Genomic DNA, 138,985 nt, shown 5'->3' with positions numbered 1-138,985 from the left:
GGGGCACGATGTAACGAAAGCTGAGTAACCGGCCTCGGCTTCTTCCGGCCTCCTCTCTTCCTCCTAGACGTTACTGTTTCTATCATGTGATAAAAAGGAAAGGGCTCGGGCCTCAGGAGCCCGTCCTGTTAGAGAATGCAGCTAACAGGATGCAGGGACACTCCAAACCAAGAGATCAGAGCTGACTCCTGCCCCTTCACCATCATTAAAGTTTTCTGTGTGGCCTTGGGCGAGTGGGTTAGCGTCTCTGAGCTTAGTGGTCAAAGATGGCTCTCCTGCCTGCCTGGAATATAGACAGCATGCAGAAGTGTGCTTTGAAAAGTTGAAAGCCGGGTCCAGAAGCAAGGTATCAATATATTTAGTATCCTTTGCTGAGCCCAGCTGGGGCAGGGGGTGCTGGTGGGGGAGGGAGGGCAGGGAATCCAGATGATTGGGAGAACATTGGAACAAGATCACTTCCTGTTAAGGCTCAAACCTGGGAAAAAGCGGGTGGAGTGAACACATCTATTTTTCATGATCCCAAGCTCGAATATGAGAAGACAGTATCAGGGGTGATACGGGATAGAAAGCAGATGAAACATTGATAAGAACCAGATGAATACTGCGGGGGTGGCCAGGCCGCAGGTGTGGAGACAGGACCCTAAGGCGCCCCTCTCAGACTCAGCTTACCTGGAAAAATACAATTGCACTTGTGGCTTTAAGAGGAACTAAGGGGCTGGGGCTCGAGCAGGGGGTTTTGATGAAGAGTTTCCTCTTCAGAATTCAAGCCTGTTTTGCTGTGTGACCTGGACACATGGTGTCACCTCTCTGGGCCTCATTAGAGCTACTTTACCTGTTCCCCTAATTTGGCTAGAACTGAGATCTTTGCTTGGGTTATTAACACATTGCTTTGAACAAGTTGGCATCAGTGTAGGTCTGTGTGGGAAGATGAGTCTAAATGAGTGTTGAGAAATAAAAAAACAATTTTTTTCCATTGCTTTTTAAAAATTGAAGTATAGTTGATGTACACTATTATGTGTTTCAGGTGTACAACATAGTGATTCACAATTTTTAAAGGCTATACTCCATTTATAGTTATTATAAAATGTTGGCTGTATTCCCTGTGTTGTACAATACAGCCTTGTAGCTTATTTATTTTATCCATAGTAGTTTGTATCTCATAATCCCCTGCCCCTGTCTTGTCCCTCTCCCCTTTCCTCTCCCCACTGGTAAGTACTGGTTTGTTCTCTGTATCTGTGAGCCTGTTTCTTTTTTGTTACATTCGCTGGTTTGTTTTATTTTTTAGATTCTCCATATAAGCGATATCATACAGTATTTGTCTTTCTGTCTGACTTATTTCACTTAGCATAATACACTCTAAGGTCATCCATGTTGTTGCAAATTTCCTTCTTTTTTATGGCTGAGTAGTATTCCATTGTGTGCGTGGTGTGTGCATGTGTATATATATATATATATATATATATATAAAATTTCACATCTTTATCCATTCATCTGTTGATGGACACTTGGGTTGCTTCCATATCTTGGCCATTATAAATAATACTGCTATAAACATTAGGGTGCATATATCGTTTTGAATTTGTGCTTTTGTTGTTTTTTTCCCCTTCGGATATATAACCAGGAGTGGGATTGCTGGATCATATGGTAGTTCTATTTTCAGTTTTTTGAGGAACCTCCATACTGTTTTCCACAGTGGCTGCACCAATTTACATTCCCACCAGCAGTGCACAAGGGTAACTTTTTCTCCACACCCTCTCCAGCATTCGTTATTTGTGTCCTTTTCGATGATGGCCATTTTGACAGGCATGAGGTGATATTTCATTGTAGTGTTTTAAAAAGAGCAATTTAAATAACCAGAGTCCTTCAAAGTGATTCATTTGACTCCCAGGCCTACTCAGCCGGGAGGGCTGAGACTCAGCCGGCAGGGCCCCTCCCCAGGCATGCAGCCAGCCCCAGGGCAGCCCAGTTGCCTGTCCTGCCTTACTCTAGCTCCTGGTCTGGGTGAGTCATTTGAGCCCTAGCTCCAGGGACTGGCTGTCCCCAGGTAAAAGCCTGGTCCCCAGAATGGGCGCATGGTGACTGTACAGCCAGGGAGCAAGCCAGCATCCCCACCAGAAGTGCCCTCCCCTGTAAGGCCTCAGTCTCCTCCAACCCTCCCCAACCCCACCATTTCCCCACTGTCAATCCTACTGCTGAAGGTCTGGGAACCACAGTCTCACCTCAGATTTCTTTTTTCTTTTCTTTTCCTTTTCTTTTTTAAAAATTGTGCTTTTAAACCAGTATGTCCCATCGAACAACCTAGTAGCATGCAGTGCAGGTCACCTTATTTTAAAGACCACCGTGTTCCTCTCCCCAACCAAGATACCAGGGAAATGGAAGAGTAGTTAAGAAGTTTTCCTCCTCTTCTTATTTTCTTTTATACACAAATGCTTACTGAGTCCCTAATGTGAGCCAGGTGCCAGGTGCCTCCACTTACGCCACTGGCCTGAATTCTCACAACAGTCCTCCCGAGGGTGGGAGGAAACCCCGGCTCTGAGAGTCGCAGAGCTGGCAGATCCAGGACCCCAGTCCAGATTGGCTACCCCCAGAGCTGTGCTCTTCCCCTGCAGTCTGACAGCTCTGCCACTATTAGGGCTAAGCTGCATGCTGGCCTCAACATCCCCCTCTGGACAATGGGTATGGTGTGCTCTGCTCTGCCCTGTCCCACTCCAGGCAACATGGGGAGCCACATGCCAGAAACCTCAAACCTACGTGGGGGCAGAAAAATGTGGTGAGAGATTGAGATTTGCAATTGGACACACTTAGGTTTGAGTTAGGGTTCTCACATTCACTATCTTTCACTGTGTGACCTTGGGTAAATTGCTTACCTTCTCTGGGCCTTAGTGGGTTTTTTGCTTTTTTTTTTTTTTTTTTAATCTCTCCTACATGGGGATCATGCTACCTCACAGGGTTGTTGTGAGGCTTTGGCATGATAGTGAAATAAGTTCAACAGGGAGAGGGCCCACCCCTGTTGTTAGTGTTATCAGCAGCAATTTGCCAGAGACAGAATTCAGCTGTAGAGAGGTTGGCTTACACCCTACTTGGAGGGCCTGATTACCAAAGACCAAAGAGGCCCCATACTCAAGTGGTCTCATCTATAAGGGACTTCCAAAGAGTGATCCAAGGGCTGTGGCCTGCAGACCCTGGTGAAGCCTGGGGGTGTGTGGTATCACCCCCTCCTCTAGTCCTGGGGGCACCCCCAAGCCCTTTCCTCCCCCACCCCACACTGCCTGGCCTGTGACATCTGCTTAAAGGCAAGCCTCTAGACTCTGGCCACCCCACCTGGAAGTTTGGAACATTTCCACACTAGCCTTAGAGCTGGAAGGAGCCTCATCAACCATCCAGTCTGGCATTCTTTTATACAGAGGGGGAGACAAGGCTCAGAGAAGAAAAACCACACAATCAATGCAAGAGGTGGGGCCAGACCCAGGCTCCCTGACTCCCAGTCCGAAGCTCCTTCAGTTGCTCTGAACCGGCTGGAATTATTCTTTTGGTAGAAAAACACAGAGAATGCATCCAGTTTGTAGACCAAACTAGTAGCTGGGACTAGATTTGGTCCACTCATGAATTTGCTTTGCCGGTACCCCTCCTTTCAAATTTTCAACCCACATTTAAAACTCAGGAGATTTTTCATGAAAATCCACATCCCACTCCCCCTTGATAGGTAAGTGAACATGGTAACCCATGTGCCCACACGGCATTGTCTGCTGTTGCCGAGTAGTAGACACCTGTTTTAGACAGGACGTGCATCTCCAATTCTCCACAGTCCCTGCCACTCCCTACAGCCTCACACCCAGCCAGCTGCATGCACTGTACATTACCTGCCTGTCCCCTCCAGGAAACACTCTGAGGGCAGGGTCTGTGTATTTCTGTCTCACCCCGTTCCTATCCAGTCCCTGAAGTGTCTGGACCAGGTGCTGCCTCTGTGGCAATAATGACCACTTGAGGCATTCGTCCCCTCAGTCTTGGCTTGGAAAGAGCTTTCCCAGATTTCCAAGGCGATACCATACCTGCTTCCCAAACTGCTGTGAAGTGTGATGGGGAGAAGAGGGGAGAGAGGGTATTAGCAGCCTTATTTTACAGGTGAGAAAAGTGATTAGCAAGTGAGATTGTGGGCTTAGAACTAAATAAACTGGTAGCTGCCCATGGGGGTGGGCTGTGGGGTGCTCCCTGCCTATTTGAGTATTAGAACTGAGAGGTAGGTCCTGCCTGGGATGAATGGAGGGGTGGGAGGCTGAGGCCTGGACTGACCACAGGACTTAGAACAGGCAGCTCTGGGAGGTGAGCAGAGCTGGCCTCCCAACCTGACACCCCCTTTCCTCTCCTCCTTGGCCAGCCCGGCTCTTCTCATGAGCCCCTGGGGGTCCTGTTGGGGGAGGAACAGTGAGCAGGCTGAGGGCCAGGACCCAGCCCTGCATACATTAGGAGAAACACAGTTGTGCAGAGAGCTGTAGAACATTATTGCCTGTGCATTATTGATAGTTATCGTAGCCTGCAAGCCATAAATTATTGACAGGACCGGGAGCATGGAGAGGGGCGGGGGCTGTGGCCTGGGCCAAGGGGAGGGTGCTGGGTGTGCAGGATGCAGGGACCAGGGAGAGGTGCAGCGGGTTTGGGCAGGAGGACCCAAGTGGGGAGAAGGGTACACCTATGCTCCCCCGCAGGCAGGAGAGTGATACCAGTGTTTCTCTCTTTCTCTCGCTCTTCCTCAATCTTTCCTTGAGATCCCCCTTCCAAGGGCCATCATTTCTTCCCTCCTGCCTCTTCCTCCTCCTCCGCTTCCTCCTCCTGCCCTCTGACCCAGAAGAGGACCTCTGGTGGACTGGTGGACATTCAAAAGAGCCGTCAAGGACAACTCAAGTGCTGAACACCCAAGTGCTGGGGATACTATATCCTGAGACAGGGCAAGCTAGGGGACAGACATTGGGGTGGGGTGGACCCAGCAGTCCTGGGTAAGTTTGAGAAAACTGTCAGCCATCCAAGTGGAGATGGGGAGGATGTTTGTTATCAAAACAATGGCTAACACTTGGTGGGCACTCTGTGTGCCAAGAGCTTCAGTCACGTTCACATTGTCCTCACAGCAGTGCAAGGGGAGAACTACAGGGCAGTTAAGGCACTTGTCCAAGGTCACACAGCTAGGTTCATGGCAGAACCAGGATTCAAGCCCAGGTAGTTAGGCCCCAAACCTGGGCTCTTACCCATCACACTGGGTATGAGAGTGCCTGTCCCTGAATGGGGAGATTAGGAGGGGTTTTATTTGCTTTTTGCATTTATCTCTCTTTTCCAAATTTTCTACAATGAATATGCATTGCTTTTGTAATCAGAAAAAAACACACACAATAAATTACTTTTGTAATAGCATTTCTCCTCCTCCCAGGTCTCTAGATGCTTCTAACCTATGCCCCCCCTTAGCAGCCCCAGAGCCATCCTCCAAGCTGGAGGGAGCAGGAGTGAGCAGACAGCCGACCCCACACATATATCCTCCTGCAGGTGCTGCCCCCGCCATCTATCTCGTCCACGTCCAGAGCTGTGACCACAGGCACTGGGTGTGGGGCTCCCTCCAGCCTCTATGCTCAGCCTGGCAGCTTCTCCTTTGGCCCCTCAGGGGCTGGGGGTCAATGGCAAACCACCCCCGCCGCAGCTCTATCTGCCCATAGCAGCTGGGCCCAGGGCCAGGGCAGCAGTGTGAAAGGGACCCTTCGTAAGCCATTCCCAGCCCTGCCTGTGCCCCCCAGAACACTGTCTCCACCTCTTGATAACAAGTTCCCCTGGATTAATTAGTCTCCCAGACTGGGCCTGCAGGGACACTGCTTTACTTTCATCCTCACGGCTTCAGGTAAGAGCGTCTCCCATGCCTCACCACTCCTGGCTCTCCCCTGCAAAGCCTGGGTGGGTCCAGGAGGGAGTCAGAGCCCATGATATGTGCAGAGTCTCAGGAGGAAGGCTGGGACGGCTGCCATTCTGCACACCCTGCCTGCCCACCTCCCCAGCAGTGGGCAGAAGGTGCTGCACCATCCACACTCCCACTCAGACCCCCAGCGCCCCTGGGACTTACTATATCCATTCACAGGGCTGGTAGCAGGGAAACCAAGTACAGCCAAGAGATGCCCATTCCTGTTTTGCGAGGTCAGTTGGTCTAGGTGGTCTTAAAGCATTGCTTTTTTTAAAAAAAAATTTATGTTATTGGAGTATAGTTGATTTACAATGGTTTTTAAAAAATAAATAAATTTAATTTATTTATTTGGCTGCTTTGGGTCTTCATTGCGGTGTGCGGGCTTCTCACTGTGGTGACTTCTCTTGTTGCGGAGCACGGGCTCTAGGCACACAGGCTCAGGAGTTGTGGCACACGGACTCAGTAGTTGTGGCACATGGGCTTAGTTGCTCCACGGCATGTGGGATCTTCCCAAACCAGGGCTCGAACCCATGTCCCCTGCAATGACAGGCGGATTCTTAACCACTGTGCCACCAGGGAAGCCCCTACAATGTTGTGTTAATTTCTACTGTATAGCAAAATGATTCAGTTATACATATATATACATTCTTTTTCATATTATTTTCCATTACAGTTTATCACAGAATATTGAATATGGTTCCCTGTGCTATACAGTAGGACCTTGTTTTTTTTATCCATTCTATGTATAATAGTTTGCATCTGCTAATCCCAAACTCCCAGTCCTTCCCTCCCCCACCTCCCCTTCCCCTTGGCAACCACAAGTCTGTTCTCTCTGTCTGTAAGTCTGTTTCTGTTTCATAAATAAGGTCATTTGTGTCATATTTTAGATTCTACATATAAGTAATATCATATGGTATTTGTCTTTCTCTTTCTGACTGACTTAGTATGATAATCTCTAGGTCCATCCATGTTGCTACAAATGGCATTATTTCATTCTTTTCTATGGCTGAGTAGTATTCCATGGTATATATGTACCACATCTTCTTTATCCATTCCTTTGTTGATTGGACGTTTAGGTTTCTTTCATGTCTTAGCTATTGTGAATAGTGCTGCTATGAACATTGGGGTGCATGTCTTTTCGAATTATGGTTTTGTCTGAATATATGCCCTAGAGTGGGATTGCAGGATGATATGGCAACTCTATTTTTAGTTTTTTGAGAAACCTCCATACTGTTTTCCATAGTGGCTGCATCAATTTACATTCCCACCAACAGTGTAGGAGGGTTCCCTTTTCTTCACATCCTCTCCAGCATTTGTTATTTGTAGACTTTTTAAAAAAATTTATTTTATATTAGAGTACAGTTGATTTACAATGTTGTGTTAGTTTCAGGTGTACAGCAAAGTGATTCATCCATACCTATACATAAATCCATTCTTTTTCAGATTATTTTTCCCATTTAGGTTATTACAGAATATTGAATAGAGTTCCCTGTGCTCTACAGTAGGTCGCTGTTGACCATTTATTTCAAATACAGTAATGTGTTTCTGTCAATTCCAAACTCCCAGTTTATCCCTCCCCCCCACACACATTTTTCCTTGGGTAACCATGTTTGTTTTCAAAGTCTGTGAGTCTGTTTCTATTTTGTAAATAAGTTCATTTGTATAATTTTTTTTTAGATTCCACATATAAGTGATATCATATGATATTTCTTTCTCTGCCTGACTTACTTCACCTAGTAATCACCTGGTAATCTCTATGTCCATCCATGTTGTTGTAAATGGCATTACTTCATTCTTTTTTATGGCTGAGTTATTTTCCCTTTTGTATATATACCACATCTTCTTTATCCATTCATCTGTCGATGGACATCTAGGTTGGTTCCATGTTTTGGCTATTGTAAATAGTGCTGCTATGTAGTTTGGGGTGCATGTATCTTTTCAACTTATGGTTTTTTCCAAATATATACCCAGGAGTGGGATTGCTGGATCATATGGTACTTTTATCTTTAGTTTTTAAAGGAACCTCCATACTGTTCTCCATAATGGTTATACGAATTTACATTCCCACCAACAGTGTAGGAGGTTTCCCTTTTCTCCACACCCTCTCCAGCATTTAGTTTGTAGACTTTTTGATGTTGGCCATTCTGACCTGTGTGAAGTGATACCTCATTGTAGTTTTGATTTGCATTTCTCTGATAATTAGTGATGTTGAGCATCTTTTCATGTGCTTTTTGGCCATCTGTATGTCTTCTTTGGGAAGCGTTTCTTATACACACACACACACACACACACCTGAAAACAACTCTGTTGATGGATGGACAACTGGCCAACCAAATTATGATGCATCCATTCTACAAAACACCATGTAAACATTGAAAAGAGTGATGGAGATCTTTGTATGTTGACCTCCAATAACATCACTGTGACCGTGTTAAGGGGAAAGGAAGTTGCACCCCAGTATAAAGCATATACCCATTTTTGTTTTTAAAATAGTTATTTTAATCATGCTGATATAAACTGACACGTCATATAATCTTAGGACTTAATTGAGACACGCACCCAGAGACTGTTAACAGAGGTTAGGAGGCTGGTTGTCTGCAGTGACTGGATAAGGGCAGCCAGGAGGTAATGAACACATCTTGTTTTACATAGTCCAAAAATAGAAGTGATAATATATGGGTTATTTTTTCCTACCATGATAAATACAACTTTAAAAAGAACTAAGTATGTTGGGCCCATTCATGCCTCCAGACTCTAGCAAAAACTAGCAATCCCGTGGCTGTAGAATAAGTGCCCCAGTGTTCCTGCCTCAAAGCAAGGTCCCTCTCCAGGGAGTGTCAGGCACACCCTTGGTAACTGATGGCCAGCAGTCACCATGGACAAGTGACTCTGGGCTTCTTTGCAGAACTGGCCTTGGCTCTGGGAAGATTCAATCGTTTATTCAACAATTATGTCAGGCACTTCCTATGTTCCCAGCTCCCTCCCTGGATCCTTCTATCACATTTCTACCCTGTGCCCTAAAGGATCCAACTGACCAGAGGGACCTCTGACCTACTCATAGGGAACTAAGTCTGTGTGTTCTTTCAGCTCATCAAGGCCCTGAGATGTGCCAGGCATTACGCTAGGTGCCTCCACTTCCCTATCTTGACATGGTTGTGTAACTATCATCTGGGAAGAAGGATGGGACAGAGAAGAGAACACCCAGGGATGGGGTAGACCTGTCCAGTTTGGAAATGCATATGTAACAAAACGACTGATTTTGTAAACCACCTGTAGAAAGTTAGATTCGAAGAAATCTTGGCTGGCAGGTGCCATTGGAGACAGAGGGAGAGTGTAAGTGCTTCCTTGAAAGGGTTGGAGACCCCAACCCATAGAATGTTTAGAGCTTGCAGGACACCATCCAAGCTTATCTGCCAGAATGGGGCAAAAGGTCTCCCAAGGGTAAGAAAACTAAGGGGCAGAGAGAGTTTGGTCCTTTTTTGGATGGGTGTTGACAGGGGAAGAGCTGGTGGTGATATGGGGGCCCATATGATGTAAGGGGGCCTCAGATCCCCTCTGGATTGAACGTGGCATCGATAGGAATAGGCCCAGGGAATGGCTGAGCAAAGCCTTGGGTGTTAATGGGGGCAGCCGCAGGTTCGTGCTGGATTTGGTGAGCCCACCCTGCTGCCCCCTCAGAGGTCACTGTCTTCAAAGAATGAGGAGATCCCATTGGGCAGAGGGGGAAACGGAGGCTCAGAGGGCCTGGGGGCCCACTTAGAATCAAGACAGGGGCTGCCCTGGGGTAACTACCCCTCCCTCTCTGGGTGAGCCTCAGTGTTACCTGTGACCCCCTTCCCCAACATGAACTGCCCCTCTCCCTGTTCCCGAGTTCAGCCTTCTGAAGAAAGGGAGCAAGGCGGTGTGGGCCTTCTCCCTCCCACAGGCAAGGCCTGGAAAGTCTCAGAGAAGGGAGTCAGTGAGGGCACAGAGCATCCGGGCTGTAACCACCTCCCTGCAGGCTTGGGCCAGCTCCAGGAGGATGAGGGAGAACAGGCATGGGAAGAGAGCTGGGAAAGGGGAAGGGCAAGTCTCTGTCCCAGCTCTGCTGCCTGCTTGAGGAGAGGACCCCTGTGTGAAGGACAGAAAGGCGGATAACCAGGTGTGTTCAGGAGAGGCTGGAGGGAAGGGGAGCATGAGCATGAGGCTGGGGGAAAATTCAAGAGGTAGCCTGTATCTCTGCTGTCCAGTGTGGTAGCCACTGGCCACAAGTGCCTACTGAGCACTTGAAGTGTGGCTGGAGTGACTAAGAAACGGAAATTTCAGTTTTGATTTTTAAATTTTAATTCATTTAAAAAGTTTTAATTTTAATTCATTTAAATTTAAAATTTTAATTTTAAAACTGGTACTTGAGGGACTTTCCTGGCTGTCCAGTGGTTAAGACTCTGTGCTTCCACTGCAGGAGGCACGGGTTCAATCCCTGGTCAGGGAACTAAGATCCCACATGCTGCATGGTGTGGCCCAAAAAAATAAATAAATAACCCCAGAAAACTGATACTTGGTTCACCTACTGGAAAACTTTAGTATGTTTAGAACAACATGGATACTTTTCTGCTGTAAATTTTATGAAATGTAAATACTGATAAGTGTTTCTTTATATATTTATTTATTTATTTTGGCTGCGTTGGGTCTTTGTTGCTGCGTGCGGGCTTTCTCGAGTTGTGGCGAGCGGGAGCTACTCTTTGCTGTGGTGCGTGGGCTTCTCATTGCAGTGGCTTCTCTAGTTGCGGAGCACGGGCTCTAGGTATGCGGGCTTCAGTAGTTGTGGCTCGCAGGCTCTAGAGCGCAGGCTCAATAGTTGTGGTGCTCTGGCTTATTTGCTCTGTGGCATGTGGGATCTTCCCAGACCAGGGATCGAACCTGTGTCCCCTGCATTGGCAGGTGGATTCTTAACCCCTCTGCCACCAGGGAGGTCCTGATTGAGTGTTCCTGATGAAAATCTAGCACCCAAATTAGAGGAGCTTTAAGCATCAAATACACACTAGATTTTGAAGACTTAGTATTTTAACAAAAGAATGTAATAACTATTAATAAATTTTATATTGATTACAGGGTTACATATTGAAATATTTGGGGCATATTCAGTTAAATATAGTATATCAAAATTAATTCCACTTCTTTTTTTTTTACTTTTTTAATGTAGCCACTAGAAAATTTTAAATTACATATGTGACTTGAGTTATATTTCAACTAGACAGAGCTGAAGGTCTTGAATCCTGGCCTAAATTTAGCTTTAGAATATGCATTATCCATTAGGTGGCTCAGGTGGCCCTGGGAAGCCTTCCTTGCTGCCCAAGAGTGAGCAGGGCCCCTCTGTGTGCTTCCAGTGCACCCCGCGTTCATCTCAACTTAAAAAAATCACCATGATTCTAAGGCTTTATAAGTGTATTTTATTCAAGATGCACCAACCCTGAGCTGTCAGCAGGTATGGGCCCAGAGTTTCCTAAATTCAGCCAGGCATGAAAAGCAGGCATCACCAACCCCTCCTGCCTCCCTGCCCACGGCCTAATGGCAGAACAGACAGGCCCAGGGCAGGCACTGTCAGCCCAGGCCTCTGCAGGCTTCCTGTGTCCGGGTGCCGGCAGAGGGCTTCCAGAGGGAGCACATCGTGACACCCGTCAGACCTGTCAGCTGTATGACCCCAGTTGCTGCCTTGCATTATCTCGGCTTGGGCCACCAGCAAGCAGGGCCCTCCTAGGCTCCCAGGTCTGTCAGAAACTCCCTAGCGGGAAGGGAGAGGAGGCTAGGGCCATCTCCTCCCCAAGCCAAGGGAGGAACCAGATCAGCTGGCCTGGCCTGTTACTTTTCTCTTTCTCCTTAGTTTCTCTGGAACTTTTTCATAGGGCATGTTTCACCCAGTCCTTGAAATCACCTTTGACCTGGTATTCATCATAGGGAGAGAATTTGAGGCCAAGGTTCTGGCCAAGGCAGTTTCTAGGGGCTGCTGTGCTAGACTGGAATTGCTGTGCTGCCTGGGTAGGGTCACTTTGCTTCTCTGTGCTTGTTTGCCCAAGTGGGAAGACTCTCCTGAAATTCCGTCTTATGTCCCACTCCTGACATCGACCAAACCTTTATGGAGGGAAAGAAAGCTAGGATGAGTCCTCTGTGTGCAGGCATGCAGAGATAGGAGATCCAGTCACAGACCCAGTATCCGAAAAGAAGTGGCTGCCCCTGTGGAGAGCTGGGTTTGCAAGTCAGGTTGTTAAGTGAAGGCTGCAAACATCGTGCTTCCCACTTCTCTTTAAAGACTCCTCTCTCTCTGAACATTTAGGACACCTGCCTCTCTATACAGGAATAGGCCCATTTTGTTCATTTATTCAGTCAACAAACATCAATCTAATATCTCTTATGAAAAATGCCTAGCACAATGCCAACCAAGATCCCACTAAAATGTAGTATTATTATTATAATCATCCTTCTCATCTTCTTCTATGCTAGGTACTGAGCATGCTCTTCCCTGTAGACCATGTTCTTCCCAGGGGACTATCACCTACTGAATATTCCCTCCCTGGACCAAACCATCCCAGGGATGATGCAGATGATGGCTGTACAATCTCACGAAGGGGTCATCCACTGCCTCCTCCATCTTTCCAAAATCTCTACCCACTCATGCCCCTGGTTTCCAAACTGTTTTTTTTTTAGTAGTTAAACCCTTTCTTTAAACAGACCCCAATGTGTAAACCAGCTACACTGAAGGAGGGGGGTGGGGTTGTAGACTACTCCTACTCAGCCTCCCCTCCCTCCCAATCCCACTCTGTGGCAGCCTCTTAGATACCTATGCAGAACTCTGGGACTCCCTGGAACACAGATTGAAAATCATCAAGGTGGAGGAAAGACTGAGAGTCAGAAGAATTGGGCAATATAGCACAGGTGATTGTCTTGCCATGTGACTTTAGGCAAGTTACTACCCTCTCTGGGCTTCAGGTCCATTTTAGTTGAGAGAGAAGGGTGGGATGGGTGAGTCTGAAAAGATAGCCACAACCCTACGTGGGGAGAAGGGGGAGGGTTACCATGAGCATAGGTGAGGCAGTGCCTCACCCATCCTGAAACAGGCAACCTGGAAGCAGCCACATCTCTTCAGGTGGCAGTTCCCCCCTGCAGTGAGTCATTGTATATCAGGAAGGTTTTGAGATCCTGCAAAGACATGGCCCCAAAATATGTCACCTCTAGCCTTTCACAATGTCTAAAATTCTGCCATTAGCACTGCATCCCTTTGTATCCCCAGTACTTTATGTTCCACTCAGATGTTGTGAAAATACAGGGAGCTATATGTGAGAGACAGAAACAGCTCATCAGATAAGACCTTGGGGAAAATGAGCTGGCATCTGGCAGAGTTGGGCTTGGGATGACAGTCAAGGAGGTCAGCCCAAGAACCAAACATCAACTTCACAAACGCCATCATTTTCACTAGCAGATACTCGGGCAGACAATCTTGAGATTTTAACCAACCTCAGGACCAACCCAGCACAGCCAAGCTTCCCTGCAGACTCATCTCCCACCCAGTCCCATTCTTGCCTCCCAACCCAGCCACCATGCTGTGCTGATTTAACTCCATCAGCAGCCACTGTCTGAGCGCCCACTGTGCGCCTGGCAATGTTCTCTGTGCCAGGGATTCAGCCATGAGAGGACAGACCAGGCCCTGCCCTCAGAGGAAGACACACAGTAAACAAAAAAGTCCCCAGCAGATCGTGCAAGTGGTAAGATCTGGTTTATGCTTTAAAGGCTCACTGGCTGCTGGATGGAGAAGGGATTTTTAAGGAGACAGGAATGGAGCCATTTGCCCAGGAAGCTGGAAAAGGGCCTAATAACCATCTTGTCCAACTGGGGAAACTGGGACCCAGAGCGGGAAGTGGCAGCAGTGTGGTGTAGTGAAGCCAGTCTAGGCTGACTGGTCTCATCTTAAACCCCAGCCTTGACATGATTGTGGAGTTCCTCCGCCTCTCTGAGCCTCACCTCCTACATCTGGTAGTGCGGCCCCCATCCTGCCTCGTAAGGACCTATGAGTGAGGATAAGATGACTTGTGCAAAGAGCCCAGAGCATAGTAGGTGCTCAGTAAACAGTCATTATTATTGCCATCATCATCAGGGTGACCTGCCCCAGGTCACACAGGAAGCAAGCAGACAAGCCAAGACTGGACCCCAGGCCTCCCAGTGCCCTGTCCACCCCAACAGTCAGCTATCAATGAAGTTTCCAGGTCAGACGATGGAGGTTGGGAAAAAAATAATGGGATGTTATGCAACTGACTAAAATCAAGATAAGTGATTTAAAAAAAAAAGGGGAAGGAAAGTGCCTAAGAGGACACACTGTCTTCACAAGCTGCTACTCTGTTTCCCAGCATGTTTTTCCCTGAAGTGAGCTCAGTGGGAGACACAATAAATTACTGTTGAACAGGAAAAATCATCCCAGCCTGGGGAAGCCCTCCCACCCAACCAGAGCCATGAGGAAGGGAACTTGCTTGTCTAGCAGGAATTCCCAAAGACTGCAGGAGAGTCCTTCAGCCAGCCCAGGCTACGAGAGCCCCAGGGAGAATAGAGGCCCAGCGTGAGGCCAGCACACTGCACTGGAACCAGCCTGCTGGTGGGGGTGAACGGGGTGGTAAACAGTAAACAGAGTCATTATTATAGCCGTCATCATCAGGGTGATCTGCCCCAGGTCACACAGGAAGCAAGCAGACAAGCCAAGACTGGACCCCAGGCAGTGCAAAGAGGAAGGCTTTGGAGTGACCGCTGAGCCTGATTCCCGACATTCCCCTCTTGAGCTGGCTTTTTCCCAGTGACTGTGAGCTTCAGTGTCTTCATAAAGCACAGGGCTGGCAGCATCTTTCTTGTGGGGGCAGGGCTGCAAGAATCCCAAGGGACCTCATGTTGCAGAGACCAGGAGCACAGGAGGGACTCAAGACTTGTTTGCCTCCCTGTGGGTGCAGGTCTCCCCTTTAGAGAGTGAGGGCAGAGGTGGTTTCTGGAAGGCAAGAGCATGATGGAACTGGGGGAGCAGGGGCAAAAGGAGGAGGGTTGGGGGAACCAGTAGCTCCTTCTCTGGGTGGGGCAGGGGCAGTGGCAGCTCTAGAACCCCAACTAGGAGGGATTCAGGGAAGAAACTCAGATACTGAGGGAGCACAGAGAGGGGCACAGGGGACACACTTGGATGTATATTAGGGTCAATAAAGTAACACTTTGTAGGGCTTCCCTGGTGGCGCAGTGGTTGAGAGTCCGCCTGCCGATGCAGGGGACACGGGTTCGTGCCCCGGTCCGGGAAGATCCCACATGCCACGGAGCGGCTGGGCCCGTGAGCCATGGCTGCTGAGCCTGCGCGTCCGGAGCCTGTGCTCTGCAACGGAAGAGGCCACAACAGTGAGAGGCCCACATACTGCAAAAAAAAAAAAAAAAAAAAAAAAGTAACACTTTCTAAAGGGGCTTGTCTAGCTTCCTAGGGCTGCAACAACAAAGTTCCACAAACCGGATGACTTAAAACAATAGACATTTATTATCTCACAGTTCTGGAGGCTAGAGGTCTGAAATGAGGTGTCAGCAGGGCCGTGCTCCCTCTGAGAGTGGGTAGAATCCCTCCTCGCCGCTTCTTAGCTTCTTGGTCGGCAGTCCTTGGAGTTTCTTGGCTTGCAGCTGCACCACTCCAATCCTCCGTCTTCACGTGGCCTTCTCCCTGTGTGTCTTCATATCATCTTCCTTCTGTGCGTGTCTCTGTCCAAATGTCCCTTTCTCATAAGGACACCAGTCATACTGGATTAGGGCCCACCCATATCAAGCAATATTATTTTGGATGATGGCTTGAGGAAGGACAGATAGCATCATGAGGGGACTAAAACCCCTACCAGGCCCTTTTTGTTGTTGCCACTGGTAAGAGACGGAGCTAAAGTAGCCCCTCCAGGAGAGGTGAATACTCTGACCTCAGACTGGAATAACTAACGCTGAAAAGGAAGGACTGGGTGTCAAACACTGTACTAATACCACATAGCTCATCCCATTTCCTCCTCCCAGTAACCCCATGAGGGCTCTTTCCCAGGAAGGAATCATGCCCATTTCCCAGGGAGGAAACTGAGGTTGAGACAAGCGAGGGGTCATTTTCAAATGCACACAACTGTCAAGGACAGGAGCTCAGATCCCAGTCCCAGCAGTCTGTCTCCACTGGCTTTGGGTTTCACCAGGAAGCTACGTTGCCTCTAAGAGAGAGACTCACATGGTGCTATGCCTTCCTCTAGCCGTTGAATTCCAAGGTCCTGCCAGAATCAAATCCAAAGGTAAACCAAAAGACCATCTGAAACTGCAGCCAAACCCTTTCCCAGCTCTGTAACAAGACTGAAAAGCTGCTCACTGCACTTGAGGTTGCGGATAGAGCTAATCATAGGTGACCTGATCTAATTAAAGCTGAAGCCCAACACCAATCAACTCAACCCAGGAAGAATCTTATTGATCTGCTCCTCACCACAGACAGAGGAAAGTGTTTATACTCCCTGTGAAAGACATAAGCAAAGAAAGCAAAATTACATCTCAGTCCTCATATTTTTTCTAGATAGTATTCATTAAAAATTTTTTATACATATGAGGAAGTAAGAAAATATGCAGCAGTGTGCTGGAGCTAGCTCTGCTCATGAGAACCAAATGTGCACATCTTTTTATAAGTCTGTGTTCAGTTATGTTATCGGTATGTTGGTAACTTGAACTCAGCTTGAGTGGGAGTATTCACACAATGGAAATTGGCAAACACTACAAATCAGTGCCGCTGCTGCTTCTTTTTCTTTCCCTTTCCCCTCCTCCTCTTCCTCCTTCTTCAGAGAGCTGGTTGTTAAACATTTATAACATATCACTGCAAATATGACCCATAACCAAGGAAAAAACAGTCACTAGAAGCAGATCCATAGATGACCTAGTTATTAGCATAAGCAGAATGGGATGTTAAAAAGAACTGTTATAGATGAACCAGTTTGCAAGGCAAAAATAGAGACACAGATGTAGAGAACAAACGTATGGACACCAAGGGAGGAAAGTGGGGCGTGGGGGGTGGTGGTGTGATGAATTGGGAGATTGGGATTGACATGTATACACTAATATGTATAAAATAGATAACTAATAAGAACCTGCTGTATAGCACAGGGAACTCTACTTCACTTTGCTGTACAGTAGAAACTAACACAACATTGTAAAACAACTATACCCCATTAAAAAAAATTAGAGGCTATATACAGGAAAAGATGTGCATAACGGGTGAATAGATGGAGTATTTCAGGAAAGAAATAGTAACTCTAAAACAAACTAAACAAATAATAGAAAAGAAAAAATATTATATGAAATAAAGAATTCACTTATGGACTTAAACATAGCAAAAGAAGGGGTAAGTGAAACTTGAAGCTAGGTCAAGACAATTTTCCAAACAAGAGCAGAGAAATAAAATTGATGTAAAAATAATGAATGGAGCATCAGTGACCTGTGGGATAATATTAAGCTGTCTGACATGTATTTGGAGTCCCAGAAGGAAAGGATAGATAATGGGCCAAAAAAAAATTTTTTTTAACTAATGATTAAATGATGAGAAATATTAACTCACAGGTCTAAGATGCTCAATGAATTCTAAGCAGAATAAGCAAACAAACAAAACAAAACAAAAAAACCAAGCCAAAAAACTCACACAACCTAGATATAGTCAAATTGATGAAAGTTAAAAATGAAAAGTACAGGGCTTCCCTCGTGTCGCAGTGGTTGAGAGTCTGCCTGCCGATGCACGGGACGTGGGTTTGTGCCCCAGTCCGGGAAGATCCCACATGCCGCGGAGCGGCTAGGCCCGTGAGCCATGGCCACTGAGCCTGTGCGTCTGGAGCCTGTGCTCCGTAACGGGAGAGGCCACAACAGTGAGAGGCCCGCGTACCGCAAAAAAAAAAAAAAAAAAAAAAGAAAAGTACAGTAGTTTTATAACATGTCTACAAATTCTTTGATACCCTTCCCTTCAAGAGGTTATACCTATTTCTCGCCCCTCGAGTGTAAGCTGGACTTAGTGCCTCCCTTCTAATAAAGAATATGGCAGAAAGGACAGTGTGTCTGTCAAGACTAGGTCATAAGAGGTGGTGCTCACTCTTGGATCACTCACCCTGGGGGAAGTCAGATGCCATGCTCTGAGGACCAGAGCATGACCCATGGAGAGGTCCACATGTTTAGGAACTGGGGCCTCCTGCCAACAAGCAGCAGGAACTGGCTCCTGATGGTGCCATGTGAGTGAAGCATCCTGGAAGTATATCCTATGATCTCAGTCAAACCTTTAAATGACTGTAGCTATAGCCTTGACTGCAATCTAATGAAAGATCTGAAGGAAAAAAACCTGAAGTTGCTCCCAAATTCCTGGCCCACAGAAATTATGAAATAATTAATGTTCAGAAATTGAAAAAAAAACAAAAATAAACAAATGGGACCTATTGAAACTTCAAAGCTTTTGCACAGCAAAGGAAACCATAAACAAGGCCAAAAGACAACCCTCAGAATGGGAGAAAATAGTTGCAAATGAAGCAACTGACAAAGGATTAATCTCCAAAATTTATAAGCAGCTCTTGCAGCTCAATAGCAAAAAACAAACAACCCAATCCAAAAATGGGCAGAAGACGTAAATAGACATTTCTCCAAAGAAGATATACAGACTTCCAACAAACAGATGAAAGAATGCTCAACATCATTAATCATCAGAGAAATGCAAATCAAAACTACAATGAGATATCATCTCACACCAGTCAGAATGGCCATCATCAAAATATCTAGAAACAATAAATGCTGGAGAGGGTGTGGAGAAAAGGGAACACTCTTGCACTGCTGGTGGGAATGTGAATTGGTACAGCCACTATGGAGAACAGTATGGAGGTTCCTTAAAAAACTACAAATAGAACTACCATATGACCCAGCAATCCCACTACTAGGCATATACTCTGAGAAAACCATAATTCAAAAAGAGACATGTACCAAAATGTTCATTGCAGCTCTATTCACAATAGCCTGAAGCTGGAAACAACCTAAGTGTCCATCATCGGATGAATGGATAAAGAAGATGTGGCACATATATACAATGGAATATTACTCAGCCATAAAAAGAAACGAAACTGAGCTATTTGTAATGAGGTGGATAGACCTAGAGTCTGTCATACAGAGTGAAGTAAGTCAGAAAGAGAAAGACAAATACCGTATGCTAACACATATATATGGAATTTTAAAAAAAATGTCCTGAAGAACCTAGGGGTAAAACGGGAATAAAGACACAGACCTACTTGAGAATGGACTTGAGGATATGGGGAGGGGGAAGGGTAAGCTGTGACAAAGCGAAAGAGAGGCATGGACATGTATACACTACCAAACGTAAGGTAGATAGATAGTGGGAAGCAGCCGCAGAGCACAGGGAGATCAGCTCAGTGCTTTGTGACCGCCTGGAGGGGTGGGATGGGGAGGGTGGGAGGGAGGGAGATGCATGAGGGAAGGGATGTGGGAACAGATGTATATGTATGACTGATTCACTTTGTTATAAAGCAGAAACTAAAAAAAAAAAAAAAAAGTCTAGAAACAATAAATGCTGGAGAGGGTGTGGAGAAAAGGGAACACTCTTGCGCTGCTGGTGGGAATGTGAATTGGTACAGCCACTATGGAGAACAGTATGGAGGTTCCTTAAAAAACTAAAAATAGAACTACCATATGACCTAGCAATCCCACTACTGGGCATATATCATGAGAAAACCATAATTGAAAAAGAGTCATGTACCGAAATGTTCATTGCAGCTCTATTTACAATAGCCCGGAGATGGAAACAACCTAAGTGTCCATCATCCGATGAATGGATAAAGAAGATGTGGCACATATATACAATGGAATATTACTCGGCCATAAAAAGAAACGAAATTGAGCTATTTGTAATGAGGTGGATAGACCTAGAGTCTGTCATACAGAGTGAAGTAAGTCAGAAAGAGAAAGACAAATACCGTATGCTAACACATATATATGGAATTTAAGAAAAAATAATGTCATGAAGAACCTAGGGGTAAAACAGGAATAAAGACACAGACCTACCTGAGAATGGACTTAAGGATATGGGGAGGGGGAAGGGTAAGCTGTGACAAAGCAAGAGAGAGTCATGGACATATATACACTACCAAACGTAAGGTAGAGAGCTAGTGAGAAGCAGCCGTATAGCACAGGGAGATCAGCTTGGTGCTTTGTGACCGACTGGAGGGGTGGGATAGGGAGGGTGGGAGGGAGGGAGACGCAAGAGGGAAGGGATATGGGAACAGATGTATATGTATAACTGATTCACTTTGTTATAAAGCAGAAAGTAATACACCATTGTGAAGCAATTATACTCCAATAAAGTTGTAAAAAAAAAAAAAAGCCTGTCAACCTATAAGCCTATATTCAGCAAAAATAATCTGCAAAAATTACAACAAAATAAAGCATTTTTCAGATAAATAAAATCTTAAAGAATTTATAGTCATTATATGCACATTAAAGAAATAAGAGGATACTCTTCAGGTTAATGGAAATGATGGTAGAAGGAAAGGCATTTGTATAAGAAATGCATCTATAAAAAGAAAGTTGTGAATAAATATAAAATACTGTTTTTTTAATTAAAGAAATTAAGTCTGTAAATTCTATAAATTTATAAATTCATAAATTCTTAAGAGAAAATTGTAAATTCTGCTCTTAGGATGAAGTAACAGGGGTTGCATATACCCTCCCATGTGAAATAACAATCAAAAAAGACAAAATACATGAAACATGGCCTTCAAGACACTGGACATGAAAATAATGAAGGACAGTGATTCTTGAAATATGGGAAACAAATGAGGTATACCCAATGATTTCCCCAGCTTACTGCATTGAAAAAATTTCTAGGCTACAGTGCAAGGAGAGGAATTTCAGGCAGAGCCTGGAAGATACCCTAAGTTGAGGACACAGAGCTGAGAGTCCAGGGAGACTGACTCATCTAGAAGTCACAAGACAGAACACTAGAAAGGAGAAGATGGTACAGAGAAAGAATTCCAGAGATCTGCAGAGATTGCCCCTTGAGTTTTCAGCAGAGTACTGATCAGCATATTCATTTGAGGAAACTACCTGAGGCCGGGGTTGGAACCAACCAACATGATTTGAAGGAACAGTGCCTAAATTTCACACAGGGCTGAGATCAGCAACAAGGCAAGTGTGCTCACTTTCACCACTCTAATTCAACATAGTAGTGGAAGTCCTAACCAGAGCAATTAGGAAGAAAGGGAGAAAGAGAGAGAGAGAAAGAGAAAGAAAGGGCATCCAAATCAGAAAGGAAGAAATAAAATTGTCTTTGTTTGCAGATAAATATGATCTTATATACAGAAAATCCTAAAGACTCCACCAAAAAAACTGTTAAAAGTAAACAATGAATTCAGTAAAACTGAAGGTTATAAAATCAACATACAGAAAACAGTTGCATTTCTGTACACTAACAATGAAGTATCTGAAAAAGAACTAAAGAAAACACTCCCATTCAAAATAGCACCAAAATCAATAAAATACTTGGGGATAAACTTAACCATGGAGTTAAAATCTGTACACTGGAAACTACAAGACTTTGATGAAAGAAATTTAAGAAGACACAAACAAATGGAAAGCTTTCCCATGTTCATGGTTTGGAAGAATTAATATTGTTAAAATGCCCATCTATATATTTAATGCAGTCCCTATCAAAATTCCAATAACATTTTTTCACAGAAATAAGGAAAAGCAATCTAAAATTTGTATGAAATCACAAAAGACCCCAAATAGCCAAAGCAATACTGAGAAAGAACAAGCTGGATGCATCACATTTCCTGATTTCAAAGAATACTACAAACCTCTAGCAATCAAAACAGTATAGGACAGACATAAAAATAGACACATAGACCAATGGGACAGAATCCCAGAGACCAGAACTAAATCCTCACATATATGGTAAACTAATATCTGAAAAGGGAGCCAAGGATACTCAATGGGGAAAAGACAGTCTCTTCAATAAATGGTGTTGGGAAAACTAGATAACTGCGTGCAGAATAAAATTAGACCCCTATTTATACCACTCACAAAAATTGACTCAAAATGGATTAAGACTTATACAAAAGAACCCAAACTGTAAAACTCCTAGAAGGAAACACAGGGGAAGAGCTCGTCAACATTGGTCTTGGCAATGATTTTTATGATATGAGACCAAAAGCACAAGCAACAAAGCAAAAATTAATAAGTGAGACTACATTAAATACATCAAACAAAGGCAACCTATGAAATGGGAGAAAATATTTGCAAATCATATATCTGACAAGGCGTTAATATCCAAAATTTTAAAAGAACTCATACAACTCAATAGCAAAAAAACAAGCCAATTTTAAAATGGGCAGAGGAACTGAATAGACAATTTTCTAAAGAAGACACACAAATGGCCAATAGGTACATAAAAAGGTTTACAACATTACTAATTATCAAGGAAATGCAAATCAAAATCACAATGAGCTATCACCCCACACCTGTTAGAATGGCTATTACCAAAAAGTCAAGATAACAAGTGCTGGCAATGATGTGGAGAAAAGGGAACGCTTGTGCATATATATAATGTAATATTATTCAGTCGTGAGAAAAAAAGGAAATCCTGCCATTTGTGACAATGTGGATGAGTCTTAAGGGTATTATGCTAAGTGAAATAAGTCAGACAAAGACAAATATTGTATGACCTCACTTATATGTGGAAATTAAAAAAGCTGAACTCACAGAAACAAAGTAGAGTGGTGGTTGCTAGCGGCTGCAGGGTGGAGGGAATGGAGAAATGTTGGTCAAAGGGTACAATCTTCCAATTATAAGATGAATAAGTTCTGGGGATCCAATGTACAGCATGGTGATTACAGTTAATGATACAGTATTATATAATTGAAAATTGCTAAGTAGCTCTTAAATGTCCTCACTACAAAAAAGAAATGGTAATTATGTGACATGATGGAGGTGGTAATCATTTTGTAATATATAAGGGTATCAAATCAATATGTTGTACACCTTAAACTTATACAATGTTATATGTCAATTATATCTCAATAAAGCTTTGGGGAAAAATTATATAGGTTCTAGCCAGTCCAATTAGGCAAGAAGAAATAAAAGGCAACCAAATCGGCAAGCAATAAACAAAACTGTTTATTTGCAGACAACATGATGGTCTATGTAAAAAATCTGATGGAATCTGCAAAAAAGCTAGAAGATTTAATGAGTTTAGCAAGGTTGCAGGATGTAAGGTCAATAATATATTTAAAAATCAGTTGTACTTCTATATATTGGCAATGAACAATTGTAAATTGAAATTTAAAAAAATCACTTATAATAGTATTTAAAAATAGTATAAAAATATAAAATACTCAGGGATAAATCTGATAAAATATGTGAACACCTGAACATTGAAAACTGCAAAATAATGCCAAGAGAAATTAAAGAAAGGTTAATATTGTTAAGATATAAATTCTCCCAAAATTGGTGTGTAGATTCAGTGCAATTCTAATCAAAATCCCAGCAGGGTTTTTAGTTGAAATTCACAAGCTGATTCTAAAATTTATATGGAAATGCAAAGGAGTTAGAATAGTCAAAACTACTTTGGAAAAGATGAACAAAGTTGAAGAGCTAACACTACTTGATTTCAAGACTTACTATAAAGCTAGGGCAATCGAAACAGTGTGGTATTGATATAAAGACAGACAAATAGATTAATGGAACAGAATAAAGAATCCAGAAATAAACCCACACATAGATGGATAACTGATATTTTACTAAAGTACAAAGGCAAATCAAGGGACATGAGTTAGTCTATTCAACAAATGGTGCTAGAAAAAAGCTGTATGTCCATATGCAAAAAGAAAAAAGAAAAAAATGGAGTTGGATCCCTACCTTGTACCATGTACAAAAAAGTAACTCAAAATGACTCATAGACCTAAATGTAAAACCTAAAACTATAAAATTTCTAGAAGAAAACATAGAGAAAATTCTTTGTAAAAAAAAAAAAAGATTTCTCAGATACACCACCAAAAACAATCCATAAATGAACAAATTGATAAACTGGATTTCATCAAGATGAAAAACTTCCAATCTTTAAAAGGCACTATTAAGCGACTGAAAAGTCAAGCCACAGACTGGGGGAAAAATTTTTCAAAGTTTATATCTGATAAAGGACTTAATACCCAGAATATCAAATCTAAATAATAAGAAAAGAAATAACCAACTGAAAAATGGACAAAAGATTTAACCAGATGCTTCATCAAAGAAGATGATACAAAAAGTACATGTAAAGATGCTCAACATCATTAGTCATTAGGCAAATACAAATTAAAACCACAAATGACAAATTACTACATACCTATTAGAATGGCTGAAATTCAAAAGACTGACCAAGCCAATCATTGGCAAGAATGTGGAGGAACTGGAACCACCATGCACTACTGGTGGGAATGTAAAATGGTGCAACCACTTTGGAAAACTTAACAGTTTGTCGGTATCTTAAAGGTTTAAATATACACCAGTGGTATAATCCAGGTATTCCATTCCTAGATATTTACCCAAGAGAAATGAAAGCATATATCCATATGAAGACTTGGACACAAATGTTCATGGCAATTTTATTTGTAATAGCCCCAAACTGGAAACAACCCGAGTGCTCATCAACAGATGATTGGATAAATAAATTGTGGCAAATCCATACAACATATTACTACTCAGCAATAAAAAGGAATAAGCTATTGATATACTCAACAACATGGATGAATCTCAAAATAAGTGTGCGGAATGAAAGAAAACAGACAAAAGAAGAGTACATATTGTATGATTCCACATTTATAAAACTGTAGAAACTTCACACTAACGTGTAGTGACAGAAAGTAGATCAGTGTTTGCTTGGCAGGGATGGAGAGGACAGGGTGGGGTGGGTGCAAGAGATTACAGAGTCACAAGAGAAAACTTTTAGGAGTGATGGATATGGTCACAACCTTGATTGTAGTGAAGGTTTTACATATATATCTCCAAAATGAATGTTTTTACATGTTAAATATGTGCAGTTTTCAAAATGAAGTTTATTACTTGTCAATTATATTTCAATAAAGCTGTCTAAATTTTTTAAAGTATATGCTATGGTCCATATGTACAATGAATCTAAGTTCATATTGATTTATTTGATAGATTTGTTTGCCTTTTATCTTATTGCTCAAATGTAACCATCTTTTTAATTATCAGTTTTGTACTGTAATATGTAAAACAAGTTTTTCTTAATGTATAAGAAAAAATTGTTGTTGCTATATTAATATCAGACAGTAGCCTTCAAAACAAAAACTATTACCAGCAATAAAGAGAGAGATTGCATCATGATAAATGGTCAATTCATCAAGAAGACATGATGCTACTAAATGTTTATGTTCTTAATAATGGAGCTTCAAGACACACGAAGCAAATATTCACAAAATTAAAGGAAGAAGTAGAGAATATTCCAACACTAGTCTTTCAGCATTTGATAGAGTAAGTAGATTAAAAATTTTCTAAGGATAGATTGGAAAAAAACTATCAATTTGTTAGTCGTTTTCAACTAACAAACTACCTAATTGACATTTGTAGAATATTACAGTTAACAATTACAGAATGCACATTATTTATGTGTATTTATTATTTACAAATGCACACAGCATATTCACCAAGACAGACCATATATGTTCATCCAGAAAACAAATTCTAATAAATTTTAAAGGACTGAAATCATGAAAAGTTTGCTCTGTGTCCACACTTGAGTAAATTAATTATCAATGACAAAAGGGTATCTGGAAAACACAACATATTTGGAAATTAAACAGCACATTTATAAATAATTCATGGGTCAAAGAATAATCCCATAGGAAATTAGACAGTTCTTTTAACTAAATGAAATTGATTTGAGATCCTTTTCTCTTTTCCAGTGCAAGAATTCAGTGTTATAAATTTCCCTCTCACCACTGTTTAAGCTGCATTTCAGAAAATTTGATATATTGTATTTTCATTGTCACCCAATTCTAAGCATTTTTAAAATTTCTTTTGAAACTTCCTGATTGACTCACATATTATGTAATTATTTAATTTCCAAGTGTTTGGAGATTTTCCTGTTTTTTTTGTTTTGTTATTGATTTCCAGTTTGATTCCATTGTGGTCAGAGTACAGACTTTTTATGATTTCAATTCTTTTAATTGAGATTAATTTTATAGTCTAGAGTATGGTGTATTTTTGTGACTTTTCCATGAACACTTGAAAGAATGTGTATTTTACTGTTTGGGTTGGGGCATTTTATGAATATCAGATCCTATTGGCTGAATGGCATTGCTCTGTTTCTCCATAACCTTGTCGATTTTCTGTCTAATAGTTCCACCAGTTGTTGCAAAAGGGATGTTCAAGTGTCCAACTATAATTGCAGATTTGTCTATTTCTATTTCTCCTTTCAGTTTTATCAGTTTTTGTTTCATATATTTTGAAGTTCTGTTGCTTGGTTCATACACATTTAGGATTTCTATGTTTTCTTGACATTTTGTCTCTTTTCTCAATATTTAATGTCCCTCTTTGTCCATGGTAATTTTCTCTGCTCTGACGTCTACTTTATCTGGTATTAATATAGCCACTCCTGCTTTCTTAAAATTAGTGTTTGCATGGCATATTCCACCCCCCTTTTTACTTTCAATCTACCTGTATTGCTGTATGTGAAATTAGTTTCTTATAGGCAGCATATAGTCATTTTTTATCCACTATGCTAATCTCTGTCTTTTAATTGATGTATTTAGATTATTTTTATTTAAAGTAATTATTGATATGGTTTCAGTCTGCCATTTTATTATTTGTTTATTCTGTTTCTCATTCCTTTGTTTCCTTTTTTTTTGCCTTCTTGTAGGTTACTTGAACAAACTAAATGAAATTAAAAACAAAACATATCAAAATTTATGAAATGCAACTAAAGTGCTACTAAAATACAATTTTAAATGCTTATGTTAGATAGGAATAAAGACTTAATGATCCAAGCATCTACATTAAGAAGTAAGAAAAAGAAGAGCAAGTTTACTCCATACTAAGTAGAAGGAAAGAATTAATAAAGAGTGGAAAACAATGTAGAAAATGGAGAGATAGTAGAAAAATTCATCAAAGACAAATTTGGTTGTTTGAAAGATTGACAAAATTGATAAACCCTTAGCTGGATTAAATCAAAAGAGAGAGAGAGCAAGAGGGAACTCAAATTACCAATATCAGAAACAAAAGAAGGGCTATTACTGTAAGTTCCACAGACATATTAAAACCATATACAAATAAATATGACAACTTAGACAAAATGGATAAATCCCATCAAAGCACAACTTCCCAAAACTGGCCCAAGAAAAAATAGAAAATATTAAAAGCCCTAAGTGTGTTAAAGAATTGATAATTAAAACCTTCCAACAAAGAAAACATTAGTCCCAAGCGACTTCACTTGTAAATTCCATCAAATATGTAAGAAAGAAATAATACCAATTTTACACAAACTCTTTTCAAAACTGGAAAACGAGATAACATTCCCTACGCATTTTGTGATATCAGCAGAACCCTACATCTAAACCTCACAAAAATATTACAAAAATTAAAGTTATAAACTAATATCCCTCATGAACATCATTGCAAGCATCCTTAACAAAACATTAGCAAATCAAATCCAGAAATATATAAAAAAGATATCATGACTAAGTATTGTTTGTTTCAAGAATAAAGGCTAGTTTCACACTTGAAAATAAATAAACATAATTCACCACATTAAGAGAAAAAGAAGAAAAAATGTATGATCATCTCCATAGATGCAGAAAAAGCATTTGATGAAATCCAATACCCACTCATGATATTAAAAAACAAACAAACAAACAAACAAAAACCTCAGCAAAGTAGGAATAGAAGGGAGTTTCCTCAATATGATAACAGATAACTATGAAAATCTGACTGTTAACATTATACTTAAGGGTGAAATATGAATGCTTTCCCCCTAAGATCCAGAAAATGGGAAGAATGTCGATCTCACCACTTCTGTTCAACACTGTACTGTAGATTTTAGCCAGTATAATAAGGCAAGAGAAATAAATACACTTCATAACAATTGGAAAGGAATGAGTAAAATGTTTTTTATTCATAGATAATATGTTTGTGTATGTATAGCATCCAAAGGAATTGAGAATAAAACAACTAGTACTGAGTGAATTTAGTAAGTCACAAGGTCAGTATACAAAGTCAATGATATTTTTATCCAAACAGTTAGGAAATGAGCTAAAAATATTTTAATTGCACAAAAACCTATAACATGTATAGAAAGAAATTTAATAAAAATGTACAAAGCCTCTACACTGAAAACTACAAAACAGTGCTGAAAGAAATTAAGAAAATGGAGAGGTATGCCTGTTTGTGGGTTGGAAAAAAATCAAGACATCAATTCTCCCTAAATTGATCTATATATTCAATGCTCTCATCAAAATCCCAATGGTTTTTGTATGGAAATTAACAAGATGATTCTAAAGGAAATGGAAATGCTAACGATCTAGAAGAGCCAAAATCATATTGAAAAAGATGAACGGGTAGAGGGCTTAAAAATTAACTATAAACCTGTAGTAAGAAAGATGGCGTGGTATTGGGGTAAGGATAGACAAATAGATTAATGAAACAGAATAGAGGATCCAGAAATAGATCCACACTTAACACAGTCCATTGATTTTGATAAAGGGGGCAAAGCAATTCAGTGAGAAAGGGAAAGTCTTTTCAAAAAGATGGTGCTAGAAAACTGGATAATCATATGGGAAAGAAATGAACCTCAACCTCTACCTCACATTATACATTTTTAAAAAATTGGAGACTAAATAAAAAGGCTGATTACTATAAAACTTCTGGAAGGAAACAGACTATCTTTATGACAGAAAATGCAGTAACCATAAAAGAAAAAAAGTATAGAAATGTCTTGATCAATGTAAAACATTGGCTCTTTGAAACACGCTTTACAAAATGAAAAAGCAAACTATGGGAAAAAGTATTCACAACACATATGTCTGACAAAGGATGTGTATTGAGAATGTTTACGGAACTCCTACAAATCAATAATAAAAAGACAAACATCTCAATAAAAATTGGGCAATAGGTTTGAACAGATCCTTCATGAAAGAAGATATACAAATACTTAATAAGCACATGAAAAAGTGATTAGCACCACTAGTCATCAGGGAAGTGCCAATTAAAACTAAATTGAAATACCACTTCACACCCACTGGCTAACACTAAAAAGACAGGCAATATCAAATGTTGGTGAGGAACAACTGGAACGCTCATCCTTTGAAGGTAGGAATATAAAATGTTATAATAACTTTGGAAAACAACTTTGGCAGTTTTGTATAAAATTAAACATATACTTACCTGATGATCCAACAGTTTCACTCCTATACATTTCCTGATGAAAAATGAAAACATATGTCCACAAAAAAAATTGCTCAAAAATATTTTCAGCAGCTTTATTCATACTAGACTAAAATGGGAAACAATCCAAATGTCCAACATAAGTGAAGGGATAAACAAATTACCCAGTGTTCAAATAATTAATCCTCCCAACAATCTCAAGGAATGAACTTCCATTTTACCACAACAACACAGCACCCTGGAATGAACCTCAGCCATTATGCTGTGAGAAAGAAGCCAGACACAGAAGACTACATGTTATTGGATACCATGTATGAGGCATTCAAGAATAAGCAAAACTAGTCTCTGCAGGGTGAGGACTGACTGGGAAGGAACAGGAGGGAATTTTCTAAGATGATGGAACTATTCGAATCTTGATTGGGATCATGGTTACTAGGTGTTTTCCCTTACCAAATGTCATGGAATTTTATGCTTAAGACCTATGCATTTTGCTGTACGTAAATTACACCTCAATCAAATTTTTTTAAAGAGAGAGAAGAGGACGCACTGGGCAGGAACATGGGTGTGCTAGTTCTTTAACTGCCTTTCCTCAAACTTGACCTTCTTCACCATTGGGCTTTCCTGGTTCCAGCAGATGACGCCAACCAGGTGACAGAAGTCTTAAGTCCTGATTTCTGCACATCTTTGGGTGATGATGTTCTGGGTAGCCGCCACTGGAATTTTTAATAGCTCTCTTAATTTGGAACTGAAGTTTTCACTTGTTTAAAAATCTCTCACCTGGGCTCCCCTGGTGGCGCAGTGGTTAAGAATCCGTCTGCCAATGCAGGGGACACGGGTTCGTGCCCCGGTCCGGGAAGATCCCACGTGCCGCAGAGCAGCTAAGCCCGTGCGCCGCAACTACTGAGCCTGCGCTCTAGATCCCGCGAGCCACAACTACTGAGCCTGCATGCCACAGCTACTGAAGCCCGCATGCCTAGAGCCTGTGCTCCACAACAAGGAAGCCACTGCAACGAGAAGCCCGTGCACTGCAATGAAAAGTAGCCCCCATTCGTTGCACCTAGAAAAAGCCTATGCACAGCATCAAAGACCCAATGCAGACAAAAATAAATAAAATAAATACATTTATTTAAAAAAATCTCTCACCATACAACTTAGCCAAACTACTTGAAAGAAAAGGTAAAACTCTCAAGAAACTTAGCCATGTTAAGACAGAATATGTATATCTATGTAGACATTCACACTGACAGCCTCAAGTCCTGCTTAAAAGATGCCAGCAATGATAGAATCATCACATATATACACTAATATGTATAAAGTAGATAACTAATGAGAACCTGCTGTATAGCACAGAGAACTCTACTCAGTGCTCTGTGGTGACTAAAATAGGAAGGAAACCCAAAAAAGAGGGGATATATGTATACACATAGCTGATTCACTTCACTGTACAGCAGAAACTAACACAACATTGTAGAGCAACTATACCCCAATTAAAAAAAAATGATAAAGAGTCATCAGGAACAGCAGCTCTAGAAGCAAACAATGAAAGCTAAATAGGTCCATCTTCGTAGTTCAGAGTGGAGTCGATTTTATAGCAAAGATGCAGAACAAAGAGAACCAGGTGAGTTGATGGCTGATACTGCAAGAAAGAGCAGAGGATCAGAGGACCTGGCAAGGAATGCTCCCCATAAGGAAAGGTTTTCACTACCCCTCCCCCTATACACACCCTCTCCTATGGGGTTTCTTTCCTTTGCTTCTTCCTGCAATTAAGATCTTTCTTGCTGATGCATCCCAGGGGACAGAGTTCACAGCTCAAGGACCTCTTCTTCCTCCTGGTCCTGTGGAAAGCTTGTATATGCTCAACCTCAAGAATCCTTTTCACTGTAGGGTTCCTTTGGTGTGTATCCTGAAAACAATAGTGAGTTATCTTCAGTGTTGACTCAGGCTTCAAAAGAACCTGCTCCTAAAAGTCCACAACCACAAAAGAAACGCGGGAATTTTGCCTCTCTTCCAAATTAATTTTGAATTCTCCCTCAGTCTTAGTTTAAGGAACTGCTGTAACTAAAGTGGTCATACTTTTGCCCAAAGAAAGCTTTACAGAATTATAATTATCAAGATAGTGTTTTGTAAATAAAGTTGATTTAAGTATTAATCTCAGTGAGTGAATTATGTAGTCTCTGGGTAGTTTAAATATTGTGTTTAATTTGATTAACCGTCCTTATTATATGAACAATACTGGAAATGTCACATGAGCAATTCTGAAATTAGACATATTTGGGTTTTTTTATTTTTTAAATTTTTATTGAAGTATAGTCGATTTACAATGTTGTGTTAATTTCTTCTGTACAGTAAAGTGATTCAGTTATACATATATACATTCTTTTTCATATTCTTTTCCATTATGGTTTATCACAGGATATTGAATATAGTTCCCTATGCTATATATAGCAGGATCTTGTTTATTCATCCTATATATAATAGTTTGCATCTGCTAATCCAAACTCCCAATCCTCCCCTCCCCTAACCCCCTCCCCCTTGGCAACCACAAGTCTGTTCTCTATGTCTATGAGTCTGTTTCTGTTTTGTAGATATGTTCATTAGTGTCGTATTTTAGATTCCACATATAAGTGATATCATATGGCATTTATCTTTCTCTTTCTGACTTACATCACTTAATATAATAATCTCTAAGTCCATCCATGTTCCTGCAAATGGCATTATTTCATTCTTTTTTATGCCTGCATAATATCCATTGTATATATATATTCCACATCTTCTTTATGCATTCATCTGTTGTTGGATATTTAGGTTGTTTCCTTGTCTTGGCTATTGTAAATAGTGCTGCTATGAACATAAGGGTGCATGTATCATTTTGAATTATAGTTTTGTCTGGATATATGCCCAGGAGTGGGATTGCTGGATCATATGGCAACTCTATCTTTAGTTTTTTAAAGGAACCTCCATACTGTTTTCCATAGTGGCTGCACCAATTTACATGGCTACCAACAGTGTAGGAGGGTTTCCTTTTCTCCACACCCTCTCCAGCTTTTGTTATTTTTAGACTTTCTGATGATGGCCGTTCTGACTAGTGTGAGGTGATACCTCATTGTAGTTTTGATTTGCATTTCTCTGATAATTAGCGATGTTAAGCATCTTTTCATGTGCCTATTGGCCATCTGTATGTGAAATTAGACATATTTGAAATGGCAAAAGGCATTTCTATATGCCAAGGGCTGTATTCTATAGTTTTAAAACAAATGTGAAGTGCTTTGATGTTTTTATTAGACAAAGTAACTTGATGTTTACCTGAATACATTTAAATTGGAAAGTTTATAACAACAGAGTATGAGCAAGTTTAGAAGGTCCATCTTGCTATTTTATAATCTCCCTATTAGATTGTACCCTCTCCTCTTCCTCTTCCCTGTACATCAATAATTTCCCACTGAATTCCAGAGAGGATCTGGAACTGGTAGTGTGGACTGGTCATAAGAATGTGGGTTTAAAGCTCAGAGTCAGTACTTACCAGCTGATCTTAGGCATGTCCCTTTCCCTCTCCGAGCCCCAGTTTCCATTTTAATGGGCCCATGATTAACGCCTACCTCCAAGAAAAATGGAAATGAACAAAGGGAAATCGCATTGTTATGATTTAAAAAAAAAACTACACCCAGGGGATTTGTTGGATGTACAGGCTCTGGAACCAGGCTGCCTGGGTTTGGATATGGCCTCTGTCTCACCAAGTGGGGATAATCATGGGGATAATCATAGCATCAATCTCACTGGTTACCACAGATTGAAGGAGCTAATTCATGCAGAGCCCTTGGCACAGTATTTGGCTTGCTGCAATTGCTTTAGTATACGTTAGCTGGCTTTGTTATTTTTCAAGATGGTGACCACTCCTGTAATCACTGGTCAGTGCTGCCATCACAGCTGTGTGCTGGGAAGTCCATAGGCACCTCTGACTCACCACGTCAGGACCTGGACCGCTACCCCCAATCACACCAGCCACATTCCTGACCCTAGGCCTTCCTCACGAATGTTCCCTCTGCCTGCAATGCAGTCTTCTTTCATGTTTACAGTTTCCTTCTCACCCCTCCGTCTAGCCCCCAGCGCTTCCCCTTCAGAGCACTCAGTAAGCCCCCTCCACCAATGCAGGCAGGACCAAGCCATGGTGGCCACAGTCTGCAGCCTGTTCCAGCTCTGGCTTCACCTGCCTTTTCTGTGCCCCATAACCCACAAGCAGAACCTACTGCATAATTTATGGGACCTGGCGCAAAATTATTTTGAACAGGGCTCCGTGTTCAAAAATTATTAAGAACTTTAAGATAGACAAATCCCAACTGAGGGGTATTCTACAAAATACCTGATGAATAATACTCAAAACTGTCAAGATCATCAAAAACAAAGAAAGTCTAAGAAACTGTCACAAGCAAAAGAAGCCCTTCGTGTCCTGACTACTATGTGTAATGTGGGATCCTGGAACAGAAAAAGGACCTTAGGTAAAAACTAAGGAAATCTAAATGAATATTAGTTCATAATAATATTTCAATATTGGTCCATTAATTGTAGCAAATCCACCATACTAATGTAAGTTATTAATAATAAGGGAAACGGGTGAGGAGCATATGGGAACTTTCTGTACTATGTAATTTTTTCATAAATCTAAGACAGCTCTAAAATTAAATTTTTTTAAAAAAATTAACAACAGCAAAGAATTTTGAGAAGACAACAGCAGAGTAAATTGTCCAAGACAGAGTCAGGATTTGAACCCGGATCTGCCTGACCCCAGTGCTTTTGTGAATGACTTGCTTACACAGCTTGAATTCCAGGGAGAAGGCCCTCCCCTGGAGGTAAGCGAAAAGATGTGTATGGAGTGGGGGAGGAGGTGGAGGGTTGTCACATTATTTAGTAGAGAGGTTAAGAGCCCAATCTTGATGACTCAGGCCACATAGTGTGTGATTCCACTTATATGAAATTCCCAGAATAGGCAAATCCATAGAGACAGAAAGTAGATTTCCTGATTGCCAGGGGCAGGGGGAGGGGTGGGGAGAATGGGGAGTGACTGCTTAATGGTATGTGGTTTCTTTTTGGGGTGATGAAATGTTATTGAATTAGATAGTAGTGATGGTTGCACAACCATGTGAAGATACTAAAAAACACTACATTGTACACTTTAAAATAGTTAAAATTGTTAGTTTTATGTTATCTCGATTAAAAAAAAAAAAGAGTACAAGCTTGAGATCCATTCTGCCTGGATTTGAATTTCCAGGGTACCCTTTACTAGCTGTGTGCGACCTTGGGCAAGCTACCTCTCTCTGCCTCAGTTCTCTCATCTGGTAAATGGGGTAGGAGCCATCTCATAAGGTTGTTGTCAGCAAGGTCCAGGCGTTTGGGGTCCATCCTGGCCTTGATGGGTCAGGGGAGGAATTATGAACTCATCCCCAAACCTTCCCACCCAAGATCTTGCAAACCGAGTGGTCTGAGAGCCCCCTCCCCTGTCAACCTGAAGTGGAGACCCATTCCTGGGCGGCCCCACTCCCTTCCAGACCCACTGCTTTGGGATGCAGGCTGAAGCGGCCGCGGAGGAGGTGTGCGCTGCAGCGCGCCTCCTAGTGGAACCTTCGAGCATACCAGTACCGGCCGCAGTGGGAAGCGCCAGCCAAAGGCTCCAGCCACGCCTGCAGGGCACCCCGACAGCTGCTCCTTATTATAAAATAAGTGGCTTGTATTCAGCCAGATTAGGGGCATTCTGTATATTCTTTTTAATCCCACGAGCTAGTTATTGTTCCCATTTTATAACTGATGGAACTGATGATGCTTGGAAAGGCTCAGCAGCCAGCCCAAGTTCTCCCAGCAGGTAAGAGCAGCCCCACGTCTGGTTTTCCATCAGCTCAGCTCCAGACTCCAGAACTCTGTCTCCGACGCTCACTTGTGATTTGGGATAAATGAGGGTAGCCCATGGAAGCACTACAGCCCCTGCTAAGTGTCAGAACTAGCTCTGAGACTGATTTCAAAGCTGCTGTATTGCACAAAGGCTGCCCCACTTCCAGCCTCAGGCCCCATAAACCGCCTAGGAAATGGAGGGGAGGTGGGAGTCTCCTTCCAGGGCTCATTTGGCAAGGCTGCAGGCCCTTTAATCAGTAACCCCTCTTTCCCCAGCCTCACTGATGCATCCACTCAACCAATATTTATGTATGCTTACTATGCGCGGGACAGTCTGAGGTGCTGGATATATCATGGTGAGCAAGAAAGGGGAGGCCCGGCCTCCGAGCAGCTCACTGCCTCATCCTCATTCATTCATTCATTCATTTATTTTTAATTAATTTATGTTTTGGCTGTGCAACGCGGCATGTGAGATCTTAATTCCCTGACCAGGGATGGAACCCACACTCCCTGCATCGGACCACCAGGGAAGTCCCTCATCCTCGTTCTTAACTCACAGCAGGACCTCTTTGCTGTGAGTCTGATGGCACTGGGTTTGGGAACACCCTAGTAAGTCTTAATCCAGCTACTCCAGTGTGTCATCCCAGGGCCAGGGCCTTGCCCATTCTTCACCCATACTGGGGAAAGGTGTGGGCTCAGGGCAGTCTGACTCCCTCTGAAGTCCTTTCCCTGGCCCCAGCTGAGGGCCAGCACTTGGAGATGCCCAGGCTGGGAAGCAACCACACCTGCAGTGGTTGCTTAGCTGCAGGTGACTGGGGAAGGGGCGTTCTGGACACTGGAACACTGGAACAGCAGGGGAGCGGGTGCAGGGGAGTTATGGAAGGATCCCAATGTGGTAAGTCCCCTACCCCAGTATGGGAGCCCTGGAGGGAAAGCAGGGTCTAGGACCTCCCATGGGCATATTTCTATGCTGGGGCTTGGGGGAAATGGGATGAGGGCCAGCAGAAGACAGGGAAATGGCCACTCTCCTTTGGCCTGCACCCCCTCCCCCGTCCCCCTTCTCTCCAGTTAGGAATTAAAGTCAGGAAACCTGACATTAGGACTAGAAGGGCCTGCCTGGTGCAATTACTGTCTGAACAGCAAAGTTCTGAGCACTGGAACTTTTTTGAAAAATCTCCAATAACCCACTGTCCTTCTGGTTAAGAGAGAGAATGAGAGAGAGAGAGTGAGCGTGCCTGCCCTGTGGTCCCTGCCTGCTGAGGTTCTACTGAGGTCCCTGCTGAGTTATCCAGCATAAAGCCCTTGACCTTGTGCCTGTGCCAGGTGTTGACAGTCAGATGCTGGGCCTCGGACGTGTCCCTGTATGTGTTGCCTGGTGAAAGTTAAGCATCTAAGTATCTATTTGTCTTTAGCGTCATCTGCCCAAGAGTGTATTTGTGCTTTTGGATGTGCATGCCTGTGTGTGTGTTCGTGTCTGTGATGAGGTGTAGGTGTGTGCTTTTTAAAATCCTGTGTCTTAACTATGTGGGTGTCTCTGCAGTTGGGTGCCCCTGTAATGTTTCTGGGAGGGTCATTTTGCACCTGTATATGTTTGCTGTATGTTTGCTTGTGTGTACCTTTCTAGGTGTGCCTGTAACTGTCTAGGGCTGCGTGTGCGTATGTGTGCTTGTACTTCTGTGGCTGGGTGGGGCTGGCTGGGTGTGATGCGCTGTTGACTCCCTCACCCACTGCCCTTGCCTGGGCCAAGCTAAAAATAACCCACCTATCTTTGCCCACGGGTACCTTTCTCAATTGGCCTGAGTTCTTCCCAGGGAGTCCCGCTCACCCATATCCACCCTCCTGGTCCTGGGTGCCTGGCCAGGGAGGGCTAAGGAGGTGGATTAACCATATGCACACTCCCCCACATGTTCCAGACCCCAACCTGTGGGGGGAGTGTGTGTGGAGGGGGATCCTGGGCAGTCCTGCCTTTCTCTCTTCTCTGGGGAAACAGCTGGGGCAGGCCCTTGTTGCTTCTCTGCCCCCTCCAGCAACCCTTCCAACCTGCAGTTCTGGCCCCCAAGTCCTTTCTCCTCCAGTCTAGGAAGCGCCCCTGGGGACACTGACCCTATTCCAGCCTACCCCCCTACTGACTCCTGGGCCTGGCTGGACCTCTTTCTGCCTTCCTTTACCCCTTCCTGAAGCAGCCACTGCCTCTGTATTTGAGGAATGATTCCAGATCCCAGTTCTGGAAACATCTCAAGTAGTGAAGAGATCAGGGCTTGGGGAGGAGGCATTGCTGTTGGCTGCCAGTCATTTCTCACCTGCCAGCCCCAGAAGAGGTGTAAGCATCGAGAATCCCCAGCTCAGAGGGTTTCTTTCCAATCCTATCTCTCCTGCCCTTTTCACTCACCCACTCATTCACTCAAAGCTGTGTGATCTTGGGCAAATGACTTTACATCTCTGTGCCTCAGTTTCTTCATCCATAAAAGGGTGATACAAATGGTACTTACCTCAGAGAGTTGTGAGGATTAACTGAAGTGATGCATATAAAGTGTTTAAAAGTGCTTAACCCCATGCCTGGCACATACAAGGACCCTGCCAGTGTTAGCTGATCCACCCCTTCTAATGTCACTGGGTTTCAATCTCAAGATATCGCCCACCACCCAGCCTCCACCTGACTCCACATGCCCTTTGGCTCACCCTTGGGTGGTCAGGATTTTCCACCAGGAATCAGATTGGCTGAGAGGGGAAATCTTGGAAAGAGAGATTACTGACATTTGTGCTGCAGTTTCTATATATATATTTAAAACTTCAGTTCTACATTCCCTTATAAAATTGTTATTATCATTTTTTTCCATTTCGGAGGTGATGATGAAGGAAGCATCAGAATGGTTAAGTAACTTGTTCAGGGTCACACAGCAGGTAAGGGGCAGAGCCCAAATTTACACCCACCCGAGCCAAAAATGGCTTCCCTATGCCCCATTGTCACTTGCGGGGGGTGGGGGTGGGGTGGGGGGAGTAACATCGTAGGCCCTGGGTGCTACAGGAGGTTCAGAGGGGACTAGTCAAACAGTTCTGCCCAAGGTCATACCCACAAGTAGGGCCAAACAGGATGATCCAAATCCATACCCAAGTCCACATAGCTGTAAGCCCCTGCTTAACACGGACTTGAGTGTTTGAGATTTCCTCACTGAAGGAGCTTTTTTGGGAAAGACCCCCCTCATCCCGCCCGCCCCCTGTAGAAGGCGTAGATTCTACGTAGTACAGACCAGGGAGCCAAAAACGACAGAGTCCTGAATTTAATCAGAGGAGAAAGCTGACACAGCCTGACACAGCCAAGTCAGAGGAAAGCGCCAAGATACATTTCTTTAGTTTCTGGAAACAAAACTTGGGCAGACTCCGCTTCCAGCTACGATCTAGCGGCCGGGATTTCCAACGCTCCGGGCCCAGAGTTTCGCGCGGACCCCCCTGAAGGGGCCCCAGCTCTGCCGAGGCCGCGCCTAAGGGGCCGTCGTTACCCCCTAGAAAGGCCCTCCGCCGGCTCCGCCCTTGCCCGCCCAGGCCCCGCCCCGGCCGCGCGCTGTCCCCCCTCTGCTCGCGGACTCACTTGGGCGTGAGAGCGGCAGCGCTCGGCCTTGTGGCAGGCGGTGGGGGCCGGCGAGGGCGCCGGAGCCGCGGGCAGCGGCGGGGCGCAGGGAGGCGCGCACGGGGGCTCGGACGGCGCGGCGTTGGCCGCTGCGCGCGCCGCTGAGCGCTCTCACCTGCAGTCGCGCAACTTCGAAGCCAGGACGCGGGAGCCAACGGAGCGCTCGATTCCCGGAGCCTGAGGAGCGCAGAGAGGGGCGCGCCGGAGCCTGGCCGGAGAGTGGGCGCCGGGTACCCATCGCGCTCCGAGCGCCGGGCAGCCCTCTGCGAAGCGTGGCTGCCTCTGCCCCCACGGAGGGCACGGGCTGGCGCGGCCGGGGGCCGGGGAGGACGGCGAGGAAGAGGCGGCGGCGGCGGAGACGGCGGCGGCGAGGCTGGGGCCAGGGAGAGAGCCCCGGGGGAGAGGCGCCCGAGCCGGGCCGCGGGAGCATGTGGGCCCGGAGCGGAGCGCGGGGCGCGCTACTGCTGACACTCCTGCTCTGCTGGGACCTGAGGCTGAGCCAAGCAGGTAGGGAGCGATCGGGCATGGGGGAGGGGAGCGAGGGGACCCTGGCGCCTCACTCTGCCCTGAAGTTGAGGTGGTCCATCGCTCCGTCAGTGCGCACAGGGAAAGCGGTAAGGGCGCCCAAGTTAAAAGGTAGATTTCTCTGCCCCAGCAAAGTGGGCGATGGCGCAGCCATCTCGCGGGGCGGGGCGGGGCGGGGGTGTTGCTCAGGCCCTCCAGCTCCCGCCTGGAAGGGAGAGATCGCTTCTTTTCCCTGGAACGGTGTCCAAGTCGGGGTGTGCGCCTCCGGGGGACCCCTGGCTTCGCGCGCGCCTATCAGCGGCGCCGAAAAACCACAGTCGCTGCACAGGCCAGGTGTGCGCTCGCTTGCCGTTCGCCGGCAACTTCCTAGTCCAGGTCCCTGCTCGCCCAGACTCCTAGCGTGGCACAGACCCGAATCCGCAGATGAGAAGGAGGGAGCGAGAAACCTGGGGAACACGGGAAGCGCGGGTCCGCTCCGCCAGCCAGATGAGGCCAGCTTGCAGGGTTTTGTTATTGAAGGGAATAGGGCTGTCTTGCACGTACAGCTTTCCTCGAGATCTTGGGATCCGCAGGCCTGGAAGAATTTTTTTTCTGGGTGTTGGTGTTGTGTGTTGGGGGGAGGAGTACGTAGTGATCCTGACGAGTTTCCTTTTAAATGAGTCACTGAGACTCTCCCCGTCTGGGCAGCCGACAAGGTGCGCTCTCCACGCTCCTACTCCAGACCCAGCAAGATGCCTTAAGGGAGTCGGTGGGCTCCTAAAATAAAGTCCCTGTTCCCCCTCTCCCGCCGTGGTTGTGTACACGTCTCGCTGGTCTGTAGCTGGGCCGGGTGTAGCTGACTGGGCTGCGTCTTCCTGGGGAGCGGGTGGACACGGGAGCCAACCCATCTCTCTCTCTCTCTCTCTCTCTCTCTCTCTCTCTCTCCCTCTCCCTCTCTCCCTCCCTCCCTCCCTCTCTCCCTCCCTCTCTCTCTCCTCTCTTCTCTCTCTCTCCTCTCTCTCTCCCTCCCTCCCCCCAAAAACCGAGCGCCGGGCTTCCGAGGTTGGGTGGGCGTGGGCCGCATCCTGCATTGACTCTGTAAACTGGTGCACAAAGTGGACAGATGACGCAGCCCTCCCCCCTCTACCTTCCGCTTGGATGTTGACGTCCGCCGCCCTCCTCGACCCCGCCCCGAACGTCCCACGCCCGCCTCCCCCACTTATAGTCAGCTATCCTCACTCTGGAATTGATTCCCATGGCCGGGGAGTGAGGGCTTGGTTTTAGCACATACCCCACTTTTTTTTTTTTTTTTTTTTTTTTGCCAGCCCTGTGTTGTAAAGTTACGACACAATCATTTGATCCACGTTAATTATGATTTGGGCAGACTCTGGTATTTAAAGCAGTGTTTTGAAGTTGGAAGGTAATGATGGGGGAGGAAGCAGGCTGCTGAGTGACCAACTTTGTTTAAGAGTGCAGTTGGGTGTGGGAGGTGCTGGGTTGGGGTGTTGGTTTCTGGTTTGGGGGTGTTTGAGGGGAGGTGATTGGAGGATTGGGTGAAGTCTCTGTAAATGGCATATGGGCAGGATTGGGAAGCTGTGTTTGGACCAGCAGGGCAAGGGTAGCAGGAATAAATACTGGGGTTACTGAGGGTGGGGAGCTGGGGAGGCAGGAGAAAGACAAGACTGGTTGGCCTAGAGTTCTCCAGAGCTGCAGAGTAGGCTCTGCTGGGGAGGCTGGGGGTGGCCTGCCTTGCCTGCTTAACAAAGCCTCTGGCCCCCACTTTCCCCAGAAGAAATGCCAGGCCCAGGGCTTTGATGGATTTGAGCACGATTGGTGCCCAGCCAGAAATGGGTGGCTAATACCGGCCTTTGATTTCTCACTAGCGAGCAGAACTGGCCTTGGAATTGTGCTCATTACTTAGCGCAGCAGGGGTTGCCTGTCCACCAGCCTGGAGAGGGGCCAACTGGTGGGGTCAGCCTGCTGCCTTCCCTTTGCCCTCAGAAACCTGCCTTCGGGAGAGAGAACATGCCCCTTCCTCCTACACAGCCCTTGTACTCTAATGCCACAGGCACAGAACATTTTTCAGAATGTTCTCTAGGTCTTCCCAGTGATTCCTCATGAGCTCCGTTGCACAGATGGGGAAAACAAAGTCCAGGATGTGGCCTTTCCTCAAATCTTGCCTTCACGTGACCGCAGATCCCAGATTTGTATCCAGGGCTCCTGTCCAATAGCGGGCTGATTCAGGCCACTTTGGACTCCTCCTTGTGGTCCCATCCATGGGAGGGGGAAGCTCCTTCTTGGGCGTGTCCAAGCTCTCCTCAAGGGGCAGGCACCTCTCTCTCCTTTCCCCTACCCCCATTCCCAGTGAATATGGGAATGAGTTCCCTTTCCAGCACTGAGAATTTTCTTTTAAGCCATAAAGTTTGATGGTGGAGAAATCAAACCTGGAACCATAAACCCGAGACTCTTAGAAGATTTCAGCAAGTGACTGGCCAGGAGAAGCCACTTCAAAAGCCCAGGCTGGCCCTGGGAATCTCCTCCCACCCACCCCTCAGCCTTTCCTGGAGCTTTTAATGAGCCTTTCCTTGGCCTCCGGCTGGGATGGTTGAGAAGGAACCAAGGTGTCATGATAGCACTTCTTTTTAAGGTGTAATTAAAATCGGAGTTTTCCGAGTGTCTCTGCTGTGTGTGTGTGTGTGTGTGTGTGTGTGTGTGTGTGTGTGGTGGTGGCCTGTCCTTGTCTTCCTCTACTCTGTACCAAATGCCCATTTCACTTAAACAAATGGAAAATCAAGAGCTTCTTACTGGCTTTTCTCATTAAAGTGAAAGTACCACTGCAGGGGTACTTCCCACAAACTGGGAATTCCATAGGATGAAACAATTCCTCTCTCTTCCAATCCACTTATTTAACTGCTGAAGCTTTGGGGCAGGCCCTGACTTGCCCAGGACTACACTGGGACTCAGGGATAGAGCTGACATTTGAACTCAGGCCTCATAAACCTCATTCTAGTTGTGGCTCCTTTATTCCACCTGGGCTGCAGACTGGCCGCATGGGTCTGGGATTGAGATTCTGAAATCAAGGCCGAGCTAAGGCAGGCAGCTAAAGATGAAGTAGGTTTGTTAGCTGAGTTAGACTGGGACTTGCTGGGGGATGGTGGAAAGAAGTTGGGAGCAGGGACCTGGGAGAGGTGCAACAGGGCTGCACCAAAGGTCAAGGTGAGACCCTGAGACCAGGCAAGTGCCCAAGGGTAGCCTTCCAACACTGATCCTCTCAGCAAAAGCCCCCACCTGCCCCAGGTGAGATAAATCACAAGCCAGCCTCAGAGCTCTGTACCCATTTGTATAGTTGGGGGCAAAATCGGTTTGTACTTTTTTATTTTGAAGCTTTGGGGGCTCATCTCCTGCGCTTACTTTGTTGTTGAGTTTCTCCTGGACTGAGGTACTATGACCTGTTCCTGGCTGTCAGACCACATCGTCAGGTCTGCCTACCACTTCCCCTTCCCTTTTACCAGCAATGTCTTCTAAGGAGTGTCTGGGCTGCCTGGGACTTTGGGGATGAGGCTGGAGGGGAGGTGGATCTCTTACATTCCACGTGCTTGGTTGGTGATTCTCATCGGCCCATCCTGGAGCCTCCTCCCGGGCCTGCTGGCCAAATATATGGTCATTTGAACCTTATCGCTGGGGTTGGAGTAGCAAGGAGGCACCTTGGAGCACCCTGAGGACGGGAGGAAAGGGAGGAGAGGCAGGGGTCATAGGTTGGGGTTTAGGGGTTGCCCTCGTGGGGCTGGGGAGTAGAGAGAAACTGCTGCCTAGGCAGGCTGGCACCCAGGGGCAGAGAGGAGGAAGTTGGCCGCTGAGGCCAGAGCTGGTGATTCTGGCCTCTTCCTCCTCCCCGGTTTTCTAAACAGCTTCCACAAACGGAATCATTAAAGCTGTGAAGGCAAAATGAAACCAAACAAGTGTGTTCTGTGCTTTTCTGTTTCTTTCCTTTTTTTAAAGGAAAATTTAGAATACCATAATTAGGATAATATGAGGAAGGGCAGTTTCAGAAGGGTGGAGGGAATGTGTGCCCTCCATCCTTTTGATTTGCTTCTGAAGTTGGGCCTGGGCCACCACCTCCTGCCCCCCTTGGGCCTGCACTCAGCCGGGTGCTGCTGGAGCCCGGGGAGTTTCTCTGGGACCCGACCTAGTGCATTTTGGCGAGCCGGGGCCAGGTGAGACCCCGTCCTCCGTGCCAGCCGCTGCCCCCCACGACCCTGCAGGGCAGGCAAGCCCTGGCGAGGCCCGACCACCGGTAACCTGTGGCTCCCCTTTCTCTCCTATCCTCAGCTTCGGCGAGGCTAATGGCAGCGAAAATATTTGCCGAAGTGCTGGCATAAATCAGCCGCCTCCCCGCTCCCCCCACCCTGCCCCTTTTGTTTCCTCTTCCTTCTCTCCCAAAGCCCTGGGTTGCGGGAAGCTTCCGAGAATTTACCCTTGCGGACACAGCGGCCCGTTTAGCATCTCCGCCTGGTGGGCTGATTCAGCGCGGGTACCTGGGGGTTGCACACACCTCGGCACCGCCCACTCCGCCTTCCCTTCCTATCCTGAACCACCCTGATCCCCCTCGGCCCCCTGGCCAGTCGCCTCCACCCCCTCCCCTGCGGAGCTAAATCAGTCTTCGGGAGTCCGCAGCTCTCAGGGCGCGGTTGGTTAGGGAGTGAGCTCGCAGCAGAGCCTCCCTCCTTCTCACCTCCCAGAGCAGGCTGCCCCCAGTGCCTCACAACTTCCCCGCCGCTGGGCGGCTCTTTTCTCCAGGAAGGCAGGATGTGGGTGTGAGAGCGTGCATGGAGGAGTGAGTGGGGTGAGAATGTGTATGGAGGAGGTGGGCGGGGGCGGGAGTGTGCAGTGGGAGGTGAGGGTAGGTGTGGTGCTGCATTGGGTGCTGGGCGTGGAGGTGAAGTGTGCAGGAGGAATGAGTGTGTGCTGAGTTGTGCCTTTTGCATATGGGATGTATGGTGTAGGTGGCTGTGTGTGTGTTTGGGTGGGGGAGGTATGCAGTGTACATATGGGTGCAGCTGTGGTGTGTTTGTGTGTAAATAGGAATGTGTTGTGTGGGGACGGTGAGTCACCACCAGGCTTGGGAAGCTCCTCTCTTGTATTCTTAGGGATGCCTGTTTGAGGTGGGACCCAGGTGAGCAGGATTTGGTCCATTTGGTCTGAATACCGGGTTGTGGAGTTGGAAGGGAGGAAGCTGGCTTCCCCCACTGAGGGCAAGTGGGACAGACTGGTCACAGACAAGCCCTGAAGCCAGTCCAGGAGCTTCAGTGCCTACCCCCAGGAGGACAGGGGTCCGAGTCCTGGGGTCTCCTGCAGTCAGCTCCCAGCTTCCCTAGAACAGTGACAGGGCCTGTGGTTTGAAGATCTGCTCTGATCTGGGTCCGGTTCATGCTTCAGCCCTCCAGGGGGAGTGGGGTGTCCACTGGAATTTGCCGGAGAAGAGGCAAGCAGAGCTTGGGTGAGTGGCATCCCTCATGGAGAGCGACATGGGCAGGCATGGCTGGGCCTGGGATTCTCGTGGATGCAATTAAGAGGACACATGCACACACGGACACATACATGAGCCCTGGACTCCACTGTTCCTCATTTCCATGGTCACAAAGGGCTCCCCTGCTTTCCCAGTTCCCCTGCCTTCCTTAACTCTAGGATAAGGTGTGCTGTTGTGGACCAGAGAGACCTATAGGAAAATCACAGCTCCACCGATATACATATTGCTTTACAGATTATAAAACCCTCATACGTAAGACCTCAGTTTGTCCTTGTAAGAACCCCACTGGGGAGGTGGGTGCCACTTAGGAAGCCCATCTCAGACCTGGGTCAGAGCCAGAGCAGCCCTGGCCCCAGCCCTCAAGGTGGTCACTGTGTGTGAGGGATGCTGATGTCCACTCCAAAAAATGGTAAATGACATCCCGAGAGCCCCTGTATGTAGCAAATGAGAGCAACGACACTACAGCTGACCTTTGAACAACTCGGAGTTAGGGGCGCTGGCTCCCCAGCAGTTAAAAATCCTCTGTCTGCTATCTCAGCCTCAAAAATAAAGGAATTGATAAGCGACTCACCCAAAGGCAGGAAGCTGAAATGGTTTGGATAGAATCAGGACTCAAACCCTAGTTCTTTTGATTCCACCTATTGTAATCTCTAATTGAACATAAACTCAGCCCCACAATTAATTTAAAGATCTGTAAAATGAAAATACAGGTACTATGTTTATTGAAAAAAATCTGCCTATAAGTGAACCCACACAGTTCAAGCCCGTATTGTTCAAGGGTCAAGTGTCTATTCAGGGAAGAGAGCCTTGGGGCTTCCTGGAGGAGGTGATGTGAGCCAGACCTCTTGACTCTCTTTTTTGGGTCTTTCTAAGAGCATTTCTGAAGAGGAGACAAGATGGGGGCGGGGTGAAGAAGGCCCGAGACTTCTCCCACTCTTGAGAAGTTGACCCTGTCAGCATCTGCAAGGCCTCTATCCTGCGTGGACACCAGTCCTTGGTGAGCCAACCATCCTGGCCTTTCCAGGCCCAACTGAAGGGGTGTGCCTTGGGGGACCCGCCCCTCTCAGCTACCTCTTGCACTGGAGATGAAAAGATTTCTTATTCTTTGATTTGCTCTCTGTGGTTCTTGAAGATGGAGTGTGCCCAGGAAATGCTTTTTAAGAAATGGTAGGGATTATGTTGGGGATAGAGGCATGGGGAGGTATACTTCTTTGCCTTCTGCCAGGCCCCCACCAGAGAACACAGAGTGGGTAAGAAGGGAAGCACACACTCCTCAGCCCAGCTACTTCCATGAGCCAAGTTGGAGGGGGCAAGCTCACTTCTCATCACCTCCAGGAAGCCCCAGCCCCTCTACCTACCCCTTCTCACAGAGGCCCCTCCCCAGGGCCTCAGCTGTGGGTGCAGGGTGTGGCCAACTGGGATTCTGAGGAGTTTAGCATAGCCCCCCAGCATTGCCACTTACTAACTCTGTGGCCTTGGGCAGTTCACATAACTGTCCTCTGCCTCAGTTTCCTCATCTGTAAAACGAGAATGATAATAATAATATTGTCCCCACAGGGTTGTTTTGAGGATCACATGACCTGATATATTATAAAGTACAGGGCCTGGCACACAGTGAGCTCAGGGAGCGCTCAGGCAAAGCCTCCTCAGCAGAGAGCCGTGTGATGCCAGAGACGTCCTCCTCCAGGGGAGTTGGGGGAGGAGAAAGCAGGGAGGCTCAGGGCCCGGAGGCCCAGCAGCTCCTGGCCTGCGAGTTAGGGGGCTCTGGTTTTTGCTCTTTCTCTGCTGTGTGACCTTAGGCAAGTGCCTTTCCCTCTCTGGGTCCCATCTGTAAATTTGGGATGGGGGAAATGTGGAAGGATGATCCTTAGGGGCTCTGGGGTTTTTGTCTGGTTCCATGTGAAGAGGCCCCAGCAACCAACAAGAGAGAGGTAACCATGGCCCAGAACCACTGTGTTTACAGAGGCCCCTCCAGAAAGTCAATATATCGACTAGAATGCCCTTGTGAGCATTATGCGGCCCTGGGTCTTGCTCTCCAAAGCTATAAATCACCCTCTGGGACCTCGGTCCCTTTTTCTTGTTTCATGAGCATCTCCTGCCTCACAGACTGAGAGCCCCAGATGCCAAGCAGGGCCCGGGAGGCAGAGAAGGACCCCATCGCCAAAGGCAGCCTGGGCATGTGAGCAGAGAGGCACTTGCTGCCCCACCCTGCCACCGCCACAAGGCTCAAGGGGGCCCTCTGGAGGGTGTGGCAGGAACATACTATCCAGACCTGGCCATCCCATCCACTGTTTCGTTTCTCAGGGGTGGAGGGTGGCTGAGCACAGGGGTGGGGAATGAGGACTCCTGTCACCACACTGGGTGTTGGAACACACCAAGCCCTAAAACTTGGTGCACATGGACATTCATTCAATCTGAGCATGTGCTGGGCTCTGGGGTCAGAGGTGGGCAAAGTGCTGGCCTGACCCTTGAATTGATTTGTGTCTCTTCTTGAAGCATGAGCCACGTGCCAGGCCTGTGATGCTGGGGTGCAATAGGAGTGTATGATGGAGCAACAGAGAGGAGCCCTTTTGAGGACGAGCCAAGATGTGTGTGTACTGGGAGGGGTCTGGCATGGTGCTTAGAGGGTGGGCTGTGCAATCAGACTACTTGGGTTCAAATCCTGGCTATTCCAGCATCTGGCTGTGTGTCCTAGAGCAAGTTGTCTACCCTCTCTGAGCTTTAGTTTCTTCATTTGTAAAGGGGGAGTGGTAGTAGCACCAATCTCATCAGATCCTTGTGGGGATGAATGAGGTAATGTATGCAAATGCTTTGCACATTCTAAATCGCTCAGTAAAACTCACTGTCCTCCTCCTCCTCCTCATTGTTATTGGTGCCAAGTATTGGGCGATAACAACAGGAAATCCTTCAGCTGTTGAGAGAAGCTCCTGTGGGCCTGGGTGGTTGGTCAGGGAAGGCTTCCTGGAGGAGGGGAGGATGGTGCTTGACTGGCTTTGGAAGGATGAGCAGAGCTTGGGTGAACAGAAAGGGCCTTCTTGGTAGGGGGTGTGTATGTGAAGATGTGGGGTGGGGATGTCTGACACAACCACCCAGGAAACGGATTCTGAGTTCAGCCATCTGATCATCTGGTAAAACAAGACTTCTGGAGCCAGGGGTCCCTTCTTAGTTGAAAGAGCCAAAGCTTTGGAATTAAAAGGATTTGACTCTTACTGAGTGCCTGGGCCAGGTGGCTCAACCTCTGTGTACCCCAGCGTCCCCATCTGTGGGGTGGGGATGACCCCACTGACTTCACTGGATGGTGATGTGATGTGAGATAAACATGCAGTTCTGGCACAGAGTAGGTTCCATTGATTCCCCTTGGCCTCCCTCCTACCTGCCTTTCCCTGCCCCCACTCTGGCTGACCCCTTGGCTGGGCCTGGGCCCTGCTTCTCTCCCTGTACATCTCTGGGAAGGAAAGCAGGGGGACAGAGAGTTCCTGGTGGCAGTGTCCTCGTTGACCAGAGAGCCAGGGAGAGGGGCCAGAAGGAGAAGGCTGCCTTTTCTGGTCCCTGATGCCCACCTGGGCCTGGTGGATATCAGGAGGCATCCCTAGGGTCTGGGAGGAACGTCTTCTGCTGAGATCACCCAGGAGGCTGTAACCCCCAGAGGCCCTGAGTGGTATCTGGAGGCATTACTGGCGTCAGGAGACAGAGCCGAAGGCAAGCAGCTCTGTAGTGCAGTCAGAGGCGCCCGCCTGCCCAGCCGGGCCTGGGCACCCATGGAGGATGCAGAGCTTATAAGAAGTTGAGTTGGGATTCTGGGAATGTTGTTCCTAGCTCCCCTCCTCCATCCCACCTTTGGTCATTCTGTGAAAAAGCAGGACAGAGGCTCAGAGACAGAGGAGTGAGCTGGGGTGGGGTGGGGTATGTCTTATGGGGCAGGTTCCCACCCTTCTGTTTCCTGTCACCCAAGCCAGGGCCCTGGGGACAAGGAGGCAGGGTCAGCGGGTGGAGACAGGATGGGGTTGAAACAACTAGATGACAGGAGAGCAACTGTGACACGAGGTGCCTAGGGAGCCTGGGTCTGATTTGTCTGATTTTGCTCACTCGCATGTCCCTGGCACCCAGCACAGTTCCTGGAACACAAAGAGTGCCTGATAAACACTTGTAGAACAGATGAATGAGGAACTCACGCAAGAGGTTGCTGTGACTCACTCCCTGCCACGCTTTGGACTTGCTACTGTAGATGCGCAACCAAAGAATTAGAAGATTCTCCTTCCTCTGCTTACAGCCCCACCCCTTCCCCGCTCTGCCTACCTCTCTCCCTTTATTCTCTCCTGCTTTCCATCTTTGATCACTTACTATGCACAGGGTACCATGGATGTCAGAGCCAAGTCTTCAGTGGTCAGAGCCCCTAGGTAGCAAAGCATTTACTCACTAAATCCAGTGGAACCACAAAGAATTAATTGAGGACTGCCGTCAGGTGCCCTTTGCCCCTTTGTGTGGAGAAAGCAGACTAGCAGACATTTGCTGGGCTGGTAAACTTTGTACTTATCTGCAAGGTGGCCTTCACAAGCCATGGCTGGCTGGTCCAGGCCCTTTAAAGATGTTTGTTTCCTGGGAATTCCCTGGGGGTCCAGTGGTTAGGACTCTGTGCTCTCACTGCTGAGGGCTCTGGTTCGATCCCTGGTTATGGAACTAAAATCCCACAGGCGACATGGCCAAAGAAACAAACACAAACAGACAAAAAAAGATGTTTGTTTCCTGTTTGCAGTCCCAAGCCCATTGATCATTCCCCTCCACCTTGCCTTCTAGTGGCTCAAGAGAATGTCTATTGCAGGGACACTGGCCCTGGGGCCTGGGAGTAGGTGTGGGCTGAGACATGGGCAGGGTCTGACTGGAGGCCTCAGCCCTCCAGAGCAACTGTCAGCAGCGTCTTGGCAGGAGCTGGTTTTGATACAGGGGAGCAGTTTTGGCTGCAGAGTCTGGCTAAGCCAGGCTCCCCTTGGCACTGCGTCCAGTGTTAACATTCAGGGAGCATCCCTGGGAGGTTAAACACCCCCAGGCCCTTAGCCGAGGTGGCAGTAGTCTTGGGCCCACTGCCACGCTCACAGCTGGGCACCCTCCGGCCCTTGCCAAGAGTCCCTAACACAGGTTCATCTGGAACTCCTGCCTGGCAGCCTGAGATAGCCGGAGCTGATGGACACAGCAACCCCTGCTGCAAATGTGAGGCCCCACATTTTCCTGCTGGTTCGTCCCACTCTGTACAGACACACACATACAGAAAGAGTCCTAAGCTGAGGAGTGGGAAACCCAGATTCTACTCCTAGCCAGCAGCTAATCTGCTGTGTGGCATTGAGCTAGTCCCTTTCCCTCTCTGGGCTTCAGTGTCCTCATCTGTCCAGTGGAAGAGGGTCTGCCCTAGAATCAGTAAACTGGGTTCAAGTCCTGGCTCCGACACTAGCTGTAATTCCCCTAGCCTGCATCGCCTCACTGTGAAATGGGGGTCCTGAATGGTTGTTGGGGAGATGAAAACGAGATGAGGCATGGTCAGTAAATGTCAGCTCCCTTTTCTTTCTACCTGGGAGGAAATCAATCTGCAAATCGCTGGTTACACCCCTCCTGTCTTTCCAATATTCCCCTCTTGACATGGGGAGTATTAGACATAAAGTTCAGGATGGCCCACAGGGTGACTTGGTGAGCCGCCTGAGGAGAAGCCTGCGTTGTCATAGCATTTGGAAAGAGCACTGGACGAGGAGTCTGGAATCTTCAGCCCTAAGGTCAACTGTGTCTGTACAGAGTGGGATGCACCAGCAGGAAAATGTAGGGCCAGATCTGTCTTTGTGTGACAGGCAAATCACTCACCCTCTCTGAGCCTCAGTTTACCCATCAGCAAAAGGAATAAAAGAAGCTGAACACTAGGTAGGGCCCAGGGAGAAAATGCCTGGACAGGTGCTTTGGAAACTTCTCCAAACCCCAGGGGCCACTGATCTGAGGTGGAAGGAGGCCGGCACAGCAGGCTCTGTTCCCCCAGGGGCTGTGCAGAGAGCTGTTCGCTGTGGGGCAGGCAGGAGAGGGCCTGCGTTTCCACTTCCCTGGCTGGAACCTCCCGCTGGCGGGTGGGCCGTGGCTTCTCCCCGTGGCCTAGATGGCCACGGCTATTGAGGTAGATGACAAGAGTTTGGGTCGCTTCCCATCCCTCTCTGCTCCACACCCCAGAGTAGGGGAGGCCGGGGTGCCATGTCAGGGAAGGTTAGTGTCAGTGCTGGGTTTGAGGTGTCCAAGCCAGCACGCCATCTGCTATGCCCACCAGAAGTTACATAATCCCTCGGCCGGCTGCCTGTTCTTAGAAAACAGGACAGTCAGGACCAGCAGGGAGTGGAGGTTAGGGTTTTCTTCCCTCTGCTTTGTTCCCTGACAGCCCAGTACCTCCCTGGACCCGTCTTCATTCTCCGGGTTGTTCCCACACTGTCTGGGGCCTGAGACATAAATGCTGGGACCGATCAAGGCTGAGATTGGAAGGGGACGTGGCAGGCCTTGAGGGCTGCTTGCTGCCTGGCCTTGGGCAGCAGCCCGCATGGTCGGTAGCCCTCACAGCCCATCACAACCTTCCTCTGCTAACCTCGGGCAGGATGGGCTGAGGAGGGCAGCTCAGGGTTCTGGGAAGTAGGGGCAGGCCTCCCCCCAGTACCTCCAGAGGTGTTCCCCTTCTAACACCTTATCAAATAATAAGCATTTTTAATATATCCAAATAACAGCTAAATAATGCTGCCTGTGTTGTACTAAGGCCTTTGGAATCACTGAGACCCAAGATCCAGCCCTGTCTCTTATTTGCTAGCTGTGTGATGTTGGCCAGGCTACTTCACCATTGTTAATCTCAGTTTCCTCATCAGTGAAATGGGGATGATAAAGCCTGCTTCACATAGGTATCTTGAGGATTGAATCAGACAATAATGCATACAGAGGACAGAGAAATTGTTCAGTAAATCGTAGCTGTCATCATTGGTATCCAATTCCATCCTCCCCTTTTTTTGAAGAAAATAATATATAATGACTAAATCTTACTTATTCTATTTTGTAAATTAATTAATTTATTTTTGGCTGCGTTGGGATCTTTGTTGCTGCGTGCGGGCTTTCTCTAGTCGCGGCAAGCGGGGGCTACTCTTCGTTGTGGTGTGGGCTTCTCATTGCGGTGGCTTCTCTGTCGCGGAGCACAGGCTCTAGGCGCACGGGCTTCAGGAGTTGTGGCACACGGGCTCAGTAGTTGTGGCACACGGGCTCAGGAGTTGTGGCTCACGGGCTCTAGAGCACAGGCTCAGTAGTTATGGCGCGCAGGCTTAGCTGTTCCGTGGCACGTGGGATCTTCCCGGACCAGGGCTGAAGCCCATGTCCCCTGCATTAGCAGGCAGATTCTTAACCGTTACACCACCAGGGAAGTCCCCTTATTTATTCTAGAAAAGAAAGGTTTGTTCAAAATTAATCTATTAATATTAATAGCGTGTGCCAAATTAATATCATATACCATATTAATGAATCTAAAGAAACAAAATCATATTATATCTATAAATGCTGAAAAAGCCTTGGACAAAATTCAACACCTATTCATGATATAAACATTCAAGGAAATAGGGATTAAGGGATACTTTTAAGTATAATAAAATACACACACACACACACACACACACACATATACACACACACACACACACACACATCCTAGTCCTAAAGCCAGTATCTTATTTAATGAGGAAACGCTAAAGGCACTTCCATTAAGATCAGTAATAAAGCATGGATGATCACCGTCTCTTTTACCATCCAACACTGTGCTGGAAGTATTATCCAATGTAATTAAACAAGAGAGATCAATTAGAGGCACAAGAATGGGTAAAGAAGAAGTAAAACTATCCCTACCAGATATTAAAACATACTATAACGCCTCTATAATTAAAATAATGTGGAGCTGGTGCCCGAATTGGCAGATAGGCCCCTCAAAGATAAGAGAAAGCCCAGAATTAGACCCAAATGCATGTGGAAATGTGGTATATACAAGGGTGGTATCCCAGATCACTGGGATAAAGGTAGACTTTTATAAATAAATGGTGCTGGCCATTGCATCCCTCTCACCTGCTTCTTAGAATACAGCTACCCTTAGTTATAACTTGTTGATTAGCCAATCACAAAGGCGTTGGGAACAAGATATTGCCCACTCTGTATTCTGCATGATATTAAAATAAATAACGCTAGAAAACTCAAAAAAAAAAAAGGTGCTGGGACAACTGAGTAGCCATTTAGAAAACGATAAACTTTGATTCATATTTCACACCAAACAGAAAAATAAACTTTAAATGAATTAGGGATCTAAATGTAAATAGTCATACCATACAGGTAGTACTAGATGGAAACTCAGGTGAATTTCTCTTTAATTTGGGGACAGGGAAAGGCATTCTAACTGTGGCTCAAAATCCAGGATGATAAAATTAAAAACTGATACATTTTATTACATAAAATTAAAAAAAAATTTACAATAAAGCACCCTAAGGAAAGTCAAAGGACAAAATATTTGACAAACTAAGAGAAAAATGTTCATAACATATGCCACAGACAAAAGACTAATATCCCTAATACATAAGGCACTCTAAAATATTGAGGGACCGAGGACCCAAAAATCTGATTAAAAAGTGGGAAAAAGACATGAACAGACAATTCACAAAATAAGATGTAACAGTGACCCTCAAACACATGAAAAAAATGTTACAACTCACTCCTAATTAGAAAGACGCAAATTAAAACAACTCTGAGATACCACTTCTTACGTACAAGACTAGAAAAAATTAAAAATTGTGACCACACATTCCATTGGGGAGGCTATGCGGAACAGGCACTTCCAGACACTGCTGGAGGAAATGCAAACTGGTAGAATCCTTTGGAGAACTAATATGGCAATACTTAACAAAACTGCATGTACACTTTATTTTCTGGCCCAACAATCCTACTTCTAGAAATCTACCCTTAAGATATACCTTTATCAATACAAAAATGCTTATGCGCATGGTGATTTATTACAGCGTTATTTATAATGGCAAAATATTGGAAACAACCGAACAACCCAGTAGAGGAGCTGAATAAACTATGGTACAACCAAACACTGGAATACTATGCAGCTCTAAAAAATGATGCTAGAACTCTTCAAGAACTGATATGGAGAGATTCCTAGGACATACTGACAAGTAAAAGAAGCAAACCACAAAATAGTATCTATAGGATGCAACCTTTCATGTAAGAAATGGATATAAGACCAGGCCAGACCCAGACCTCTCTTCTCATTTTCTTTTCATGGCCTCTTGAATACATTCTGCTTCCTCATCAGATGCCCCTTCCCACTGTGCTTATAGATCCAAGCAGTGAGCCCTGTGTGGGGAGACAGATTCTCTGTGCTGCCCCCGAGGAAGATGGAGAGGAGAGGGACGGGACCCCAAGTGCCATCCCTGCCCTGGCTTAAATTGTGACTCCTGGCTTTGTGTGGTCCTACAGCCCTCTGGGCCTTGCTTTCCTCTTCTGTCAAATGGGGGATAATGAATCCTACACCACTGGCCACACAGACAAAAGGTGGGACCAACATCATAATTAGTTCATGTGTGCAAAGGGCGTTGCATGATGTAGTATATGTTATTTATTATTTACTTACAGGCTCTGCACGTTGCTCCTTGGGACTCAGATGGGTCTTGGATCCTCTTTTCCAGTCCCTTGGAACACTCACATGCATGCACACACATATAAACACACACACACACTGCATTCTATACAGAACTGTGGAAGGTGCTGAGGTGGTTGCTTTATTTGCTGTTTCCTTTACCTGTGAGGTTCCCATCCTCATATACTCCTTCTGCCCGCCAGGTGTGTTTCAGGCCCTCTGAGCCCCTGGCCTCCCTGCCGCTCTGGGCCTGCTCTCGTGCCTACACTGGCCAGTTCGAACACATTGTGTCATTTAGGCTTTGTAATGACTCTGGGAGGAAGGTCCTAGCAGAGCAAAATGGGGCTCAGGGAAAGTGAAGTGAACCCCCCCTGCCAGCCTCCCAGCTTTTGGGTCAGAGTCTAGTCTAGGTCTAACCCAAGCCTCTGGACTCCAAATTCAGTGCTCTTTCCAGGAGCCCACTCTGCATCCACTCTCCAGGGCCGGAATCAGGGCTTATCCCCTGTGTGCCTCCCTGGATGTCCCTGTGAGTGCTAGCTGCTTGATAACTGGTGGAGTGATTGGGTGGTGAGTGAACAGAGCTGGGAGCTGCTTTGTAAAATACAGAATTCCCCACTGATGTGATTCTGGCCTCAATAAAGCGCTGTGGATTGTTGGGCAGAACTGGGCTCTTCCCACAGGCTGGTCACAGCCAGTATGACCAGCCGGCCCCTCTCTCCACGGCCTGTGCCATTTTAAGGATCGGTCCAAGAGGGTGTGTGTTCATGTGGGCGCCTGGGGAGGAGCATTAGCAGCTGCAGGGGGTTGTCTGCACCCCTCAGGCCCCTACAGGTCCAGTGGTCTGGGGGGGAGGGGCCAAGCCAGACCTGAGTCTCCGCAGAGCAGGAGGGGCCTTGGGCAGGCGGTGGAGGGCATAATTGCCGGAAGGTCATGCTCCGAGTCCTGAGAACTCTGCTTGCCAGTCAATAAGTCGCTTATTACACCCTTGACGGCATCCTCCTCTGCCCCACCCTGGGTCCTTGCAGCTTGCAGAAGGAAGGGCAGGGCCAGCTGAGAGTCTGGACTCTCGAGGGAGAGAGGCCACTGAGAGCCTGAAGTAAGCCAACCTCTCCGCCTCCCCATCACGGCCCACTGGACCAGACAGATTGCCCAAGCCCCCAGGGGCCCTGATCACTGATGAGAAGAGCTGGCTACACAGAAGTTCCCAGGTGCTTGGGCATCTCCAACACACTGCCCTGGACTTCCTTTCCAAGGCTCCTTCCGGGGAATTGTAGTGCTTGCCAGGGAGGGTGCAGTCCTTAGAAGGCAGGTAGCAACAAAGCAAGTCCAGAGATGATGTGGGCAAATCAGTCCCCTCCCTCTGCCTCAGAAGCCTGGCAGACCTTATAAAGGGGCACGTGAGGGCCCAATGTCCTCTTTGCTTGAGCAAGAGCTGGTCGTGAGAATCAGCCGCGTGCTGTCTTTGGCTCCCCCACCCACCATGCGTCCAGCTGGTGCCCATCGCTCGCAGGTGTGGAGCACTTCATGCAAAAAGCACCTTCACAAGTGAAGCTGAGCTTCTTAACAACCACAGGACATCGTCCGGGTGAGTGCTTGCACCACCACCACCCCGGCCCCTGCTTACAGCTGGGGGAACTGAGGAAGAGGGAGGGGGTTGACTTGCCCACATCATCTCTGGACTTACTTTGTCGCTACCAGATTTTCCCCACTTACCGGCCCCTCTCCACTCTTAACGTGGCTGAGAAAGATTATGAAGATCCTCCTTCCAGGGCACCCTGTCTTACCTACAGGTTTTACCCAGGAAACTCAGAGGGAGATTGAGAGGAGCTGTCGGGGCTTTAGCTGTGGTTGGTCCGAGAGGGTAGCGGGTACAGCTGTACAGGGAACAGGAGCTCTCACTCCGTGGCCCTGTGAGGGAAGGTGCTGATGCAGCCCCTGGCCTTGCCCTCCTGTCCACATCACATTCACGGTGGAAATAAGGGCTGAGCAAGAACAAGCAGTGGCCTCTTTCAGTGGTCTGTCTGCAGAGTGACCTGGTGACCCAGCTTGCCTCTCCTGGGCAGGGATGTTCCAGAGACAGCCAGCCACCTTCTCTCTGCCCACCCTGCCCTCCCCTCGACATCAGTCCTCTGACCCTGAGTGCCTGGGCCACCCGCCCCCTCCCCGGAATATGCCATACCCTTCCCTTGTATGCTCGCCAGGGGTGGACAGCGGGGACCAGCCTTCCACATAGGGAAATTCCAGCTCCCACTAAGTTCCAAATTCTATGGCCTTATCGCGCACCATTTTTTCTGACCTTTGATGGGCTTCCCAGTGTGGGAGGAAGGACCTCCCCACCCTCAGAGAGACAATGTGGGGAGGCCTCACTTTCCCACCACCCAAGCCCCCTGGGTGTATCATGGCCTTGTACCTGGAACACACAGTTTGTTGATACAGAGAGAAAGAGCAGCAGGGACTTTGGGGGAAGGGTGGACATTGGGCCTGACAGTGACTCACGGTGGAGTCATGGTCCCGTTGAACCCTTTCAGAACTGAGATGCCGCACCAAAGTAAATCACTGCCTCTTGCTGAGCCTCAGTTTCCCCATCTGTTAACTGAGGAAGCTGGACCAGGGAACTCTGAGGTCCCTGACAGATGTACATTTTCTAAAATCCCTTTATTCCAGCCACCTGTTGAATTTCCTGAGAGCCAGAGAGGGCAATTGTGACACCACTGGCCTCTTCTCAGCATTTCCTGTGTAGCCAGGACCTGTAAACAGGGGTTTTGATGAGAGTGTGGGTCTGCAGCTGACAGGAGGCTGCAGCTTCCACGTCAGTAAACATGCCTCTGCACGGGATGCTCTCACCACGGACCTTGACGTGGCCTGCTCCTTCCTGTGTCTGGGTCCCAGCTTGGACGACCCTTGCTCGGAGAGCCCTTCCCCGATCCCCCCTGCCTCGTTTATTTTTCTTCTAGCGCTATTACCATCGGGAATTATGATTTGTGTATGGACTTACATGCTTGCTGGCTTATTGTCGGTCACCCCTCTAGCATGTCAACTCCACAAGGATGGGGCCACGTCACTCAATACTGTACCCCCCAGGTCCGGGACAGCTCCCGGCACAGACTGGGCCCTCGATGTCCAGGTACTCCGTGAACAAATAACCAGGGTTGTACCTAAGAATCTCCTAGAGTTTGTTTTTTGTTTTTTTTCAAAATTCATATGCCTGGTCTTTGCCCCTAGCAGCTCTGGTTTAGGAAGTCTGGGCATATGAATTTTGACAGCACCCCAGGTGATTCAGATGCACACCTCTTGTTAAAACGAAAAGGGCTTGCTGGTTCTTAGCCTTGGCTGGTCAGTGGGATCACCTCTGCCTGGTTCCCGCCCAGAGATGCTAACTTAACTGGGCTTAGGGTCTGGCCTGGCCATTGGGAGCTTTAAAAGTGACTCAAGTGGTTCTGTCGTGCTGCTAATGTAGAGGCCCAAGGATCCAGTCATCGCCAAGGCCTCTCTGGTCCAAAGGTCTGCCATTCTTGCAAAGCCCTGCAAAGTTAAGCCACTGTTTCTTCCAAACCTCCAACGGGGGTCAGCTCCTTGCCCTACCCTTCTGCACAGATAAAGAAAGTGACACCCTGCTTGACCCTCGTAGGTGAGTTGGGAGCGTTGCCCAGGGCCCCATAGCCCCTCTCCAGTGACTTCCCAGGAGCGACTGGTGGCTCTCTGCTCTATCCAGCCTCCTTTTCCCGGCAAGATGGCTGAGCTGTGTTGGAACCTGTCTCTTCCTCTCCCCTGATAGCACACAGTTTTAAATAAGATCTTCATTTACCAGAAGTTCACACCACAGCTTATGTGTTATATGAGAAGCTGCAGTCTTGTGTTGATGGGGGAAATGCTCTGGGATGCGATCAGGGGGCTGGAGGAGAAGCGACGGCAGAGGGGGTGCAGGAGGAAGGAGGAACCTGGGGAATCCGAGCTGGCGCCTGCCCTGGCCCTGGCAGTGCCATGCTCCTCTGGGCTCTGCATGGTGGCTGGGGGGAGGTGCTACCACTCCGCAAGCTGACCTCACAGCTGCTAGAAGGCTGGGAGCTGGGGGGTAGGGAGGGAATGTGATGTCCACGCCAGCTCTGCCAACTGGTGCCCGCAGTGCTGTTCCAGGTCATTTATGCATCTTCAGTTGGTTAAGCGGGTGCTATTGCTGTTGACGTGTCAGCTGCCTCCCGCCTTGCCTTGGAGGCTAGGATTAAGAAGGGATTTGGTGGCCACGGACAGACACCACTCCTCCCCCATGGCCATCCTGCCTCACTTCTTCCCAGCCCAGCCTGTGCAGCATCTAAATCAATAAACAAATTCCAGTTGTACAGCACTTTACCATTTCCAGTTTTTTTTCCATGCAATCCTCCCAGCCACCCTGTGAGGTGGGTGTGATCACCTTGCTTGTACAGAGGAAAAAACTGAGGCCAGGGGGTGGGGGTGTTGAGTACCTCGTAAAAGGCTCCTGTGGCAAAGCTGACCTTGTGCCAAGATTCCTCTCTGCTTTACCTGCACCTGGCAGGGGACTGGAGGGCAAGGCGCTGTCCCATCTCGCCCTGTGGTCTGTGGTACTTTTACTGCAGCAGTGTTTGTTCTGGGGGCCTGAAAGCCGAGAGATCAGGGATCAGGTACCAGCAGAGTGCCCTGTGACCTTGAGCAAGGCTGCTTCTCCCTCTGGGCCTCAGTTTCCCGAAAGGTGAACCAAAAGAATTGGATTAGGTAGTCTTTTGGGAAGGTGCTGCCCTGCAGCTCTTCTTTGCAGGTGTTCAAGTGCCCTGGCAGGGAGGAGATGTGGGGAGAGGGTCCTGCGGTGGCCCCGTCATGGGGTCCGTGGTACAAGGCCAATGTGCTTGTAATAAATATTGAGCTGACAGATGCTAAGCCACATCCCCAGCCTCTGAATAAATAAAAAGTTGCCCAGAATAACAGCCTGGAAAATGCTGGGGCTCTAGCCAGCTCTTACCTTTGCCCCTCCCACTGGCCACGCCTCTGTGCTTCCTCCTCCCATCCCCCTCCCCATCCCCTGTCCCTCATTCACTCCAGCCCCAAAGGCGGGCGCTGTCCCAGACTGGCTTTAATTCACAGCCTGCCCCCAAACCCACATCCCACCCCCCCAGCTGCCACAGCAGCTAATGAGAACCAGGCCTTGCCGATGACAGCTGGGGGACAAGCCAGCCAGGCCCTCATGGGGCTGGGGACGGGTGGGGCACAGGGGAGCATGCCTTTAATCCTCTGTGCCTGCCAGAAGCCTTTCTTCATGGACACTCCCTGGCATTTTTGGCTTCTACCCTGGGAGATGAACTAGCCGAAATCCAACAGGAAGCTGACCCACTCTGACTGCTCCTGGCTGAGGTCACCAGGAAATTAGGACAGGGTGCACATAGGTGGCTCCAGGGTGTTCCCAGATACATGGCTCACACTTAGTTTGATGCTTCTCTGATATGTGTATGATTACGTGTTTCCTGTCCCCCAGCTGCTGGGTCAAGTGTAAAGTCACAGAATGTTAGAGTGAAAGAGACATCTCCCTCATTTTACAGAGGAGGAAACCGAGGCCCCAGGGTGGGGATTGGGGGGTGAGGACACCTGCCCAGGGTCACATAGCCAGACAAGTGACAGAGCCTGGATTTGAACCCACATCTAGGGCCTGTGCCCTTAACACCCACTGACATTGCCCTTCTCCAGGGGCCTTTGTTAGGGCCTCACAAAGTTGACGCCTCACCCTTGGGGTTTAGCCCAGCCCCAGAGGAGAACGTCCAGGCCAGGGGATCATGGCTCCTTGATCCTATTCTTGGTTTATGGACCACCCTGAGAAAACACTGCGCCATCAGAAAACCTGCTTTCTGCTTTGTGAGAGGGACCGCTGCATGTGGGGAGCCAGTGCCGAGAAGCAGAACCCCCTGCAGACTTCCTTTGGGCTCCCAAGCTGTGTGAGAACCGGCAGGGAAGCCTCCTGGGTGGGGAGCACCAGGCAGAGCACAGCCCCCCCCACCCTTGGCATGGCCCTTGCTGGTTTCCAGACATCTCTGTGGAGGATCCCAGTAGTGCAGTGCAAGAGGCAGCGGGGGTTTTAATCCCCATTCTACACGTGAGAGCGCTGAGGCATGGCCAGTCAGGAACTTGGCCAGAGTCTTGTGGCCCAGCCAGTTTTGGGCCGCAGGGTCCGGGGGACTCACCTCAACCCACCTCCCTGGTTCTCTTGGGGAGGTTCCAGGGCCAGTCTGAACAAGTAGGGCCTGAGAGCTGGGCTGGTGAGGGGAAGATTTGGTGTCTAGACCCCCTCCTCGGCAAGGCCAGATTCCCTTTGGTCCTCAGGCTCTGCTGGCCCAGGACAGACCATGCCGGCCCCCTCCCTCCCCAGTGCCCAGGGCGGGTCTGCCCTCCCCCTCCCTGGCTGCAGCCGCAGGGCCTCCTGTGCTGCAGGACTCCTGCCCTGCTGCTGCTGCCTCTGACATTCCGCCCCAGAAGATAAGGATCCTGTCTGGCGCCTGAGTGCTTTTTTTCCTCCTACTTTCCGAATCTGTTCCTTGATTATCTGCAGACAACCCCTCAGTGGGGGGGCCACCTGGGAGGGGGCTCAGAGCACAGAGAAAGGCGTGGGGGAGGGGGACCAGGGGGCATGCAGCCACCCACCTGGGGTCTTGACGGCCATTTACTAAGCCCCCACTGCAGCCTGAGCCCCCAGCTCAGCAAAGAGCCGAGGACTGGTTTCCCTGGGTGGACTGACCCACTTCAGTGGGAAGAAGAGGTATGTGGGCTAGGAGCTGGGATGGGGACAGAGGGTGGGGTCAGTTCCGTGGTCAGCGTTCCTCAGCATTGGGCCTGGACAATGCCCAGAGGGGATGTGGTGGAGGCTGCCGCCAGCCAGACGGCCACATCCTGTGGGAGATGCTGGCCCTTCCCAGGCCAGACAGGGTCTGAGGACACTTAGGGACAGGGGAGGGAGGGTGCTGGAGGGCTCCCAGCCTCCAGCTCTGGGGACTGGTCTCAGAGAACTGCCAGGGCTCGCATGGCCTCCTGGCCTCAGCCTGAAAAGGAGGGGCATCCCCATCCCCTGGGCCTAGGACTAGGCACCATCAGAGAAGCCCAGCCTTAGCAGGCCCGGGCTCCCCCTGGAATGCATCTGGTCACATTCAGGCAGCGTACAGACAAGGAGGTCCGTTCAGAGTGGGAAGGGATCATGCCCACCTCACCCCCCTGGCAGGTCAGACGCTCTTCCGTTTTCCAGGGGCCAGGAGTTTGCATCATGGGCTCCGCTTACTGGAAGTTGGGAGTCCACGCCTTACCACTAACATACTGTCTGATCCTGGGCAAGTTTCTTTCGCTCTCTGGGCCTTACATTCTTCAGCTGTACATTGGGGGGCGGGGGGAGGGCAACCTGTGTGAATGAGGACACACAGCTTCTCTCAGTGGGGGCGGGAGGTGACAGCGGAGACCCAAGCCCGCAGATACCACCTCTCCAAACCTTGTCAGACCTACCAGGGTTGCTGTGAAGATTAAATGAGATGTAGGAGGTGATACCCTGCCTTGGAGTCGGTGCTCCATGAATACAAGTATGGCCAGCTGTTAGCAGCACAGGCTGGGGACCCCAGGACTGGCAAAGCGGCTGCAGGAGCCTGGGCCATGGGGTGTCAGGAGGCTGAGGGGCCAGCCCTCTCTCTCCATGAGTATTTGCTTGTGCAGGCTTTGGAAAAGGCCCTACACCTTCCCTGCCCCCCAACCTCTGCTCACCGTCCCCTCCCCCACACCCCTAAAACCATCTGGGGGAAGGGAAGCGATGCAAGATCATTTTTTATGGCTTCCTGGCCCCGGAGCCAGAGGGCTGAGGATGGGGTGGTGTGGGCTGGATTCCTGAGCCTCCCCCTCAGAGCCTTCAGCTCGTAAAGGAGGAGCTGGCCGTTAAGCTGTCAGCAGAGCGCCCACTTAGAAAGTCGTAAAGTGTTTCTCGGAGATCCTCGGAGCTGGGCCCAGGGCTCTCCCACCCCACCCGGATGGACAGCGGCCTCCTTTCCCATGTGTGCTGGGCTCCCTCTGCCTGAGCCCCCATTTAAACCCACCAGCCACTCGTGCTTCCTCCCCATTCCCACCACTAGCTGTGCCTTGGTTTCTCCTCTGTGCAAAGGAAGTATGGAGGGATGGATAGGGAGGCTTAGGCTCAGGGGTCCCTGGAGCTCTTTGAAGGCCAGTGGAGATTTCAAGAGGCTGCAGAGGGACCTGCTCCAGGATTTCTCCTCCTGAGAACATTGAAGCCCCCATTATTTCTAATTCCCTTCTCTGTGCTTAGCCTAAGGGGACCCAGAACCTGCACCAAGGAGCTCTCAGAATTGCGGTTAAGGAGAGAGCTCATGTTTTCTGTAGCTCAGAGGAAGAGGGGTCTCCATGGCTAGGATAGAGGAAGGCTTCCTGGAGGAAGCAGGAATGTAGGGGCAAATGGGCTTGCCTGGGGTGGAGCACAGCTCAGGGCCCAGGGTGGGTATGGAGTGGCAGAGGCCAAGTAGCCAGGACCTGAACTTTGGGGCTGTGAGAGCCATGGAGCTTTGTGAACACATCCCCCGAGGACGCCCTGTCTCTTGGTCACCTAGACTCGTGCTTATGTGGACAGGCTCTGGCAACAGACTAGGTTCAAATGCCACCTTCCCCACTCCTTAGCCATGTGTCCTGGGACAAGTTAGCTTATATGAGACTCATCTTCAACCTCGAAATGGAATTAATAGCAATCCAGCCCATAACGTCCATTGTCATAAAGTTGAAATGAGAGCATGTGGAGGGGGAATATTGCTCAGTGGTCAGGGGTCTTTGGAGTCTGGTAGCCTGGATCCCAAACTCAGTTCTACCTCTTAACCAACCGTGTGACCCTGGGTAGTTATTTCACCTCTCAAGGCCCCAGTTCTCTCATCTGTAAAACGGGGGTAAGAGTAGTGAAGATTCCATGCGAGCTGCTACCATGTGCGTCGCGTACACAGTGGCTGGTAGAGTAGGCGTAGGGTCAAGTGTGCGTTGGGAGCCCCCGCCTCCGTCCTCACTCAGCCTGCTGCCTCTATAGGTTTGGGAAGGGACAGCTTTATTGAGAGCAGGAATGATCTTTACCAGGGCTCCTTAAGTCCTTTTTTATGTCTTAAGAAACATTTAATGCTTACCCTAAGGCAAGTAAAAACAGTAAAACACCAGCCAGTCCATTTTTTTTTTCCTTGTTCATGGAGAGGGAGTTGGGAGAGGGGGGGTGGTAACCTGAGCTGGGAAGGCTGGGGAAGGTGGGGAGAGGCCCCTGTCGGGCAGGTAATTGGGGATGGAGGGGCCTCCTCTGTCTTCCCACAGGGGGGTGGGAGAGACGTGGCTTCCACTGCGTAGCCTCATTAACTTCACCGCAAATAGCCCAACTGCCTGTAACCCCCTCAGGCAGAAATCAGGGACCGTTCAGAAACTAAATAAATAGGAGTGTGATCATTAAAAATAAGACGGCACTGGTGGCCCCTGCCCCAGGTGGGAAGCTTGCTTCCTGTTGGAAACACCAGTCTCCATTTGGAGTCCTGGGAACGGACTGCTCAGGGAACCCAGGGGTAGACTGTTCTGGAGGGTTCTGACTGCTACTGAAGGGGGCGGACACCCTCCAGACAGGCTTGGTCCCTGCCCAGGGAGTAGGGAGGCAAAACTGTTGGGGGATCACTTCTGCAGAGTTGCTGTTGTCTTCCCCAGGCTTCCGGTGACCCCAAGCTTTGCAGCTCCACTCACTCTTGTCCTGAGTCCTCCCCACCTGCCTCGACCTTGCCAGCATGTGAGGCCCCTGCTCTATGCATCTCCCCTCCCCATGGCATCTGCAGTCTCCCACTGGGCCTCCTCCAGCTCAGACTTGGAAACTGAAGCCTGGTAACTTATTTCCCTGCCCTTGAGCCACCCTAGATGGTCGATGGTGGGGGAGAGGGTGGGTTCAGGTTTGAGTGGCCTGTCCTCCAGCCACCCCAAACCCACACTTTCTACTCCTGGGGTGCCTGTGACCCAGGAGAGGCTGAGTTACCACCTCCTCTCACCTCGCAGACACCTAGCAGTCTGGGGTTCACACAGCAGCGATGACTTTGGGGGTAGTAGGGTGGGTTTTAGCAGCAGCCTGGAAGGGGAACCATCTTCCATAATCTACGGTCAACAGAGACTCCCTCCCCCAGGAAAGCCTAGTCAAGGGGAAGGAGCGCTGAAGCGGCATCAGGTGCAGGGAATGAATGAGACTGACAGTAGCCATCTCATCAGTGGGGTGGGTGGGACAAGGGAAGGCAGGCTATGGGTCCCTATCCTGCCGAGTAGTTAGGATCTCCCCCCATCCCCCATGAGTCACCCGGATGCCCGATCACTTCACCTGTGCCCCATTTCCTCCCATCACCCCTGTTGTTACTGCCTAGGAGCCTGGGAGGGTCTATTGAGGATCCCAGAGAAGTGTCTGGCTCAGGGCTGGTAAATTGTTACTGCTCGGAAGTGTACGCTGTGCCTCTCCTGATGCTAATACTAGTATTTGGTGCTAAGCTGGACTCCACCTCCACCCCACCCCACCCCGTTCTCTGTTCATCAGTGCAAGAGCAGGGCTTCCCAGGTGGGCAGTGGGCAGCAGGCTCCTGGGCCATGAGTGATAGCGAGTGCCAGAGGGTTCCTGGGTGAGCCTGAAGCCCAGATTTCTCAGGTCAGCTTCGCAGGGTTCTCTCCTGTTTCTGCAGGTACACCCTGTACATAGAAACCACCAGGCCTGCCCTATGGAAGCTGCTCACTCCAAGGGGGAGACTGGCCTCCGGCTCCTGAAGAAATAAATAGGTGTCCTATGTGGGGTGCTTGGAGGTGGGAACGGAGGGGCTCTGGGGGCTTCAGACAGGGCGAGAAGGTGGCATGTTCGATGCTGCGCCTGCTGAGCCTGCCTCCCTGCCCCCACCTCCTCCCCCATGGTCTCTCCTCCTCCCCCAGAAGCTCTGCCCCACAAAGAGCCCCAGAGCTTGTAAGCCGTACTTTTCACATGCCAACCTCTGCTCCTCACCCTGAGTGGCACTGTCACTCTCCTGCCGGCGGCCTGCTCCATTTGGGGATGACTTGAACGGAACAAGCCTAAATCTGCCTCCTCTGGCTTCCACTGGCTGGAAGCAGGCCAACCACTTGCCACTAAGGAAACAACAATTCCTCTGCTGACGTAACCTCCTGAGTCTTCATTTCACCTTCCCCGAGGACCCCAGTAACCCCAGAAAGGAGTGAAGGCTCTCAGGGCATGGGCAGTGCCCACAAGAACCAGTGTCCCAGATGAGGTGACGGTGATGCATGTGGCCTGCCTCTGCTAGGCTCCAGCGTAGGCACAGGGCCAGCAGGGTTGGCGTGGGCGACGAGGTTTGGAAGGTCCAGTCTCCGTCCCTCGTCCTGCATTCTCTTCCCTCAGGGTCCAGCCTTCTCCAAGGGGCCCACGCAATCGCTTCCTGTTAGGGTCACAGCTAAGCAGAGGCCAGCAGCAGTGATTTCCTCCCTGCCTGGTGGACGCCTGTCTCCTCTCTGACCAAGATAGAGACCCAGCCCCTCCTGTCCCCCCCATCCATCCCCCACTACTCCTCTAGGGGCAGGGGAAAGCAGAACGCATATGTGATATTTCTGGCCACTCTTCTAGCCCGAGGACACCTGTGGCTGAGGAAATTGAAGGAGGTTCCTTTGCCAGCCCTTAGAAGTTAAGAGGAGGCCACTAGCTCCTCGGTACCAGTCCCCAAGGGCCAAAGAAGACTTTGGCAGGAATTCCTGCCTGGAGGGGAGTTCAGGATGGTCTGCTTCGCTTCTTTTCACTTAACAGCCTGGGAGTCCAGGACTCTATGATGTTTTTGCTTCAGGGCTTGATGCTTCTGAGAGTCTGTCATCTTGGTAACTTCCATGTATGGCAGGGACAGCTCTGTGCTCTCTGTTTATTTTGACTCCATTACTCCTGAAAGCCTCTGTAGGTGGAAACCCTATCTCCATCTTCCAGAGAAGTCAAGCATCTAGCTGGGGTCTCATACTTTGGTGGCACACCTGCAGACCCCACACCCGTAATCACAGTGCTACCACCGTTGCCTCCATGATGCCTGGCTGCCTTCTACAGCTCTCAGAGCCTGTATCTTGAGGCTCTGGGGAGAGGTTGCCCAGGCAACTCTGAGAAGCCTGAGGGCTCACAGATGCCCAAGGGGCCCCCTAGAGAGACTAATAACCACATGGGTGCAGCAAGAGCTCCCCACGCACATCCTCGCCATTGCCTTGGCTCGTGGCAAAGACGTTTGAAGGGTTCCTCAAACACTCCACGTCTGTACTGCAGCTCAGCCCTCTGAAGTCAGAGGACTTGCGTCATGGAGCCTGGTGGCTGACCATGTCCAAGGTTAGTGTGGGCCCCAGTGGCCCTGGTCTGCTCAGGGAATGAGCCAGAGGCCACAGTGAGCATGTGAGCCCTAGAGCCAAGAGCTGCCCTTGGGAATGGCCTTGCTGTCCTTCCCCACCCGTGCCGCCCCCTGCTGAGCACTGCGCAGGTAGCCCCATATTATCTGAGTAGGCGGAGGGCTGGGAGGAAGGGGAAATGTGCTTATCGGGCATATCTAGCTTTGTCCCTGGGAGCATGGGCTGGACTTGAACAATAACAGTAGTAACTGGGCCCAAGACAGGCCCGTCTTCTTCTTGGCCTGGCACCTCCCCAGGAGATCTCTATCTTTAAATCATAGGCTGTCAGAGCTGGAAGGAGCCTCCCATTACCATTGCCCAAGTCCAGGCCCAGAGCCTCGAAGTGCCGCCCAAGGACACAAGATCATCATGGTGCTCCCGGGCCTGTTAGAGTGGGTTAAGGCCAGGTTAATCTTAATAATAAACTTCTAGCCATGAGGCTAATCACAGCCCAGGCCACTGCCCTGTTATCCTGTACATCACCTCCGATGAGGTTACAACCCAGAGAGGATGTGGGGCTGGCCTGGAGTCACAGAGCGAGGAGGTGAGGATTGCCCCGGAGTCCCTGACACTAGTGAAATGCTCACACATGGCCTGGTGCTCCTAGAGGCTGCAGAGAAGCCCATCTTGCTGATCTGCTTTGCTGAGGCCTCAAGCGCTTCTTCCTGGGCTAACCACAGCCAGCGCCCGCCGGCCGCCATAGAATAGAGTGGGGAGGGGGTGGGGTTCAGGGGGCCACTTTGCTTTCGGCCCTCCCTGTCTCCCTTCCTGTGTAGCCTCCCTGTGTGCCAGGCCCTGTGCTTGGTGCTCACACACACGGGCTCACCTGACCCTGCCGCAGGCGAGAGGATCGCCTTTTGTGCCGCTGAGGGAGCAGAGGCTCTGGGCGCCCCACACGACAAGGCCAGAGAGTAGTGACATTGAGGGCGAGGTGCTGTGAGGTCCCCCAACCTAGTTCAGCCGGAAGAGGAAGCCCGCTGAGGGAGAGGGGACACTGCCCTGGGCTCCTGAGGGGCGGCAGCATCTTCATCTGGTTCCTGCAGCATCCAGTCAGGACTCCCCTCTTCTGCCTGGGGGGCTGGGGGGTGAGTGCAGAGGGGCTACTGTCTGCCTGGCCAGCCCTCTGAGAGTGACAGACACAGCGTGTGGGCACCAACCTTCCAGGACGAACGCTTTGCAGCTGGGATGTGGCGAGGCCACCTCTCAGGCCCTCGTGTGGCCATTACCTCCTGTGAGACCTGACTGTCCCCCGGCGGAGGGTGGGAGCTCTAACCTGCAGGCCAAGGGTGCCCACTGCCCCCTCATGCCATGTAGATCCCTGGGTCTCAGCTCTTAGGGGCTCCCAGAATCTCACACACACACACACGTACACGCATAGGAGGCACCTCGGTGAGGCCTGGGGGAGGGGGAGCGAGCCATGTGTGCCACCCGCTCTGTCCTGGGCTTGGCCCTGCCAGCAGCAGAGCAGCAGGTGGGATCCTGTCCAGGACGGTAGCACTGCTCCATGTGGCTACTGAGCGCTGGAATTACAGCTGTGCAACTAAGGAACTGGGTTTTTCATTTTAATTAATTCAAGATTCAACAGCCACATGTGGCAACTGTCTTAGCACAGCTCTGAAGGTCCTGGGACGATGCCATCCATCAGGTGTCCAGCACCACAGTAGGCACTCAGCCAGGGCTAGTCCCCTTCCCTGCTCCCCCGAGGGGCTCCTCACAGACCACCCCTCCAGGCTGCCCCACCTGAATGGCCAAGGCAAGAGGACCAGAGAGTCCAGGGTGGGCTGGAAGGCTCACTGCTTGTCTCAAAGCCTTCTGCAACGTAGAGGAAAATAATGACTATGGCAATGTTGATCACACACAGTGGCCACTTATGTGCCTTGTAATAACATTTATTGAGTGCTAATCAGGTACCAGTCACTGTGTGAAGCGCCTGACATTCATGCTCCTTAACCCTTGCAGCTAAGAGTTGCTCTCCCCAGTTTGTAGTTGATTGAGGACACCGAGGCCCAGAGAGGTGAAGCAACTTGCCCAAGGTCACACAGCTAGTGTGACCAGGATCTGCACCTGGGTGTGTCTGTCTCCAGAGTCTGTGCCCTTTTCACAACTCCATGTTTATTTACTGTCCACCTATTCTGCTGTGGCCAGTATTAGGCCAGGCATCTTTGGGGACACAAAATTGCATAGGCAAGGTCCCCACCCTCCAAGTCTCCTTCATACATCACTCCCTGAACAGAAATGGTAAAGGGGGCCCCAGTGCCCCATCAGCAGGAGTCTCTGAGCCCCAGCCTTCACAGGGTGTGACAGGTCTGTCCCTGCAGCCTGTCTTCCCGCCCTGGCACCACTCAGGCACTATGGCTACACCCTAAACCTGGATGCTGAGGTTTGAATCATAATCTCTTAAAATGACACCCAGCACCCGGCAGCTTTCTGACTCGCAATAAATATCAGCTGGATGGATGTTCTCTAGTGTTCTCTGTCCAGTGAGCCAGGCAGGAGAATAACATCTCTCATTTTTCAGAGGAAACTGAGACCTGGAGGAGCCTTGAGACTCACCCTTGGTCACACGGCTGCTCAGAGCAGAGCAGGGTGGCCCCTCATTCTCCTGATGCCTGCTCCAGGGCTCTCTCGGTCTCCTGTGGCTGCTTTTCTAGGATAACCCGGGAGCAGGTGGAAGGAAAACACTCAGCTTGCATACTCAGAGGGGCAAGTCATAAATATAATAGCATCCAAGAAGGGGAGGAGGGGAGGCGGATGCTGAGAGCAAGGATGTCCGCTTCCGAGAACCTGTGTTCTCAGCCCCGCTGTGAGCAAGGGTCCTGGCAGTCACTGGGACTGCCCCGTGTGCGCGTGTGCATGTGCGTGTGTGCGTGCATGTGTGTGCTCCACGTTGGCCGGCAGGCGCGGGGCTTGCTGCCGTGTCAGCATGCGTCTGTGGGTGACCACGGCACACAGACAGTCTCCAGCTCCCTCTGGCCCTCCCCAACCCCTTCCCTATTCTCCGGCAGCCAGATGTCTCCCAGATGTTTCTCACTTCCTGCATGGCTCCGTGCAGTGTGTGTGTGTGTGTTTATTTTGGACAGCCCACTAAATAATAACCATTTTAAGAAAAGCTTTCCATAACCCCGTTCCCACGAGGAGTCAGAGTTCAGGAAATAATCCCAGCTCTATTCACTATTGTCCCCAGGCTCTCTTCTTTCTGACCTCTACTCCCCCCACCCTCAGGGACCACTTTTGAAAAGATTCTTTTTATTCTGCATGACGTGTCCTCTCTCTGTGACGCTGGCTCTCTGGGAAGCTGGGGCTGTGTGTTTTTGAAGAGTGGGGTGAAGCTGGAGCAGAGAAGGGAGCCCATTAGAGCTCTGCTACTCAAAGTGTGGTCCCCGGACCAGCATCCCCTGGGAGCTTGTTAGAAAAGTAAAGTCTCAGCCCTACCCCAGGCCTTCTTCATCAGGGTCTACATTTCCACAAGGTCTCAGCTGATTCATACCTACTTCAAGTTTGAGAAGTGCTGATCTGGCCCCAGGTCTGCCTTGTTGATGAGGAATGGGGGCTGACTCTGAGGGTGGAGGGCCCTGCCGTCAGGCCTTCCCTAGCAGAACCGAGGTAGGGTCTGGTGGTACAGACTGAGAGGCTCTGAGCTCCCAGAGGTTGGAGCCTGGGTGGGCCGAAGGAAGAAGCAGCTCAGCGAGCCCCTGGTGGTGGGAGCCAAGGAGGTAGATTCATCCCCCGAATGTCATCCCAGCCCTGCCAGCCAAGAGGGCAGCAGGCTAAGTGCTGCTCGGGCCTGACCACACATCATGGTAAAGTGGTTTCCAGCCAGCCCAACCCTCTGCTTCTTGGGCTCTGTTAGTCCCTGCTCTGTACCCAGGTGACCTGGGCTCTCAGATGGGGTGCCACAGAGTTTGTGTTCTCCTGTCCCTGTGTGACCCGGCTTGTGGTCCTGCCTTCTGTGAAAACAGAGCAAGTAAGGTTGGCTCTGCTCGCCTCACGGGGACCTGAGGAGGCTGGGGCTGTGACTGCCCCACAAACTGTCAGACCCGACACCTGCCCCTCGTTTCTGTCTTCCCTCCACTCCTTCTCTCACTGAGGGTTTGCGGAAGGCGTGGCACGCTTGGCTCAGGGTGGGCACAGTAGATGCCCGGAGAGGCCTGAGACCGAGGCTTGGGCTTGACCACCAGCTTAACCAGGGAAATAAGACTCCCACCTTTGGAAGGTTAAGGAAAAATCAGACCCCAGTGCAGGAGACCACCAGCGAGCAGAGGCTGCCTCTCAAGCAAGGATAGAGCTGACAGGAGTTCCTTCATGGATAAAGTGGGGAGGGGGGTGCTACAGGCTTGGAGGAGAGAGATTCTGAGGAGAGTGAGGGAACGTGGAGGGGTCCCAGCAAGGTGGAGACCCCAGGGGAAGAGGATCCCAGAGGGCTTCTTCCAGAGAAATGGCTTTGTGGATCTCCAAGCCTGGGAAGGCAAGGTCTTCATGGGGTGGGGGTCAGGACGGTAGAGGAGTCCTCCCTGAGGGAAGTGGGGACCAGACAGGGAATGCCCTTGTGTGCACTCTGAGCTCCTTCACTACAGAAGGTGACCAAGTCACATGTCAGAGTAGGTACACATTAAATATTTCTTCATAAGAAACAGTAGATGAGTGATTAGGTGAGTGATGGGATGGAGAGAGGGAAGGGAGGGAGAGAGGAATGGATGGAGGGGGGGAGGGAGGGAGGAAGGAAGGGAGGGAGGGAGGGAGGGAGGAAGGAAGGGAGGGGAGAAGAATATAACCGTCCTAGCATACTGCATTTGTCAAAACCCTTTCACATCCACCATGCTTTTGATCCCACTTGCCCTCTGAGGGAGAAAAAGCCACAGTATTTCTCCATAGACAGGATCTGTAAGACCAGGACCCAGACCCAGGGAGCAGCTGACCAGCAGCTGGCAGCCTCCCGTGAAGACTGCCTCTTTCCTCATGCTCCCCGCAGTGGGGCGGGCTTGGCACCGACGCATCCACACTCCCCTGCCCGTTCCCTCTGCGATCAGGGACCCACCCTGCAGGCTGTCCAGGACCCGTCTGGTCATGCTTGGAGCACGCCGATGCCAGCCTTTCCCCAGGTGCCAGCGCAAACCCAATGAAAAAGTCGATGGCCCTGATTGTCCACCAGAGGCATGTCCAGGCCCAGCAGTGCCGTCCAGGAAGCTTGTCACTGAACATTTATTGAGCACCAGCTGTTTGGCGGTGGTTCCTTGAGACAGTAAAGGGGTGTTCCTGCTGCAAAGGTGCTCGTGGCATCTGGGAACAGAGAGGTCACACAGAGGCGGCAGCAGCAGCTCAGGCTGTGGCATGAACATCCCGGGCACGTTGGAAAGGCTTCCAGGGCAGGTGCCGTTGGAGCTGGGCCTGAGGGAGGGTGCGGGCCCGTGTGGCCAGCCTGTCCAGTGGTTCCCTACCACCCCGACCAGGTACCACGCTGGAGAGGAGAGGGGGGCGAATGAACAGGTCTGGCTTGTTTCTCTTTCGTGCACTGAGGGCTCCGCTCTTAGACGAGCTGCCAGACGTCGCCGACACTGTCAGCTGGGGGCCTCGCCCTCTGTGCGCCCCCCAGACCCGACCTCTGCACTTCTAACCTGATGCTCACTCCCCAGCCCAGCGGACCTGTTTCAGGGACCTGAGCCTGGGCCTCTCCTCTGCACCCCCAGCTCCCAGGCCCTGGATAGTGTGAGCAATACCTATATTCTCCTAACTGGAGCCAGTGCAAGGTTGGGAGTTCTGTGCCACAGGGGTCTATGGCAAACCAGGCAGCAGTTTCCATAGACATCAGACAGAGGGCCCGAGGAAAGACGTGCTTCCTTTGGTTTGCCCTGGGGTCTGATGCCAGGGGAATTAAGGCTCTCTAGTGATCTGGGGACCGACTTGTATCTGGAGACCCCTCTGGAGACCTCAGGGAATGGAAGAGGGGACAGGGAACACCACACATGCTATTGGCTAGCTATGATCACCCTCCTTCTGTGTGGCCCCTGCCCCGAGCCCCTCTTCCAGGGCTGCCTTGCCATGTGTGTGATGTCTCAGGGATAAAGATGCCCTTCACACTGGGGACCTGTCCAAGGGCCCTAGGCCCTTGGACCAGCTCGCATTCTCCTGATGGCAGAGCCTTTGAGAAGCAGAAGACAGGCTCCCCTGGCCACCCTCCCTGGGCAGGCAGCCTTGCTTCTTGCCTCAGCAGTGCTTACCCAAGCAGGAATGCCCTGGGAGGCTGCAGCTGGAGGGGAGGAAGGAAGAGGGGGAGGCAGACAGTACAGACGGAGCCCAGGGAGAGGAGTCCTGGAGCAGGAGGGCCCCCCCTTACCTGGGCTCCACCTGGAGCTGGCGCATCCTCACCCCCAGCCAGGAGGGATGGACCAGTGGAGGCCCACCCTTCCCTTCTTCCCCTGAATTGGCACTTTTTCCTCTAGGTGTTAAACTCAGCTCTTCCTCCCTTTTTCTCCCATTCCTGACTGCCTGTTAAATAATTTAAATATTTGGGCCTAAAGGGCTTCAATTATGCTTTAATTTACATTAGTAATTTATGTATTAGGCAGAATGGATACGCAGTGAGTGTAACAGCCCCCAGTAGACTGGCTAGTATCTGCTGCACTCGCTGTTCTTAGGAATCTCATCATTTTCCTTTGCAGCCCAGGGTCTTTGTTTTAAAAATGGCTCCTGTACATGCACATTTGCACAGACCTGGACACATGTTCCTGTGTGCACACAGGAGGATGCCTGAACTCACAGTGAACATGGACATGCACCCTCTTACACGCACGCACACTGAGGCAGAGGACACACACACATGCACACGCACAAGCACACACAGAAAGATATAAAGCACATGCCCCGTTGACCTACCTTCTCCACTCCCACCTGTATATTCTTCCTTATTCCTCCAGGCAGTGGTGTACACATAGGCCTGTATGTGCATCGGTCGGCCAGGTGGTCCCAAACATAGCTCCTTCTGGCAAAGAGGCTGGGGGGCCCCAGATGGTGTTCAGGTGGGCCATTCTGTGTGCTGGCTTTCTGTCCCTCCTTGTGTAGCCCCACACGGGCGCCTGAGTGACCCCAGGGTGGGGTCTCGGCCACGTCTCCAGCCTGCTCACATGCCAAGGGCTGGCACCAGCTCCAAAGTCCTCCTGGGTGTCTGCGGCGTGCTATCCACCTGGCCTTGGCACCAGAGCCTTGCAGCCTGGGCACCAGCAGCCTGAGCTCTTGCTCCGACACAGACAGGCTGCCAAGGGGAGCCCATTCGGGATTGCCAGCTCCTGGCTGCCCTCAAGTCCTGGCCCAGTTGCCCCAGCGCCAGCTTGCAAGGGCTGGGGGCTTCCCAGGAAGTGGGGACAGTAGTGCCAGAGAGTGATATTCCAATGTGTGAGCGTGTGTTTCCTAGCTCAGTGGCAGCTGAGATGGGCCCTTAGCCCTGTGGGAAGGCATCTTATAGCTCTGTGCTGAGACCATGCTCTCCAGAAAGGCTCTTAGGATCCAGAGCTGTCCTTGAGGGTGGCTTCCCAGCTGTCATTCCTAACTCCAGGAGAGCCCCCTGGCATGGTTCCTGGCCTCTCCTTCACATCACCCCTCACGCCTCCCCCATGGCCCCCAAAGCCCAAGGTGGCTAAGGAGGCAGGCAGCCCAGTGGGCACTGCAGACATATGGTTGCTGTGATTGCCCATGACAGGCAGAAACCAAGGCCACGGGACAGAATACTTAGGCCTCTAGAAAGGTCCCTTGTAGGCTACTGGCCACATATCCCGGTGTCTGTGGGGCCTTTTGGAGCCCAGATTTCTTGCTTCCCACTCTGGTACCCAGGCTGCGGCCTTGCTGCTTTGGATGGGGTAGGAAGGTAGTTCCTTCGCCAAGCACATGCTCAGGCCCAGGAGAGCCAGGCAGAAAATGTGTGAGCCACAGGTGCCCATATCCCTGCCCCCTCAGGGGTCTGCCACGGCACAAGTACCTACCACTCCTGAGCAGGGCAGGGCCACTGGGAGCCCGTGGTACACCCCACTGGGTCCAGGCTTCCTGGCTGCTGAAGGCCTTTTACCTGTGGGGGCCCCAGGCCCTGCTCCCCAGGATGCCTTTAATCGGGGGTGGTGCCAGTGGGGCAGATTTCAGAGCCCCTTTTACCTGGTCTCCAGGGATTGACCCTGACCCTCCAGCTCTAGTGCTGGATCCAAACAGGACGCCTCTGCCTTGGTTGGCATGTTCTTGGCTCCTCCTGGGAATTCCTGCCGTGGCCCCTCCCCAGCCCCAGCCTCTCTCTCTTCCTTATCTGTCGGTCTTGCTTGGGTGTTGGGGTGCTTCCTCAAGTCCCAGTTTAATTCCTTCCTCTCCCAAGAAGTCTTCCCTGATAACTCCAGCGTCCCCAGGCCTGTATAGCCTGTTTCTCAAAATCTAGGGCAGTGGTGGCAAAAAAACCCACAAAAAACAAACAAAAAGAAAAAAAAACGGTTCATCTTAGGTGGCTGTTTTTAAAGCCTGAGGGTGACTATGTGGTGTGTTATGTTGAGAAGAATTCTAGGGCCACATCATCTGCTGTGGGCACGGGATTGGAATATGGTAGCACTGACACCAGGTATTTGCAATCACTGATCCAGGGCTAAATCCCAAAGTTTTGTTATTACTCTCTAGTGCTTTCATGAAGGGTATCCCCCTTCTGACTCCCAGCACCCCAATATAGATTATAACTTTTCATGTGAGCAGAATCTGTTTCCCATCGATTCTAACGTAAGTCCAGATACATGTAGAAACTGAAGAGGGGAATACTTACAGCATTCTAGAGGTGGAAGGAACTCTAGAGACCATCAAGTTCAGGGTTGGCAAATAGGTTTCCTCTTGCCTACCAACGCTGAACAAGCAATAATGATATCCAGGAGCTGTGCTGGTTCTGAGACTAAGATCAGGCTCCATCAGAAAGAGTGCCACAATTGATTAGTGATGCCTGTCATGGGCTTAGCCATGACAGCAATCATACTACAGTATTGCTATCTCTGTTTTATTTCAGTCTTCCAAGTATATTGATGTGGAACCTAGGACCCAGGGAGAGGTAATCTGTCAGAGGTCATTCCATTGCTTGGTTGGACGATTAGAGAATCCTGGCTCCTACTAAGGGAGTCAAGGTAAGGAAAGCAGGAGCTTGCTTTCCACTTGCTCATAAATTTCCACTTGTGCTTACATACTCGCACTCTCTGGAAACACATATACTCACGTACACACATACTCCCAAACATATACACGTACACACACGTACATAAAACACATACAGACACACACACTCTCTGCCTTCTCACCTGGCAAGCCTCATCCTTTCTCAGCTGGTGAGCAGGACACAGTGACAGCTCAAGGAAGCCTGGACAGACACACCGATGATGTGTCTGTCTAAGGCTGAGCCCTACATCTGCAGTCTTCATAAGTCTTCATGCAGTTTTTAAACTTTTAAACTTTTACCTTTTCCCCTTAATATTGTGGGTGGTTGGTGTGATAGAAACATTCTGTAAATGGCATTTAAAGACAAATTGGATTTTCTTCTGGCAACTGCCCTGGACTTCAGACTCACAGGGCACAGAGCCCTTCCCCATGGGCGAGAGCGATTTTCCATTTGCCCTTCAACTGGAAATGAGAATCCATCATGTGCCGGTACATGGCAAGGGTGGCCTGCACTTTAATAAGTTTGCTTTTAAATACTGTGTCTCCAGATTGTTTCGCTTGTGCCTGCAAAGTGATGGAAGTTGCAGAGTGTACACGGTCCCTACATCAGCTCCATCCCCGTCTGAACCCCCTGCCCCACAGTCAGTCCTGAGCAGATAAAGGAATGAATGAACCAAGAAGTAACTCCTGTCCTGGGAGAGTCTCACAGCTGCAGAGTGGTACACAGGCAGGGAAGAAGTGGGGATTATTTATTTTTCTTTAAGTTTTTCTTTTCTGAAAAACACAGGCTGAGGTTGTATATTTCAAGCCAGCCATTTCATTTGCTCTCATATCGACCTTACTTTTCTGGGACTTTGCATCTTTAAGTATACCGGGTGTGCCAGTTTTATAAGTAAACAAAGTGAGATGTGTTGCTTTTTTTTTTTCCTCCCTTAATAAAAAGGTAACTTGAGATCTGGGTTAAAATAATTATCGTATGTCTTACAGTATTTTCCCAGTGTCTGTACTCTCTGTCCAGTGCTCTCTTCAGTGGTGTCTGAATCTTGAGTTTCATTTCTCTGGGTCTAGTTCCTTCAGAGTTGTGCATTCACTGTGCTGTGTGACTGTAGGCTGGTCTGTTGCCCTCTCTGGGCCTCAGTTTTTTCATCCATCAGATGGGATGACTTAGGGCCAGGGCAGCAGACATGGTGATAGAGCTACAGAGGTGTAGCTACAGAGATGTGGCTACCAGGCTACAGCAGGTGGCTCCCTTTGTGGCTCTGTATCAGGGCGGGGCAAGGTTTGACCTGCTGCCTGCAAGGGGCCCAGCATCAGTCCCAGGGTGCTGATAACAGCAGCCTCATGCCCGAAGCCTCACCCACTTCTGTTTACAGAGTGCATTCATGTCTCTCATCCCTTTCTAATCTCACAATCACCCTGTGAAGGTAGGACTTGTATCACATTTTACGAAAGAGGAAACCAAGGCTCCAAGAGGTTGCTAATAATAAAACCCACTAGCAGTTTTCCAGCTCTTATTATGTGCCAGACACTGTGTTGAGCTTGCATTAACTTGCCTCCATTTAGTCCTCAGAACAATGCAAGGGGTGAGCGCATCTTTCCCATTTTTCAGCGGAGGAAACAGGCTCAAAGTGGTGAAGGGACTTGCCCAAGGCTGGACCCCTTCATGGGGACTTGCCTCAGTAGACAACACCTGTGGGTGCTAGAGGCATTAAAGTACACCCAGAGGGGGGAGGAGATGGCTGAGAGCTCCGGAGACAACCAGGGCCTGAGTTAGACCCTAGCAACCTATTCTGCCGAGGGAGTAGGGTGCGGGCAGGGAAGGGGCTGGGGGTCAGGGGAGCAGAGAGGTTTTCCTGGAGAAGTCAGAGGGTGGGAGGAGGGCAGGGCATTAGCGCCAGGGCTCCAGGGTCTAAGGGCAGCCCACCCTGTCCCTCTTAGCTCTTTGGCTCTTCGAAGCTCAGAGCCCTAACTCCTCCCCCTCCCCCATCCATCCCCTCATCAACTGTGGGCTCTGGGCCTGTGCCCTCTGCTCCCCACACTTGCTCACTGTAGACCCCAGCCTTAAGGGACCCCCAAAGGCTGAGTATCAGAAGGGCCACACCCCCACCCCAGTACGACCATACTGGGCACCCCACCGCACAAGGTGCAGGTGCCAGAATAGACAGTTTCCTGAGTTTTGGCATCCTGCCCTTCCCCCAACACTGTGCCCCAGAGATCCTGATGCAAGGAGAAGCAATGGCTGAGCTTCCCAGGAATGAGGTTTTTTTTCACCACCTCCTTTTCCATTGCCCAGGAAATACCTGCAGCAGGTGATCAGGCTCTCAAGGAAGGCCAGGGTGGCAGATGTCGGGAGTGACACTGTTTTGGTCCAGGCTACAGTGGTGGTGGTGGTGGTGGTGGTGTGTGTGTGTGTGTGTGTGTGCACGTGCAGCAAGTCCTCTCAATCCCTGGATAGCCAGGGGCTTTGCCTCCCTCTTCCTGGGGCCCTGCCAAGCTCCCTGGCACTTGGTTCAATGCATTTCCAGGGTGTCAGAGCTGTTGCATTCCCAAAGGCTGCCAAGTGGGGGAGGGCCAAGGGAGCTGGGCAGGGCCATGAGCACCCTCCCTTCCCAGGGACCCATCAGCCTGGGGATGGTCTGAGGGCGGCCCAGGAGGCCAGAGCATTGGCTCAGGGATGTCTTTCAGGAGGTGTTCAGAGAGGACCTGTCCTAGGTAGGGGTCCCTACCTGGGAGGGGGAGGTCCCAGGGACCTCCTGCTTGCTCCATGTGTGTCCTTACTGCCCACCATGCCATGTCAGCTTACAGATCTGTGGTGCCATCCCCAGTTCAACATATGGGAGACTGATGCCTAGAGAGGACAGGATTTGCTCAAGGTCACATTGAGTCAGTAGTAGTGTTGGAACTAGACTCCAGGGTTTCTGACTCTTGGTTCAATGCTCTTTCCACTATAGCAGGTGGTTATGCAAATTAATGTAAATCATATGCAAATGTCCATGGCTCTCTGCACCTAGCATGGGGGGTACATTTCCTAGGGGGGCTGATGGGGATCTCCGCCCTTCACAGACTATCAGATCTGATAAGGCCCCTGGAGATCATCTTACCCGCCCCAAGGCCTGGGTCCCAGCGGGCTGTGGTGATGGGGGAGGAGTGCAAGTCGGCTCTGAACTGTGGGTGCCTGGCATTCACTGCCTGTGGGGCTGACAACGCCAGGAAACAGCCAGAGGAAGCCTCCAGGATGGGCTCCCAGAGTCCACAAGACGCCGTGGGCTCAGCACAGGGAAGTTTTCTCACGCATCCTGGGATGGCAGCTCGCTCTCCCCAGAGGCCCTGGGTCTCCATCAATAAGCTGGCCTGAATGGAGAGGCTGGGTTGGGGGAGAAGATTTATTTCCTGGCTTTGGAACCAGCCATTCTCCCTGCCCCCCCCCACACACCTTCTTCCTGGCCAGAGAACAACAGGACGTCCCCAGAGAGGCCTTCTTGGGGCAACAGGTGCACAGAGCAGGATAGATGGCCACTGGCCTCCACAAGCTCCCAGCCCCAAGGCTATTAGGCATTTGATGAGCCTAGACTGTTCGATCTGCTTCCAGAACTGCATGCAGCCTGAAGGTCACTTGCCCTGAGGCTCTTTGAAAGAACACCAGGCTCTGGCCCTCTCCCCAGTACCTCTGGGTCTGAGAAGCATTTGTTTGTTTGTTTATAAAGGCCAAATAATGTTACCATATCTCCCCAAATAATGGAAAACAAAGGTCTGAAAAATAATCAGCCATCATCCCACCACCCAGACCCAACTACTGCTTACATATTAGTATGCTTCCTTTTAGGCTCAGGCCCAGGTTTGTTTCATGGTGTAATCCAAGTTTATGCTTCCCTTCACACTCTGGTCTCCTTACTTAACATGGTTACATGGACCTTTCTCTTGCGATTACATAGACTACATACACAGCACTGTTGATACTTGAGAATCATCCACACTTGGGATATACTTTAATTTATTCAATCCATTCCTCCCCCTCTATTTACCCTGGTAAATAACACCACAGTGAACATCTCCACGCACACAGTTTGGTTGAGCTCCTCGGGAGAGCATCCCAGAAGTAGAATTCTAGGTGAGAAGACATGCCCTCCTTGACACATGTGTCTGTACTGTGGATTTGGAGCAAAGTTATTCTCAATTCATCCTAAGTCCCGGCAGATATGCATGGGCATGGGAGGTGGTAAGAAGTGTTTCCCAGACAGTGCAGGCTTGCAGACTTCACTAGGTGCCCCTAATTATGGGGGCAGGGAATGTGAATTGGAGACAAAAGGAGCTCAGGGCTCCTGCTTCCAGAGTCCCTAACACGGGGCCCTCAGGGACCTGTCTTACGGAGGGGGCCACTCCTTGTTGGTAATTAGCGCCATCCATCTGTAGGGAGATCTGCAGCTAGCGGAAGCCCTTTAAAGCAATTTGCTCTTTTAATATCACCCCTGTGATCTCATTTAATTTTCTCAACCAAACTCTGTTTACTGAGGATGCCAAAGACTCCTGTGCTCTCCCAGCCCGGGCTGAGTTCTCACCCTTTCCAAAGGGTGAGTCTGACTCCAGCAGCTCTGCTGAGAATTGTTTTGCCTCTGGCAGTTTGGATTCCAAGCAAAAGAGCTGTCCCTGTCCAGCTTCAAAAGGAAAGAGTATAGTGTAAGAGATGTGGCTTTAAAGGTATGCAGACAGGCCACCACGGCTCCCAACTCTGAGCCCACACAGGGGGAAGGCAAGTGATTATTTACTGAGTCATACTCTGTGGCATTTTGTGTATATGTCGGCAGGTCCCAGGTAATCCTCCCATGAACTCTGTCGGGTTGGTGTATGACCACCCCATTTTACAGACCAGGAAACTGAGGCTCTGGGTCATGATGACTTGCCAAGGAAGGTCCCTACCATGTCCCCTTCCTTGAGTGATCACCAGGTGACACTCTGTAGGGACCTGGGGTGCTGCTATCACAATGTAATACACCAGAGGTTATGGGGTAAGTGGCTGTGTGCCTGCCATACGTTTGTGCCACTGCCCCTCACAGAGCCACTCCGGGCCTGGCCCCAACTCCTCTAGGAAGGGAGACTCAGCTGAGCCAGCAGAGCTTCCAGGCTGTCAGCAGCCAGGCTGGGAGAGAGGGAGCCACTGTGATTTATGGCCACCTCATCCCCCAGTGCCCTGCCTGGGCTGTTGTACGTACTGACTAATGGAAGCCCAGCACAGAGGGAAATAATTCTGCCAGGAGCAGGCTCCAGTGACGGGGCAACCACCATTGCCATGGGGTGAGGACTGGATAGGGAACAGAGGGAATTGAGGCAGAGGCCAGAGACAGAGGCACATTGAAGGCTCTGAGAAAACAGATGGAGCCAGGCAGGGACTCGGGTGCAGAGGGTGGTACCGCCTGGCAGCCCAGTCCCTGGACCAGCTTCTCCAGGGCCCCAGTGGGGAGCCGAGAGGTGAGCCAGGAGCCCAAGGTCCCAGGTGCCCACCAGCACACCAATCTGAACATTTGGTAGTTTTTTTTTTTCCCCTATCTATCTATTTATATTTGGCTGTGTTGGGTCTTCGTTGCTGTGTGCAGGCTTTCTTTAGTTGCGGTGAGCAGGGCTTCTCTTCCTTGCGGCGCGCGGGCTTTTCATTGTGGTGGCTTCTCTTGTTGCAGAGCACAGGCTCTAGGTGCGTGGGCTTCAGTAGTTGTGGCACGTGGGCTCAGTAGTTGTGGCTCGCAGACTCTAGAGAGCGCAGGCTCAGTAGTTGTGGTGCACGGGCTTAGCTGCTCCGCGGCATGTGGGATCTTCTCGGACCAGGGCTCGAACCCATGTCCCCTGCATTGGCAGGCAGATTCTTAACCACTGCACCACCAGGGAAGTCCCATTTGGTAGGTTTTGATATTCAAAGAACCTCAGAACTTCTCACCTAACCCCTCAATGACAGATGGGCAAGCAGGGGCCCAGAGAGAGTCAGGGACTTGTCCAAGGTCACACAGCAGTCAATTACTGAGCTGAGACAAGAGCCCCAGGTTCTCTGCCTCCTTGGGATGTCACAAGAACACTCCAGCCAGTGTGGAGCCTATTGGGGTGGAAAGGAAGACCACGAAGAAGGCAGAGAGGTTGAGGCAAAGCAGAGAATGTGGAGTTGGTGGCTGGGGGGCAGTGAGGGTCCAGGGAGAAGGAAAGGCACGGGGATTAAGGAGGTTTACTAAGAAGGAGGATTGAGACAGCCCCAGGAGTGGGAGGGGAAGGGGGTCTAGTGTCCTCTGTCCTGGCAGCGGCAGGTTAAGGAGGGACCCTGGAAGACCACACCCTGATGGAGCTCTCTGTTAATTAGCAGGTGCTCCCTGAGGTTCTTTGCCTAGCACTGAGGGGCGAGCAGGGGGAGAGGCACCCGTAGATCTCGCCTTGTTCTTCTCCACTGGTGTCTGCCAGCCGATGTGCCTGGCCTCACGGTAGGAAGAGAAAAGCCCTGGGGTTGAACCGCAGCTTTGCCACCAACTCAGCCACCAGCTCACCAGGCCCACCATTCACCTCTCTTGAGCCTCTGTTTCCTTATCTGTTAAGTGGGATCATCCTGCCCAAAGAGAAAGTGAATCGGGCAATTTGGGCTGAGAGGAAGTCTAAGTGAAGAGGAGGCGCTGGCCTCAGGTCAGGGGTCTAAGGACCCCTGGTGCCCCTTTTGGACCCTTCTCCACTCCGGACTCACCCAGACCAGTCACATAGGTAGCTAGTGCCTCCGTGATGGGCCCCATCTGTGAAATGGGCAGAATCAGGCCACGTCCCCGGGCTCCCGCCTCCTCATGCCAGGTGCTGCACAGAGGGGCCACGTGGGTTTGGAAGGTGTTGCCCCTGGCTGGGGGCCCAGCAGCCATCTGGGGCCTGACAACCAGGGCTGAGCAAACAACCCGCACGTGTTGCAGGGCTGAGATGAGGCTTGGTCCCCTCCCTGGAACCAGGGTGGGCTGTAGCCAGGTGTGTGGGGGAGTCTGCCAGGTCACCTGGCCGCGGCCGCTTCCACAGACACCTAGCAAGCCTGCTACGCACCAGGCCTGTGCCGAAGCCTCTCATACATGTGATCCTTCGGAGGTGAGGTCCTGATGCCCACTTTACAGACAAGAAAACAGAGGCCCAGGGACTTGAAGCAACATGTCCAAGAACAGTACTACTTTACTGGGGAATTGTCATTGTACTAACTATTCTACACATAGTCCCACTCATTCTTCCCAGTTATCCTCTAGGCTAGGGGTTGATACAGGTGAAGAAACCAAGGCCCGGAGAGGTAAAGCCTCACGCCTAAAATCCCACAGCTGTTGATGCTGAGTCTCTCCTGGGTGCCTGGGGCTCTTTCCACCTAGAGCGAGGGCCTCACCCTCCCGATGCCTCAGCTCAAGCCAGGGCTCCCTGGTTCTGGGCCTAGGCTGGAGGAATCTGTGCGTTGCCTCATGCTGGCCTCTGGCTGCCAGCAGGGCCGGGGTGCAGCCCTCGTGGTCTCAACCACTTTTGCATCTAGAGTGTCCAGAGGCCACCCCATGTCCCTCCAAACCAGCCCTGCGGCCCCTCCAGGATACCTGGCCTCTCACTGAGCTGTGTGGAGGGGCTGGCTTCCCTTGTGCCTTTCCCAGAACCCTCCACTCCCACCAAGCCAAGAGCAGCAGGATAAGCCATGTACTTGAAGAGTGTCATTTCAGAGGAAGAAGTACTTCCAAAGAGAGGAGGGGACTTGTCCAAGGTTACACAGCTGGGGGCATTCCAGGGAACCTTGCTGGAGTTCCCTTGGAGAAAGGGCAGGAGGAACCAAGGATGGGCTTTGCCCAGCCGGCTCCCACCCATGCTCGTCTGCCCCCAGGGTCCCCTGGGTCCCCACCCAAACATTGCCTTTTCTCTTGGGGTTGATGCCCAGCAGAGGATTCACCTAATAGGTAAAGACTTCTTCCCCAGATAAGTAAGCATCCATAGCCCCCCTTTGTCCTCCCTGCCCAAGGACCCTCCAGTCACCCCTCTGTCCAAGAGGCAGCTGTCAGATAACAAAGAATAAGCTGAACCTCAGGGCAGGCGGCCACATGGGGCCACGTGAGCCAGATGGCACCAGACTCACACAAGTGAGCTGGGTTAGAAATCGGCCAGCCTCACCTCACGGACAGGGTGGAAGAAGGGTAAGTGTAGTTGTTCATTAGAAAAATCACAATGACTAATCTTAGACTTGGACAGCCCTTTATAGGTTATAAAACACTTTTACATCTTTAAGAAGAATGCACTGTTCACCCACCTGAATGTTAAGAAACTGAGGCCCAGAGAGATGAATTTAGTATATGGGCAGGTCTTCAACCCTAACCAAATCCAGCATGAGTTTTCTGAGCAGCCCAGCCAGGCCCTGTGCTGATTACTTTCCCATTTGTGACTCTGTTTACCTGAACAACAGGCCTGGGAGATTCCCATGGGTCTCCCCATTTTATAGAGAAGGAACTCAGGTCACAGAGAAAACCTGTGGGCACAGAGCCTCAGCCACAGCCAAACTCAGCCAGCTCAGTGGGCCTGGGCTCTCTGCCCCACTCCTGACATTTAGGGGCAGACAGCCCTGGGCAGCTCCAAGGCTGCCCATCTGAGATGTGGGAGAACACTGTCTCCTGGGGAGAACGCCTGGAACAACAACATGGTTTGGGTTTAAGCCAGAGCCTCTAGGAGACAAGCAGACCTTATCATTGTCCCTACTGGTGGACAGAGGTAGGGGCACACAGGGTCAGGGGTGGAGTCTCCGGTGCCCAGTCCCTTTCGTGGCCCAGCATAGGGGTGGCCACTGCTCCTGCCTCCTGCCTGAGGATGGCTTCTCCAATTTTGCCAACCGTCTTCAGCACCCTTGTTTCCATGCCTGAGAGCCACACCTCAGCTCAAGCAACCACACCTGAGACATCCAGTGTTCCTTTCTAGGGGCCCCACCATGGGGGCAGCGAACAGGGCTGTTCAGGGATCTCCCCTCCCCACAATCCCAGGGAGGAGCTGGTAGTAGGTGGAGGCTAGAGAGGAAGGCTGGGCCTGGTAGTTTGGAGGCCTCTGACGGCTCCGGGTGTGGCCTGTAATCCCGCTGGCTGGCCTCCCTGTTCCCTAATTAAAGTGTCCTTTTGAAAATGCCCTCCGGTCCAGGCCTGGCACTGCTGGGTGAGGCAGAGGCACCTCCCAGAAAGCTCAGCGGCTCTCACAGCTTCCCTGGGGGACCTCTGAGCTCAGGACCTTTGGTCATCCTGGTGAGGCTTGGGGTGGGGGATGGGGGGGGTCACGAGAAGGTGAGGACCTCAGGGTTGTGCCTGTCCTGTCATGGTCACCGTCCTCCCACACCCACCTCTTTCCAACACCCTTTGCTGAAGGCAGGAGGCCGTCCTTGTTTAAGAGGCTGGAGAGCCTGGATCAAAGGCGCTATTGAAGAGGCTTGTCAGAGCGGGGGATGCCGGGGGCAGAAGACCTGGGGAGGAGGAGGGAGAGAGGTAACAAGGAGACTGAGTCACTACAGGCCAGTTGTGGTGAGTGGGCAGCGGGTGGCTGGAGCCAGCTTTTTGGGCTGGGAGGAGAGCGCAGCCAAGGGGCCCAGGAAGGGGCATGTGGGCAGCTCGGGGCCATGTGGAGAGGTTTCCGCTGCTGCATCTGGGGCACCTCCACCAGTGAGCAAACCTGTTCCCCCACAGTCCCTTATGAAAGCCACCTTCTGGTCGGAGCAGCAGATCAGCCAGCTGGGTGAGTACTGCAGGGCCTGGAGGGAGCCTTAAGGGAGTCTTTCCCACACAGGAAGCCCCGAGTTGACAAGGCTGGGCTGAGGGTGCAGTGGGAAGTGGCAGGTTGGCATCCACAGAGGATGGGTCATTAAGGAATAAGAGTCACCCCATTACTGGGGCAAGTCACCCCAGCTCTCTGGGCTCCATTTTCCCCTCGAGTAACTGAGGGTGAATGGGAACTAATCAGATCAGGGATGGTGGAATCTTCTTCATTGCTTGATTGGTATGGCTGTGTGGTCCTGGGCTGAGAAGGAACCTGAGGCTCTGTCCAGGCCTGCCATGATTGATGATCAATTAGTGATGTCTGTCACAGCCTTGGGACGGGCCAGGCTGCTGTGTATTTGCCCCTAAACTAGATTTTCTCTGTACCCCTTACATACTAACATCCTGAGATTCTGAGACCAACAAGGTCACCCACATCCTAGCTCTGCCTCTGGATCCTGAGGCACCAGTGGAAATCAGAGTCTCTATTTCTCCATCTCTAAAAGGGAGAGGACTCAGCTAGACCTCTCAAATGATGTGCAAAACTCATCATTCTCAGGACTCACTGAGCCCTTCCTTGTGCCCCACCCCATGCCCAGTGCAGTGAGGGAGCTCAAGATGAAATGTACCTACCCTCTAGAACCTTCTCCCTGTGTGGGCCTGGCTCAAGCCCTGGGTCTGCCTCTTACTGGCTGTGTGATTTGGGGCAAGTTAGTTAAGCACCGAACCTTGGTTAGTAACACAGGGGTGATATTGGCTGTGCCCATGAAATACGACTGTGCGGGGAGCCATTAGCCTGGTCTGGCAGAGAGCTCAGCCCCAAGATGGGGGCGCGGATGAACGCATTGCAAGGGCAGCCTCAGCTGGTTTCTTTGCTCATTCTCATTCTTTGGAAGGGCATTTTTGATGAGGGTGGGACCGGGAGAGGTGCAAGGACAGTTTCAAAGCAACACAGGCCAGACTTTGGGCTCTCCTCGGCTTTCCACTCTTCCGAAACCGCAGCTCCAGCCTGAGCTGGCTTCTCTCTGTCAACTCCCCGGTCCCTCCCTGTAACCAGCCCCATAAAAAGGGAGCGGGGCAGGAGGGAGTCCGGCTGCAGACTTTGTAATTTGGCTTGGGGGCGGCTCCTGTTCACTTTAACCAGGCTGTAATTACGGCTGGCACCCAACACCCCTCATTACTGGAGCCTGGAAGGAGGACTCTAATTATAGCATGCTGGGTCCTGGCTGGGGCAGTAGGGGGCCAGGCAGAGCTGGGAGCTTCAAGGCCAGCAAACAGCCCTTGGGGGTGGGGCCATCCTGGGCCGTGGGTGCCTTCCCCAAGGCGCCTCATTTCTCTTGCTTCCAGAGCCTTCCATCGGAAGGGTGGGGCCTAGGTTGAATCGGGGCTCCTCCCTCAGGGACAGGAGGAACCAGAGGAGCCCAGAAGGTTCACTCATTCATGTGAGAAGCGTCTATTGAACATCTGCTGTGGGCCAAGCTGGCACTGGGGTCAGCAGTGGGCATACACGTGTCATTCAGCCAGGGGTAGTGTCCAGGCAGAAAGTGCCAGTTAGGCCATCTTGCTGATGAAAACGGCTGAATAGGTCGACTCTTCTGAGCCTTGAGTGCCCCCAGCCACTCCCCCGGGACCCCCAGTCTCCCTTGGCACGGCGGAGCTCCAGGACCCTGCCCCAGGGCCCACACAGGTGGTTAAATGTTCTATCTGCCCCTGGGACCCCAGAATCTGGTGGGGACTTGGCATTAAATAAGGAAATACACCATGAGTACCTAACTAAGAAAAGGTGATGAGGGCAATAAGGAAAAGAAATACCGGAGGAAGAGCCAGGGCCCCGGTATAGCTGGGAGGGTGCAGTCAGGGCCGGGCTCCCCGAAGAGGTGACCTTCAAGGTGAGACCTGAGGACAGAGGGATTCAGCCAGGTGAGGGGGGTGGGGGAAGGGCAGGTGTCTCCACTGGAGGCCAGGAGAAAGGGAGGCTTGCAGTCTGGGGTCTCACAGTCTGAGGTGTCCCCATGCTGGGTGGAAGCTTAGACAGCGGTGGGATTTCTCCTGCACCTGGTGCCAAGAGCACTGGGCTGTGCTTAGGTCGGTCACACCCTCTCTGCGCCTTGGCTTCCCCATCTGTCCACAGAGGGCCCCTTCAGGCCACAAGCCCTCCTTCTCTGCCCCCCACCCCTGACGAGGTGAGGAGGGTGAGCAGCAAGTCCTGTTGCAGTGCCGCATTTTGAGATGCCCTGACTATGAAGCCAGGGGCCCTGTAGCCCGGGCGGGGGAAGGGGCCTGAGAGCTCCAGGCTGTCCCCATGAGTTATTAAGAGCCACCCGGAAGCAGACACAAAGGGAATTGTCCTTAGCTGGAGTCAGCCCCTAGCCCCCCGGCCGAGAACAATCGGGGAGGAAAACCTAGGCCATTTGTCTAGCTCACAGTGCGGCAGTGACGGCAGCTGGGAAAATGCCGAGTATTTCTCAGCTAAAATTAGCCACCTACCGAACCTTTACCTCAAGGGCGCCCTGAAGCCTCCATTGTTTTGAACTGGGGATCCCGGTGGGGGGGATGGGGGCAGGGAGTCTCAGGAGAAACAAGTGACCATCCCCTCTCCCAGAACCTGGACCAGCCAATGCCAAGCCAACCCTCGCACCTCGAGGGTGCCCAATAAGGAGGAGCAAGCAGGGGATAGATGGACAGACACAGAGGGCAGGGGTCTGGCCGCCCAAGGTCACTGAGTGTGGGTGGCTGACCCAGCCTCTGGTTCCGTACTGGAGACATTCTCCCTTCACGGGTGACACTGACAGAGCCCTGGGCTAAGCTTAGGGGTTTAGAAGGAAGCACAGGAAACATAAGTAAGAAAATAACTCTTCATCCTTTCCGGAGGAAGCAGCCAGAGTGGGCTTCGCTCTTTGCTCGTGGTAGCCAGTTTCTACCACTGGAGTCCCAAACCCGGCTCAGAATCTTCCCTCTGCTGCTCAGCAACTGTGTGACTTGGGCCAGTTACTTATCCCCTGAGCGACTGTAGGTAAACAGTGGAGGTGGATAGACATTGTTGGAAAGGTAATACAGATGAATTAGATAGTAACAATGGTAGTAATTTTTAAAAAACTAATGCAGCTTATACTCAATAAGCCCTTTTGATGTGCCAGGCACTGCTCTAAGCAACTTGTGTGTATAGTGTGTTTCCTAGAAATATTATTACTCCCGTTTTGCAGATAAAGGAAACTGAGGCCCAGAGAGGCTAAGTAATTTGCAAGAACACAGGTGCAGGTGATGGGTATCATGATCTTGATCACCACACACCGGGGCCTGATTCAAGCTAAAGCAAGCGGCACCAATGCTGCCATGTAATTCCTCTAGTTCCTCTTGAAAGGTCTCCAGCTGAATCATAGAAGTGCTCAAGGAAAGGAGCTGACCTGCATTAAGCACCATTATGTGTGCTAAGTGTTTTATATTTCTGTTGGGAGGCATGGGCGAGCAGTGGACCAGCGGCAGCACCTGGGAACTTGTTAGACGTGTACGTTCTCAAGCCCCGCCACAGACCTGCTAAGTGGAAACTTCTGGGTGGAGGTGGAGGTTTTACTGAGCCTCCAGCTAATCCTGGGACGTGCTGCAGTTTCAGAACCACGGGCATAGAGGTTAACGAGTATGGTCTTCGAGTCAGGGAGATTCAGATTGAAGTGCTGACAACCCTGTTCTGTGACCTTAGGCAAGTTACTTAGCCTCTCTGTTTCTCAGTTTCCTTACCTGCAAATTGGGGATCAGAATAAGAGTACCTGTCCCGAAGGTTGTTGGGAGGATTCAGGTAGGTGACGTACTCCTAGTGATCTGCGCAGCGCCTGGGAGTGGGTTGGCCTATAAACAGTAGCTGTGGTTGGCTAAAGGGAAAGATGGGCCTTTGTGGCCAGGGAAGCTCACAAGTCCCAGCTGGAGTGCAGCTCCCCATCCAGTGCAACCAAGTAGGACTGAGGGCCCAGTTAGGAAAGGTAACCCCTCTCTCCCAGGCTGAGGAGTTGGGCACGGCTGAGATGGACGTCTCCTCCCCACCTGGCTGGTTCCTGTCTTTTTGCCTTCAGTGTCAACCAAAAAGACACATGAACTACGTGAGGCTGTTTCCTCCCCCACCCTTTCTCAGGGAAAGAGCAAAGGCATCGCCAGGGAAACCAGATTTGAGAATTATAGTCTGGAGACAGGGCAATCCCCAGCCCCTGGGCTCGTGGGGCGGGGAGCCCTCGACTGCATGCAGGTGGTCTTGCAGTTTCCAGGAGTGGGTCCTGGCTCTGGTCCTTGTCACCTGTGCGTTTTTGATGATTCCTTGGAGGCCTCTGGGGAGGTGTGTGCTGCTCTCCATGCCTTTCTCCCCAAGGGGAAGCTCCTGAGGCAAGGCAGAGTGCAGAGCTGACAGCCCCACCTCCCTTACCCAGCCTCTGGGAGCCCCAGGTTCCTGGCAAGAACCTCTCCCCAACTGTCCTCAGGTCCCCCGAGATATCCACATGCTTTAGTGTCACGTCACACTTTGACACCTCCGGCCCCAACTCTGTGAGGTGGCCTACAGAGATGTTGTGCCCATTTTATGGATCAACAAGCTTGAGGCCCCAGGAAGTAAGCTGGTGGCCAGCCCAGGACTATTCTGGTGTTTTCTTTCCACAGAACCACGCCTCCATCCTTTCTCTTTTCCTCTCTCAGACTTCCTTATCCACCTTGAGACATCCCTGGAAGACAGTGACAAGTTGAGTGCCTGTTATGTCCAGGCTCAGAGACATGGGACCAGTCCCCTGAAGTGGCACAGTGGCAGAGCTGGGGTTGACCCAGGTCCTACTTACTTCTGAGCTGTGCTCTTATTCATGCTTTTTTTTTCTGGCTCTTTCCTCCCCTCTGCCCTCACTGGGGCCCAGTCACCACCCCCCCAAGAGAAGAGCCCTTTCGTGGTGCACATGGCCGTGACCTCACACCCTTCTTCTGGCTCTGAAGGCCGAGGTGAGCAGACCTAGCCCTGAGCCAAGGAGGACCAGCAATTCCATCAGCAGGTGCAAACAAGCAGTCAGGGGCCGGGCCCGGCGTCCCATGGGGCTGGGGGTGGAGCTCCATCCGCCCCACTCAAGTCTGTTTCATTCCCTTCTTCCAGCTTGCATCAGCCTTTTGCAGCTCCATGTTATCACAGAGTGGGCTGGGCAGCAGCTGGAAAGCCGGGGCAGGGTGGGAGATGGGGAGTGGGGCACCTGGCCGGGACCTCAAACCCAGAGGGAGACCCTGGAGCTGTTGGTCAAGATGTCAGCCAGCGCTCCTGCCAGCCCAGCGAAAGTACGCCTACTGTTTCTCACTGCGCAAAGCAATAATAAAAATTAGCAAATGCACAGGGCAGCCCAGCTGGCAAAACAGTTTCACACTTCTGACCTTGATATTCCCAACAACCCTGGAGGGTGAAGCAAATCAAAGTGGCCCCATTTCCCAGAAGGGAAGATTGAGGTCCAGGGGGAAGTGGCTTACCTAAGGTCACCTCATGGGCCAGTGGCAGCACCAATGTGCTTCAGCCTAAGAAATACGAGGGATTTTAGGAGCCTGAAGAATGAGAAATCCCTACAGTCGTCAAGGCAGAAGTAGTCAAAGCCTACTTCCTGGAGGAGGTGCACTGACTCCTTGATGGAGAAGGAGGGAGCTACAGACAAAGCTGTAGATTTATTTCTGCACCGATGGTGGCTCAGCAGGCAGAAGGACCACCACATGGCTGTGGGGCTAGGCTGGAAGCAGACTGAGCATGAGTCTGGGAGTCAGGCTGTCTGGGTCCTTAACCTTGAATCTTTGTTGTGAGCTTCTTGTTGGTGGAACTGAAGCTTGGTTGTTGCTCTCCAGATCCTGCTATAGGCGTGATCAAGGGGAAGCACCCAGAAAACGTTTGAGGAATGAATGAAGGAATGGGGGTGAATCCCTGCCCTGTTTCCCTCAAGGTGCACCTGCGCGGCCACCTAGGCCTTCCCCTGGGCCAGTGCCACCTGTCTCCCCACATCTCCACCCCTGACAGCTCAGCTGCTCACCCAAGCTCAGGGCAAGGGTCTTCCCCACTGTTGGAACCAGAGAGAGGCAAGGGCAAGAGCGTTGGGCTGAGTGCCCGGATGCCCACATTCCAGTCCTAGCTTTGCTTCCAACCCTCTGTGTGACCTGAGACCAGTTACTCCCTACCTCTGGTCCACAGGGTATTCCTGGGAGCCTAGTCTGCAAGGTCTGCCTTCCCTGGGGCCCATGGAGCCTTAGGGCTGGTGCCGGCCTTGTGGAAGAGGCAGAGCTGAGTGTGGAGGAAGGCCAGAGACGGATGTCACCTTCTTCCCTTGCCTCCAGGGCCCCAAACAGGAACCCAAGTGGGTTCCAGGTTCAGAAAAGTACAAGAGACCCCCACAGAGCCCCTCTCACCCCCCGCCACTGCCAGGTGCTCTCAGATTTCTCTTTCTCTGTCCTTCCTGCTGTGACTCTCCACCTCTCTGTTCACCTCTCCCAATTTGTCCCATGGCCCATTTCATAGGTTGACAAAGGCCAGAGTCCGGGCACCCCTCTTCCTCTCTCCCTGTTGTGATTCTCTTTATGCCAGTGTGATGCCAAGATACCAGGGGTGCTGCAGCCACTGACCGGCTGTTTGCACTGGAACAAGACATTGCTCCTCTCTGGCTTCAGGATCCCCCTCTGGAAGTGAAGGGCTTGGACTTAGTTCTAAGGGCTCCACGGCCCAGGGTCTGAGCCACCTCCTGGTGCCTGCCAGGGGGCCCACACCAGCGCTGCAGTGGGGTCTGGCCAGGTGTGGTGACGGTGCTGACGGCAGCTCGCAACGATTGCACAGGTTTTCCACTTTGCAGTGTGTTGGCAGCCAGCTCCTCTTTGCGAGGAGGGGTGGCTCAACCCTAGAGCATGACGCTGGGAAGGCAGGGGAAGTTTATGCCTCCGGGCGCTCTAAGAACAGCCCTGACCCTGAACTTTCCAGGGCGGCCTGGGAACACCTCACCTGGGAGGGCAGCGGGGACGTAACCCGTCAGGCAGCCCCTGGGCCAGAGGCTGTACCCATGGGCATTTTGACTTTTCTGGGAGACAGGGATAGGACACTGGCATCTTTCTGCCCTGCGCCCAAATGTGCAAAGAGATCCTGATGTCATTGCCTAGCGGCTCCCACACCAGCTCTGCACCCTGCGGCTCCTCCAACAACCCGGAATGCTGTGCAGGAGCAGTCAGCCCAGCTGGCGTGTGCCCCTGTGACGTGTGTGACTGTGAGAGAGGGAGAGGGAGATGCCTGGTGCACACTCTGTGGTTTAAAAGTCCTCAGTTAACAACCTTGAAAGAAAGCATAGGATACACAGACTGTGTCTGGCAAGAGCCAGTAAGTAACAAAATATGTGCACATCTAAAAAATGTCAAGACCAATGTCCAGTGTTAATTCTGGTCACCTGGGGGTGGGAATGGGTGATTTTTATCGTCATCCTCATTTTTTCCTAAATTGTAATCAAAAGAGGTCAAGAAAAAATGTAGTTTCACTAGAAAGAAAAGGAGGATTTTAAAAATAAAGCCCTCACTCCCCCTGGAGTCTAGAGGCCAGTTTCTTTTACTCGCTCTGCTGCTCAGGTGCTTTGTGATCTAAGGCTAGCCCACCCCTTCTCTGGTCTCCATCCTAGAGGACAGTAACTAGATGGACCCTGAGGTTCCATCAGTTGGTGGCATCCTACAGGATGGGGTTTCCAAAGCGACTGGTTCCCATGGCCCAGGTCAGCCCAACCTATGCCCACCTCCTCTGGCTGCTCCCTCCCACCCCCACCTGCCACCCCAGGTGTTTCCAGAGAGGCTGGGCGGCACAGATGGAGAAAGTCGTGTGTCCTCAGTGGGCCCAGCTAAACGAGCAAACAGGATTTCCAGGCTCTCAAGGAGCTTGCCTTCCAGAGAGTAGACCTGTCCAGACAGACATCAAACAATCAGGTACATGGAGATGGTAACTCCAGAGAGAGATGAACACCGTCAAGAAAAGCAAACAAACCAGGACAATGTGAAGACAGCATCAAGGATGGTGAATTTACGCTGGGTGGTCAGGGAGGGCCTCGCGGGGGAGGTGTGGCACTGGTATTTGAGCTGAGATCTCAGTGACAGAGAGTCAGCCCAGGAATATCAGGAGACGGGCGGGGAGGGGTGTATTTCAGAAGGAGAGAGCAGCGAAGGCCCTGGTGTGAGAATAAACCAGCCATGTACAAGGGCAGGAAACACACCTGGGTGGCCTGGAGCCTCTGAAGTCTGGGGGTTCGGTGGTGGCTCGGACTTCATTCCAGTTGCAAATGGAAGCCATTGGAGGGTGTGAGCAAGGGAGTGATTTTTTGTATTTTACAAGATCACCCCAGCTGTTTTGAGCAGAGTGCATTTGAGGGGGCAAGAGAGGAAGAAGGGAGCACAGTGAGGGGGTTCTGGGCCAGGCGCCGTGGGCTTGGAGACGGTAGGAGGTGGTGGGCAGTCGTGGAGTTTGAAGCACATCTTGAAGGTTTACCTGGCAGCATCCGGGTTCGTCAGCATCATGGGTTGGATGCAGGGGAGGGAAAGGGGGGTCTCCCCATGTGGGGACCTAAGCTATTGGGTGTTCGGTGGAGTCTGATATTGCAACTCAAGCTCACCCCATCCCAACTCTGGGTGGGGGAGAGATGACCAAATAAAACAGCAGGTGTCCCACAGGCCAGAGTCACTGCCATTGCCTTAAAGTTGACATCAGCAGCCCTAAGAAAGGAGCCACTGTCCCAGCCTGGTTGGGGCTCTCTGGGTGTCCAGGGGGGTTGGTTGTGGATTGTGACCTTGAGCAGGGCTTAGGTGGGTCTGCTGGTGTGAGCATGTGTGTCTGAGTGTGACGTCTTAGGGGCTGCACCAGGCTACCAGCGGGCCCTTCCCAGGCTAGGATGAATCTCTGTTTGGCTGGGGCATCCCGTACAAGTCCAAGACTTGTCAGGCCCACAGAGGAAGGGGGGCCAAGTGCTGGGGTCAGGAAGCTGAGACCCTCTTCCCCTTCAGCAATCTAGCGAACTCTGGAGAGACTTCATTTGTTCATCTGCAAAATGGGCAAAACAATAGCTGCCGCCTGCTGGTCCCTCAGGAGCATCGTGGGCCAAAGGAGGCCTTGTGCTTTGATGGGAAGAGATTTGTTTCTTGGTAGCTGAGAGCCTGAGCATGTCTTTTCACTTCTTTGAGCCCCAGGTTCCTCATCTGTGAAGTGGAATGCCTACTTCACAGGATTTTTATATTGTCAATGATGTTTATTATCACATTGTGTGCTGGATAAATGGTTATTATCTGGAGGGTGATGGATGAGAGGGTTTTGCGTTCCTTGTCTAAGAGAAGAAGAGGAAGCAGAATGCCCCCTCCTCAGGGCCCAGACCTCCAGGCACAGTGAATAGGACTTGGAAGGGGAACTAAAAATTGGCCCTAGAGGGACCGAGGCCCAGGCCGAGGGAGCCCAGTGGCCAGAGGAAGGGTCTGAAGGGAGGGTCTGGGCCCGTGGGAATACAGCTTCCCCAAGTACCGCTGAGAGTCTACAGATAGACCAATAACCCAGGAGCTGTAGTGTCCTCTCTCAGTTTTGTAAGCAGTGTGGCCCCTAGACAATGGGGCCCAGGCTCTGCACCTGCCCTGGGGCCTTGTCCCCAGCCTCGCATCAGATCCTTCACTTGCTCCAAATCCTTCCAGGGGAAAGATTTCTCAGCGTCAGCCAGACACCCCTTCAGGATGCAGGCTCCTGCCCCAGCTGGCCATCTTGGTGAGGCTGCTTCCTGTGGCCAGCAGAGGAAGTGACATCATGGGCATGGGCAGGTCTGCAGAGGGTATGGGAAAAGGGCTGTGCAAGGGGCCTCCTTTGTTAGGAAGGAGGCCCCCCAAGCCCACCAACCCCCATTTGTCATCAGTAACGGCCATTGTAACCACCTCTGAGGGGGCCCCAGCCTGAACTCCACAGCCGCCAGAAGCCAGGGCCAGATGGAAGAAGGGCTTTGTGTCCAGGGAGGGGTCCTTCCATGTGGGGTTTGTGTGTTTTTAAAACATAATAATAAGCGGGGGCTCCTCTCCCCGCTCTCTCCCCACTCCCCACTGAGCACATCCACCTCACGGTGAATGGAAGAGATTTTCCATGCAGTGGGAGGTCAAGTCTGGCGAGAATTAGCCGGTGTCCAGGGGCTAGACTGTGATTGCGGATGATAAATGTGCCCAGCGTGGGGCGTTTCTCTCTCCCTCACCTCCCGCCTGCCCCCCATCCTCCCCTCCCAGGCCTGCTCCTCAGTGTGGGCACCGCCTCGCACCAGCCAGCCCTGCTCAGCTACAGGTGCCCACCCCCTGCAGTTGAGCCCAGGGTGGGGGGTGTCCCAGGCCTGGCCTTGTCACCCACCTGGGGACAGAAACCAAGGGGCAGGGGTATCGAGGCCTTCTCTACTAAACTACTGCAGCCTCTGAGGTCTCTGCCCTAGTGGCCGGGGGTGGACCTGGCTGAGATGGATGGTAGTGAGTTTCCATCCCAGGCATGGGAAAATACAGAGCCCAAGCTTTTACCCATAGCCGTGCCATGCTGTGCTGTCTCCCGCCTCAGCCGTGAACCAGAAATGGGGCTCTGGTCCAGCTTGGCTGTTAGTTTGCTGTGTGATGTTGCATTGGTCACTTCCCCTCTCTGAGCTGGTAGAACAGGGCTCCAGGTGCCTCTGCACTCGACTTGCTGTGCTTCTGGCCTACAGGGGCTCAGGTGTCTATAGGCCGAGGAGGCTGCCCAGTGTGGGGTCCCCACACACGGCCTAGCCGGTGAAGCTTTCCTGCCTGGTGCCTCTCCCTGGGGCATGGGCTCTACCCAGTTAACAGGGCACATTTGCATCTGTTTTCTCAGCTGACCTTCACAACAACACCTCAAAATTGACAGGGCAGTACCTATTAGCCCCTTTTTCATAGATGGGGAAACTGAGGCCCTCTCAAGGTCTCAGTGGCAGAGTGAGGATTTGAATTTGAACTGGTCTGCTGGCTCTCAGGCCAGCCCATTCCACCATGCGCCAGTCCAGTCTGGACCCCAGGCTCAGGGTCACCATAAGGGAAGCACAACCCCTCTGGCCTCCCCTAGCAACCAGTGACAGTCTCCTATCCAGGTATGTCTGAGCGCTGTAGTTTTAGTCTCCCCCTCCTCTCAGGGGTAGTTCTGGGAAATATGGTTTCTTTACCTTTGTCCTGAACCCACTTCCTTCATCTCCAAGGCCCCTGGCTTCTGCTTATTCTAGTGGCTTAGATTCTGGTACGTCTTAAATAAGCCCGTGACCTTGACTTCCACCCCATCAGGACATCCAACCTGCCAGGTGTGTCTCCACACTAGGCACTGCCCAGGCCCAGCCCCTGGGAAGGAGCGTGCGGCCTGGCACGGGTCCTGCTGTCGGGTGGCGACCAGGCTCAGACTCCTCGCTCTGTCTTGCAAGCTCCACTCCCGTCCCAGACGACGGGTACCCTGTCCTGGACCCCATGGGGGACACCAAGAACCATGTGGTGTGCTCCCTGCTTTCTAGAAGCAGCCACCCACAACTGCCAAGGAGCCTTCGAGCTGCCAGAAGCAGGGAGGCGCCACCAGACCCCCACCCTGGTCACCTCCCCTCCCTACATTTTAAGCGGATTGTGAGCAACACGGAACTTGCCCGTGAGGAAGCCAGGTGGTGAGGAGATGCCAAACGGTGTCTTGTGAATATTTGAGAGAAAGGCTAGACAGTCAGGGCGGGCAGGCCGCAACCTTCAGAGGCTGGGACGCTGTCATGGGGAAGAGGAAGCACACCGTTTTGTGTAACCTCAGAGGCTGAAATTATAGCGATGACTGGAGCCTCCGACAGCAAATTTCAGCAGAAAGTAAGGAAAGCTTTTCTGTTAGATCTATCTAAAGGAGAGCCTGGCTGAGAAAGGCAGTGGTGAGCTCCCTATCCCTGGAGGTATGTGAGTCAAGGTTGGATACGGAGTTGATGGGCAGGGCGATGTCGTACGAGATGGCCCTTGCAGTTACCTTTATCCCTGTGATTCAGTACATCCAAGTGAGCCCCGCTGACAAGACACCGCATACAAGCAGGAATAGGTAAATGAGAAGCGAGGGTTTGAATGGTGCCCACCAGAGAGACTCCAGTGGTCATTTTCATCCGAGGCTGGGGTGGGTGGGCTGCGGCATGGTTGGCAGAGCCCAACAGCAAATAGTTCCTCCTCCGCCCTCCCAGCCTCCCCCCAACGCTGTGCCTTAGGATCCCAGTAGGTGCTGGGTCTTTGCACCAGGAATAACACTGGCAAGAAAGGTGACCCCACTTTAAGCAAATTCGCTTCGTGCAGAAAAACTTCACCCAACAGCGCCCTGTCCTACATTAAGAGATTCCCCATCAGGCATCTTCAAATCTCAAAGTGTGAGAACCATAGTGGGGCTCAAGAGATTGACTCTGCCACTTCCCGATTTGACAGATGGAGGCCCCGAGGCCTGAGAGGAAGGCCACACAGCAGTGCCTGTCCCAAGCTGGGGTGAAAACCCAGGGCTCCTGACTTCAGTGGTTCTTTTCCTATGTTTGACCATCTTTGGTTACATCTGTGCAGGGATGCGTTCTCTTTCATACCTTCATTTTGGATTAGTTAGGCCATTCGTGTATGCAGCTGTAAAGGCAGGTTGCATTTTTGCACCTATAGGTTCAAATGAATTCTGCTATTGGAAAACCACACTTTATGTGGGCCATTTTCCCATCAGGGGGAAATTCATATCTGGCCTGGCAGTGGCAAAGACTCCTCCTCCTAGGGGACCTCTTCCTAGGTGTTTTATTCTCCTCTGTGAAGATGGGGCGGTGGGGAGAGCAGTAGTGAAGCCAGGGAGACAAGTGACCAAGGGATACGGCCCCAAGCCTGGCTTCCTCCCGCTGATCAGGTGACCTCAGGCAAGTCCCTTGATGCCCCATGTCTTCATCTGTAACATGGGAAGATAATGCTCACCTTGGGGGTTGTGAGGAGTAAATTAGATGAACTATTTGAAGCATCTGGCAAATAGTGGACATAAATGCCAATTCCCAGTTCACAAGTCAGATTCAGGTGTCTACCTATCTGGATGTGCTCCCCAGCTCTGCTACATACTAGCTTTATAGCCCTGTATCAGCTACTTAAAGTCTCTTGGTCTCAGTTTCCTCATCTGTAGTATGGGGTTAATAATAGTACCTAACTTATAGAGATGTGGTTCCCAAAGGGATGTGGTTCCCAAACTGTGTGCCCAGGCACCCTAGGATGCTACAGGGGGTGCTGTGGGATATTTTTAATCTCCATGGAAACACAGCAATATTGGACAGCTGCCAGATACCGCAACAACTACTAGCTCAAGATAGCTTACAATTTCAGCGTCACACACACTTCTTTCCTTTAGATGGCACCATACCTTTGCAAAGCTGGGAATTTGGCATTTGGGAGTACTCTGAGACAAACTGTGAAGGTAGCAATGTCCACTATGATTCCAAGACATCCCCATTATAAGTCACTGTGACTATATAGGAATGGAATACAAATACTACCTTTCTTTCAATTTACGTGAGTTATTTTTTCTAATGGATACTAAGTTGTTAGGATATACACACACACACCCACACACATAAGCTGGTTGGGTCTAACTACTTAATAAACAAAACCACTAGGAATTTCTTTTGGCCTTGGGGTAAAATTACTGGGTAAAAATTACCAAGACATTAAAGACCAAAAAAGTTTGGGAACCTCTGTTCAAGGATTGCCGCAGGGCTCAGTGAGTTAATATAAAATAACCCTCTGAAGGCCTCTGGCAGAGGGAGCACCCAGGAACCCCCAACTTCATGATTCTTCCTCCTCCAAGCTGGAGAGGGAAGGCTCAGGTGGTCCCCCTCCAGGACACCTGAAGAACCTTCCTCAGCCACTAAGGCCCAAGCCAGGGCCAAGGAGGAGGGGACATGTCCACCGGTCAGGACAGGGGCCCAACTCAGTCACTACCCAGGCCCTGGCAGCACCTCCCACACACCTTTAATTTGTGTTCACCGAGCACCTACTGTGTGCACATAGTCCATGGTGGTCCCTGTGGGGAGGAATCTCAGGTCGGCTCTTGCTGTTGCTTCCTTGTTTCCTGCAGGACGTCTGGGGAATGGGGATGTGGGCAAGCGGGCAGTGGCTGCATAGAGAGCCACCCAGCACTGCCCTGAATGACAGGGAGGCAGTGATGAGGACTCCCAGCCATCCTTCTGCCAAGACCAGGGATGAGTCTTCGTGCCAGGGCTGAGAGGAGGGGTGGGGTGGCAGGGTGGGGCATGGGGCCGCCAAGACTCGGGCCTGCTGCCCTAATGGATGTCTAATGTTGACTTTCCTCAGTCGAGTCTCCGCCTGCTTTGTAAATGAACCACATTAGGGTTATAAAACAAAGTCATAAATGCAGCCCGCAGTGCCACAGAGAGCCAAGGCGGCCGTCACCTGGAGGCTGTGTGGTTAGAAGGTAGGGCAAGCCTGTAGCTGCATCCGTGGGTTCCCATATACCTGCGCTCATGGCCACCATCCCCAGAGGGGGGTCCAGTCCCCCCATTTCACAGATGAGGTGCCTGAGGCCAGTCATGACTTGTTCACACCCTGGGGTGTCTGAGTCTGAAGCCTGAGCCCTGCCCTACACTCCTCAGGCCTGAGACTGAAGCAGGGATGCTGGTGGTGGGAGGTGGGCCTGGAGTCCTCTTGGCTCCACCCTGCTCTCCCTAGAACTGCCTGCCTGGCGGGAGGGCCACAGTGAGCAGCTCTCAGGCCACCGGGAGACCCATGTCCAACTCCCTGGGCACTGTGTCATCTCGCCATCAACTGCCCACATTCCCAGACCCTAGGGGCTGCCAGTTTACCTGCAGAGAAGTTGTCTCCCTATCTGGCAGAGGAAAGCAGGTGTTTGGGAGCCCTGGCCTGGCCTCGGGAATCCTCGGTGCTGTTTTTAGTTTAGATGCCCACTAACCAGGTGACCTTGCATCAGTTTGATGGACTTCAATTTCCCCAGTTTTGAAACACGAAAAACAGTCCCGGCCTTGCTGGCCCTTTGATGAGAGAGCCCCCATAATTGCAGAGACCCGGCCAGTGTCAGGGTCTATTAGGAATCTCAGGTATGGGGACACCCACAGTGTTATGGAGCTGATCCAAAGATAGGCAGTGTGGAGCCCTGGGCAACACTGAAGTCTGGTTTCTTGGGTTCAAACCTTGGTTCTGCCTCTTGCCAGCTGTGTGACCTTGGGCAAGTTGCTTAACTGCTCTGAGCCTCAGCTTCCCCATCAGTAAACTGGGGACCAATATAATATACCTTACAAAGTTCTTGCAAGAATTAGGTAAGTTAACTATGTAAATGGAAACATAGCAGTTAATTCCAGGGAAGCATTAGTTGCTATTTTGATGCAGCAATTTGTACCTAGGCTCGTCCTAGGTACTCATGCATGTTTATCTCATATGATCCTCAAAAGATCCCAGAGAGAGGAAGAGTGCTCACTTCCCTGCCCTCTTCAGAGATAAAGTAACGAGGTTGGAGTTAAGGGCTCTCCATGGGTCACAGGGAACATGCTGGATTCATCCTCTTTCTTGCTGGCTTCCCCTTCGGTCCCCCAGGTCACGCACACATACCCCACCCACAACCCAGAGCTTGGAGCCAGTGACAACCCATGCATTTTCTCAGAGCCTCCGTCTTAGCAGAAGCTGTGATCCACAAGGAGATGATACCGATAAAGCATGTTAGGCACGTTTTGTTCATTCTACTCTTGAAGAACCATGTGTCCCTTTGGCCCCTCTGCCCAAAGGGGGGCTCCCGAGGGCAGAGCGCGTGTCACCCGTGGCCTCCTGGGGCCCCAGCTCCACTTGATGGACTGGAGCTCTGAGACAGTGACAGGACTGCGGCAGGCTGCCGAGGGGCTGAGCAGACACATGCACCCCTGCAGCTTAAATCGTTGTTTCCTCGGGAGCAGTTAGCAGAGGAGGACAAGCCCCCTGCCGCTTGTCCCCAGCCACCTGATTGTTTGGGGCTTGGCATTGGAAAGTCAATTTTCCTACATGGATTGTAAACCAGTAGCCTGGCCCAGCCTGGTTCCCTCCCTCCCCATACTGGTGGTGGCCAGGCCCCTCTCCCTTCCTGTTTGTCTCACCTCCCGAGGTGCTGTTCTTTCCAGGGAGCCGGGCGGGGCCAGGGTTTCCATCTGGCCCCTTTGCAGGAGGAGATGGCCGCCTGCACAGCCTCACTGCCTTCCCAGCCTCCCGAGGCCTCCATAAGGCCGAGGGTGTGGATTTGGCTGAAGTGGGAAAGGCTAAGGGGGTGGATCAGAGCCACAGACCAGAGGAAGGGAGGGTCTGGGGGGAGGCTACAGGGAAGGTGGTCTCCCCTGCATGCTGCTGCCTGCCGTGGGCTTCCTGGAGGAGGCAGCACTCTGGGAACAAGCACCAGGGAGCCCAGGCCTGGTGCTGCCACCCCACCTCAGCCCACCCTTGCCCCTGTGGGCCCTGACTTGTCTCCCTGCTTCCATCAGCCTGGCTGGCTGGGGCTGCACAGGGCAGCTGTGGCTTCGGGGCAGAGCCGGCCTGGTTCGAGCTCCAGCCTCAGGCCCATTTCCAGCTCTTCACATACTGTGGTATCGCCGTGGGAAACTGGAGGGAGGCCGGGGAGGGCCGATGAGGAGGGCTGGACTCTGACAGGTCACCTCACCTCCCTGGGCCACCCTGACTCCTCCATCTGTAAAAAAGGAGAATCACACAGCATCACAGGGCTGGGACTGGCTCCAAAACACAGCCTCTTAAAAGCAGGTCACAGTGGGGAAACCGAGGTCACAGGAGTGTCAGACCTCGCCCAGGCCACAGAGTGCGTCCCAGCAGGTCTCCTCCAGCTGCCTACCCCTCCTCCTCCCCCGGCCTCCTCTCTCTGCCACGGCCCCCAGGGGTTGGAGGGGACCCGGGCCTCCCAGCCTGTGGCCTCACGGAGCCCTCCCACCCTCCACCCTCTGCAGGCACTGATTCTGGCAGCGAGGTGCTCCCAGACTCCTTCCCGTCGGCGCCGGCAGAGCCGCTGCCCCACTTCCTGCGGGAGCCGCAGGACGCCTACATCGTGAAGAACAAGCCGGTGGAGCTGCGCTGCCGTGCCTTCCCTGCCACGCAGATCTACTTCAAGTGCAATGGCGAGTGGGTCAGCCAGAACGACCACGTCACGCAGGAGAGCCTGGACGAGGCCACCGGTGAGCCCACCCCACTCGCCGGGCACCCCCAGGTCACCCCAGGCCCAGAGGGTCCTGGGCCTGGCTCCACCCTGGCTCCATGTGAGACCTCATACAGCCACGGCGCCCCCGGGCCTCAGTGTCCCCTCTGAGGTTCACCCTGGACCAGTATTTCCCCAAGGCTTGGCGCTTGCCCTGTCTGACTGGGTGACCAGGTGAAACAGCACCAAATCCCTTGCTGAGAGCTAGCTCCCTTTTCCAGTTTCCTTCCGTCCTCTGCTTACATCAGAGAGCAGGTCCAGTCGGGGACTAGGGCTCTTCCCCGCTCCCCCAGCACCTGCTGTGCTCCCTGTTTAAGGAAGAGGAGCCGGCTCTGTCTTGCAGCCCTGCCCCCAACACCCAACCAGAATTCTAGACCATTGCTAGTTCCACAGGTCCTCTGTGTCGGTGAGAAGTGATACTGTTTTTGTTCACAATAATGATGCAACGCTTCCTTCATAGAAATCAGTTGGCTTCGTTTTTTTTTAAAAAAGGCCTGTAATATTAAGTAAATAATCATAGAGGTGGTGCTAGGATGTAGCCCAGGTCCTGCAGGAGCTCCTCTCTCCTAGTGGCAGAAGCGTGGGAAACTAGGACGAAGCGTGGGATGTGTGCAGGTCCCTGGGCACCCCCGACCCCAGGCAGGAGGCAGAGCCTGGGGCTCCTCACATCTCTCAGAGCCCAGCCCCTGTTTACAGTACAGGACCTTCGGGGGTGGAAATCCTTTCCCTGACTCAGGCCAGGGAGGGGGGCCACCCACTGCAGGTCACCTGCGGACGGCCAGCTTTGGGCAGCCCCAACCAACCCCAGGCTCGGGGTGGCTCCTTTGCCCCAGAGCCTGCCTTGGCTTTGATTTCGTTTTTACCATCTCTTCCCTGACCTTTTCTTTCTCTTCCTTTTTCAGCCCTCTCTTCTTTCCTTCTGTCTCTCCTGCTTCTCCCTTCTCATCCCCGTCTCCTTTTGTGTCTCCTTTTGTGTCTGTCTTTTTTCCCTTATGTCTCTCTCTTTCTCTGCCTCAGTCTCATTCTTGTGTCTCTCCCCTGACATACTCTCTTTCACTCTCTCTCCTTTCTTCCTCCTTCAACTTCTATTTTTCTGTGAAAAGCTGACAGATTGCAGAACCACTCAGGCTTAAAATCATACCCCGGAATGTACTTAATGTCATTCAACACTGTACCCTAAAAATTGGTTAAAATGGTAAGTTGTAGGTTAGGTATATTTTACCAAAAATTTTAAAGAATTCCAAGAATTTTAAAAGTTAGAGCTGGAGTCTCATTCTCACTCAAAATCTAAAAACAAAAAAACGATTAAAAAAAAATATATTTATTTATTTATTTTTGGCTGCATCGGGTCTTGGATGCAGTGTGCGGGCTCTTTGTTGCTGTGCGCGGGCTTCTCTCTGGTTGTGGTGCACGGGCTTAGTTGCCCCGTGGCATGTGGGATCTCAGTTCCCTGACCAGGGATCAAATCTGCGTCCCCTGTGTTGCAAGACAGATTCTTAACCACTGGACCACCAGGGAAGTCCCAAGAAAAGGATTTTTTTATCTGATTTTGTTTTCTTTTTTTTGGCCGCACCGCACGGCTTGTGGGATCTTAGTTCCCCAGCCAGGGATTGAACCTGCGCCCTCGGCAGTGAAAGCATGGAGTCCTAACCACTGGACCACCAGGGAATGCTCCAAAAAAGAAACTTTTAAAAGGAAAGAAAACCCATATCCCAGCTGCCCACATGCTCTGGCTGTGTGACCCTAAGGAAGTCACTCAACCTCTCTGAGCCCCAGTTTCTCTCTTTGTAAACTGGGATATTAACAGGTCTTGGTGAGGATGGAAAAAGGTGGTACCTGTATAGCGTTGAACACAGTGCCAGGACCCAGCAGGTGCTCAATAAAAACCTGTTTCCTCCATCTTCTTTCTGGGTTTTTGTTGGCTTCTTTCCTCTTGAAACCTATTCTTACTTCTCTGTCCCCCTGAGCCCCTCTGGCCCTGCAGAGCAAGGGGACAGTGTATCCTGCTAGGGCCCCTCACAGGCCCTTTGATTATTAGTAACAGGGTGGCTCTTACTCCCCTGCTACCAGGCACACAAGTCCTGCCAGCCCTAGAAATCAAGACACTGTTGTCCCCATTAGCTACAAAGAATGGACAGTGGTCCAGCAGGCCACACCCTTGGCAGCAGTGTGGCTGGTTCCTCCTTCTCCCCACCCCTAGCCCTCCCTGGCACTCTCTGAAGCCTTGAAAACAGGATGGGGGCCAAAAGAGGTGAGACGAGCCTACCCACTAGCTCATGCCAGGTCAAGGCAGGCAGCCCAACTCTGGGTGTCCTGGTCCAGGCACTGCCTGCCACTTGGCCATCATGCTGAGGGGGACGCCTAGTTTGGGGCCCAAGTCTGGGAGACCAAAGGCCCCTGTCCTCCTCTTTGCCTGTTGGTGACCATTGCCATGGTGTCAAGCCCTGCTGCGTGGTAGTTTATCTGTCCAGCTGTTGGGTGTTCCTGAAACATTCTGGATGGATGACCCCCTTGAGAGGGGCCACTCCTCCAGGCTCCCAGCCTGGTGAATAAAGGGCAGGGCCCCACTCTCCTGCCCCAGACCATGCAGCATCGCTTGTAGAGCAAGCAGTCCAGGCAGCCACTGCCAGCAGGCAGGGTCCCTGTCCCCCAAGAAGCCTCTTCCCTCCTGGTGCTCCACCCACAGCAGACACCAGCCCCCTCCAATCTAGATCCCTGGCCATCAGGAGGGGTTCCTCACTGTCTGGGCTCCCAGTGCAAGGGCGCCCCTCCCTCAGGATGCAGGACAGTTAAGGCAATGATTTCACTGGGAGAGGTCCAGAGAGGTGTCCTTCATTACTGGGCAGAGCTCTAACTGGGGCAGGACGCCAGATAGCTGATCTCAGCTCTGCTGCCAACTTGCTCTGGGACTTTGGGCCTGCCACCTACCCTCTCCAAGCCTCAGTTTCTCCAGATGAAAAAGGAAGGGGCTGGATGAGATCCAGATGAGCTGCCAGATTAGATTTGTGTCCAGCCTGGGCTGGGTGCTGTAATTGCCATGATTCATTTAGAATTTACCCTGAGTATTTTACTCTGATGAGGGAACCGAGGCTCAAAGAGGCTACGTAACTTAGCGAAGGTCACACAGTTGGGGAGTGAAGGTAGGGCCAGGATTCAAACCTGTCAAGAAGCAGTCCAGCCCTCCACCTAACCACCATGCCACAGGACTACAGTGTGTACACTCAACAGTCCCGCCCTTGAGGGGCTTATCAGAACCCACAAGTAACCATGAGAGGATGAGCTTAGATACACGATGGCGAGGAGGAATAGCTTTAGGAATTCTGAGACCAAAGGGGGTAGTCACGGAGGGCTTCCTGGTGGAGGAGGCCTTACAGTTCTCCCACAAGCTTTGGGGAGGAGCTTCGGATGGCTGCCCTCATCCAGGAGGGTTCATCCCTTTCCTGAACGTAGAGGGTTTTGTCAAGGGAGGATTGGCAAAGAGTGAGTGATTCCTCCTCTGTGGGCTGGTGGATCCAGTCATTCAGGGAGGCCCTTGGGCCCTAGCAGGGAGTCATTGAGAGGTTAGGGGTTCCCAGGAAGAGGGGCCTTCCCTCAACTCCAGCCCCACAGGCTCCTGAGCCATGACCAGAGAGAGGCCACATGCTTGCCTCATATTTGTTGAGCCCATTGTCTGTGCCAGGCCCTGGGCCACGGCAGTGAACAGGGCAAAGCCCCACCTCATTCTCCTGCAGGAGATACAGTTAACACATGAACACGTCAATAAATAATACAGTTCCAGGCAATGGTCAGTGCCATGAGGGAATCAGGCCTGGTGGGAAATGATAACTGCACAGACCAATGTCCAGTGCAGTGGTGGGAGTGCTGAGCGGTACTTTGACAGCTGGTGGGGGTGGGCCAGCATCAGGGGGCTTCCCTCCGAAGTGAGGCCCAGCCCAAAGCTGACGGTGACTGGGAGTTCACTGGACACAGAAAGGACAGAAGAGAGTTCCAGGCAGGGGACTGGTTGTGCAAGGGCCCTGTGGCTAGAGAGGCCAGGAAAACATGAGGGCCTGGAAGACACCCGGTGAGGCTGCAGTGGGTAGATCGTGCAGGGCCTGGAGGCCACGTGGAAGGTCTGGGTCTTTACACTGGGATGACTGGAGACATAGCAGGGGAATGACATGTCATTTGTGCCTTTTGAAGAGCTATCTGCAGGGTGGAAAGTCAATTGGATGGGGGCAGTGGGCTTGGGTTAGCCACTGAGTTTCCAGGTGAGCTGCAGTGGTGGCTTGGGCCAGGCTCAAGGCAGATGAGATGAGAAAAATGGAAATGTGAGGCACTTGGGAGAGGAACCCACAGGACTCAGCGGGTTGGAAAGGAGAGAGATATTATGGTCCCATGTCTGGTGTCTTCTGTCCTCAGACCTGCCCCCTGATGGCGTCTCTCTCCTCCTCCCAGGCCTGCAGGTGCGAGAGGTGCAGATCGAGGTGTCGCGGCAGCAGGTGGAGGAGCTGTTTGGGCTGGAGGATTACTGGTGCCAGTGCGTGGCCTGGAGCTCTGCGGGCACCACCAAGAGTCGCCGGGCCTATGTCCGCATTGCATGTACGCCACCCTGACACCCTCACCCCATTCTCCTAGGCCCTTTCCCCTTCCCTGTGGATTCTAGAGAGAGAATTTCACACACAGACATCAGGGCACAGGGATGCCAGCTCAGAAGGCTCCATGACCCAGAACCTGTGCCACCTTTGGCCCCAGGATTTCTAACGGCCCTTTTTTACCGACTTTTATATTAGGAAGCTGCCAGCTTCCTCACCATCCCTGGCCACCATGTGCATAGGATCCCAGAGTCAGGGAGGGAAGCTTGTTCCCCCATGTCCACCTGGTGAGGCCCCCATCTTGGAGAAGTTCTCCAGGTAAAGGCCGGCTGTCCCTGTGAACATTCCCTTGGTGTGCACTGCCACCTAGTGGCTAGAATGGGGCCCTTCAGGATCCAGCTCTGCCTGACTGGCCTCCTCCCTGCACCGCCTGACTGTGCCTTGGAACACTTTTCCTTCCTTCTCCCAGACCTGCGCAAGAACTTCGATCAGGAGCCTCTGGGCAAGGAAGTGCCCCTGGACCACGAAGTTCTCCTGCAATGCCGCCCACCAGAGGGGGTGCCTGTGGCTGAGGTGAGTGGGGATATGGGGAACTTTGGGCATGGCAGAGGCCAGCCAGGCATGGTATTTACCACCAGCCGCAATGCCTCAGCCTTCCAGAGCCCTCGCATTTCACAGATGGGGGTATCAAGACTAGAGACAGAGAAGGGAACTGCAACCTCTGTAGAACTCGGCGCATGCCAGCCCCCAGCTGGGCCCTCCATAGGCATAACCCCACAGGATGGGGCAGGGCTGGGGCAGGAACCCCCAGGGCTCCTTGGGTTGACCTCAGGCTCAATCTCCTGCAAGAGAAGTGGCCATATGCACCATTTTCCCCCACCCCACCCAGAACCCAAGGCCCCAGCTTTATGTGTATCATAATATGTGAATCTGAGCACAAAGTCAGCCCACAAGCTGATCACCCCTTCCTGCACCACACGGCCTGTGCATCCCTAGGTGATGCCCACCTGTCCTCTTACTGCCCTGCTTGTGTTCCAGACCTGCTTCCTCTCTCCCGCTCCCTGCACTGGTGGTCCTCTAGTCAGAGAAAGGCATGGGGAAACATCTCAGCTTTGTTGCCGGGGACCTCAGTAGAACAGGATTGGGGAAGATGGAACCCTGGGATTCCAGCTCAGAACCTTTGCTCTAATCACTAGCTTCCCCCCAGCCCAGGCCCCCATCTGGAAATGAGCTCAGACAGACGCCTTCTGTAATAGCTACCCCTTGTGGCTCGCACATGTACCTGGCACTCAGCACGCTGGTCCTCATAGCAGCCCTTCAAGGTGGATATTGTCATCCCATCTTATGGCTGGGAACACAGCACTGGGACAGGTGAAGCGGTCACCCAGGGTGACCCAGCTAGTGAGTGGCAGAGCTGGCATTTGCACACCCAGGTCTGCCAGACCAGGGACCATGTTTTTAATCGCCTGCCAGGCCTCTCACCCTGTCTAAGCGAGTCGGTTTGCAGAGTTAATGATGAAGACATGTTCTTATTTAGTATCAATACTTACCATGAGCCAGGCCTGGCCTCCACACTTGCCATATACTGATTCATTTTATCCTCACGGTAGTCCTATGGGTATTAAATACCCTCTTACAGTTGATGAAATTGAGGCCAAGTGGAAGTCCCTTCCCAAGACCCCTCAGCTGGTGGGTGGTCATCTTAGCCACTGTGTTCTGTAGTGTCCAGCACAGTGCCTGGCCCGTGGAGGCCCTGCCCCCTGTGTCACCACCATGGGTGGACATGGCTAGAACTGCAGTCCTGTTTATGGTCAGGCCTCCCTTCCCCCAAAGAGAGGGCCCATTCCCGGAGGTGCAGGGGGTCGGGCCCTGGGCCCTCACAGCTGCAACCGTGCCCCTGCAGGTGGAATGGCTCAAGAACGAGGACGTCATCGACCCCACCCAGGACACCAACTTCCTGCTCACCATCGACCACAACCTCATCATCCGCCAGGCTCGCCTGTCAGATACGGCCAACTATACCTGCGTGGCCAAGAACATCGTGGCCAAGCGCCGCAGCACCACCGCCACCATCATTGTCTACGGTGCGGCCCAGAGTGGGCTGGCGGGGGGGACACAGTCGAGGGAGGGGGAGAGCCTGGGGCTATACGGCTGACCCTTTCCTACCCAGAAGCCAGCAGGACCTTGGTGAACAGGTGGGGAGGAAGAGGAGGCCCAGAGAGGGGAGATGCCTTCACAAGGTCACACAGCAAAGCTAGTGGTAAAGTCAGGGACTCCTGGGTCGCCAGCCAGGAGCACTTGCCCCTTCTCAGGCCCTTTGCTTATCCCTGAAGGGGAAAACCCAGTTCTCGGAGAGTTAGGGCTAAGGCAGGGCCCAGTCGGTATCCCCATCCCCAAGCCTGTTGTTCTAGCAGTTAGGGACCACTGCTCAGGCCCGTCAGCTGTTCCTTGCTGTCCCCTTGGGTGGGAGGGCCAGAGCCATGGCTGAAATGAGTGTTGTAGAAAGAGCCCTGTACTGGGTTCCAGTTCCAAGCTCCCCATTACTCACAGGGAGACCTTGTGTAAGCGTCAGCCCTCTCTGGACCTTTGTTTGCCATTGTACAATGGGGCGTGGAATAGACAATGACCTCCTGGGTTGCCTCTGGTGCTGACAGATGCAGCCCAGGTCTGCCCTCTGGTATCTGAGTCCCCAGCCCTGGAGGCAGGAGGGGTCCAACTAGGAAGGGCCAGGCCTCAGCAGAGGAGCCTCATCATGGCTGGAGGATGGGACTTGGGGGGCCCACGGGGCGAAGAGCCAGGCCAACCTGCTGACAACTGCTACCCCTGCAGTGAACGGCGGCTGGTCCAGCTGGGCTGAGTGGTCACCCTGCTCCAACCGCTGTGGCCGCGGCTGGCAGAAGCGCACACGGACCTGCACCAACCCCGCCCCGCTCAATGGAGGTGCCTTCTGTGAGGGCCAGGCCTTCCAGAAGACTGCCTGCACCACTGTGTGCCCAGGTGAGACTGTCGGCCAGGTGGCAGTCCACCCATGCCCAGCCCCATGCCAGCCCCAGCCCTGCCTTCTGTGCTCTGGTGTCTGCCAGTCAGGAGAGCCCATCTCTCCCTGTTGGGGTAGGGTGGGGGCAGAAGGTGCTTGTCCCGGGCCCCCCAGCTGGCTCACCAGGCTGGACTGGATGCTATGCCCGCTGACCTCTGTTCTGCCCTGGGCTGCGGGAGAGACAGAGGCAGAGGCTCTGAGCTGCGGTCTGAGGGGTGGGTGGTCTGCTCTCCAGGCCGAGGGTTCTCAGCGTCAGCCCCCAGGCCGGGGCCCCAGAGGCTCCTGGGGTCAGAGAGCCTGTGCTCCTGCCCTTGACTGCTAGACACACCTGGCCGCTGACCCTGTCTTGCTGCAGTCCTCTCTTCCTTCTGTGTTACTCTGTGGCCCCATCGGTTCGTCTGTTCTCTCTCTTTGGTGACGTGTTTGTGTGACTGATGTGGTGTTTTTCACCCTGTGCCTCTGTGTGTACACTTGTGCCCGGGGCTGTATCTGCGTCAGTGACCTTATGTGTCTGTTTGGGCTGTCTTCGCCCACCTGGTGCTCCTGTCTCTGCACTAGCATGAGGTGTGGATTTCTCTGGATGGCATGCGTGTCTTGGGTTCCTCTTTCCCTGCTGCACTGTGTGTGTGTGTGTGTGTGTGTGTGTGCATGCACTGCTAAGTTGTGCACACGTAACTGTGTGTGCATTCTATGCATGCACGTGTCCCCATGCACCACATGCTGTGTCCCCACAGTCGATGGCGCGTGGACAGAGTGGAGCAAGTGGTCGGCCTGTAGCACCGAGTGTGCGCACTGGCGCAGCCGCGAGTGCATGGCGCCTCCTCCCCAGAACGGAGGCCGGGACTGCAGCGGGACCCTGCTTGACTCCAAGAATTGCACCGACGGGCTGTGCGTGCAGAGTGAGTCCTTGGAAGGCAGGGCCCAGGGTGGGGGCTCTGGAGCCAGATAAGGGCCCCCTGCCCCGCCCCCAGCCTGCAGTGGAGCAGCCCCTCGGGGCCCCTGCCCGCCTGCCACTCTGTCATCTCATCCACGCATCTCCCCGTCACCGCCTCTACCACCCTTTCCCTGCCCTCTGTGTCATTGTCTTTCCCTTTATTTCCCTCAACAGATAAGAAAACTCTAAGTGACCCCAAAAGCCACCGTAAGTCCCATTTCACGGCTGTTCTCTTTCCTCTGGGGGGATCCCTGGTTTTCCTCGGCTGGCTTTTCCAGGGGTGGGGTGCAGGGCAGCGCGAGGGGCAGGGAGAGCTGAAGGTGCCCACTACCAGCCCTCCACGGGGTTCCCAGCACCTGACGCTGCATGTGGCATGGTCTTCATCACAGTCAGACAGGCAGACCCTCGGCTGACAGAAAGGCCCTAGGATGCCATCCTGACCCCTCCCGTCATAGGAGGAGAAACTGATTCTCAGAGAGAAGGGACATACCCAAGGATCCAGCCAGGATTCGAACCTAAGTATTTGGTCAGAGCTGGTGCTCTGAGCCCCACCCCTTGGTTGTCCTCTGTGGGAGGGGGCCAGCAAGCAGGCCCACACCTGCCCCTCCCGGTGCCCCCAGCAGCCGACTGAAGCCTCCTAGGTCCTTGGGATGCCTGCTGCTCTGCGTCAGACCCTGGGGGCTCATCATCCATCCCCCAGGGGCTATGCTCCGCTATAGTAAAGCTGCTTGGGCAGATTGGCGTGTGGTAATTAAACCACCATTTCCAAATAATTCTGGAATTATCAAATCAGTAGTGAGGCCTTCAGTGCAACTCACAGTGGGGCCAGACTGGTGCCTGATTAGATACTGTAAATCACCAGGCACGTGACCCCCATGATTAATGACTATGTCATGAGGCGAAGCCCCCAGAGACGTGGGAGCCCAGCCCTGGGGACCTTCTCCGGCAGCTCTCCTGGGGAGCCCAAGAATGAGGAGAGATGGGGGTCCAGAAGGTGGTAGAAGCAGGCAAAAATGAGGGCTGAAAGCCCTGCCCTACCTTGCTGAGGCTCAGGCCTCCACCAGGAAGGAAAGCGGGACTGCCTCTCCGAGGGTCCCTGGGGAGGGGAGGGGGTGGACAGGGGCTTCCCGGAGCTCCCAAAGGAAACAAGGGGGAAGGGCTTGGCTAGGCTGTGCTGTCCAGTATAGTAGCCACTAGCCACGTGTGGCTTGAAAATTGTATATATCTTAGCTGAAAATAAATATATTTAAAAACTCATTTCCTCAGTCAAGCCAGCCGCATTTTAGTTGTTAAATAACCAGCCGCGGCTAGTGGCTGTCATGGGGGACAGTGCAGACACGGGGTGTGCCATCATCATAGAAAGTTCTGTTGGGCAGCCCTGCTTTGGACCCTGCCTCTTGACCCCGACACTTCCTTGCCTAGCTATGTGGAGTCACTTCTAGCTGAGCAGCAGCCTGCCCTGCCCCTCACCCAGAGCTGGGCCTCCTCCAGCCCAGCAGCCTGTCTGGGGGTGGGGAGTGTCGACATGAGTTGCCTCCCTGAGCCCCTTCCTTCCCTTCCACCTGCTCCCCTCCTCTCCATCCCACTGCCACGCATCTCATTCCCCTCGTCCTGTTCCCCCTCCACCCCTCCCCCCCGCCCGCCCCTCCCGCCTCCTGCCCTCAGCATAGAATGGAAGGTGAGCTCAGAGCGGCTACTTGCAGAGATTTCTGGGAACCAGGGCCTTGGGTCCTATAGAGATTGCTGCAGGCGGCTAGTAAGGCGCTAGGTCTTAACCCCAGCTCTGAGAGGACACTTAGTGGTCCCGTGACTCTGAGCCACAGGCGCCTTGTCACCTCCTGGGCAGAGAGCAATGAGTTAACTCTTGGGAGTGTTAACTCCAGGAGTCCCTTTGCCTCTCCTTGCCACACGGGGAGGGAAGCAGGGCACGGGGGCAGGGACATTTAGACCATTTTACTTATAGAGACTGATGCTCAGAGAGGTTCAAGGCTTGCCTGAGGTCACCAGCCTGTCTGGCAGGGCTCAGATTAGAACCTAGCACAGCACCAGTCTGTCCCAGGCCCTGCCTCTCCCCGGGGACCAAGGGAATCTCTGGCTCCCTCAGGGCCAGGGTTTCTGCCCCCTGGCCCTCACTCAGCCCTCCTGTCCCCACAGTTCTGGAGTCCTCGGGGGATGTGGCGCTGTACGCAGGCCTTGTGGTGTCCATCTTCGTGGTGGTGGCCGTCCTCGTGGTGGTAGGGGTGGTCGTGTACCGCCGCAACTGCCGCGACTTCGACACCGACATCACCGACTCGTCCGCCGCCCTCACTGGCGGCTTCCACCCAGTCAACTTTAAGACTGCAAGGCCCAGTAAGGACCTGGGAACGCCTAGGGTGGCGGGTGCAGGCAGGGTTCCCAGGGGGTGTGGCAGCCAGCCAGGCCAGCCAGACCAGAGCAGAGGCTCCTGACTCCCTCAAGAGGTTTTCCTGGAGTTTTCTCTAAAGATCACTGGATGAGTTTGGTTAGAGAGATGCAGGAAAGAAGAAGTAACCCAGGTGGTGAGGCCCTAAGCTTCCTGCCGCAGGTGGCAATGGAACCTTTCAGAGCTGGACGTTTGGGTAGGATTTTATAAAAGAAGGCCCCCCGGCAGGTGCAGACGGTGGGACAGGGCCAGCGAGGCACGGCTGGTCTGACTGCAGCCCCCGGCCCTGCAGACAACCCGCAGCTCCTGCACCCATCTGTGCCTCCGGACCTCACTGCCAGTGCGGGCATCTACCGCGGACCCATGTACGCCCTGCAGGACTCGGCCGACAAGATCCCAATGACCAACTCACCCCTGCTGGACTCCCTGCCCAACCTCAAGATCAAGGTCTACAACTCTAGCACCACCAGCTCTGGGCCAGGCCTGGCAGACGGGGCTGAGCTGCTGGGAGTCCTGCCACCCGGCACGTACCCTGGTGATTTTGCCCGGAATGCCCACTTCCTGCACCTGCGCAGTGCCAGCCTCGGCTCCCAACAGCTCCTGGGCATGCCCCGTGACCCGGGGAGCAGTGTCAGCGGCACCTTTGGCTGCCTGGGCGGGAGGCTCAGCATCCCTGACACAGGTGGGTCCCTGCTCTGCTCGCCCATCAGTCTGGCCTCAGCATGTCCCCTCTAGACAGTCCCAACACTCATCCAGCAGAAGATAGGGCTTCCCTGGTCCCATTTCACAGATGGGGAAAGTGAGGCCCAAGGGGAAGAAGTGATTATAAAATAGAAGAGTCCAGGCCTGCCTCTGCCTCACAAGGGCAGGGGAACTCTCTAAACCTCAGTTTCCCCATCTGGTGAGTGGGAAAGAATACCCCGATGTAGTCAACAAACCTACAGAGTGCTGTTGAAAAGGCAGGGCTTCCCAGCTCAGGTTGCAGAGCCGCAGTTGACAATTTCCCAGCGTCATACACTGAGCTAGGCTGGGGCTGGCACTGCACCTTCAGACTCCAGGTCTTTGCCCCATCTCTGCACCCCATCGCAATGCCAGTGGCCCCTGTTCTACTTGACAGCCCCCTCTGCAGTCAGTGACCTGGCCTTTCCTTGCACCAAGTCCCCTCTCCCCATTCCTTGCTGGTGACCACCAGGAGCTCAGATGTCTTTCTCTCCTTGCTCCAAGGTGGGGGCCAACCCCCCATCCCCTGTTGTAAGCTCCTGGACTCCCTCCAGCCCCTCCCTACTGACCTCCCTCTCCCCCTAGGGGTCAGCCTGCTGGTGCCCAATGGAGCCATTCCCCAGGGCAAGTTCTACGAGATGTACCTCCTCATCAACAAGGCAGAAAACACCCTGTGAGTATAGGGACCCCAGCCCCAGCCCAGTTGCCCCCTCCTCAGCCTCTCTCTCCCTGCTGCTTGCCCACCTTGGGCTCAAATGTCACCATCTCCCCTTCTAAGTCCAATCCTAAGGCCAGAGGTAGTTCTCCAAGGAAGACATTGCTAGATCTTATTATGTTCACATTTAAACCATGCAAAACCAGCACAACAAATCATAAAACTGAAAGCCAGTTGACCAGCTGGCTACAATATGACAAAGGGCTACTATCCTCACTATGTAAAGAGGTTTGGGAGACCAATAAGAAAAACTGAACATCTCAGTACAAAAATGGACAAAGGATATGAACAAGTGATTCACACACACTGTCTCTTATACACACAGACACACACACACACACACACACACACAGCGGCCAATAGCTTATGAGAAAATGTTTGACCTAATTTGTAGTCAAAGAAACAGTCATTCAGACAGCCATAGATACTGGAAGTTTTTTTGCTTCATCAGCTTGCAAAGATATTTTCAGATGTCATAATACCTTCATACTGGTGAGAGAATGGGAACACAGCCCTCCCACGGTGTGTCCGTGGGAGCGTGGATGGGTGCCAGCTTTCCAGAGGGCACTTTAGCAGCACCTATCCACAATACCCCTGGAGTGCAGAACCTTTGAAAATGGGAGCAAAGATTTGGCTATGAGAATATTGCGGAGTAATAGCAAAAATTTAGAAACGATCTCAAGGCCAGTGCCATTTTTCCTTAACCCGTGGCCTCTGGGAGCCCCCAGGGTGCAGTCCTGCCTTCTCCCATCCCAGGAGCTGGGGCAGAGCGGGGAGGCCAGCACCGCTCCCTCACTGCCTCCCTCCTGCCCTCCACCCCACCCCAGCCCGCTTTCAGAAGGGACCCAGACAGTACTGAGCCCGTCGGTGACCTGCGGGCCCACGGGCCTCCTGCTGTGCCGCCCCGTCATCCTCACGGTGCCACACTGCGCTGAAGTCAGTGCTGGTGACTGGATCTTCCAGCTCAAGACCCAGGCCCACCAGGGCCACTGGGAGGTGAGGAGCCAAGGCCGGGGGGGCCGGGTCCCCTAACCCAACCTTTCCCTTTCCTCCTGGAAAGGAAACCTGCCCCTTTCCTCCTGGCCTAACCTGGTTGGACCCTCTCCAGGGCCTTGGCAGGTGCAGCCACCTCACCCCCACTGTCACCCTGCAGGAGGTGGTCACCCTGGATGAGGAGACCCTTAATACCCCCTGCTACTGCCAGCTGGAGGCCAGGTCCTGCCACATCCTGTTGGACCAGCTGGGCACCTACGTCTTCACGGGTGAGTCCTACTCCCGCTTGGCAGTCAAGCGGCTCCAGCTGGCCATCTTCGCCCCCGCCCTCTGCACCTCTCTGGAGTACAGCCTCAGGGTCTACTGCCTGGAGGACACGCCCGTAGCACTAAAGGTAAGGCTAGGCCTTGGGTACCCACACGGGCCTGCACACTGCGGGTACCTCACCCACAGCTGGCCAGCTGCATGGTACCTTCCAGTATCCCCCTCCCCAGGATCATGGTACCTGCCAGGTACCCTCTGCCACCATCAGCCTCATTCAGTCATTCATTTGTTCCTCAAACATTGAAATCGCATCAGATCCTCGAGACACAGAGATGAGTTGGGCACAGTTCTGCCCTCACCAAGCTGCGGGCTAGAGGTGGGAGACAGACCAGGGGATCACTGATGTAGGGCTAAGGGAACATCAGCCTGGGAGGGGCTGGCAGGTCCTGGTTGTTGGGGAGGGCGTCTGAGAAGGCTTCACATCAGGGCTGACCTTAGACCTAAGCTCCAAGGGACAGGTGGGTGTTCCGGGCAGAGAAGGAAGAAGCGCATTCCAGGAGACAGAGCGGCTTATGCAGAGTCAGGTGTGTTGCTCTGTGTGCCAAAGCGTGCAGGGGTGTGAGAGGTGGGGCTGCAGGGACAGCCAGGGCTCAGCCTCCCAACAGCCTTAGGGTCATGGCAAGGAATTTGGAACCTATCCAGTGGGTGGGGGCAGAGACCCGGTGGACACCTGTTCATGGGTGCTCTTTTGAAAGCTATGCAGTGGGGATGGGTAGACAAGAGGCAGGGAGACCAATTGGGAGGCTGCAGCTGGACCCTGGACAACAGACAGTGACAACAGCTGGAGAGGGGCCTGCAGTCTGTTTAGTCAGTAGAATGGACAGAAACAGTGACTGATGGGAGGAACAGGGGGAGGGGGAGAGGGTGGGGGGGGCGGCTGACAGCCAAGCTCCTAGTGTGTGCAAAAGAACGGACAGTGCCCTTAAGCGAGGGGGGCACATGGCAGATGAGAAGGGGTTCGGGGCAGGAAGAGAGAGAAGGTGAAGGGACCGGATTTTAGCACCTAGAACCTGATAACAGCAGGTGTTAGTACCACCCTGTCCCCCCAGCCTCTAAGACCCTGTCCATTCTCTGCCCAGCCCTCCCACCAGTTCCCAGGATCTCAGTCTCATCCTGACAAACGGTGGAAGAGCACAGAGCCTTGGCCCTATTTAAACCCCTTTTCCTTCTCCATCCTTCCATCCCCTGCTGCTGTGAAGCCTTCTCCTTTCCTGTAGCTCCAGTCCTCCTCCCGCCCACGATCTGTGGGCCTTTCTGTCTCCTTTGCCTCTCAGTCTCATGTGACTTGTCTCAAACTCCAAGTTGCCGACTGATGCAACACAGGTTAAAAGGCCTTGTGGGAGAGTGAGTGTCTTCTGCCGGGACCAGACTGACCTGAACTTGCAGGAGGCCCATAATAGGTTAGAGGCTCCTGGGAAATGCTCTTGCAGCCTGGATCCCTTGGTATTAGGGCATTGGCTAACATCTAGTTATAGTCAGAGAATGGAATGGAGATCAAGAGGGAAGTTGCCACATATTGGCTTGATGGCGTTCTTTATTTATTCAGTCCCCATCCATCCGTCTGTCCATCCATTCATCCATTCACCCATCTACCCATGCATCCATCCATCCACCCAACTTTCTGCCCATCTGTCTGTATATATTCATTTAGTCCATAATCTATCTGTCCATCCAGCCATCACTCATCCACGCATCTATCTTTTCTTCTGTCTGTTCTTCTGTTTCTATACCCATCCATTTGTATATTCATCTGCACATCATTTTGTCTGTCTGTCTCTGTTGATCTGTCTATCCATCCATTTGTCAACCCATCTATTTATCCATCTACTTAACCATCCATCCATCAGTCCATCTATTCAGTCATCTGTAAATCCATTCATCCATCCACCTGTCCCACCATCTGTCCATTCATCCATCTGTTTTTCCCTCCATCCATTCATTCATGCATCTATCCACACAGTAAGTCTTCTATGAGCACTTACCAAATCCCAGCCCTGTGGCTCAGATGGTTCCCTGCCTTCAATGTTACAGCCTAGTTCCCTCTGCCCACGTGTGTCCCCAAGCCCCAAACTTGCAGAAGGAAAGGGCCCTTTGGCCAAATGTGATGGGCTCCCCCTTCTCATTGCTCCCTGGCCCACAGGAGGTGCTGGAGCTAGAGCGGACCCTGGGTGGCTACCTAGTGGAGGAGCCAAAACCCCTGCTGTTTAAGGACAGTTACCATAACCTGCGCCTCTCCCTCCACGACCTGCCCCACGCCCACTGGAGGAGCAAGCTGCTGGCCAAGTACCAGGTGAGGGCTGGGCCGCAGGAGGGGGAGGGATGGAGCTGGGGAGGGGCGCACTTGGGGGGCTGCCCAGAGAAGACCAACTCCCCTCCCTGCCTCCTCCCTCGGTCCTGCAGCCTTGGTCCCCACTCCCACCCCTGTGTCTCTCTCTGTCTCCCTCCCCCTGCCACCCCTGTCACATACTCCCACACACAAATGTCTGTACCCATCATCTTTAAAGAGACCTTACCATCTCTAAGAGCGTTCATGGCTGGCAGATTGTCCAAACTAATCTCTGATGGTCACATCCCTCTGCCCACGCCCATCTGTGACACCACTGAGTCCACAAGGCTTCCCAGACCCAGACACATGCACACACAGTCACATATTCAGACTCGTGCCTTCTCACCCATGTACTCCCTTTCTCAACTGAAGTGCCCTTGCCCAGCTCTTCTTCCTCTGCCCACCTGGATGGAGAGGTCCCAGCCCTCCCTGAGGCTGGCCCCCTTACCTGCCTCTGCCTCCATTCCCTGAGGGCAGGGCAGGCTGGCCTCGTCTCCTTGACCCTGCCCCTCCTTCCCCAGGAGATCCCCTTCTCTCACATTTGGAGTGGCAGCCAGAAGGCCCTGCACTGCACCTTCACCCTGGAGAGGCATAGCCTGGCCTCCACGGAGCTCACCTGCAAGATCTGCGTGCGGCAGGTGGAGGGGGAGGGCCAGATATTCCAGCTGCACACCACGCTGGCAGAGGTGAGGGCCAGAGAGCGGACGCCCCACGGGGCTGGGCGCTGCAGCGTGCAGACCCCAGGCTCCCCCTCAACTGGAGGAAAGGCCACCTCCCACAGAGCTGTGCCCCTCACCTCCCAAGTCTGAGCTGGGACTTGGTCACTCTTTGCTAACAGCTGTGACTTACTGAGTGCCGAGCCTGGGCTTGGCCTATACCAAATCTCACCAAATCTGTACAACCACCAGGGAGGCAGATACGAGGATCCCCACCTGGGAAATGAGAAAGAAGGTTTTAGGGAGGACAGGTATCAGGACCTCGTATCAAGCCAACACTTGGCCCAAACCTGTGGCTCTCCACCACTATAATCCGGATTGAGGTTTATAAAACTTAGGCCACCCAGGGAACAGTGCTAGGCCCTCCTTGCAGTGCAGTGTAAAGAGCACTGGATATAGTCTAGACCAGCGGTCCCCAACCATTTTGGCAGCAGGGACCGGTTTCATGGAAGACAGGTTTTCCAGGGACAGATGGGGGTTGGTGCAGGGGATGGTTCAGGCGGTAATGCGAGCGATGGGGAGCGGCCGATGAAGCTTCGCTCGCTCCCCGGACTCCGCCACTCACCTCCTGCTGTGCGGCCCGGTTCCTAACAGACTCCTAACAGACTGTGGACCGGCTGCGGACCCCTGGTCTAGACCTAGCTCTACCACTAACGTGGCATGTGACCATGAATTAGTCCCTTCTTTCCAGACTTCATTTGCGTTTGTGTAGAAGTGGGCCCACGTGGATTAGACTGGGGCTGAGGCCCCTCGTGGCTTTGTAATCATGAGATGCAATCAGCACTGGCCCAGGCAGTGCATTAGCATGTGCACCCCGAGGGTGGGGAGGGGGGTGTGCAGCCCTGGCCCTGGAGAGCTGACCTTCCAGGGGAGGAGCCCTTTGACTGAGCAGCTGGAGCCTGCCCAGAGGCGGGGGAGTGGCCGGAGCCTCCAAGAGCTCACAGTCCCCAGGCAGAAAGGCTGGAGGGGCAGATGCCCAGTGAGCCGTACACAGGGAGCCCTCTGCCGCTCTCACCCTTGCCCCCTGCTCTTCCAGACACCTGCTGGCTCCCTGGACGCCCTCTGCTCCGCCCCCAGCAGTGCAGTCACCACCCAGCTGGGACCCTACGCCTTCAAGATCCCCGTTTCCATCCGCCAGAAGATATGCAACAGCCTGGACGCCCCCAACTCGCGCGGCAATGACTGGCGGTTGTTGGCGCAGAAGCTCTCCATGGACCGGTGAGTGTCGGGACAGCCCGCCCGGCCTGGACCACAGCCGCCCCCCTCCCTCTGTCCCCATGGGGCAGGTGGGGCAGGCAGCCTGACGGTCCAGGAGCAGATCCGCCATTTGCGGTAGACCAGGAGCTCAGGCTTGGGTGTGCTAAGTCTGAGAAGCTGGTTCCTTGAGGAGCATCGTGCTCAGAGTGCTGGCCCTTGAGAATCAGGTAAAGCCGGGATACCAACCAAGTGTGATCACTGTCAGCAGACCTGTGTCCAGGACAGAGCAGGTGTTTTGGAAATACTTGCTGGGTGACAGAAAGCATCCTGGTGTCAGAACTCTTCTGGGGAACTTAAAATGCTGGATAAATATAATGGCAATTAGTCATCATTATTGTTACGGGACACTTACTGAGAAACCATTTAATAAACCTGCATTGAGCAGATGCCATGTAGAAGACATCTTACTAAAAATGGGTGGGATCTATAAGGATGTCAAGGGCTTTGTTCCTGATTTCAGGGCAGTGCATGGGGCGGGTGAGAGCAGGCAGAGAACGAATATGGGATGGAGAGAGAATGGAGTGCTAGGTTTGGACAGCCTCTCCTGGGGCCAGTGTCTTTCAATGATAGTAGTAACGATGATGATGACTGATGATGAGCAGGACAGTTTCCATTTTACAGATGAGACTGGGGCTCAGAGAGGAGCAGTGACTTGCCCAGGGCCACACAGCCTGCAGGCAGAGGGGCTGGAATTCAGACCCAGGATTGTGGGAGCCCAGAGCCCACCGTCCCGGTGCTCCTGGGATGTACCCGCAGTGCTCCCTCCACCCCCAGGCTCCTGGGAGGGGCTGAGCATTTTGGGAGCCCAGTGTCCTTCTCCTTCCCTCCATCAGGTACCTGAACTACTTTGCCACAAAAGCGAGCCCCACGGGTGTGATCCTCGACCTCTGGGAAGCTCTGCAGCAGGACGACGGGGACCTCAACAGCCTGGCGAGTGCCTTGGAGGAGATGGGCAAGAGCGAGATGCTGGTGGCCATGGCCACCGATGGGGACTGCTGAGCTGCCCCAAGCCCGCGGGCTGTTAGGGACCAGCAGGCGGCTGGCACAGGCAGGCCCAGGGCAACCTCCTGTGGGGCAGTTGGGTCTCCTCTGCTCCCGAGCTCACAGCCAGAATCGCCCTTCCTCCTCCTCCTCCCCTTGCCCCCGCCCCAGACCACGACCAGCCTTAGGAACTCCATGGACGTTGTTGTTGGGAGGACCCAGCGGTCCTTCTCCACCTCCTGCTGTCTCTCCTGACCTCAGACCGCTGTGCAGGAACTGGGGTGGGGATGGGGCCTCTGGAGGCAGCTAGGGGAGCAAGGAGGTGGCCCTCCCACCCTCTGCCCCAGGGTCTCTGGGGTGCGTCTGTTTTAGTTGTGCTCTTCATTTTCTTCCTCAGCTATTGATTTCTCCCTCCTCCCTAAGCCCCTTTCTCCTTTCACACTGTTTTCCTCTTCAAAGAGTCAAGTACAGTTCAGACAAACTGCTTTCTCCTGTCCACAAGCAAAAAGGAAGAGGAAAGAAAGAAGGAAAGAAAGCTTCAGACTGCTAGTAAGGCTCAAAAAAAGAAGAAAAACACCAAAATCACAAGGGAAAAGAAAACCCAGTTTCTTAGGAAACGCAAATGATTTATTATCCAGATATTTGGATAAGTCCTTTTTAAGAAAAAAAGAAAAAGAAAATGAAAAAAACAACACAAAAAAAATAGAAAACGCTTTTCTTGAGTATGGGTGAGTGTGGGCATGCTCGTGGTTCTGGCCAGGAGCGTGTGTGTGTGTGTGCGTGTGTGTGTGTGTGTGAATCAGGGAGAGAGACTGAATAGGGAACACTTTGCTGCTAATGATTTTATCTTAGACTAAATTCTTACAAGGCCTCAGCTTCCACAGTTCTACAGGGTCAGATGAGGTTTGAGCTGTGGTCCCATGTTTCTTTCTAAAATCTTAAGCAGATGCTGAATCAGTGAAGCCAAGGAGCCCTGAGATCTGGCTTGGGGTGGGGTCCTGCCTCCCTCTCACAGCCCCAGGCAGGTGCTCCAAGTCTCATCTGGGCTCCCAGGAATCCAGATTAAGAGGCCCTGGGATGGAAAATGTGGGCGGGCCAGCCCAGCTGTGAGCCAGGGAGAATTTCCAGTACTGTGGTCTGGTGGCTTCTGGAGAGGGGGCATGGCCCAGAAGGGGGACCCTAACAGAGAGAGAGAAGTCAGGGATGAGGATCCCCCATGGACACATCTCTCTCCCGCATCCCAGGGTAGGGCCAGCCAGGACGCGCCCACCCAGCAGCCTCTAGACCAGGTAGGCTGGAGCAGGCGGGTGTTCTCTTAATGCCTGGGATCTGCCCTTTCCCAGACTTGGTTACTTCTGTAAAACAGAAGGGGTGGATAAGAGGGCCTCTCTAGCTGCAGAAGCCTGAGCTTCTGGGGTCAGTGTGGTTTTGAGGAACATGTTAGCAGCCATCCCTGCGGGTGGCATGGGAGGCTGGGAGGTGGCTGCTTGGCAGTGCTTTACACATTGACCTGGAGTGGAGGAGGAAGGGTGGAGGGCTATTTTCCCAGCTCTGATCTCCACAGGCACCTCCCTGCAACCCTTTTGTCACCCTCCCTCTGCAGTCTGACAGAGTTTGAAGGAAGCTTTGACAGGCAGCGTTGCCAGGGTGGAGGGCCTGGCACCCCCTCTCCAGCCTGTTCCAGGATGTTCGAAGGGGCCATCAGGGTCCCTTTTTGGCCATCTGGTGATGGCTGGAACCAGAATCTTGAGCTGGCACAGAGGCCACATCAAAGGCCTCTCCTCCTTGGCACCTAAGCCAAAGCAAGTGCCACCTCTGGGCATTGACCCCAGGGCTTGCCCCAGCAGGTCCATGAGCATCCTGGCCTTTAAAAGTCTGGTCTCCTAGGAGGAAAGCAGGTTTGGGGGCTGTAGTCCCAACCAATGTCCCCAGCCTGGCTTTCCTGCCAGGCACTAGGGGGTTTATGGGGATAGTGGGATTCTCACCACCCACCAGCCCCCCTGGGCAATGGGTTGGCTGTGGGCAGTCAAGGGCCTGCTGGGTTTGAGAGAGGGTTCCTTTTTATCAGGGCTGCTGAAGGGGCCAGGCCTGCATCGGGCTTGGGCCTCTGAGGCTGAGACCATGGCTCTTCATTACCCCAGTGCCTGTGTGGACGTTGCCTCAGACAAAGGCAGTGAGCCTTCCCTGCCAAAGGTGCCTGTCCACTACAGGCTCGGCATCCTGCTCGCTCGTAGTCTGAGCTGTGTGGGCCTGTGTGGTAGCTTGAGGGCAGCCTGGAGTCCAAAGACCAGCGTTCAAGCTCCAGCTTTGCCATTAAACCTCTGTGTGACTTCAGGCATATGACTGCCTTCTTGGGGCCTCTTTTCCTTTTTCTACCAAGGCCCCACACCTGCTGTCTGAGGACTTCTGGGCTCTGATATGTCATTCTAGTCTCCTGATGGGAACGCTGGTGGGTAGAAGTTGACGGTGGTCTGCCATGTCCCTCCTGCATGCCCCACCCTCAGAAGCGTGCTGCTTCCTCAGTGCCCAGGACGGGAGCTCTTGGTGGATGAGGCCAGGCCAGCCCCCCAGGTGCCATTTCTAATCGGATTCCCAGAAATTGTGTACCAGGGCCTGGAGCACAGAACCAATTGGCTGAGGTCTCCTGGGAGGGTTCAGACTGTCCAGCTTTATAAGAAAAGCCTGGAAAGGATTTGCTGGCTCGATCAATCTGCCACAGCTGCTGTGACTACGTCTGTAGACTGCCCGCCTCAGGGTGGGATGGACGTTCCTCCACTTATTCATGCCTGAGAGGCAGCCCCACGCAGCCGAGTACCTTGAGAACCGCAGATTAAGTGCCACTGCAGGAATGCAGGGCCCTCGCGCGCTGTTGACGTCTCTCTCATCTCTGGGGTGTGTTTGCGCGTGTGTGCGTGTGTTGCGTGGGCTTTTATCCGCAGGCACATCAGCGTGCCTCTCTGGAACGTGACCCCACCTGTGTGAGCATGTGTGCCCTCCTCGCGTCCAGGCTGGGCCATCTGGAGGTTGGTGTGCCTGGTTTTGCCCTCTCTGAGTCCACAGGGTCAGTCGGTGTATCTTCTATGTGCCTCTCCCCCGGCCTTCCCTCGCAGTGCCCTGGGCTCCAGAGGGATCCTCCCCACTCCTGGAAGATCCAGGACCCTATGGTCCCTTTTCCCCAGCAACCAGGCAACTGAGCCAGGTCCCTTAGCAGGCCCTCTGAGGAGAGGTGACCAAGAGCCTGGGTGCAGGGAGCAGCTCTCCTGTGGGCTAGGGGCTGGACCACTCACTCGCCTGGGCCATGGACATGGTTCTGTGCTCGGGGCTGCAGGGCTGCAGGGATGGCCCCAGTCCCACCTCTGTTTATTCTGTAAACTACAACCTGTAAATAACATTTAGCATTCCTATTGTAACAAAATTAATTTTTATGAAATAAATTATATTTCCTAGTCTAATAAAAAATTCCGGTTGTATTCTGTCTTTTTTTTTAGATTTTTTTGGTATGGATGGACCTTTTTTTAAAAATTGTCTTTATTGAAGTATAATTGCTTTACAATGTTGTGTTAGTTGATGCTGTATAACAAAGAGAATCAGCTATATGTATATATACATCCCCATTTCTCCTCCCTCTTGCGTCTCCCTCCCACCCTTTAGGTGGACACAGAGCACCAAGCTGATCTCCCTGTGCTATGTGGCTGCTTCCCACTAGCTACCTAATTTACATTTGGTAATGTATATATGTCCATATATCTCTCACTTTGTCCCAGCTTACCCTTCCCCCTCCCCGTGTCCTCAAGTCCGTTCTCTACATCTACGTCCTTATTCCTGTCCTGCCCCTAGGTTCTTCAGAACCTTTTTTTTTTTTTTAGATTCCGTATATATGTGTTAGCATACAGTATTTGTTTTTCTCTTTCTGACTTACTTCACTCTGTATGACAGTCTCTAGGTCCATCCACCTCACTACAAATAACTCAATTTCGTTTCTTTTTATGGCTGAGTAATATTCCGTTGTATATATGTGCCACATCTTTATCCATTCATCTGTTGATGGACACTTAGGTTGCTTCCATGTCCTGGCTATTGTAAATAGAGCTGCAGTGAACATTGTGGTACATTACTCTTTTTTAAAAAAAATAAATTTATTTATTTATTTATTTATTTATGGCTGCGCTGGGTCTCCATTGCTGTGCACGGGCCCCCTCCGGTTGCAGCGAGCGGGGGCTACTCTTCACTGCAGTTAGCGGGCTTTTCACCACGGTGGCCTCTCCTGTTGCAGAGCGCGGGCTCTAGGCATGTGGGCCTCAGCAGTTGCAGCACGCAGCCTCAGTAGTTGCAGCTTATGGGCTCCACAGCACAGGATCAGGAGCTGTGGCGCATGGGCCTAGTTGCTCTGCAGCATGTAGGATCCTCCTGGACCAGGGCTCAGACCCGTGTCCCCTGCATTGGGAGGCGGATTCTTAACCACTGCACCACTGCATGGTATATCTCTCCATCTGTTTGTATCATCTTTAATTTCTTTCAGCAGTGTCTCATAGTTTTCTGCATACAGGTCTTTTATCTCCTTAGGTAGGTTTATTCCTAGGTATTTTATTCTTTTTGTTGCAGTGGTAAACAGGAGTGTTTCCTTAATTTCCCTTTCAGATTTTTCATCATTAGTGTATAGGAATGCAAGAGATTTCTGTGCATTAATTTTGTATCCTGCAACCTTACCAACTTCACTGATTAGCTCTAGTAGTTTTCTGGTAGCATCTTTAGGATTCTCTATGTATAGTGTCATGTCATCTGCAAACAGTGACAGTTTTACTTCTTTTCTGATTTGGATTCCTTTTATTTCTTTTTCTTCTCTGATTGCTGTGGTTAAAACTTCCAAAACTATGTTGAATAATAGTGGTGAATGTGGGCAACCTTGTCTTTTTCCTGATCTTAGAGGAAATGGTTACAGTTTTTCACCAGTGAGAATGATGTTGGCTGTGGGTTTGTCATATATGGCCTTTATTATGTTGAGGCAAGTTCCCTCTATGCCTACTTTCTGGGGGGTTTTTATATATCGGTGTTGAATTTTGTTGAAAGCTTTTTCTGCATCATATGGTTTTTATCCTTCAATTTGTTAATGTGGTGTATCACATTGATTGATTTGTGTAATTGAAGAATCCTTGCATTCCTGGGATAAACCCCACTTGATCATGGTGTATGATCCTTTTAATGTGCTGTTGGATTCTGTTTGCTAGTATTTTGTTGAGGATTTTTGCATCTATGTTCATCAGTGACATTGGCCTGTAGTTTTATTTTTTTGTGACATCTTTGTCTGGCTTTGGTATCAGGGTGATGGTCGCCTCATAGAATGAATTTGGGAGTGTTCCTCCCTCTGCTATATTTGGAAGAGTTTGAGGAGGATAGGTGTTAGCTCTTCTCTGAATGTTTGATAGAATTCGCCTGTGAAGCCATCTGGTCCTGGCCTTTTGTTTGTTGGAAGATTTTTAATCACAGTTCAATTTCAGTGCTTGTGATTTGTCTGTTTATATTTTCTATTTCTTCCTGGTTCAGTCTTGGAAGGGTGTGCTTTTCTAAGAATTTGTCCATTTCTTCCAGGTTGTCCATTTTATTGGCATATAGTTGTTTGTAGTAATCTCTCATGATCCTTTGTATTTCTGCAGTGTCAGTTGTTACTTCTCCTTTTTCATTTCTAATTCTGTTGATTTTGAGTCTTCTCCCTCTTTTTCTTGGTGAGTCTGGCTAATGGTTTATCAATTTTGTTTATCTTCTCAAAGAACCAGCTGTTAGTTTCATTGATCTTTGCTGTTGTTTCCATCATTTCTTTTTCATTTATTTCTGATCTGATCTTTATGATTTCTTTCCTTCTACTAACTTTGGGGTGTTCTTGTTCTTCTTTCTCTAATTGCTTTAGGTGTAAGTTTAGGTTGTTTATTTGAGATATTTCTTGTTTCCTGAAGTAGGATTGTATTGCTATAAACTTCCCTCTTAGAACTGCTTTTGCTGCATCCCATAGGTTTTGGGTTGTTGTGTTTTCATTGTTATTTGTTTCTAGGTATTTTTTGATTTCCTCTTTGATTTCCCCAGTGATCTCTTGGTTATTTAATAGTGTATTGTTTAGCCTCCATGTGTTTGTACTTTTTACAGATTTTTTCCTGTAATTGATATCTAGTCTCATAGCATTGTGGTCAGAAAAGATACTTGATACGATTTCAATTTTCTTAAATTTACCAAGGCTTGGCTTGTGACCCAAGATATGGTCTATCATGGAGAATGTTCCATGAGCACTTGAGAAGAAAGTATATTCTGTTGTTTTTGGTTGGAATGTCCGATAAATATCAATTAAGTCCATCTTGTTTAATGTATCATTTAAAGCTTGTGTTTCCTTATTTATTTTCATTTTGGATGATCTGTCCAGTGGTATAAGTGGGGTGTTAAAGTCCCCTACTATGATTGTGTTACTGTCAATTTCCCCTTTTATGGCTGTTAGCATTTGGCTTATGTATTGAGGTGCTCCTATGTTGGGTGCATAAATATTTACAATTGTTATATCTTCTTCTTGGATCGATCCCTTGATCATTATGTAGTGTCCTTCTTTGTCTCCTGTAATAGTCTTTACTTTAAAGTCCATTTTGTCTGATATGAGAATTGCAACTCCAGCTTTCTTTTGATTTCCATTTGCATGGAATATCTTTTTCCATCCCCTTACTTTCAGTCTATATGTGTCCCTAGGTCTGAAGTGGGTCTCTTGTAGACAACATATATATGGGTCTTGTTTTTGTATCCATTCAGCCTGTCTATGTCTTTTGGTGGGAGCATTTATTCCATTTACATTTAAGGTAATTATTGATGTGTGTGTTCCTATTACCATTTTCTTAATTGTTCTGGGTTTGTTTTTGTAGGTCTTTTCCTTCTCTTGTGTTTCCTGCCTAGAGAAGTTCCTTTAGCATTTGTTGTAAAGTTGGTTTGGTGTTGCTGAATTCTCTTAACTTTTGCTTGTCTGTAAAGGTTTTAATTTCTCCATCAAGTCTGAATGAGATCCTTGCTGGGTAGAGTAATCTTCATTGTAGGTTTTTCCCTTTCATCACTTTAAATTTGTCCTGCCAGTCCCTTCTGGCTTGCAGAGTTTCTGCTGAAAGATCAGCTGTTAACCTTATGGGAATTCCCTTGTATGTTATTTGTTGGTTTTCCCTTGCTGCTTTTAATATTTTTTCTTTGAATTTAATTTTTGATAGTTTGATTAATATGTGTTTCTCTTTGGGTTTATCCTGTATGGGACTCTCTGTGCTTCCTGGACTTGATTGACTATTTCCTTTCCCGTTGTGGTTTTGATTTGCATTTCTCTAATGATTAGTGATGTTGAGCATCCTCTCATGTGTTTGTTGGCAATCTGTATATCTTTGGAGAAATGTCTATTTACTGGTTTGGAAATTTTTTAAAGTCTTTATTGAATTTGTTGCAATATTGCTTCTGTTTTATGTTTTGGTTTTTTGGCCTTGAGGCATGTGGGCTCTTAGCTCCCTGACCAGGAATTGAACCCGCACCCCCTGCATTGGTAGGCGAAGTCTTACCCACTGGACTGCCAGGGAAGTCCCATCGCTGTCTTCTTGAATGTCTTTCTTTCAGCAATTGGGAATGACCTTCTTGCTTTTCTCAAAATTCCACAAGTTAGGGGCCAGGAGGTCATTGCCAGAGCTCTCTGAGCTCCTGGAAATGATCAAGTTCAACTGCCTAATTTTACAGAAGGGAAAACTGGCCCAGAGAGGGATAAGAACTTCCCCATGGTCACACAGCAAGTCAGAGCCCATGCTACCTCTAGATCCCAGTCCCTGCTCCTCAGCCAGTGCTCTCAGTGTGTAAGCATTCATGGGACGTGTTCAGGAGTCAGTCATTTGAGCCTGTCATGGGCTAGGTGATGGGTGGGAGGAACAACAGATGTGAAGCCTTCAGCGTCCCTGTCTGCCTCTGAGAAGTTCAGAAGGGTGTTTCCCAGCTGGGGCTGAGGCTGAGGTCAGTTGAGAGCACTCACCTGAGACATAAGAAAATCATGCCAGCAGAAAGGGAATGATGGGAGGGCTGGGACTGTGTGACTTTAGACCCAAGGCTGTCATGCATGGTTGGGCTTAATCACTGGACAAGAATGCCATATCTAAGGGGGAGGGTGGTGCTATTCCTACACAGATTGTACATTTATGTATTTACTAAGAGATATTTCCAGCAGATGGCAGTAAAAGGTCTTGTTCTAATAACATCAACACATTGGTTTTAATTTTCCTATAGATGGAAATGTCTTTATTTATTTATTATTTATTTTTGGCTGCATTGGGTCTTCATTGCTGCCCACAGGCTTTCTCTAGTTGCAGTGAGTGGGGGCTACTCTTTGTATGGTGTGCGGGCTTCTTGTTGTGGTGGCTTCTCTTGTTGCAGAACACAGGCTCTAAGCATGCAGGCTTCAGTAGTTGTAGCACACAGGTTCAGTAGTTGTGGCTTATGAGCTCTAGAGCGCAGGCTCAGTAGTTGTGGCACTTGGGCTTAGTTGTTCTACAGCATGTGGGATCTTCCCGGATCAGGGCTCAAACCCATGTCCCTTGCACTGGCAGGTGGATTCTTAACCACTGTGCCACCAGGCAAGTCCTGGAAATGTTTTGAGGGGATTTTTTTTTTCTAATTTGCACAAAGGTGTCATACAGCTGGCAGTGGCCCTGGTCCCCTCTACCCTGTAGACCTCAGGTCTCCCTGTGTGAGTTGAGTCTGGTCCCAACGTTGTCCAGCATGCATTGCCTGCTCTGTGGGTAAATTTTGTGATCTCTAAAGTTTGGGGTAAGAGCACCCTCTGGCTTCTTAGTAGAGAGTCACAGCACATTAAAGGCCCTGAGAAGGCCTGCGTGAAGAAGCTGGTCTCATAATCCAGGGCATCCCACATGTATTTGGCCATGGGACCCTTTTTTATTTTTAAAATTTTTATTGGAGTATAGTTGATTTACAATGTTGTGTTAGGTTCAGGTGTACAGCAAAGTGAATCAGTTATACATATATCCACTCTTTTTTAGATTCTTTACCATATAGGCCATTACAGATTATTGAGTAGAATTCCCTGAGCTATACAGTAGGTCCTTATTAGTTATCTATTATGGGATCCTTTTCTAAACTTTTCATGCCCTGAAGGGCCCTGCCAGCTCTGACTTTCAGGGACCTGTATGCCAAGGATGACCTGGCTGTCCCACTGTGGGTAGGGAGCACCTGTGGGCTGGGTCCTCTGCAAGTTTATGGACTAGTGGGGGAGGCGGGGGAGGCAAGGTACATACACATACACACATACAGACCCACCACTCAGATTGTCATCATTTTCTGGGGACCCAGAGTACCTGGAGCCATCACGTTTCGTGAATGTGTGTGTGTGTGTGTGTGTGTGTGTGTGTGTGTGTGTCTGTATGTAGGAAAGGAAAGGGGTAATAGCCTGAGGTGGGGCAGCAGCCCAGGGAGGGGGTGGGCAAGGTCAGGCAGAGGGAAGTTATTTTGTACGGGTAGCCCCCATAGGCAGGTAGATTATCTAGGGTACCCCCAGGAGTCAAGGGTACCCATTTAAAACTCCTCACCCTCTGCCCACCACCTAAGAAGGAGGGTCTTGTTTGCCACCTGCTCCTTGGTGGGGTGCAAAGAGTTCCAGCCTGGGAAGCAGGAGACCTGGGCTCTAGTCCTGATGCTGTGGGGGTCACTATCCCTCTCCAAGCCTCAGTTTCCCCATCCATGAAATGGAGGCCTTCGACCTGCTGCTCTGTAAGTTTTCTCTGGCTGCTGTAGTGCTGTAATTTGGGGCTGGGGCTCCTCGTTCTAGGCAGGGGTGTGACAGCCCCACCCCTTGGACCCTCCTCTGTCACTGTCCCAGGGTGGATGATGGAAAACCAGGAGCAGGTAGAAGATGGGCTAGTTCCACCCCCGTGACCGAGTAGCTGCCCAGTGAGATGCCCTAGAGCAGAGCAGTGAGGTGACAAGGCTGCCACACATGCCAGCCAGCCTGGCACAGCCAGCAATCTTCAGGCCACCCGCTGTTGCCCCTGAAGTGTTGCTGGGTGTGGACGGGCCACGGGCTGCCCCTTCCTCCACTAGGGGCCAGAAGGAGAAAAAATCTAACCCCAGCCAACGCCTTGAGATCAGTCTCAGGAAGACCTCATCCACTGCTGTAGAAAAATTTCGAAATTTTTCCCAATTTAATTCAAAATATGATAATGCTTATGGTTTAAAAATTAAAGTACAAAAGAATAGGTGAAAAGTAGATCCTCTTCCTCCTGTCTCACCCCCTTCCCTCCAGCCCTCCCCAGTCCCCAGTCCTCCCGCATGGAGGCAATTGCTACTTTTCTTATATATCGCCTCAGGAAGATCTATGCATATACAAACATACATTTGTTCATGTAAATATTTAAATATAATGGGTTTGATTCAAGAGTCTCAAGCCCTTAAGGTATAAACATGAAATAGTTTTATTTTTCCAATAACTGCTCAGATACTCATTTTGTTGACACCATCTTTCCCCGCTGGATGGCAGCCTCCCTTAATGATGTCTCCATGGAGGTCCCTAACTTTTCTCTCCCTTGCTCTTGTTAAGACAGATTCATTTTTGTTGCTAAGGCTCCACCCATCCATCTTGGAACTCCAACCTCATCTTTAACGAAGGCCCTGGTAGCGCCCTCTACAGACCACTGGGGGCTGCGCTGCCTGTTCTCCACGCCTCCGCCTTGACCTCCCCTTGCACCCCCATTCACTGCCTCAGCCAACAATTCCCTGCTCCCAACAGCGGGATGTCTTTCTCCCTCCCAACCTCCTCCCTCGTCACTTCGTCAGAAAAGCTGCCCTCAAGCAAGATGTCTCCTCCTGCACCAGGTACAAGCATCTCACACCAAGGCCCTGGCCTTCTCTGAACTGGGCTCTTGGAGAGTTTAGGGACTGTTCTCAACTGGTTGCCGTTTCTAACCATAATCCCTGCCCTGGATCAACATTGCAGGGACAGGAGGCGCTTGAGATTAGGAACCGCCAGGCCCTGATATTTCAAAACACAAACTGGCGGGGCAGGGAGCGGCCCCCATGCTGCTCCCATCTCACTCGGCACAGTGCCCGTCACTGCTGGGTGCCAGGTCCGGGCAGCACACACTGCTCTCGGAGCCACGGCCTAGGGGGAGACAGGGAAACCAATGGGCAAGGGGACAATGGAAGCTCAGAGAGGCTCCAACTAAGCCTGGGGTCCACAAAGACTTTCTGGAACAAAGATGTTTTAGAATGCTGGGGCTGGTTTCCCTCAGACAGTTTCTCAATTATGCGTTTTGTGGAAGATGCTTTTAGGCAAAAGTCAGCAGCAATTTTCTTTTATGAAACTTCTTACAAAGAGCAGATGCTGTTGTCCTTTTAGCAGCTGATGGGCCAGATATGAAGGCTGCTGTCGCTGGAGGTGCTGAAGTGGCCTCAGGGCCCTATTTGGGGGCGTGTATGAGTGTGAGGGGTGTGTGCTGGTGTCCTCTTAATGACCCTAACCTGGGAGATGGGGGTGGTGCAGGGAGGGGGGTGGCACCCGCAAGTCTGTGCTATCCCAGCAGCCCCGAGGGGCTGGCCCAGCCCAGGCCTCACTGTGGGTGATTTGAATCTGCCCATTCCGGTTCCGCGGCCTAAGAAGCTTCCTCAAGGAGAGGGTCTGGATATCTGGAAATTCAGTCAATATTTGTTGATCTAATCTATAGACCTGCACAGCACAGGGAGTGCAGGGGGGAGTGAATCAGACCTGGACTCAGCCCTCAAGCCGCTCGGCGGAATAACAAATGAATTCCCGTACTGGGTACACCAGGACGGAGCAGCAGCCAGCCTGAGAGGGACACCAACAGAGCACGAGGAAGGGAGGGGTCAGCCAGCTGGCCCGCCTTGAAAGGCGTGGAATCTAGGCAGGTGGAGATGGGGTGGAGGGCTGGAGCCAAGGGACCACCAGGTGGCAGGAATGGCGTGATGACAGGTACGGAGGTGAGAAAGCCCATAGTGGAGCAAAGGGCTCGTGGAGTCAGAGAAGGGGCGGGGTCAGTCTGGGAAGGACAGAGGGGCCGTGCTGACCCGCCTGCCACAGGGGCATGGCTCCCCATAAGGCCACCCACTCGAGGTTCACCCACGGATCTGCTCCCTGAGGCCAGGGGTCAAAAGGAAACGTCTCCAGGATCCATGCTGCTCGGTCATGTGAACAAAGAGAAGCAGCCTTACTAGGGCTTCCCACAGAAATGTGCCCTCTCGGCTGTTTCTTGAAACACAGGCTGTCTCAGCATACCGCTCACTTTCCACTGTGGTTAGCAGCACGGGTTTCAAGGAGACAGGAAGGTAAGTGTTCCGTTAAATGGCCTCTCTCATTTGGCCTCAGCGCAACAGGGAGGGGATCGGGGGAAGTGGCGACTGTGGCTCACCCGAGACCCCACAGCCCACCCGAAAGGGAGGCCCTCAGTACTGGCTCAAACGGTGGCTGCCAGGCAGGAGTGAGTACCCAGGGCTGCTCCAAGCTCCTGCTCTTAGAAACCAGAAACCAGGATTAGGATTTGTGTGGGAAATCATTCCATTTATAATTTTGGGCTCAAATTTCTTTAAATACTGGTTAGGCCAAACAAGGCCCACTGTGTGACCTGCTAGGTAGTGGGAGCTGCAGAGAGGTTTTGAAGCAGTGGAGGGTCAGGCTCAGAACTGCTCTGGTTCAGGGCTCTGCTGCCTGGGACAGGGTCCCGAGCCCCTGGCCCTCTCTGCAGACTGCCGAGAGGCCCCTGCCTGGGCGTTGCTTTCCCCGAGCTGCATCAGAAGGACAGTGGCACTTGCCCCAGCCCCCCTCCTGCATCCCTCCATGGGATGGCAGCCTCAGCTGGTCCTCTTCCCAGGAGCCTCTCCTCTGCCTGATGAAACCCAGGGCACGGTTAAGCTGCCAGCCCTCAGGTCCCAGCGATTCCCCTATGACCAGGAGCTCAGGGACAGATGCCCTGCACTCACACCGGTAAATGCTGTGATAACCCAAGGGGGTTACACTGGGCAGGGCAGCCCCTGAGAACTGCAGGGGCTCATTGGGATCCATTTCACAGACTTCTCGGATGGCAGAGGTGGGGGTCCTTGGCCATTATCTAATCCACCCTCACCTGATGCCAGAATTCCCTTCACAATGGCCCACACCTGGGCTTGACCAATTTCTGCTTGAATACTTGCAGAGTGAGGGAACTCATCACTTATTAAAACAGTAATAATAACAGCTGACATTTGAGTGCTTACTTATTTTCACTGTAGGGGCTGATTTTAGGAACCAACAGGAATAAGTCTAAGTCTTCTAGTCCCTGAAAGCTTATCAAATATTTGAAAACAGCTCTCATGGTCCACCCTGGAGCCATTTCTCCCCCATCCACTACTGCAAAGGTCACAGGTTCCAGCTCGTGTCACTAGTAATGTCCCATTTCTTAATCCGGGTGCTGGTGGCATGGAGGCATCCATTGTGTAATCATTCATAAACTCTACACTTATGATTTGTACACTAGGCTATATGTAGGTTATACTTCCATCAGAAAACGTCAAACAAGAAAACGAAAGAAACGGTGGAAAGAATGCATTAAGGAGTGAGAGGTTGAAGGTGTAAGAAAGAGAAGGATCGATGGATCCTGAAAGGCTCCTGAGCTGGTGGGAGGGGAGGGGTTGGGATCTGGAGCCGGAGCGGGAGCAGACCTAGGACAGAGAGGGCAACTTTCCTGTTGTAACTGGAAAGATAGAGAGAAAAACAGGAGCAGATGGGAACATATTTGGTGCTGAGAAATGAGGAAGTTCCTCTCTGGTGGCTTCTGTTTTCTCTGCCAAGTAGGAGGCAGGAGGCGAGGCCATCTCAGGATGGGGTGTGTCCAGGTGTTTGAGGTGAGTGGAGAAGGAAGATGGCAGCCCTTCCTGTGGAGAGCAGGGACTAAGCCGTGTCGTCGGACTGCAGGTATCCTGGAGGCCCATCCCAGGCTGGTGACATGAATTTAGAGTGGAGCCACTGGCCTGCTGGGGACTTTCTCCAGCAAGGCTCTTCCGCTCAGGTGTAGGTGGGTTCACCTGGGGTTTGGCCGGCAGTGCCACTGGGAGACGAGGGGCACGGGAGTTGAGGGTATTGCCAAGATGTTACCGAAATGATGGACCATGGGATCTAAGCTGGCTCCGGCTGGAAGGAAGATGCCCAATGCAGGGAGGGGAGACAGATGGGGTTGGGGGTTGGAGCCTCCAGGAGTTCCAGAACATTCCCCAGAGGGAGCAGTTAAGCAAAGCAGAGGAGAGGTGGTTTGAGCCAGAGAGGTGGTAAGGACTTGAATTAGTGATGTGGGAGCAGAGAGTTATGGGTCAGCAGTTATGGACGATTCCTTATCTCTCAGGAGCCACGTGCCCTGCTTGGCGGCCCAGGAAATCCTAGACAGCAGGAAATGCACGGAGCCAGCCCAGCCTGGGAGCATGGCAGTGATGGGGAAAGGCCACCAGATGGCAGCAGCAGCCTGATGAAGCCTCCAGCCTCCACCTGGTGGCCTTCCTGCTGTGCAGGCTCTTCTCATCACTTAATCGCCTACAGGTTTTAAGGCTTTGGGTGAAATGAGGAGTTTATGTGAGCCTCCCCCCACCCCGTCCCCACTCCCAACCTCCTTTCATGGAACCCCCGACTGAGTTCTGGAGGCAGAAAGGCGTTGATGTGAATATTGGCTCTGTCGCTTATCAGCTGCGTGACTCTGAACAAGGTACTAACCTCTCAGTACCCCGGCTTCTTCATACGTAAAATGAGGCTAACCAGAGTACCGACCTCACGGGGTTGTGTGTTAGGCTCAAGGAGATGGTCGCTGGGGGGAGGGGGAGGGCAGCCAGAGCTTTTTGAGAGCAGTTGTTCCTACTTGCAGGGCCCCCCCTCTGGGCCTCATAGAAGGCTGTTAGGTTGGGCTGATCAGAGGGGGAAACCCAGACTTGCCTTCCTAAGGATGCCTGAACAGCATCCAAGCCCAGGGCCATCTGGCTCCAGTTCTGTCCACCACACCAGGTGGCCTCCCCAGCCAGTCCTTATCATCACATCCCAGCTCCCTGGGGCCAGGAGTAAGTCCCTTTGTAATAGTGAGATGGCTTCTGTCCAGCACTCAGAACTTTCAGGGTATTTCCAAGCCAAGGAGTGAGTGACAGGATGCTTTCTCATAGAGCCGAGAGTTGTAAAGTATCAACGCAGTGGAGAGCGCTTTGGATGTTTTCAGTTTTCCTTCCTTCCTTCTCCTTTCTTCCTCCCTCCCTCCCTTCTCTTCCCCTTCCCTCCTTCTCCTTCTCCGTCTTATTCTCCCTCACCTCCTCCTTTCTCTCCCCCCTTCTTTTTCTTCTTCACGTGCATTTCAGAACAATGATGATGGCCAGTGGCTGTGCAGCAGTGTACTGTTTACAAAGATTTCCCTGACATTCTCTGGCAATGCCTGCAAGCAGGCATGAACTCCGCCCACTTGCAATGCCTCTATGCCTCATCCCCACCCCAGACACAGAGTAGAGGGCCCTCCAGGCAGGAAAGTGTTGCTACTCCATTCCTAGGCCTTATCAGAAGAGGCCTCCACAGCCAGCCCACAACAACATCGGGCCAAGGGAGAGGATCCCACCAATCACTGGGCCCTGCCCACTTGCCCAGCCATTCCCATCCCCTCCCTGGTCCTGGAATCGGTCTGCTCTCAAGTTGGCTGCAGCCGCAGGGTTTCCTGTATCCTCTGCCTTTGGCAGCCTGTCCCCCCCAGGGAGAGCACAAGTTCCTCCAAAGCAAGACCCCAGCCCTTGGCACCTTTGGGTCTTTGCACTGTTTTTACTCTCAACACTTCTGAAAACAAATGTGGTGGGTTTCTTTTTTCTTATATACATACCAACAACAAATTCTCCAACTCTCTGGAAACCAGCTAGGTGTCCTACAATTCAATTCAATTCTGACACCAACTCCATGGAGCCTCAGACCCCACAGGTTGAGGGCTCAGTCCCACAAGGTTGCCCCCACTTCAGACTCCAGTCACAAGTATGGGGTACCCAGGGTGCCCAATCTGCTTTCCAACTTGGTGACAAAATCGAGGGTTCCCACACATCCCCTTCACTTTCAATAATTTGCTAGAATGGCCTAGAGCACTTAGGAAAACTGTTAACTCACTATCACTGGTTTATTCTAAAGGATACAGGTGAGCAGGGTACCAGGTCCAGAGCTTCTGTCCCCATGCAGTTGGGGTGTGCCACCCTCCCTGCAGGTGGATGTGTTTGCCAACCCAGCAGCTCTCTGGACCCCCATCATTTAGGGGTCTTTCTGGAGGTTCATCATGTAGGAATGATTAATTAACTCATTGGTCATGGGTGATTATGTCATCTCCAGCCCCACTCCTCTCCCTGGAGGGGGCGCGTGGAGCTGAAAGTTCCAACCCTCTAATCCCTGGGTGGGTTCCTCTGGTGCCACCAGCCCTCATCCAGAAGCTATCTGGAGACCACCAAGCCCACCTCATTAGCATAAATTCAGGTAAGGTTGAAAGGGGCTCGTTATGAACAACAAAAGACTCTCCCATCACCCCCATCGCTCAGCAAATTCTATGGGTTTTAGACAGTCGAGTCCAGAACAAGGGAACAGACCAAATATATATTCCTGATTCTAACACAATATCATGGGGCCCCACTGCAGGACAGGACACAGAGTAGGTCTGCTTAGTGAAGGAAGTACAGTGTTCTGTGAGCCTCACCATGAAACAAGGCTGCCACCTCTCTCGGCCCCGAGAGCAGCCAGCACTGAGCCCACCCCTGTGGGGTCAGGGGCATTTCCGCAGGGGTTTTAGACCCAGACAGAGCTGGTGTTACATCCCAGCTCCATCTGGGCTTCCCACAAGCCCAGCTTTCTCAGGTCCCTCC

General features: G+C 51.1%; 1 protein-coding gene across 1 annotated transcript; it reads left to right on the top strand.

Moving 5' to 3' along the window:
• The first annotated feature begins 38,854 nt into the window (after positions 1–38,854).
• Positions 38,855–125,558, top strand: UNC5B (unc-5 netrin receptor B). Its single transcript, XM_081224779.1, has 17 exons — positions 38,855–39,398; positions 102,867–103,100; positions 107,558–107,701; positions 108,164–108,267; positions 109,598–109,778; positions 110,524–110,691; positions 111,466–111,630; positions 111,840–111,872; positions 113,820–114,014; positions 114,359–114,748; positions 115,372–115,459; positions 116,329–116,497; positions 116,655–116,888; positions 118,959–119,108; positions 119,666–119,830; positions 120,897–121,078; positions 121,951–125,558. Exons 1-17 carry the CDS (start codon positions 39,320–39,322, stop codon positions 122,114–122,116), a joined length of 2,847 nt encoding a protein of 948 aa, XP_081080905.1. The 5' UTR covers positions 38,855–39,319; the 3' UTR covers positions 122,117–125,558.
• Positions 125,559–138,985: the final 13,427 nt, after the last annotated feature.

This window comes from Mesoplodon bidens (genome assembly GCF_964165515.1).
Source record: "Mesoplodon bidens genome assembly, chromosome: 1".
NCBI lineage: Eukaryota > Metazoa > Chordata > Mammalia > Artiodactyla > Ziphiidae > Mesoplodon > Mesoplodon bidens.
Note: the sequence above shows the minus strand (reverse complement) of the source record. Positions and strands in the feature narration are given on the sequence as shown.

Coding starts and splice junctions, on each gene's coding strand:
- UNC5B (XM_081224779.1), top strand. CDS start 39,320: ATGTGGGCCCGGAGCGGAGCGCGGGGCGCGCTACTGCTGACACTCCTG. Junction 109,779..110,523: donor CGCCACCATCATTGTCTACG/GTGCGGCCCAGA, acceptor CTACCCCTGCAG/TGAACGGCGGCTGGTCCAGC. Junction 110,692..111,465: donor CTGCACCACTGTGTGCCCAG/GTGAGACTGTCG, acceptor GTGTCCCCACAG/TCGATGGCGCGTGGACAGAG.